This window comes from Cupressus sempervirens, chromosome 6, assembly GCF_028749045.1.
Source record: "Cupressus sempervirens isolate cs-2001-9-10 chromosome 6, ASM2874904v1, whole genome shotgun sequence".
Taxonomy (NCBI): domain Eukaryota; kingdom Viridiplantae; phylum Streptophyta; class Pinopsida; order Cupressales; family Cupressaceae; genus Cupressus; species Cupressus sempervirens.
In genome coordinates, this window is record NC_143123.1 from 480524799 (window position 1) to 480668977 (window position 144179).

Consider the following 144179-nt stretch of genomic DNA (forward strand, 5'->3'; position numbering starts at 1 on the left):
CCTGTGCATTTAGAGGTTCATTCTGTCGCAAAAGTGTTAAGTGATTTTTTGTGATTTTGGGTTTTTGGGTTTTAAATCTTTTCAGATTTAATTTCGAGCAGCTTTGCCTTAGGTGAATTCTCATTACAAAGAATAACATGTTTTCATATGAGTCGATTCGGATTCTAGTTGCTATAGTTGGCTATTTTTCCTAATCGACTATTTACTCAAAAAGTGAATAAGTGTTGAAAGAGGAATTTAATTCCTCACTTTTTCTATTTTGGATTTGAGAATTTGGAGAGCATTTTCCAAAATCCTCTTCTGAAGGATTGGACTTTTGTTTGTTCTAGGAGCTGTGAGCGTGAGATCTTCATGAGGTTGGTCTTGTTGGATTCAAATCAAGTAGACGATGCTTTGTCATGATTTTCGGCAGATTCGGCAGGCGATTTATTTTATTGTGCGAGTTTCAATTTTTGCCCCTTTTGCTATTAGGTAGAGCTTTCTCATTTTATTGTTTTAACTCTATTTCAACTTATATTTCTTGTAGCAGTATGTTAAGAGGTTTAGAACTAGTGTTCCCCTCTGTTTCTATTTTTTCAATTTTGCTCGATTGGTCGGGTATGAACATTTTTCCCTATTTTTAGGATGAAGGTTTGAGATTTTGAGCCGTTATGCTGGTTGTTTTTGCATACGGTGTCTGATTTTATTTATTTTTGGATTTTTGGGGTTTTGCACCCAAAGGCCAAATGGGTTTTAATTTCAATTTTTTTCTAAAATTTGGGGTTTTTGCCTCATTTTGCGTGTCACCTATTTTCTCAATTTTTCTTGGCACAATGTGGGTTGTGGACCTAGATGATCTATTTGGATATCCGTCAAACCACTTTTGCACTTTATGTTGCCTTAGGATGCATGTTGTGTCGATCCTCCCAAGTCTATTTTGGTTGAGTGACTTTATGCTTGCGTTCTCATCCAGTCCTTATGTTGATCTTCGTGATGGGTGTGCCACACATGAGTAATTACATGTACATTTTTCGGGTGACCTGCGGGGCTTGATCTTCCATGGTACTTCTTGAAGTTATGATCATTGGGTTTGGGTTTGGAGTTTGAATGCCTATAGGCACTCATCATTAGATGAGCATGGATAGGGTAGGGTAGCACATGGAGGGGACTTCTATCTTGTAGCCTAGTGATCATGGCACCATGGGTTTGTAGAGGGAGCTATATATAAGTGATAACTAAAGAAAATATTGGGTGGTAATAAAACTTAAGATAATAAAATGTGTGAGCACCTGATTAAGTTTGAGGAAACACAATTTGAGCTTGGGCTTTTCAATGCCAAGCGACTCTCCATGATGTCAGTGCCTACATAGTAGCCCATTGAGATGTTTGACTAGGACCTGTAGTTTATGCATTGTTTATGTCTTGGATTCAACCATCATACTACTTGGCGTGTGTGTTAGCTATGAATGTTTTTGTGTGTTTATGGTTGGATCATTATCTCCATCAACATGGCAGGTGTGGACCTATAGGTGCCACATGGTTGGGAGGCATAGCTACCTACACCACTACTAGGGATCAATGTACAAAGACGGTCCATTGTTCTAGTGTGACCGTGGCTAGATGTTTCACTTGGTACTTCAGTTTCCGGAGTATGCTTTCTAATGACTTATGCTTTCATTGGGATGCTTGTATATCATGTTTTGATAATGTTTGTTATTGACACATTTCCTTATTATGATGATTAGCATGTGATAGGTGATGTTATTTACTTGTAAGATTATCTTATGCTTTGTTGCTAGCATGTTAAATTTCCTTATGCTTATGTTGTAGCATGTTTAGTAGTGACGTCCCTATTACGATAGTATCGACGATCTAGTCGATAGCTTGGGATGTTATGTGTAGGGGATGGTTAGGGCCCACGATGGTCTTATGATGCCATTGATAGTTGGGAGGAACCACATACTCAGTTAGTTGTTTTGCTCATTGCAATGTTAATTGTGTTATTGCGATGTTGTTTTCAGTTCACTGCAATGTTTCCTTCGATACTTTTATTGCTTACTATTTGCTAGATGGTTAGTTGTTGTTCTTTCTGTCTTTCATATTCAGTTTTAGTGTTCTTGCCTCAAAATGTGGATCTGGTACTCCCTGGTGTGGAGGTTTTGTTCTCTATTTTATCCCTTTGTGTTATCCTTAAGAGTTTCTTGTGTTTCCTGGGCAACTGTTTGTCAGCATGGTGCGATACAATAATGTATCGTATGCCCATTAGAATTGTATTGTGAGTTTCCTGATTGTATTGCACTCTTCTTAGAGTGTTGTCATGCGATACTTTATATTATCACACCCCCTTTGAAGAAATATTGTACGATACTTGAAAAGTATCACACACCCTTGAGAGAAGTATTGCTCAGTCCCTGCTTCTTTAGAAGTATCGCACGATACTAGAAAGTATCAACCAGTGTTGTATTAAAGTATCACCTAGAAATTGTGAAAATTTGTGCGAGTGGGTAGCATGCACCTTTTTGTAAGACTTGAACTTTTCAGGAGTTGTTTCGAATACCCTCTTCGGTGTTCTTCAATCCTTTGGTGTTGCATTTTGATTTCAGTTGTGTGTGTTTCCATAGTCAGCCCTTTGGGGTTTAAAATATATTGTTTAAGTATAATTTGACGTATATTCATCAACTTATATTTAAGACATATTTTAATATATGCGACAATTCATTTGAGATAGGTTCCAGACCTCTACATGCTAAGATAAAGATTCTAGGAGATTTCAGGGCTTCAGAAATTTAGACTTAGCCAAATTTTAGGGCTTCAGGATTTTAGACTTAGCCAGTTTTTAGGAGTCAACTTTTGTCTTTTAGCTTGGTTGATCTCTTATGTTTTCTTGTTTGTGGTTTTGGTTAGTAGTGGCATTTGGAGATTCGTTAGTGTTTGGATGATTGTCAATCTTCTGTTGTGATCTTTATGATATGTGTATGTTATTGTTATGTGTACTTACACTTGTTTTAAAAAATCAATCTTGCTTGTATTTCATCCTTGTTTCCAAGGATCTCCGAGCGAGGCATTACATCTAGTGTTAGAGCCTGTGTTGAAACATTGGGATCTTTGTGCTATGCTTCCACTATGGTTTTGTTGTCTGTTGTATACTATTACATTATGTTGTTATTTTGATATTTCTTGGGTTCATGTTTTGACCCTTATGCTTGTGATCAAATTATTTTGACATTATCTTATTGCTTCCATAGGGATGCCTCTTGCACGTAGGTCTAGTTGGGGTGGTAACCGACGGGTTGTTCATGGGGAAGAACACCATGAAGAGGAATGTTGGGAAGGAGAGGGAGAACCAAGTAATAATGCTAATCAAGATGGCATGGGGGTATTGTTTCCAGTACTCCAGGAGATACTTGCTCGGTTGGGCCCTCGTGTTAAGGAGCACTGAGAGGATCATGATCGAGAAGAGGGATACCATCATGGAGATTCCCATCATTTAGAGCATAGAGAGGAGGAACGTGAATGTGAGTGTTCTCTTACCCTACTTGGGGGCAGAAGGCACCATCAAGGTGGTAGGGACTGCAATAGTGAGGATTCCATCAAGTTGGATATCATGAAGTCCCTTCAGCAATCTAGACCACTAGTGTATGATGGCAAGGGAAGTGGCCTCAAGGCTAAGACTTGGTTGTTGGACATGGAGCGTTGCTTCACCATGTATTCATATTCGACTGACATGAGGGCCCGTTGTGAAATTATGCAATTGAGGGATCATGCATCCATTTGGTGGAATATTGAGAGTTGAAAGATTTAGGTTAGTGTTGTTGATCTCATATGGGAGATCTTTGAGGAGAGGTTCCAAGAGAGATTCTTATCTCCTTAGTTTAGAGAGACTCGTGCTAATGAGTTCCATGCAATCTGACTAGGAAACATGACTGTGGATCAATATGAGATCTGATTCTTTGAACTTAGGCAGTACTCATGCTACAACAATGATGATTTACTCCTGGCTCACCATTTTATTCGAGGCCTTGAAGATTCCCTCATTAGAGAAGTCCACATGCATCAACCTAGGACTCTTGTTCTCCCTGTTGAGAAAACATGTATTGCAAAGGAAAATTTGGCTAGAGGTTTCAGTAGCATATATGGTTCTCAGAACCAAAGTGTAAGGAATTCAGGGTAGGATGCACAATTTTCTCAGTCCTCAGGGAAGGGCCAGTCCCAATCAGAACCCTCTCAGGGTGGTTATCATGGTAAGAGTAAGAAGAGATTTTGGGGAAAGAAGGGACAATCTTCTGGTACCTTAGGAAAGAAAAAGGACAACCAAAACTGAGGACATAAATCCCAGCCGGATCAGAATTCTAGCAGGGGTAGTGCACCTTATCCTAGTGCTACCCAGGGAGGTTGTGGTACAGGTTCTAGCTTTAGGGAAAACTATTTTTCTTGTGCTTAGCCTAGCCATAAATCATTTGAGTGTTCCATCAAACCATCTACAGGACTTCGTAAGGGCACATTGAGATCTGTGGGAATCACAAGGTCTTTGCGGTGGTTGACAACTATCAAGCCAACCATCAAGGTACGTTAGTCAAGGCAATAGGTACATTACATGGTATTTCAACTTTAGTTTTGTTTGACTCTAGTGCTTCTTATTCTTTTATATTACTATCTCTTGTTCAATGATGTGGGCTAGTGGCACTGCATCAAGTTGATAGGTGGCAGGTTGAGTTAGCCATGGGTTCTAAGGTGGCTGTTGACTCATTGGTTAGAGGTTGTAGTTTGAATTTGGGAACCTTCACCACTATAGTGGATCTACGCATTCTACCTTTGGGATCGTATGACATTGTGTTGGGCATAGATTGGTTAACCACCCATCAAGCAAATATCGATTGTCGTCATAAGACAATACAGTGTGTTAATGACATAGGTGGGCAAGATGAACTTTTGGGAGTCCCAAGAACATTCTCACTTTGTATGATCTCAGCAAATCAACTGAAGTGGAGTGTGTGGAAAGGTTTCCAATTATTTTTTGTGTCTCTCAATGATCTCGAGGAAGCTAAGAGCCATACAATGACTCTTGATGATCACCCACTCTTTCGTGAGTATGCCAATGTGTTTCCTGATGAGATTTCAAGTATGCCACCGCAACGTGACATTGATTTTCGAATTGACCTTATACCAAGAGTGGATCCAATTTCATGAGCTCCTTATCGCATGACTACTTAGGATTTGAGTGAACTTAGATTACAGTTGAAGGAGTTATTGGCCAAGGGCCATATTCATCCTAGTGTATCCCCATGGGGTGCACTAGTCATCTTCATGAAGAAGGATGGTTCTTTACGTTTCTGCATTGACTACCGGCAGAAAAATAATGTGATGGTGAAGAATTGTTATCCTTTGCCAAGGATAGATGACTTGTTTGATCAGATGAAGGGAGCTTAAGTGTTCTCAAATATTGATCTTAAGTCAGGATACCATCAGCTTCATATCCAACAGGCTAAATTTTATTAAACAACTTTTTGTACGCAATATGGGCATTATGAGTTTACAGTTGTACCCTTTGGGTTAACCAATGTGCCATCAATATTTATGAGTTTGATGAATGGTGTATTTCACACTTACCTCGATCAATGTGTCATTTTATTCCTGGATGACATATTGATCTATTCCAAGACTGTGGAGGAGCACGAAGTTCATTTATGTTAGGTATTATAGTGCTTGAGAGACCATTAATTATATGGCAACTTGAGTAAATGTGGGTTCTTCCAGTCCGAGGTGAAGTATTTGGGACACATCATTATAGGTGATGGAATTGCAGTGGATTTGGAGAAGATTTGTGCTATCATGGATTGGCCAGTACCCACTAATGTCTCAGAAGTTCATAGTTTTATGGGATTAACAGGTTACTATCATTGCTTCATGAAGGATTTCTCACAAGTAGCTCATCCCATCACTTCTCTTCAAAGAAAAGGGAAGAAATTTTTTTGGTCTAACTAGTGCAAGGTAGCATTTAATACTCTTAAGAAGTGTTTGACCAGTGCACCAGTCCTTGCAGTGCCTAATCCTATAGGTGATTTCATGGTTTGCACAAATGCTTCTCTAGAAGGTGTGGGTGCAATGTTAATGCAAGATGGTTGAGTGATTACATTTGAGTCTAGAAAACTCAAGGACCATGAGCTTAACTACCCCACTCATGATTTGGAACTCGCAGTCGTAGTGCATGCCCTTGTTTGTTGGAGGCATTTTCTTTTGGGACACAGGTTTGAGTTGCATAGCGAACATAGGAGCTTGTAGTATATCTTTACTCAGCCAAACCTGAATACACGACAACGTCGTTGGATGGAGTTCTTCTGCAAGTATGACTTTGATGTTCATTACATTAAAGGAAAGGAGAATGTCATCGCATTTTCTTTGAGCAGAAGGTGACATGAGGTATCAATGATGTCATTGGGAGTGGATTTGCGAGGCCATATCTTGAAGGCTTTACCTAGTGAGACTTGGTATTAAGAGGTGAGGATAGAGATCGAGTCTGGACGTGCCCTTGAGGCGAGATTTTTAGGTTATTTGCTTGAGTTTGATGGACTACTGCATCACATGCGGTGTATCTATGTACCTGTGTTGGGTGATCTTCGTACCTTGGTTTTGTTAGAAGCACATCGTGCACCGTGTTCCACACATCCTAGAGTCAAGAAGATGCACATTGATCTCAACCAATTGTACTTTTGGGCAGGGATGGGGCACGATGTTGCTAATTTTGTTGCTAGATGCCTTAAGTGCCAGAGAGTGAAGGCAGAGCATCAGCATCCAGCAAGTATTTTGTAGCCACATACCATTCTAGAGTGGAAGTAGGATACGATATCTATTGATTTTATCATAGGGTTGCCTATGTCATCGTGAAGACATGATTGTATCATGGTGACAGTGGACAAGTTGTCCAAGGTAGCACATTTTTCACCCATAAGAGCATCCTACCCAGCTTCTTTTGTGGCACATGTTTTCTTGGTAGATATTGTTCGTTTGCATGGCATTCCTCATCAGATTATTTTGGATAGAGATACAATGTTTACTTCTACACATTGGACATCTCTCCAGCATGCTTTGGGTGCGCAACTCAATTTTAGTTCAGCTTATCACCTAAAGACTGATGGTTAGACTGAGAGAGTAAATCAAGTTCTGGAGAATATGCTTCGCATGTATGTTATGGATAGGCAGGTGAAGTGGGAGGACTATTTGTACCTTGTTGAATTTGCATAAAATAGCCAAAATATTTAGAAATTATGATGTCATGAAGTCCAAAGTTGAGATGGAGTTGAAGACAGCCTCCACATTGAAGAAGAAAAACAAATTGGTGAAGAAATTAAAGGCCAAATTTGGTGAAGGCACAAGTGAAGAAGAAAAAGAAGATAACGAAGAGGATGAAGAGGAAGAACAAGAACAAGCTCAAGAACCTCTTGCATTAACCCAAGGATTGGGAGAAGCTAAGGATGAAGAAGAAGTATAAGGTGTCGAGGAAGAAGAAACCAAGGAAGCACCAGTACAAGCAAAACTAAAGAAGAGAAATGCCAAGGCATAGCCTGTGGCAAAGACAAAGGCAAAGAAAATTGCTAACCCAAGTTCAAAAAAGCCAACAACACCAACAACTAGGGCAAGCACACGAGCCACCTCACAAAAAGCCAAGGAGAAAGCCAAAGAAAAGGCCAAGGCTACAAAACAAGGAGGTCAAGAGTAGAAGAAACAAAGAAGGAAATACATTGCACAACCAAAAACTGATGATGAGAGAAAAAAATTAGAGGATACAAGCCAATTTAGAGTGGTAAGTCATCCACCAAAATTTGATCTTGAAAATATCCATGAAAATGTTAGAAATAATAAAGATTTGTTTGGTTTGAAATGTATTGATTTTGAAAAACTTGGTAGAGAAGAGAAAAATTTGATTGAAGAATTAATATATGAAATGATGTCTAAATTCAAGAACACTCCGCTTGAATTAGATAATACCATGCCAAAGGAATTATATATTATTGTTGAAAACAAATGGCATTACTGTTTAAACCTAGAGAAATAAATTAGAGAATCCATACTAGCCCAAGGAATGCCAGAATTGACAAAAGGGCAGATTACCAAGGCCAACAAGAAATATGGTGGAAGGTTTGCACCAAAATATAGGGCATTCATCATTCTTCAGAATAACATTGAAGATGTTGTGAAGAAATCCACTCAAATGTGGAAATTGATTTATGGATTGACAATTGTCAAAGAAGGAGAAGAAGATTCCTTCAAGGGAAGAAATAATGGTGATGATAATAATGATAAGGACGAGGATAATGAGGAAGATAAAGAAAAGGATAATACTGTGGAGGAGATACAAAAGAAAACTGATGACATTGCTACAAATGAAGAGCAATAGGAATAACAGAGTGTGCAAGACACACAAATTCCAAGTATGAGCCCTCCTCATGACACTAGTATACTTGTAGAAACCATAACTATTAAGGACGTTCCTAATAGTTTAGCTCATAACATCAATCCTTTGATTGTAGAAGATTTTTGACTAATCTACACTACAAGCAAGACTATGTGAAAACCCAGTATTGGTTAGTGTGGATGAAATTCAAAAGGTAGTAGTTGAAATCACAAGGCATAAGGTGAACACACAAGAACCACCTTCTTTCATCCCTTCAGCCACTAGCTCAACCTCTAATTCAAACATTAGTAGACACATCTACTAATGTTGACACAAATGTTACAGTTGATTTAGTTGAACAAAGACAAGCAGAAGAAAAGGAGACAACAGAAGAGCAAACATGATAGATAGATGTATCTATACCTAAAGAACAAAGACAAGAACAAGGTGCAACTCGATCATTGTGATTGACCAAAGCAGATCTAAAGAAAGCAATGATACACTAAAGGAAAAGGAGCAAGAAGCTATTCAAGCATTGGTAACATTACCAACATCAAGCACTCCTACAAAAATCCTTCAGAAGCTGAGCATAAAGGTTGCACCATTGCAAATTTCAGCACTAGGCTCAAGCTCTACAAAAGTTGACAAGGTAATTCACTATGGAGATGTAACTTTAGATGAAGAAATAGTGATACCCCAATTTGATTATTCAACAATGACACTAGAACAAATAAACATGTTGCAACAAGCTTTAGAAAAGAAGAAACACCAAGAAATACTTAGAAAGGAATTTAGGCAAAAGCAAGCATTACAAGACATCAAGGAAATCTTCTTAGACACATTCAACTTGCCTACACTTGAAGAAACAAAGCCTCTGTTGGAACAATTGTTAGAAATTGTTGAAAAGGTCAATAATGAAGATATAGACATAAGTACAAAACTTCTTGAGTGGTCAAAGAAGAAATTCTAGAGTAAAGTGAATAAGAAAATATCTGGTGAGATAACACTTACTCAAGTTATGCTAACTACCAAGATTGAGGATGTGAAGAAGGTACTTGAGAATATTTTCTCATTGTACACTAAACTGTGTGACCCCACACTCTTCACTCAAGACACAAGACATAGAATTCTGAGTTTGGAGAGAAATCTCAATATATCAGGTATGCAACTACCTCAAAACCTAGCTCATAGTGAGAAGCATTTTCAGGCATTGCTTCAATCACAGAGTCAACTAGCTGTGTTAATAGCAGAAGAGGCTAATATAAGAGCCAAATTGACACAAATTCAAGCCTCCCTCACCCCATATATGGAAATACTCCATAAAGAGCTAGGATATGCATAAACTTTGTTAAAGAAAGATCCTCGTCTTTCAACACTAGAAGGACTAGTTCACCTAGCAACCGAGTTGGCAATTCAACTCAAGTCACTAGATGTTGCATGTGACAACTGGGATGCAGCTCTAAAGATAATCACAAAAGTCCACAAATCCTTTTTGGACAAATACATTATGAGTGTATAGACCCTTTGACATAAATGTTGAAAAAGGGGGAGATAAAAGAATAAAAAGAGAGGGGAGATAAACAAGCAAGGGGGAGACAGATTCCAAGGAGGAAGTAAATATGCAAGGAGAAAGGGGGAGAATAATGAAAAGGAGAGAGGTGAATAAAGTAAAAGAGGAAGCATGAACAAAGGGGGAGCTAATCAGATTTTGACCCTAGTGATATATATTTTTGAGAAATCCAATGCAGGAAACAAAGTAGAGCATATATAAGCTAAAGATAGAGCATCAGTTGCAAATACATTGAAGGCAAAGAGTATCAGTAAGCAGAGACAAACCTACTCAGAATGGAGAACATATTTTTGATACAAAACAAGCACATTAACTCAGGGGGAGTTATAAATTTTGAGGTATATAGGTTATTACAAAATTTTGAAATTTTGAAGTTTTGAATATAAGTCAAGTTGTGAATATGTCATACTCAAGAAGATTAGATTGATTATGTGCAGTTAAGTGTTTTTGACACTCATGTCAAAGGGGGAGATTGTTGATCTCAGATTGCTTTTGACAATTGAGTGTCAACACACAAGTTAAGACATTTACTTAGTTTATATCAAACTAGTAATGCATGTCAAGTATAATATGTAAATACAAGACTGTGCCAAGTTGCAATGAGTGTCAACTCACTCATGTACCAAGTCACTCAAGTGGCAAGCAGATAGACCATGACAAGTGATTCAAGAGAGCATATATCAGCTAAAGACAGAGCATCAGTTACAAATACATTGAAGGCAAAGAGTATCAGTTAGCAGAGACAAACCTACTCAGAATGGAGAACAGATTTTTGATACAAAACATGCACATTAACTCAGGGGGAGTTATAAATTTTGAGGTATATAGGTTATTACAAAATTTTGAAATTTTGAAGTTTTGTATATAAGTCGAGTTGTGAATATGTTATACTCGAGAAGATTAGATTGATTATGTAAGGTTAAGTGTTTTTGACACTCATGTCAAAGAAGGAGATTGTTGATCTCATATTGGTTTTGGCAATTGAGTGTCAACATACTTAAGACATTTACTTAGTTTATATCAAACTAATAATACATGTCGAGTATAATATGTAAATACAAGATTGTGCCAAGTTGTAGTGAGTGCCAAGTCACTCATGTACTGAGTCACTCAAGTGCCAAGCAAATAGACCATGACGAGTGATTCAAGTGCCCAGTGAATAGTAGATGTCGAGCAGTTCAGATGCCGAGTCAGAAACAAAATTACAATACGTGTCAAGCATTAGTAACTTCAAGTGCTGAGTAACACATATTGGACATATTTGTTTATGAGTGCACAAATAACTATGTAAACCATTTTCAAGCCGACTTAAGGTTAGATTTTAATTCTTTAAAGATAAAGACAAATCTATTTGCAGAATTCCTATGTATTTGCATGTAGCCAATTAGAAAATAGGAAGGATTAAGCGACAAAAAGAATGAATCTCAATTGTAGATTCATACCTAACCCTAAGACACCAAAGTCTTTATAAGGAAGACAAAGCCCCAACAATTATGATGAATCAAGAGAGTAAAAGAGATCGTGTTACAGAGTTAACAAGGGGTGGATGATCAAATTTGTTCACAGAGCATTCAAGGTGACTTAGCAGTAAGAGTGAATTGCAAAGTCAGTTGGAGGAGAACAAAGAACAAAAGGATACAATAATTGTTATATCATATCAAAGAGGGTCAAGAAGGACACTGTACGAATTTGATCTTTAATCAGGCAACTAGAGCCAATCACAAGATCTATATTGAAACATCTTAACAAGTGATTTTAGTTAAATCTCCTAGGAAGAGTAGTCCTAATAGGCTATAGTAAATCGTTTAACAAGGTGACATTCCAAGTGGATGTTCTAAAGTCCTTTAACCAGGCACACTTCTAATAAGGTGTTGAAATCCTCTAACAAGGTGGGACGTAATAGTCTTTGTAAGCCTTTAACAGGGCAGATCATGTTTCATGGTCAAACCATTGTAACCTTAATTGGCTACACTTTATTGCTGCAATAGTGAAGATTTGTGGGTGTCATCCCCACCCTAGTTTTACCTTCTCATTTGGAGGGTTTCTCGGTAATCATATTTGGTGTTAAGTGTGTGTGTTTGATTATATGCTTACATGATTTAAATGTATGTGCTTTACATATTATTTTTAGTTTATATATTACATGCATCTAATGAATGGTAAAGGTTTTAATAGCTGAAGTTTGAACTTTTGATTCACCCCCCCTCCTCAGAAGTACATGTTTCCCATTTGTAATTCCAACAATGTAGAATAAAACATTACATAAATAATTACAAATTAAATTATTTGACAATTGAGTGTTAACACACTTAAGACATTTACTTAGTTTATATCGAACTAGTAATGCATGCCGAGTATAATATGTAAATACAAGACTGTGTCGAGTTGCAATGAGTGCCAAGTCATTTATGTGCCAAGTCACTCAAGTGTCAAGCAAATAGACCATGTTGAGTGATTCAAGTGCCAAGTGAATAGTAGATACCGAGCAATTTAGATGCTAAGTCAGAAACAAAATTATAGTATGTGCTGAGCATCAATAATGTCAAGTGCCAAGTAACATAGATTGGACATATTTGTTTGTGATTGCACAGACAACTATGTAAACTGTTTTCAAGTTGACTTAAGGTTAGATTTCAATTTTTTAAAGATAAGGATGAATCTATTTGCAGAATCACTATGCATTTGCTTGCAGCCAATATGAAAATAGGAAGGATTAAGCAGCAAAAAGAATGAATCTCAACTGTAGATTCATACCTAACCCTAAGCCACCAAAGTCTTTATAAGGAAGATGAAGCCCAACAATTATGATGAATCAAGAGAGTAAAAGAGATCATGTTTCAGGAGGTAACAAGGGGTGAATGATCGAATTTGTTCATAAAGCATTCAAGGTGACTTAGCAGTGAGAGTGAATTGTAGAATCAGTTGGAGAAGAACAAAGAATAGAAAGATACAATAATTGTTATATCAGATCAAAGAGGATCAAGAAGGAAATTGTACAGATTTGATCTTTAATTAGGTAACCAGAGCCAATCACAAGATCTGTGTTGAAACATCCTAACAGGTGATTTTAGTTAAATCTCCTAGGCAGAGTAGTCCTAACAAGCTGAAGTAAATCCTTTAACAGGGTGACATTCCAAGTGGATGTTCAAAGTCCTTTAACCAAGCACACTTCTAACAGGGTATTGAAATCCTCTAACAAGGTGGCACTTAACAGTCTTTGTAAGTCTTTAACAGAGCAGGCCTTTTACAGGGCAGATCATGTTTCATGGTCAAACCATTGTAACCTTAATTAGCTACATTTTATTGTTGCAGTAGTGAAGATTCGTGGGTGTCATCCCCACCCTAGTTTTACCTTCTCATCTGGAGGGTTTCTGGGTAATCATATTTGGTGTTAAGTGTGTGTGTTTGATTATATGCTTACATGATTTAGACGTATGTGCTTTACATATTATTTTCAATTCATATATTACATGCATCTAATGAATGGTGAAGGTTTTAATAGCTGAAGTTTGAACTTTTGATTCACCCCTCCCCACCACCCCCACCCCCCCCCACAAAAGTACATGTTTCCCATTTCTAATTCCAACAATGTAGAATAAAACATTACATAAATAATTACATATTAAATTATGACAAAAAATTTAGAGGAAAAATTATCATAAATCTAAATACATTTATTTATTTATATAATTCAATAATTTATTTTATAATATATTCATATAAAAAAAAAATATTTATATATATAATTAGATAAATTAAAGAAATGAGTCTAATGTATGTGGACATGCAAATAATAGAAAAAAAAAATTTTTTAACAAATTGCAAAAAATTCTATTTTTAAAAAAAATTAGTGTAATGTCTAGACTTGAAAATCTTCTCTTCATATAACAAAATAAAAGGCCTATCCATAAGGGATTCTGAGATGGGTGATGACTGGTCTATGATGGAGGATATTGGTGCACGTCTATTGTGCTAGGACACACAGGCCCGTCCTCCGTTCTTCCTTGCCCCCCTAAAGCATGGTTCCTCTGGTGTGGGGGTTGCTGCATGCTGCAACTTGGGCATTTTATTTTCTTTTTTGCACTGTGTTCTTCCCATGTTTGGCCATGAGTTAGTGCCTATTGCGGCTTTATCTTTTGCCGCACCTGTGGGGAGGGTCGGTGGTGGTGAGGGGTTGAGGGGCTTTTGCCCCATCTTTCCCTCTTCCTTTGCTAAATCGGGGTTTGGGGTGCATGGGGGATTTCAGTGCCACCTCTCCCTTGCCTTCTAGGGAGAGTTGGAGATGGGTGAGCCAGCTTCAGGGTTGCATGCTGGTAGTATGGCTCAAAAGGGTGAGCCCCAATCAGGGGAAGGTGAATCCTCCTCAAATGGGAAGCTCCGATTACAAAAAAACTAATGGATGCTTGCAAAAAGTCGAGGTCTGGCCAATCTTGGTTATTAAACCTGAACAAATTTCACAGGATGTCGAGTACTGGAGCAATCATGCTCTTATTTGCAAATTTTTGGACCTTCACCTGTCGCTGCCTGTGTTGGATTCCTGGGCTCGTCGTGTGTGGAACCCAGAGGGAGATATGGAGATTCTGTTAGCGGCCAACAATTACTTTATGGTTATCTTCTCATGCATGTCGGATAGGAATAAGGCCTTTGAAGGTGGCCGTTATTTCTTTAACTAGGTGGGGCTATTCATCAAGCCTTGGCACATGGGCTTTAACTCTGCTGAGGAAATCCCCTCTCGGGTCCCAGTGTGGGTTCGCTTGCTAAGACTTCCATTGGAATTATGGAGGGAAGATATTCTTCACTCAATCTCTATGCTTCTTGGAAAACCTATGGGAGCGGCTACACAGACTCAAGATCGAAAGGTAATTTCTTTTGCTCGTATTTGTGTAGAAGTTGATTTAAATAATCCATTGCCAGATTCTATGGAGATATGTTTGGGGTCCATTTCTTGGATTCAACAGCTGGATTACGAGACCCTACCATTTAGATGCAGAATTTGTCATGAATATGGGCATCTTCTTCGCAAATGCCCCAAGTATAAGAACCCTTCTTTGGATGCTCCTGGTCCCCTTAGAGAGAATAAGGGAAAGGCCAAGGTATCTAATGGCCCCGTTGACAGTGAGGGATTTACTCAAGCTAAATCTCGTAATAAGGGCAAAGGTAAGAAGAGAACTTGGATAGACAGGCAGACTGATGGCACATTTAACAGGTTTGAGGCTCTTGGAGATATGGTCCAAGAGGAAGGCATCCTGTTCGAGCTCTATTTTGAGGCCAAAGGTCAGCATGAGAATCAAGAAGCAGATATGCAGAGAGAGGATCAGATTCTAGTTACAGGGGACCTACAAGCTGAGCAGTTGGATATTGACTTGCCCCCTCTTGTTCAGGATAGCAGGGATCTTCGTGGTTCACAAGATTTGCTGGGACCAGTTTTGGTGGCCACTCACTCCCACAGGTCTAAGGGGACATTAGACTATGGAAAAAATAATAAGGCTCCTATTGTTTTAGGCATTTAGCAAAAACCCTTCAAGAAGGGGACTTTAGACAAACCAGTAAAAAGTGGTAGGAAGACTGATCAAGAGAAAGTGAAGATAATGGGGGAAAATTTGGTTGAGTCTGGGTTTGTGAAACCCATTGATTCTCATTTTTCTCAACCCCATAAATGATTGTAATATCATAGAATGTAAGGGGGTTGAACAACATCCCTAGACAAAAGGTTGTTCACAGATTAATTAAGTCTCAGTCTCCTGATATGGTCTTCATTCAGGAAACTAAACTTTCACTAGATGGATTGGCTAATTGTGCTGCATTTATCTGGCCCTAAGGCTCTTGGCAGGGGGTGGGTGCCGCGAATAGTTCAGGAGGGGTGGCATGCTTATGGGACCCAAGGAAAGTCTCCCCATTATGGTGGATCTCCAGTCGGTCTTCCATTTCTTTGGTTGCCACTAGCTTTGAGAATGGAGAAAGATGCTTCTTTTCCAATATTTATGCTCCTATAGACTTTCCAGGTAAATCCTAGTTATGGACCCATATTTGTTTCATCAAATCCCTAGAACCTTTTCTCCCATGGATCATGGCAGGAGATTTTAATGCAGTCATTAGCCTGGAGGAAAAAAGAGGAGGTTTAGCCAGGCTGGACCAATCCTCAAATTTGCTCAGAGATATGATTGGCTCATTGCTTCTCATTGATGTGAAGCCAGCTAATGGTGTATTTACTTGGAATAATCGCAGATGTGGGGGTGAGGCTATCTCGAAAAGGCTTGATAGATTTTTGGTTTCCTATTATTGGATGGACAATAGGTGGACCACCAGTTCTGAAATTCTTGACTGGAGGGGATCGGATCATTGGCCTGTTAAGCTTTTCCATCACTTCATACAGGGTCACCAAGAATCCCTCTTTCAAATTCCAGCTGATGTGGCTTAGAGACTTGTCTTTACCTGAACTTATGGTGGATTGGTGGGTTGAGGGGATGCCAGATCATGGTACAGCCATGTATACTTTTAGTAAGAGGCTTCAACATGTGAAATATAGGCTCAAGAGATGGAATAAACAGTGCTTCGGGTATCTACATGTCCAAAAGACTGCTGCTCAAACCAAGCTAGATATGATTATCGGTCAAATTCGGGACCAAGGGTTGAATTCTGAGATGAGTGAAGCTGAGTCCCTAGCTCTTAAGGAGTTGGAAGAATGGGAGCTTTGGGAGGAAATTTTCTGGAAGCAAAAATCCCGTATTGACTGGCTTTAGGAAGGGGATAGGAACACTGCCTTTTTCCACAACTCTGTCAAGGCCCGAAGGCATGGGAACTCTATCTCCTCTCTTGTCTAGAGGATGGAATTCAAATTTGTTCTTGTGCAGATATTTCTAGGGAAGCAGTCAATTACTTCTCTGTTCTCTTTTCTAGGGAGGATCTTTGTGCTAGGCCTGAAGAGCATGATATATTGGATTGTATCCCTCACCTAATCTCTACAGAGATGAATGATGTCCTCTTAAGACGTATCTCACTTCCAAAGGTGGAGAAAATTATGTTTAATATGAAGAAAGGTAAGGCCCCTGGTCTAGATGGGTTTCCGACTGAGTTTTTCCAAGAGTTCTGGGAGATAATAAAGTATGATCTCCTAGACGTGGTCCAAGAATCATACAGGAATAAACAAATGCTGAAGTCTTTAAATTCTACCTTCTTGGCTCTCATACCTAAGAAGGAAGGGGCTAATCAGCTGGATCAATTCAGGCCTATATCATTATGCAATGTTGTTTATAAGATCATCACCAAATTGATTGCTGAGAAGCTCAAGCCATTTCTTGGTTTTTTGATCTCTGCTGAACAAGGCGGCTTTGTGGACAGAAGACAAATTTTAGATGGAATTGTGATAGCAATGGAGGCGGTCTACTCTATGGCTACTTCTAAGGAGAAAGCTATGTTCATTAAATTGGACATGGCCAAGGCTTATGATCGAGTGAGTTGGGAGTTCTTACAGAAAGCTCTTTTGACTTTTGGGTTTGTTGTGGAATGGGTCTAATGGGTTCTTAGTTGTGTGACTTCACCCTCCTTCTTAGTTCTCATTAATGGAGAGCCTTCAAAGCTGTTTGGTGCCTCTCGGGGACTCTGGCAAGGTGACCCCCTTTCTCCCTACTTGTTCATTATCATGGCTGAAGGTCTTGGTAGATTTTTAAAAGCTCAGGTGCGGCAGGGTTTTATCCATGGTTGGAGTTGGAATAGGAACCTTCCTTCATATTCTCATCTTCAGTTTGTGGATGATACCGGATTGATGGGCATGGCTAGAATGAGTGAGGCAGTGAATATTAGGAAAGCTTTGGATATCTATCTGAAAGCCTCAGGGCAGAGAATTAATGAAGACAAGTCTTCTATTTATTTCTTTAATACTCCTCGGCTTATCCAGAATAGGATTGCCAGAATTCTTAGATTCTAAATTGGTTCCCTTCCTCTGATGTATCTGGGGGTTCCTTTGGTCTTAGGTGCTCAGCGAATGGCTTACTAGAAAGCAATTTTGGATAAATTCAGGAATAAGGTTAGTCACTGAACTTATAGATGGTTATCTTCGGCTGGGAGAGTGGTGCTGCTAAAAACTATGTTGCAATCTCTTCCCATTTACAGGTGTTGTGTTTAAATCCCCCCTTCTAATTTTGTGCGGGAATTTGATGCCTTATCTCGACAATTCCTATGGTCGGGTAGCCTCTTATCCTTGAAGTGGAGCCTGGTCAGGTGGGAGTATGTGTGTAGGCCGAAACATGCGGGTGGCCTTAGGCTTCGCTTGATGGCTCTTGTTGTCACGGCCTTGGCTGCCAAATTATACTGGTGTTGGTGTAACAATCAAGATCAAGACTGGGCTAAGATTCTTTCCCATAAGTACTTTCCTGGTGTGGATTGCTCTGAGGTGCCTCATTTTCCTTTGGTAGGAAAAGGCTCTTGTATTTGGGATACTCTTAAGAAGGGAGCCCAACTAGTTAAGGAGGGGCTCTTTTGGATTTGTAACAAGGGCTTGGATACTTTGTTTTGGCAGAACTCATGGGATGACCATCCTCCCATTCTCTCTAGTTATCCCCAGCTTCTCCCCCTTTCCCAAACTTTCACTGATGCAGGTTGGCTTAAAGTGGAGCATTTTAAGACTGTTAAGCACCTAGGGCAGGTTGAGATAACTTGCTAGAAGGATTCTCAAGAGTGGCCGATGGGTGGCTCTGATGAGGATCAGACCCTTCCATCTAGAGTTCTGGAGGATAGGTTGTGTAGCTCTCTCAATGGGAGGGACAACTTGGCATGGAGTCCTAGTCCAAAAGGTAAATTTACAGTGGCTCAAGGCTATGCTATTCTTTACAAGAACTTACATGGTTTGGTTGAAGTGAACTAGTGGAAGAAGGTTTGGAACAGCTTTTTGTGGCCCAAGTGTAACTTTTTCTTATGGTTGTTGGCTTAGAAGAAATGCCTCACTTGGGAGAATCTTTGCAAACGAGGATTTCAGGGACCTTCGGTTTGCGTTCTATGTATGCACAATGAAGAGTGTGTCTCCCACTTTTTTTTTCTCTGCCCTTTTTCGAGGGAGATATGGCATAGATGGTGGGAGGCTTGGTGTCATGATTGTATTCATGCTTCTTCCATTATTGAGTTCTGAGAAAGATTGGGCAGAACTCCTGCAAAGACCTCCTTCTTACAAATTGCCTGGTTGGTGGGTCCGATCTTCATTCTTTGGAACCTTTGGCTAGAAAGGAATCACAAAATCTTTTTGATTCCAAATTAGGAAGTTCCCAATTGTGGAAGTTGATTCTTAATAGGCTCCAAGAGACAATCTATGCAAAGTGTGATATGTCTGTTAATATAGATCCTGGGGATCAGGTTATTGTTAAGAATTTGAACCTGAGTGATAACTGGAAAAGATGTACTCCCAGTAAAAGACCAAGTCATGGTAAGCAGTGGGTGCATCAGGATGGGAGGTGGTCTCCTCCCCCAACTAGTTTCTTGAAGATCAATACAGATGGGTCATCTCGTGAGAACCCGGGTCATGCTGGTATTGGGGCTATTGGTAGAGATAATGATGGCGGTGCAATCTTTCTCCTCTCTGTTTATAAGGGTCAACAGTCTAATAATCTGATGGAGGCCCTAGCTATTAAAGTTGCTATCGAGCATGGATGTTCGTTAGGGTGGCGGAAGATCATCTGTGAGTCTGACTCTTAGATTGTTGTGGATATGCTGAATAACCAGAGGTTGGAAGATGTAAGTTGGCAACTTGCCTCCATGGCTAGACAAATTCTTGGTATATGTAGTTCCTTGGAATTGGTCTCCTTTCGTCATATCCCTCGCGAATGGAACAGAGTGGCGGAGTGTCTCGCAAAGTGGGCTTCAGAGAATGGGGAAAGATGGGTTATTACTGGTAGGAATTAGTTACCTTTTGAGTATTGTGAGATTATTGATCAGATGTTACTAGAGGATGGGAATATGTAATGCCTTTTTGGGCCTTTGGCCTTTGCCCTGTATCTTTGCTTTGAGTGAATAATTTTTTACCCTTCTTTTTTCAAAAAAAAAAAGGCCTATCCATAACTCTACAATGTCATTGCTAATAACATTCATCTCACAAAATCTAATTAAATATTACAATTTCTAACATCCTTATAAGAGTATCAAATAAAATATTTCATTAGAAAATAACATCTCTTTAGTCTAGTAGTATTTCATAAAATAAATTTATTAAATTGTAGTAAAATCCCCTTAAAAACATCAAATTACTATCAATGATGGAGCCCAAGCTCAAACATAAAACATCTCAAGTTAGCATTCAAAGCATTTTTTGCACATCAAATACTTCTCACACACAACAAATTGATAGTGTATGCACTAACCAATAATGCATGAGCATGCATCACCTCTTTCTTGTGGAATTGTTCCTTCTCTGAAACATCGCCTATGATGCAACATATTTCCCTTTTTAGGATTCCATACTCTTCTTCTTCTTGGAAAGTTATTTTGTGCCTGAGATTAAGATTTGCATGAAATTTTCTATCTTTGTGAAAGTGTAATTTAAGTATTGTTGGAACTCCAACATCTTGTTAATTGGACCCACCCATAAATACTATATCTCTACTGAGAAGCATATCTTTCCCTATGATCACAAAGAAAACCATTTTAAGAAAATGTTACAAAAAAAACCTATTTATATGTTCAAAATCTATAACCTAAAAGATGTCTTGAATTGGATAAATGAAGAAAGGTCAAAACACATACTGCATATAAGACCACCTAGGACATGATATTGAATATGTCACTTCCCTCTCCACTCCTGGAGCCGAACAAGGGTGATATTTGTATGGAAAGAAAGGGGAACAATGATAATCAAGATGACAACACCATTATAATTTGACTATCGAAAACAAACATATTGTGAAATCCAAACACTACTTGATACCAAAAAACATTTCAAAAAATCATTTTTTTGTAAATTAAAATTAAATTGAAATGCATTTGTGTAAGAAGTTAAGCATACAATAGATAAAAGCTATCAAGAATCAAACACCTTTAATCTAAGTTAAATTGAAATAGATCTGTAAAACATTCTACAAACTCAATTTTTACAAAGTATTGAACAATTTTAAATTCATTTGAAATGCATCGATACCATGCCCTCTAAAGCATTCAACATTCAGCTCCGTAGACACTTTTGACTCATCTAGCTCCTCTAAAACTCTATTAAATTAAGCTAAGACTTCCATTGCTACTCTTTTTTCCCCTTGAAACAAAAATATTAATTTGTCTTTCAAGGAAAAAACAAGACAAAAAGGAATGTTATTATAGAACAAAATAATGGAGAGGAAAAAATTAGATATCGCAGATAAAAATAAAAAGAAATAAAAAATAATTTGAAAAAGAAATTAAAGGAAATTAAAAAAATCACAAAGAGTTTAAAATGATCAATGGGCTGACAATTTCACAACTAAAAAATTTAAAATCTAGGAGAAAAGCTCCCACATATAAAGCCTATCGGCTTAATTGTCTGGTGACTATTTTTTAGGATTTATATAATTGTTGTGGTTTGTTCTGTTTATCATACGAATGGATGTTATTATGTGTTAAAAAAATTGCAATAAATATATAATATTTGATTTGAAATATTTTATCTTCACAATCCTCCTATCGGCTTATCATTGCATGTACAAAAACATGCAATTGAACTAGTATGTAGAAATAAAAAGTCTATTGTCAATATTTTTTTTACAATGAAAAATAATAATAAATAATGTTATAGGATCTTAAGTAAGTTTACTATATTCTATTAAGTCTATTCTTTATAGTTTCCATTTTAATACATAATTTAACAAAAGTGAGTTAAAAACTTTATTTATTTATATTATATATTTGTTTGTATGGACAATTAAAATAAACACTTCCAATATTTTTTTGTCATTTCCTTATATTGTTATTACTTTATCTACATTAAAAGTTCTAAACTCATATAATTTTGTTACTGTAGGTGGGAGCTTTGCTCTATTAAGGTTTATTTTTCTTTTCCAAATGTTGTCAAGATATAAACTTACCTTATTTTTTCTTTTTACAATTAATTAGAAACATTCTTATGATATGAAATTTAAAATCAACGTTTATAAGGTTAATTTGTTCTAAAATAGAAACAACCAACAAATACTCCAACAAATCTACAAAGACTTTAAAAAGTGGCAACAAATCTACAAAGAAAAAAATATAAAAACAATATTTTTTTAATTGACATTTTTGTGTATGTAGATCTCTATGTTGCTATTTATGCTCAATTGTTTGAAGTCTTTGTTCTTTGAATCAACAATTATATAGGGGAGAGGACCCAGTACTTGAATGGGTTCCAATGGTTGTGATAGAAATTGTTTACTTCATACCTACACTTATTGACTTAATGTCCAAATTTTTTGACAACATTACACCAATACTTGTAACTTTAAAGTTGTTAATACAATGATGATTACCAAAAAATGAATGAAAATGTACTCTTTGATCTAAAAAGTAACCAATGATGTGATGCCACATTAGTTGTGCAAGTATGGGTACCCTTTTTGCACGACCAATGGTCTCACTTTTATTTGGGTTGTTTTGGACAACTTCGCAAAAAACATGTTGAAGTGGCATCATAATCGATGATGTGCATTTGAAAGCTTAGTTATAAGTAGACGACTCACCAAATAAGCTACTGTAGAAAATTGGGAGTGATTTGAAATTTCCACGTAAGATTTTGATAAGCACAAAGTTAGGGTGTTCAAGGATTGGATCCTCTCCCCTAGTGTTTTTTTTTTTTTCGATCGGTAAATGGCCAAGGCCTTGATTAATTTTATTAATTTAACAAAGAGTTACAATAGCTTATCTCCATTCAAACGAGCACTGGTAGGAAAGAACAGACAAGAAAACCTCCAGTCTAGCCCGAGACAGATGTCCTATTTTATTTCATTTTAAAAGGGGCATACCCTAGTGTAGAAATTACAAATAACTTAAAATAATTTACATCTTGAGTAGGGTCGTACCCCTAAAGAAAAATGGAGACTGAGTCTCATTTATCAATACATTAATAGCTTATGCCATCGTGATACGAGAACCATCTATTTGTAGATATCCTGCCCATGCCATTCTCACATCTTCCTAATCATCTTTGAGCAACCGACAGAGTGGAGCAAAGAAAGCCAACATAAAATAACCCACCAGCTTTATATCTGGAGGGGATTAGTTTTCCTTTTTGAAATAAAGTATAATAACCTATTCATAAGTTAGTATCTTGAGAAAAGAACCAAAATAGGAGCAACATTATATATCCTACTAAAAAGCTGAAAGAGAACAAGGAACATACTAAAAAAGAGACAATGTCTAAGAGATATAACAACTAAGTATTGGAACTATCCCAACCAATTACTCCCTAGAGCTAAACATGCATATTTTAATTAGAAGGTTTGGAATCCTTAAAGATCCAAAAAATCGAAGCTAAAACTCACTAGTCAGAATAGAAAGATAGCATCACAGACAGATAAAGGAGAAGCTAATCACGAAGAGCCATACTTCACAGACAAATAAAGGAGAAGCTAATCATGAAGAGCCATACTATCCAGACCTTAAACTACATACCTAGCTAAATGCCATAGCATCATGACCATAAGAAGGACGTCATATAATTAACAATTCAACTATGCCTTGAATAGAATAACCATAGTTTGTATCAAAAGCTGCTAAAACAAGGGCGTATCTAAGCCATAATTAGAAACTGAGATAATGGCAAGGCCATCATAGCTTGTAACCCTCATGACCCTTGAGGTATAGAGGAGAGCTTAATCAAATAAATTTCTCTCATTGCATGTTGAAAAAGGAAAAAATTGATCCTGCATAGATATATCGATTCATGCCCTAAATTTGATTTAAGATTATGAATATAACCATACATTCCAGAATATAGTAACAGCTCTAATCCATCTTTAAATTCCAGAATCACTAATCTATATTGTATTATAAGAAATTTAATTTTTATTGCTTCTTTGTGAGAAGGAAACCAATACTCTATCTGCAGAACAAAGATGACAAGTTAAACCAAAACATGATTTAAAGACAATACTAGACTACATAAATCAAAGCAATCTGACAACAAGATAGGGGAAATCTTGAGAAGATACATTAATCAAAATTGAAAATGCAATAATCCCTTGGCAAATCTCAGCACCGAGGGCTTGACAATGAACACTCAAGCATATTTATGCCTCATTATAAAATGACTAAAAGTGAAAAGGAAGCAATTTTTGCAAAACAAGACCTCCTCGGATCGAAAATGAATCCTCATACTGAGTGAATCCTTGGCTAATTTGACTATGAATTAAAGCGAACTAAAACATCAAGAAATATGTAGATTACTGAACCATTCCCAAAACTCTACTTAAGAAAATTATCCAACCAAAATTACAACCAAACATAATTAAGTTGATAGAATTTTATCTTGAAGAATAGGAATGCATTCAATAGAAACAAGGCATAGTCCAACATACTAAATACTATAAAATATTAAACACAAAGATACATAAGATAGAGTTTTTAAGTTTTAAAATGAGAGAAACAAAATCTCATACTTAGAGTTTATACATAAGATCTGGTCATGTCGCATAGACTTTAGTATACTATCAAAATCACCATCTAGGTGGCTTAATTATACAACCCTATAATACTAACCCTAAACAGAGTAAGTAACTCTAAATCATGCTGGTCCCCTTCCTTTCTTCTAGTAGACCATAATCACTTCAGGGATGTCGTTGGGCTACTCCACATAGTAATTGGATGGAAACTCAAAATCAACTTTCACTCTGCTATTTTTTTCTGCATTAGGGGTACAGAAGTTTAGGTCATCGAGATTGTCAAATGTGACCCTTGGCTAAATATACGCTTTGAAGATGTGTAGGTAGTTGAGAAGCCAATCCTTTCTCTCATCTGCAATGATTCCGCACCACCTAAGAAGGAAGTGCAAATTGGCCTCCATTTTAGGCCACTCATGATGGAACGCAAAGCCCTTGTGTATAACCAAGGAAGAGCGGTGATAGATGGTTGCTAAATCTGGATGACCATTCATGTATTTCTCTGGTAAGGGGATCCTAAACTTGCTGTCAATGTTGTACACCGCTTGTTCCAAGCCCTTTCTCTAGGTTGGGACAAATAGACCATGACACAACCTAATAATATCACCAACCTCCACTTTGGCTCTTACCAAGCATCCTATGAAAGACCCAATGATATCACTATTGGTCTTCCATGTGTACTGATAATCGAGAACTCCTTCCACTAGCCCTCGACTAATTGTGATTCGAGACATATCATCCACAGGATACAGAAGCCTATTCCACCTCTCCAATTTCACAGCCCCATAAAACGCCATAGTTCGACTTTCGATTGCATGGAATAGATAAATGTTTGAATCCATGGTTATTAACAAGAATGGAAATGAAGGGAACTAGAGAAGACACCTAGAAATAGCAGAAAGAAATGTCTAGATCCAATCATGGATACCACAAGCATGATGTCACGAGGAATAGATCATATGTTAGCATTTAATAGCAGAGTACCATGACATGCGAAGATCCTTTAGAAAGGGCATGATTACTTAGTACTTAGAAGTGCCAATAGACTATGGCTATCATTTTAATGATGTAGTTGAGTATACACATATACTAAAGACGCACATGCTAACATGGGTAGCCAAATGAGAAAAAAGAGTAAACATGGGAAAAATTGTAAATTAGGTTACTGACCAAATGTAAAAAGAGTGGGATCGAGACCTAGGTAAGGACCTACCCATTTAAATCTTAACCATATAAATTATAAACTAAAAGGAATTAAAAGAAAGATAAAATGAAAATAGAAAGAAACCTCAAAATTAGAGGGATAGATAGAAGCCATTGTTGAATATCAATGAATTGACTCCATCCGCTCCCGAGTTTGCTAGTTGGTCCGCAAGTTGATCACCTTCCCTATAGATGTGAGAAATCCTATAATCTTCTAGCTTATCTATTGAAGCTAGGACCTCCTCTAGTTGGGAATTGAGAACCCAATTAGGGGTGGACCATTTTTTGATAGCATTTAGGATTATTTGGGAGTCTCCTTCAATGATAACTTTGGTAAATTTAAGCTCGATACATAGAAGAATGCCTTGACGAAGAGCTTCAAATTTTGCTAGGTTTTTGGAGGTAGGATTGATGGACATGGCTTTTTTAGCTATCCAACACCCAACATCATTATTTATGATACATCTGATACCAGCTATACCTGGGTTACCATGAGCAGCTCCATCAAAATTCAACTTAACCCAGCCAATGGGTGGCAGTTTCCATCTACAGTTTTTCCTTGCCTCTTTATTTTTCTTTGTATAGAATGGTGGGGTTGATCAAGTTAGGCCATAGTTTTTTCATAAGCCCATCCCAACTCAAGAAGGAACCTTCCTCTAGGCGCATATTCCTTAAATGAGAGTTGGTGGTTTCAACAATACTAGCTTCTATTTTGGCAATGAGATCTTCAGGGTTGAATTCCATATTTCAAAAAATGTGACGGTTCCTTTCCTTCCAGATTTCCCAAACTAAGATTGAAGGAGAGATGTTCCACAATTTCTTGTAAACATCCTTTACTAGAGTCATGGGCCAGCCTTTAAGCAAGTTAGATAGAGATTTTGGGAAGGGGGTAGACCAACCCGACATCCGCCTGAGCCATTCCCAACAACTTTGGGAATAAGGGCAATTGAACAGGAGATGGTTTGTGTCTTTGGTATTAAGTTTGCAGAGAACACACCTAGAAGGACCTTGAATACCGAGTGTGGATAATCTGTCCATGGTTAAAATCCTATTTTGAACTGCTAACCATAGGAAGAAACTAGCTTTTGGGAGACAAGAGGAATCCCAACACAACTTTAAAGGTATATCTACCATTTCCACTTTGTGAGATTCTACAATGGCCTTGTATCCATTTTTTACATTATATTTCCCATCATTGGAAGCTGCCCAAATTAGAGTTTCTTTCTTATCAGATTGCTTAAGTTTTCTACCTTCTAATATCTTCTCAAAAATTTTAACCAACTCAACATCAAATCCCAAACCATTTAGAGATTTCCATGTCCATATAGGGGAACTATCTATCTCTACCAAAGTCTTATAGTCCCTGACTTTGTTACCCCATAGATCAAACACCCTATTTTTGAGCTCTAAAGTGGTATTGTTGAGTGGGAGAGGAGGTTTTCCATCCCATGAATCTTCCCAAAAGAGGGCCTCATCACCTATACCCACATCCTAGGTTAAAAAACTACATATCAACTTATGGCATCTTAACATGAAATTCCAACCTTCTGACCCTTTAGGTGGATTGATTACTCTAAAAATTGAGAGCGGATCATCCGCATTAAGATATTTGTTATAAAGAATCTTAGCCCATTTAAAATTTCTTTCCTTATAAAGGTGCCAAACAAGTTTCACCCCTAGGGCTTCATTTTTCCACTAAAGGTTCTTGATCCCAAGGCCACCTAAATCTTTAGGTTTGCAAATGCTATCCCATTTGATGAGGGCCAATTTTTTTCCTCTTCTTGATCCCCCCAAAGAAAATTCCACATTTTGGACTCAATTTTTTGGAGATTCTGCTTAGAGAGCAGGAGGCATGATAGAGGGATAGTTGGAATAGCTGATAAGACTACTCAGATCTTAGTGCATTTTTCAGCCTTAGATAACCATCTGTCCTTCCAACTACAAAGCTTAGAATCCAATTTTTCTAGAGTATTTTCCCATACCTTACTAGATCTTGTCCCTTTTTCTAGGGCAATATTGAGATATTTACAAGGAAAGACTCCTTTCTTAAAACCCATTACTGTGCATATTTGCTGTTCCAAATCTAGCTTAGTACTAATGAGGAAAATTTTAGATTTGTTTACATTAACCCTCTATCCTGAAGCTTCCATATACATATTTATGATGCCTTTAAGAGAGCGCGCTTCTGAAACTGAACTTTTGCCAGGTAGAATAGTGTCATCAATAAATTGTTGGTGGGTTATGTTAAGCAGATTTTTGGTGACAGTAATGCCTGAGATCCTTTGTTTGTTATATGCGTCTGTCATTTCTCTCCCCAAGGCTTCTGCCATGATAATGAAAAGGGAGTGGGATAGCAGGTCTCCCTATCAGATACCTCTAGAAATATTGAAAAAGCCTTATGGCGTGCCACTGATTAGAATAGAAATTTTAGAGGTAGATATAAATTTAAAAATTAGATTAATCCATTGATGGGAAAACCCAAAAGCTTCTAATGTTTTACATAAGAACCTCTAATCAACCATATCATATGCTTTTTGGATGTCCAATTTCATGAACATACATGCTTCTCTGTTCGAGCATGTGAAATGGATTGTTTTTTGAATGGTTATGATTCCATCAAGAATAGATCTACTCGGCATGAAACCAGTTTGTTCTCTGAGAAATTTTAGGAAGGATCTCTTTGAGTCTGTTTTCTAATACCTTGGAGAAAACTTTGTATACTATGTTGCATAAGGCAATTGTTCTAAAATCACCTGGGGATTCACAGTCCGACTAATTTGGAATCAGTGTGATAAATGAATGACTGATTTACGAGAGAAGAGAACCTTCATTTTTGGATGCTTCAATTGCTTTCCATAGATCAATACCTATGATGTCCCAACATTTTTGGAAGAAGAATGCTTGGAAACTGTCTGGGCCTGGGGATTTATCCAGTTTCATATCGAATACCACCTTCTTGACTTCTTCTAAGGTGATTGGTTTGTTTAGGCTTTTATTATCTTCTTGAGTTACAACTTTAGGAATGACTTTCAGAAGATTTGTTTGTGCTGTTTTGTTAGAGCCCTCATAGTTATTTCATAAGTTTTGGAAGTGTTTAATAGAGGTATCTGCTATTTCTCTTGGTTTATCAGTTATAACACCTTGATGATTTTTAACACTCGTAATTCTACTCTTGGCTCTATTATATAATGTGGAGTTGTGAATTTTTTTTGTGTTGCAATCCCCTTTCACTAGCCATCTTTCTCAGGATTTTTGTTGCCAGAACATCTCTTCTTTGGAGAGGATGTCTTCTTGCCTGGCTAACAATTCTTTTTCTAAAAGATAACTTTTATTATCCATGCCCTTGCTAATTACTTCAGAATTCAGATCTTTTAATTGATTTTCTATATCCAGTTTTTCTTTGAAAATGTTATTGAAGTGGTCTTTGTTCCACCTAAGGTTACATTCTTTAAGTATTCTCAATTTGTTGACAAAGTCAAACATTTTTTAGCCTTCACAACTATCTTGAGCCCACCATAATTTAATGTTGTTGATGAAGTTAGGGTCTAGGAACCACAAATTTCTTGCACTTAAATGGGTTCCTAGCTGGTTTGAGGGGCTTGATGAATTTGAATCTGATCGGGAAGTGGTCAGACCCTGCTATAGGCTGAATAGAAGACTGAATGTTCATATTGTCTACATCCAAGTCTCCTTTTATCATAAACCTGTCGAGTTTTTCCGCAATATAAGCAAAGTCTTTTCTCTTATTATTCCATGTGTATGTACCATTATTAGTTGGGGTGTTAATCAAGTTATGCAATGAGCACCACTCTTTAAAGTCTTTAGATGCTTGAGATAATGTTTGAATGCCTCCTACCTTTTCATTGATATCTAAGATTGTGTTAAAGTCACTTCTTAGTAAAAATAGATTGTTATTATTTTCATTCATAAATTGACCAATGTCATTCCATACTAGTTTTTTATCAAGAGTGTTAATCGGGCCATAAACATTAACAATTGTGAATTTAAGGTTTGATTTTAAACTTTGAACATTACCACCAATCTAGTTGTTAGTACTATGGAGAATACTAATGCTGACCTTCCTGGGGTCCCAGAGGATACCTAAACCCCTAGATGCCCCTGAAGTCTCTTGAAACACAGAATACCACACAACTAGCATCCTATTTTGTTGGTGTAAATAAGTATTTACTTATTACACTTACTTAAGTTTTACTTAGGTTAATGCATTATTTTATTATTATTTTAAGTGAGACACTTAGGAGTTTGTGAACTCTCATTGAGTTACGCAACTCTAATTAGGCACATGGTGTCTACAACACAGGAGTATGCATCATTTACTTAGTTGTCATGGTGACAACACAGTTTTCCGCACTCCTCATTTAGCACATGTTGTCTACTCCACTGATTTCCGCGCTACACCATTGTAGTCTTATCCTCACATCATCGCACTTAATCCTGTGCTTAATGGAGGATAATCCATATCTGGTGGACATGTGCCTGGTTGTATGACATGTCATGGTGCTAACTTCTAGGCATTCTAGAAGCTCTCCTAAGGCCTTTATATTCAGGCACTCCTAGTGTACTCATAATATGTTGGTTTTATCCATTATTGAATGAATATCATCATTCTGATCATACTCTGCCTATTTTGGTCTACTGTGTGCTATTGTTGAGTTCTTTTGTTCTTGGGTGAATTATGGCCTAAGACAAATTCTTACATGGTATCAGAGCTGAGGAGAATTCTCATCACGTAGCCATTCGAGACCTTACATGCTTCAGCACATCAATTCCAGAAGATCTGCAGAAATTGGGAGTGTCTAGAGCCAGATCTGACCTCTCCATTGCATCCGGAGCGCTGAATCGGTGAAGATTGACTATGAACTCGCCTATATTGGGTGAAATTTGATCGTGAGGCAAAATTTTTTTTGCAAACCGGCACTCGAAGGCACTGATTTGCAAATTGGGGTTTAATAATCTGCGGGCTCACTACATTATTGAGCGACGAAATTCTGGCAGTCACAACCAATCCAACGGCAACAGTGGCGACCGGCGGGAGAATTCCACTAAGTATTGGCGGGCCCATAACATCCGACAGCCTTTTCTCTTAATTCTGTGGGTTGCACTTTATAAAGTGCGCAGAATTTTCAAAACCCACGAATGCGGGATCTTTATCAGCTGACTTCCGGGACCGCAGAAGGAAACCGACGACAGTAAAAGCATTCCGGCATCGACATACAAAATCTGAGCGGCGGTAACTGCAGATCAGTGGACACGTGGCAACTGCCCAACCCAGGACACTCCGCGCCGGACACGTGGAGTACCCTGCCATCCTGCCCCCGATACAGTCAACATTGACTGTAAGCGGCCACCTCAGCAGGACGTACAACACACTCAGCGTACGATTTTGCCCTGTCGCTTTGCCCAGTCAGCACGACATGCAAGCCTGCCAAGTCATCCTTTTCCCGTACATTTTCGTACGATCCGTACAGTACGAAACACCACGTCAGCGCCACGTCATCTGGGTGATCGAGTTTTCTTGCTGACGTCATCATTTCACGAGCCTAAAATTGACACCCGTCTGGACTTCAAACTTGGCCGTTTTATAACTGCTGCGACAGCCGTATGACCATCAAATTTAACCCCATCTATTGCTGGTGCAACCCCTCACCAATTTGATTTTGGTTTTGGCAGTCCGACTTCAAGAGGCCACAACTCGCACATCCGGACTCAAAATCAAGTGCAATTTTTTTTGAAATTGGGTAAAAATTTTTAAAGTTTTCAGTGGTGCAGCTATTTTTTGGTTTTGGTGCACGGATTTTTCAGAATTTGCATTTTTTGGCGACTGTACCTGGATAATCCTGCATTTTGCAACTTCAACTGCTCCGTACGGGCACATCTGGAGTCGAAAACAGGTTCCATTTTTTTGAAAGTGCGTATTTTTTCGTCTACTTTCTAGATTTGGCATCAAATTGTAGTGTTCTGTGGACAAAATTGTCACTTTCAGAATAGGGCCTTTCTTTGCTTTGTATTGCTTCAGTTCAGTATTACATTGTAAAGTTTCAGATTTATCCTCTATTGAGAAGTTGTAACAAGCAAAATCAAAAGTCCACAAAGGCCTAAATTGGCAAGTGGCCCATTGTAATCGCACTACTAATAAAGTGCCCAAAGCATCTATTTTTGGGGGGTTTCTTGATTTAGTGAAAAGGGGGGGTATTCTTGGTGTTGTGTTCTCTCTTTTCTGCAAATTTCTTTCATTTTTCTGCATCATGGGCAACTTTAAGTTTCCTAAGTTAACTCCTCATAACTATGCTATGTGGTCTATAAAAATGTTGTATCACTTAATGCATAATGGAGTTTCACAATATGTAGATGGTACTCTTCCTAAACCAACAGGTGATAATGTATCAACAAGTGAACTTTCTGAATGGGTAGCCATGGATAGGAAAGCCCTAGGTGATATATGTTTGGGGGTAGATGATAAGATCATGTATCAAATCATAAAATGTACTACATCCAAGGAAGCTTGGGATACCCTCGAAAACCTTTATGGTAAAGTGTCTGAAGAAGATGTGTTCAAAATAGAAGATGAGTTAGTTTCCTTAGATCCTAAGTTGTATGACTCAATACAGGACTTCATCATCAAGGTGAATGAATTAAGGACAAAGCTTACTGATTGTGGGAATTCTATCAAAGATGATAGACTGATCTATCTTATTCACAACAAGCTGCCATCCGAATATTCCACATTTGTATCTTCTTTTAACACCTCAAAGACTACCTTAGGGTCTGCCTACAAGAAAGTAACTTTTGATGAATATGCTAAACTGTTGGATGATGAAGAAAAGAAGTTGAAAACAATGGGGATTCTCAAATCACCTCAAACCAAAGCATTGGTGGCCAATGAGGGTTCTCAACATTCAGCTGGACAATCTTCAAACAAAGGAAAGGGTAAGCAGAAATGGAAGAGCAAATCTGAGGATGCAAAAAAGACAACACCTCAATCCAATCAACAAGGCAAGTCCTCGAATTCCAACAAGAAAGGGGACAACAACAATAAGGAGAAGAAGAAGTGTGCTTATTGCAAGAAAACGGGTCATGAAGAGCATGATTACTATCTTAAAAAGATTGATGAATTGACCAACATCATGAAGAAACGTAATGTTCCATTGCCTAATGCTTATAAGGAGAGGGATCTTCTTCCGATTCAAAGAACAAAGGGCAAGCACTCATGGCTAATGCAAACTCTTCAAGGGAATGGATATTTGACTCAGGTGCCTCATATCATATGGGTTCTTCCAAGGGGGATTTTTCTTCATTGAATCGCTCAAGGGTACCACACATCTTCATGGGGAATGATAGCAAAATGGAAGTTGAAGGAAAAGGAAATGTGGAAATGGAAAATGGAGAGTTTCAAGAGGTTCTCTATGTTCCAAACCTAAGTTCAAATCTCCTTTCAATCTACCAAATTACACACCTCGGAGATGGACATAGAGTTGAGTTCCTTCCTGACTCAGTTCAAGTGCACAGTCTTAAAGATAATTCCTTGGTTGCAGTTGGGAAAGTGAATGATCACAAGAGTTTGTACTCTTTCTCGCATTTTGTATCCAAGACTCCTTCAAAGGCCTTGTTATCACAATCACATTCAAACATGCAATTATGGCATGAGCGGTATGGTCATCTTGACTATCGCTATCTTCAGCAACTTTGCACATACCACATGGTCAAAGGTCTACCTCAAATCAACTTTTCTAAGGGTAAGTGTTCATCAGATTCAGTGGATATGCATCCAGAGGGGAAGTTACAAAGAGGGAAGTCTTCTAGAGCAACAAGTGTTCTTCAAATGGTTCACATGGTATTAGCAAGTCCTTTTGCATTCAGCCAGGGTCGCTATATACTTACCTTAGTTGATGACTTTTCAAGGTTCACTTGGGTCTACTTTCTGCATAGTAAGGGTGAAGTTTTGGACGCATTTCTAGACTTCAAGGCTCGTGTAGAACGACAATCCAGAAAGGACATCAAAGTACTCCGCATGGATAATGAAACATGGATGTGAACAGAAGACTTAAGGATTTTTGCAGACATGAGGGCATTGATCTTCAGATTCCTTCAACATTCAATTCGCATAAGACAGATGTTGCAGCTTTGAGGATTCAAACTCTTAAGTCTATGGCAAGTTGCATGATTCATGCCAAGTCTCTAGATCCATCATTAGAAGTCGAAGCAATCTCAAGTGCCACTCACATTCTTAATCGTTCTCCTCATCCCGCCTTAGATGGCAAAACTCCTTTTGAGGCATGGTGTGGTAGAAAACCTATTGTGACACACTTCAGAGTCTTCGGTTGTCCTGCTTGGGCAAACAGATCTTCCAGGGGTCGCAAGGCACAGACATCTCGGCCTTGTACTTTCATTGGTTATGAAGACAGTGTGAAGGCATATAGACTTCTTGATCCTGAGACACATCAAATTTTTGTGGAGAAGGATGTACATTTTGAGGAAAGTTCTCCGAGCTTGTTCTCTACTCCTCTTCGCACATCATACAGTGTGGATACTAATAGTGACACTAGCGATAGTGCTTCAACAGCTTCAGACACGTGGAGTTCTGTCGACAGATACAGTGAGAGGTCACTTCATCAGTTCAGTCCGCATGCATACATCGCCACAATGATAGGTCCAGAATAGCAGGGTACATTCAGTCTTCCAAATACAGGTTCAGTGACAGATTTGGGGGACAGTATTCATGATCTGCCTCTTCTTCTTGATGCAGAATTACCTTCTTCAGTTGTCATGGGAGTTTCAGACTCTCTTGTTCATTCTCTACATGATCGATCCTTACAGGTTGAAGTGAATGTGGATACTTATGATCAGCAGTTGCAGCAGGGTTCTTCATCAGTTGCAGGGACAAACAGTTCTTTGGGACAGGTTCTTCAGCCAGATGAGCAGGTTTCAGAGACATCACTTATCCATGGGATTCTTTCCACACACATCGGAAGCGTCTCATTTGTACCCTTGGCATTGTTTCTTCCTAAGGGGAGGCACACCATTCTGCAGTCTTGGATCAGCTTCTTCATTGGAGCATTCACTGTTTGGCATTCTTCTTTGGGGGGGGGGAGCCCATTCTGTCTCTCTACCTCTTCTCATCATTCTCTTATGTATATATTGGATGTATGTCATAATGGGGGGGTCTTGATTACTCCATCCATCCATGCATCCTATCTATCTCTCTTTTTGGGGGAGGGTTTTTCCCATGAGGTTTTCCCTCTTTACCCGCTTTATGGGAGATTGCATATCATTATGTACATGGGTACCTAACATGGCCTAGTAGTCGGGACCCATCTTGCATTTTCATCCTAGATTGCGTAAGCTTAAGGGCATTCCCCTAACTTGCACTTAAGGGGGAGTGTTGGTGTAAATAAGTATTTACTTATTACACTTACTTAAGTTTTACTTAGGTTAATGCATTATTTAATTATTTTGCATTATTTAATTATTATTTTAGGTGAGACACTCAGGAGTTTGTGAACTCTCATTGAGTTATGCAACTCTAATTAGGCACATGGTGTCTACAACACAGGAGTATGCATCATTTACTTAGTTGTCATGGTGACAACACAGTTTTTCGCACTCCTCATTTAGCACATGTTGTCTACTCCACTGATTTCTGCGCTACACCATTGTAGTCTTATCCTCACATCATCGCACTTAATCCTGTGCTTAATGGAGGATAATCCATATCTGGTGGACATGTGCCTGGTTGTATGACATGTCATGGTGCTAACTTCTAGGCATTCTAGAAGCTCTCCTGAGGCCTTTATATTCAGGCACTCCTAGTGTACTCATAATATGTTGGTTTTATCCATTATTGAATGAATATCATCATTCTGATCATACTCTGCCTATTTTGGTCTACTATGTGCTATTGTTGAGTTCTTTTGTTCTTGGGTGAATTCTGGCCTAAGCCAAATTCTTACATATTTATTTTAGCTACTTCTATTGCATTTAATTTATTTATTGAATTAAAACAATATCAGAGTTAAAAGATTTGAGGTTATGTTTTAATAACCTCTTTTTGCTAGGGGCATTGAGACCTCTAGCATTCCAAGTAGTGATCTTCATACCTGATTAGGAAGGCACTTCCCCTTCCCATTGTTGAAAATTCGATCTATCTTTTGCTATTCCCTACTGAGACCATCTGCTTCCCTGAGCTCCCTTAGCGATCTTCTTCCTCTTTTGCCCTTTGCTTTGTCGCAACTAGGGGATTTGAGCCCTTCTTGAGACATATAGATACCTAGCTGATCTAGGTTAGCTTCTGCCTCTTGAACTATATCAATCTTCTCTGCTAGAGTCTGTTCATGACTCAGCTTCTGAATTATTCTGATTAGAGAGACCAGATTGCTTATCAAATTTTGAGACATGGCCCAATCTATTGTCCTTAAAGTTACCACTACAACTTTGCCATGTGGATGGATCCGAAATTGCCAATTGGGATTGATTTGTATAAAGGTCCTCTAGTTCTATCTTTAACATGTCTCTTCTGAGATCTTCATAGGTGTAATTGTTTCCACCTAATTTGAGAACCCTTTGAATAAGTTCTTCCATCTGAGCTGCCGAGGTATTATCAATTCTGTCTTCACTAAAAACTTGAACTAGTTCATCAATGAGCTATTCAAGATTGACATCTTCTGCTTCTACCATGTCTGGTTCAGCATTTGTTGGATCCAAATGACTATCCTTGTTTAGAAATTCTTGAAGTTCTTTAATTGGAAGACTGTTTGCTTGCTCACTATCCCTTTCCTTACTCTGGTTCCTGCTGATAGGTGTGAATGGAGAGCTTCTTGTTGCAACTGGAGTTTGCTAGAATTTGTTATTTTTGACAGGGGTATCCAAATTACTGTTAGTCAACTTGGGATGACTAGGTTCCAACATGACTATTTCCTCTTGAGACTCTTACACTTTGTTTACTTTACAAGAAGTAAACAACATGAGATTCTCAAGCTCCACTAATCGTCCTTCTTGATTAACTTTTGGAACATTTGCTTGATGGAGACATGGGGTCACTTCCAGATCTATATCTTCGGGTGTCTTTTGAAACTTATCTTCTACACCTCTCTCAATGGATATCTCCTCTGATTTCTTTTGGCTGGTTGAGGTAGTCCTAAGGGATGCTTCCCTTATGTCCAAAGAGCCCTGTTCCATTGCAATCTGATTTCTTCTATCTCTACTCTTGCTTTTTTTTACTTTACTTTTTTTTCTTTCTTTGTTTCTTGTTATCCACAATGATGCTTTGCAACCTGGGTTTACTGGAAATTTTGGTGGTTTTGTCCTTCTCTCCAATAGAAATTTCTTGATAGGGTTTGCCATTGGTTTCAAGAAAGTTCTTATTAGATTGAGGATACCCATCATCATTGCTTGTTGATCTGTCTGAACTATCCTAGTGGCACCTAGCCTTCTGCCATGTCTTGTGATCTTCCATATTAGTCAATTATGAACCAACTCTTATGAAACAGTCCCCTAAAACCAAATTTTCATGAAGCATCTTGAGATGTCTTATTCTGATTAGAGGTAACGATCTGCTAAGATCTGATGTTTTTGAAATCATATTGAAAGACTGCCTTCTTTCATCATCAAGTCTGATAATATCCAAAATTCTGCCCTCATACTTGAGAAATTCTAAATCATATTTGGATCTATTTATGATGAGTTTTAAGTTCTTGTTTTTGGATTTGTTAATTTGACAACTGATTAAAAGTCTAACATTATTGCTCTTTTCAAATGCCATATCTAATCCAATTAGATCTCCTAAAGATCTACCAATCCTTTTTAAAATGCTAATATGCTTTGGTTCTAGAGGAAGAGAATTAACTACAAACCAGGACGAAATTGTAAAATCTAGTTCACCTTCATTGTAGTTAGGAATCCAATCAAAGAAGTAAATAGCATGACCTCTAAACATACAGTTGGAGGCCCTAAGAAAGTCCTTTTTAACTAATTCATAATAGCAATGAAAAAATAGAATTCTATGATGTGAATATTAGGAAATTATCTCCTACTTATCAAATAGAATTCTATTCGAAAATTTGGAATTACATACCTGGGCGCCATAGAACTCCTTAAACTAGTCGATCAATTTATGCATGTCAGCTATGGGGCCATTCCAATAGGTGAAAAGGCCTACTTCTTGACATTCTTCCCATTACTCTTCACTGTCTTGATCGCTGATGATGAGAACTGTGTCTTTGGAAGTTGCTAAAGGGTGATGGAGGGATTTAGGGTTTGGATGCAAATGTTTGATTACTCTGCGATAAGGGGGAATGTATGGAGACAAAAACGAAGAAGGGCAGATCAACGAATGCGATGAAATATTAGGTTGATTAGAGTGAGCGAAACCCTCTTGTCCAAAGCGAGGAGGATTCTGATTATGACTGGCGTACTTAGTGGAGTTGAACACTGCAAGCTGTTTGTCTCAGTTGGATACCGAAATTTTTTTTAGTTGGCATATCTCGGCTGAATCTTGTTATCGTGTTCTCTTCCCTTTCCATTTGTAGTTCCACCAACGGAGCATAGTAATTTGAGGTATTGATCCTCTCTGCCCCTAAGAGCCCATGATCTTTCTCCTTGCTCTAGATTCGAGGGTTATGTGAGCCTATGCCAGGTTGTTTGGGGTTCTGAGGGTGTCGATGAAGATGTCTTCCTGCATTGAACTTGGAATAGGGTTTAGGAAATTTCGTTTGTTTGCAAAAATTCACATTTTTCGCATTTTTCTTTCTGCTCACCATTTTTTTTTGGTCCTCTCCCCTAGTTAACTATATAAACATTATTTGTTTTTAAAAATAAAATAAAAAATAAAGTAAAATCATAAAAAATAAATTCTATTGACTCATTATTGCATGCACAAAAGCATGAAACTGCTAATAATATTTATTATAGATACAATATTCAAGAGAGATAAATAAAATTACTAAGAAAATACTCTTCATTTCGTCAATGTCTATATAGACATCAAAACTGTAATTTGCTATTTTTATTAATTAAATTAAAAATAATTTTAAACCTGTATCATAAATTTAAATTTCCTTAAATTCTTCGTTGAGTTTAGTAAACCTTGAGTACGTAATCCATGTGAAGTACTCATTCCCACACGAATAATTATTTAACCCTACACAAGGCGAAGTGATATTTTTATAACATTTTAAATACAGATCTTGAGAACTAATACAACAGCAGCTTAGGGTTTCCAAAGCCAGGAGCTAAAGTTTTTCATTGATGCAGTCTGAATTGTGAATTTTGAAACATAGGTGTTGTGTTGAAATTTTGGTGGGAAGATGGGCAAAAAACGGTCGTCTCTAGTCTTACGAATCTCACCTGAAAACTGCAATCAGGAGCAGATCGAAATCCCCAGCGACGAAGAAGATGAGGCTAACGAAGATTTAAGCCTGGGAATTTTGGCTAAAGCAAAGCGAAATAAAACGGCGGTTTTAGAAATTATTAGCTCAGACGAAGACGAAAGACGACCCGGACCGGCTGTTCGAACTCTTGACGAATCCCACCATCAGTCTAACGGTAATGATAATTTATATTTTGATAATCATAAGAACAATAATAATGATGGAGAATACATAGGTGTAGAATCGTCCGGTGATAAGAAATGCTTAGAGGAGGACAATAGTGAAGTATTAGAAACCGACTTTGTGTCTGCTGATATCACGCCTGGCTCTGTAAGCGAAATCAAGAGCAGGAAGAAGAAGAAAAAGAGGAGGAAAAGTGTAAGTAACATTGCTTTTTCTTCGTGTTTTATTTATTTACTTTTTAATTGATATATATGATGTGCTAATTAGCTTGGTGTTGGAGGCAGCCGTGTATTTATTTAACTATGTTAGCCATATACTGTATTTACGAAGCTCAATCAAGTAGCTAAAATAATAGTAAACGAGACTCAAAGCTGGCCCGATATAGCCGCTAGCAAAAAATAATTTAAAATGCCTCAGTAATGGATAAATGCACAACTCTGTTGTTGAATTTTGCCCATCGCTGTGTAGGATATAGAATAAAATGGACACAAATACACAACTGGAGTAATGCAAGATTTTTTTTTCCTTTGCTTCTTATTAAATCTTAAATGAGCTATCCCAAAATGTAAAATGGAGACACAAACACACAGCTGGAATATCAAAGATTTCTTTTCTTGCTTTTTTAAAACTGAAATAAGCTATGGTAAAATAAACAAATTACAAATTGGTGATCTCTTTGACTAAGTCAAAATTATAAATCTTCTAAAACCTAGAACCTGCATTATATCTACTAGAGATCTGAAACGCTCTTAAATTGAAGTTAAATATCCCGCCAATACATACATGTGACTTATACATGAATACTATATTTCTTGTATATATTCCTATGAACAAAATGAGACTAAACTATTTTTTGCTTGTAGACGAGTTTTTGAGTGGGGGCTATGGGAGACTTGTAGGTGTCCTTGGGATGGCCAAGGGGCTCTTGGGAGTCCCAAGGACATCTTGCCATCCCAGACATCCCCACTTTCTCAATGGTGGTTGTGGTTTGGTGGGAGACATCCTGACTTGTCCTTGCTTCCCAAAGACCTTGATCTGAAAATTTATGGATCTGGCTGGGGGACGTGTCCTTGTGATATAATGTTCAAATGAGGGTTTATATGGATTTTTTAGTAAATGGATGCATTGTTGGGATTGAATCTCTTGGATAAGATGATTATGATTTGATTAGCATGCAAGGGTTGAAAAGGACAAGAATTAGGTTCGCGAAGAGATTCTTAATTTGGTTAACCATGATTGATTAAAGCATTTCCACATATGGAAAATGCTTTTGAAACAAGGTTTTATATAATTTTTTGTTTATGGATGGAGTATTGGGATTGTATCTTGTGTTGGATGGTTAGTATTTGATTATCATGCAAGGCAAGCTATGCAACATGCTAGATATTTTAAACATGATGCAGGAGCATCCTAGGCTTTCTTGCAATCTTGCATGTTGGAGCCGAGTGCTAGTGGTTTCCAATTTTCTGTTGTTGATGAGCTGGTTAGTGTATGCCGAGTTACTGTAACTCTAGTGCATGCCAAGTTACTGTAGCTCTAGTGCATGTCGAGTTATTGTAGCTCTAGTGGACGCTGAGTTACTATAGCATCTAATGGATGCCGAGTTACTGTAGCTCCTAATGGATGTCGAGTTACTATAGCTCCTAGTGGATGCCAAGTTACTGTAGCTCTAGTAGATGTCGAGTTAGTGTAGCACCTAGTGGATGTCGAGTTACTATAGCTCCTAGTGGATGCCAAGTTACTATAGCTTTTCGTGGATGCCGAGTGTTTTTGTATATGTCGAGTGCTAGTATTGGTTTTGGTTTTGTTTGTGCTGAGTTGTTTGGGATCCGACTTTTGGCATTTAATTTATGTATGAGTATTTAATTTGTGTTGTGGCCAACTTCTGGCTCGACTTATATTTAATGTAAGGGATTTAATTTTGTTTGTAATGAGCTGGACCGACTTGTGGCTTAGTTGGGTATAAGTAAGGGGTTTTGTGGAGTCTTTAGGAGAAGTGATCATTCCAGCTTGGAGAAGGGGATGAAGTGTAGATGCGAATTTTGAAGAGCTAGGGCTGCGACTTAGAAACTTAAGGATTACTTGGTGGACCCGAGGGTACAAGTGTGGATTTTTCTTGGTGTACTTATCCAATTGTGTATCTGGACTAGCTAGGATTGGATTTGTAAGTTGGATCTTGTGGGATCTTGCAGAACTGATTTTGTAATTACTGTTTGTAGTTGGCCCTAACCTGGAAGGCCTTATAGCCGGGCATATTGCAAGTAATCAGTTATATCTATGAATAAAGAGTTGTGATCTGGTATCAGATCTTGCATTATTGTTGTTTTGTTTTTGAGTTTCCGCTGTGTAGTTATTTGCTGGGGGTTTGGACATCTCCTTCGGGGATTCTCTTGCCTTGCACTAATTGATTTACACGCACACATGCGAACACGCAGTTACAGAAATAGACACACACACAGACACACATGCACACACGTGTGAGTGCGTGTATGAGTGATTAAAGCATTTCCATGTGTTTAAAATGCTTTTGAAACAAAGTTTTATATAAATTTTTGTTTATGGATGGAGGATTGGGATTGTATCTTGTGTTGGATGGTTAGTATTTGATTATCATGCAAGGCAAGCTATGTAACATGCTAAAAATTTTAAACATGAAAGTAACGACTATTTGATTTGCACACCCCTATAGACACACACACGGAGACACAAACACACACAGACACAGACACACACGGAGACACAAACACACACACGCACACACACAGAGATACAAACGCGCACACACACACAAAACGAAAAAGAACTTGCAAAACAAATTGGAACTAACGTGCTAAAACTAATATGTTTTCAACAAAAAGATTGGAACTAACATGCTAAAGCTAATATTTTTACAACAAAACATAATTAATTTGCATTAAATTGAGAGGGCAACTTTTTGTGAAGATTCTAAATACGCATACCATTGTCATCAACTTAAGCAAAATGCAAGTAGAAGGAATAGATCTTATTGATCGTTAGTAGCAACTCGAAATGCAATTGATTTTCCCAAGTTACACACATACACACAAAACAAAAAGAATTTGTAAAACAAATTGGAATTGGACATGCTAAAGCTAATATTTAAAAAAAAAAACATAATTAATTTGCATTAAATTGAGAGGGTAACTTTTTATGAAGATTCTAAATAGGCATACCATTATCATCAACTTAAGAAAGATACAAGTAGAAGGAAGAGATATTATTGATCATTATTAACAATTCAAAATTCAATTAACTTTCTTAAGTTCCACTTTGCAACACGGGGAAGAAAGTATCACTGGGGCATTTTACTACTCAACCACAAATCTATTATCGAGTGATGCAGGGCTATGGGGAGGTTTGACAACGAGATTTAGAAGGATGTAGATAGGCGTGGAAGAGAATGAACTTATATTGATCTATCGACTAGAGATGGAGACATGTTCCCCTTGGAAGCGGGCTTGACCCTTCACAAGGGATGCAAACATGGTTATAACCATGGATCTATTATCGACCCCCCTTGCTCACTAACTACTGGAAGCAGGCTTGACCCTTCACAATGGATGCAAACATGGTTAGAATAAGCCATTCGGGGGCTGGTTTAAGATCCTACAAACCTTAGTTGGCTGCACCCTATAGCTGCTGCTAACTTAGCATGACACTTGACTAGGGTTGTATCTGGTGTCTTATGAATTGGCTACACTAGCACATGGATAGTGCACCTTGACCAAGGATTAACTCAATGTTTAATGATATAATTGGCTATGTTCTAATCATATTGGAGGGGTTCCTATTTGACCATCATCAACTCTAACAACTTGTCCTTAGATTCTAACACATGTAATCTTTAAATCTAATTACCTATTGTATCAGTTACTGTTCACATTGTGCGAGCTTTAGTTTACATGACACTGATTACATAGAACTGTACAACACAATGATTAACTAATGTACTCGTTAGGGGCCTACAACCATACCCATCCAAGCATATGCGTATAAGCTGCTGCTTTGTGGTAATAAAAACAATATGAATCTAATTTTAAATCAGTTCTCTATCCACCTAGGTTATTTGGTACATATTCTGGTTTGAGTTTGCTATTTTCTTTTGCTAGAATTTGGGCTTCACCCTTGGTCTTTCCTTGAATGGTAATCATACTCTGACGTGTATAGAAGTTATGGTACTTTGCAACATCTTAGGTTCTCATGAATTTGTTTTTATCTCTGCACTTTTCTTGCTTGCATGCAACTGTTGCTTTACCTTAAACTCTCTACACTTCCATTATTGTTACTAGTTTGTTTTTAGTTGAGGAGGGATTAAGATAAGTATTGTTTAACACAGTCCTAGCTGTCTGGTTCTGTAATGTCAAAGATGAGCATGGTTTTTGCATGAGGAGTCACAACTTGTTCTCATACAACCCAAAGAATATATGATAGTTTAAACCGGCATTTAGGTATAAAAGAACATAGTTGGGTGGATTGGTTTTAATGTTTAAACTGTCTGAAATAAATCTCAGCCAAACATTGGACTGTCTTCTTTCCTTAGAATGGGTTATATATTTCCACAAGATAAGAATTATTCTTGGTGTGCAAGCACTAGGAGTATTAAATAATTTGATGTTGTTTTCTTTCAAATCGGACAACGTATTAAATCTTAGATGGATTCATCACCTTTCAGCTGTTATATCTGTGCTGTTTCCTATCTATCGAGCTTGTATTTTCTTAAATAGTTTGTTAATAGCAGATAGACTATTTTGCTTGCATAAAAAAGATCTCTAAGTTTGCAATTCATGCATACATAGCATAAAGAAAACATTCTTAGATGGATTCATCACCTTTCAGCTGTTATATCTGTGATGTTTCCTATCTATCGAGCTTGTATGTTCTTAAATAGTTTGTTAATAGCAGTTAGACTATTTTGCTTGCATAAAAAAGATCTCTGAGATTGCAATTCATGCATACATAGCATAAAGAAAACATTCTTTTTAAACAGTACCACTGTACTTGGCATATTTCTTGAAATGAAGGAAAATGTAATTTAAATTTACATACAATTGAATTTTTTTTGTAAGGAAAACTACACATGCCTGGCAGTTCAAAGCATATTGGTAGCTTACAGCTAACTCTATTCTTCTTTTCTTTGTATGCCTTCCAAACTTGGATGTCTGTGTGTTCTTTTCTTTGAAGGCTTAAGCCTCTATCTAAAATTCGAACACTTTCTATCTGACTTGTCTCTTGCCTTTTGTTCAGAATATGTTGTATTCTTGTAAAGAACCACTGAGTAGATGCTGAGTAGAGGAGAATGTACCTATTTTTGTGAAGGCAATAATGAAAATGAAGAATGAATGCTGTTCCAACATGAAATTTGTATAATATAAATTAAATTTCATTTTGCTACATTTCTATCTGAATAGAAGAAAATATGTGTAGGGGGAAATATGATATGAGAGGGCATAGAGGATCTATCCTTAACCCAAATTTTCCAAAAGGAATGATCCAAATTGATTAACAATAAGGAAAATGCACAAATAAATCAAACAATGGAGAATATGAAGAAAGGAGGAAATCCTATAATCTACTATAGAAAGTAAGTACTTGAAACCTTGAATGAATAAAAGACAAATACTAACCTCAAAGTAGGGCAAATCTAGAAAATGTTGATTTCTGATGTCTGTGTACAGTTTTAGGAAATTATGCAATTTGCTCCGGATTGGAAATGTCGAGATAGAGAAAACCCAGAAAACTTTTGTCCTTTCGAGTTTAGGTCGACCTTGACTCAGATAGCGGGGCACAATCTTATCCTAGGGCACAATCTTACCCCAAAAAGTCGACCTTGATCTGCACTGCTTTGACAAAAATTCTGATCGCGAATCTTGGAAGTTTGGGAAAAAGGGTATTCAAATCTGTACTCCAATTTGCTGTCCTGTACCTATGCCTACAGGAAAAATGATTTTTTTGTTTGGATGGGGTGTTTGCCTTGGTCAAACCCCAGTTTGGAATCAACCTTGAAATGTAATTGAAATATGTATACAAAGTAAATGAAACTATTCACCTTGCTTATAGTGAAATCCTTGTGGAGGATTCGAATCTTTGAATCCACAAGTACAGATGCTCCAAATGAGTGTTAGAATGTATGTAGGATGTCTCAAATCAATTACATTAGATCTTCAACATAAATTTTGAATGGATCTTTGCATAGGAAGAGGTTTGGACGAATATGGATGGAGAACTCTTCAACAAGAGGGCTCCATAGAGATTGAATCCTTCAATAGCTAACAATGGACCTTCTTCAATTGGATCTTGAATGCTTGAATGCTTGACAATGGATCGTCTGATATATCTTCTCATGCGTTCTTAGAGAAAATGAGAGGAGGCTTCCTTATATAAGATCTAGGGCACAAACTTCTAGAGAAGGCCGACATGGGAGCGTTAGATCCCAGTTAACCTTAACCCCTAGAAATGGACCTAGATGAAATGCAATTTAAGAGTTTACCATTCTGAAACCCGAAACAGTAGACTTGGAAGTGAGAAAATGAAACTTTCCAAGGCCCAATGTCCCAAAACTCTTGGAACAATTATATCTGGGGTTAGGGACGAGGTCGGCCCTACCTTAGGTTAGGGTCGAGGTCATCCTTGACCTAGGTCAGGGTCGAGATCGACCTTGACCCAGAAAGTCAAAGTCTTCAGTGTTACAGATAATGTTGTCAGAAAGAGGCTGGAAACAGGGAGAGAAGCAGAATAGGGGAAACAACTAGAGCCATGCAAAGACCTATTCAAGGTGCTTGACATGACCTCAGACTACTTACTGGGAGGGCTGAACGCTCTTAACATGGAAGTGCTTCCATTTTAAGACGATACACCATCCATTTGGATTCAATTTTCTGTAAATGTCATCAAATTTCATCCCATTTAAGATTAAGATGACTTGTCATGATGATCATGATAGAAATCTTCTTTATCCTCTGTTTCTTATTATCTTTGCTAGTTTTATAATGTAGCCACTACTTTATCGTGGCTAGAGGAAATATGAGAATCATGACAACGTAAACATTCTTAATGGAATTTTGATTCCTTTAAAACAAAACAAATATTAAATGATGAATTTCTATTCATCACATTATTACCTTTCCCATGTCTATTATATTACGATAATAGTTTCTATTATCTTTGTTTACTGTTTAGTATCTAATGATTATCTATTGTTATCTTCTATAAATATTAGAATGTTTCTAATATTTAGTTTTCTGTTTCTAGAGTAGAATGTTACTATTCTTTATAATTGTTTCTTAAGGAAACATCATTCAGTCTCTTGTATAAATTGATCTTTTGATCACTGTTAATAATAAACAAAATTTTTCCAATTACTTTGTAATATGGTATCAAAGCCAATACCCTAATTTTTTCAAAAATAGTTATAATTTCTTGGTTGAAATTATTTGCCTTTTATTTTTGAAATTATTTACATGCATATTTGCTTCCAACTCTGTCTATGATCCAACTAGGATTTCCGTTCTAAGAGATATGAATCCGTTGACTTCTGGTTTGGTTCTGCAATCCATTTTTGTTCAGATCCGTCTGTGTTTTCTACACATTTCTGCCATTTTTTGTGTTTTTTTGCAGCAGGGCTGTTTTTGTTCAAAACCTTAATTTTTCTGTTCAGAAAAATTTATTGATTTAAGATTCTTGATGGGTTTTTCAAGAGCTCAATTGGGTTGTCAGATTTTTCTGGGTGCCTCGGTTTCTGTGCCTCAATTTTTGAGCTAATTGATCTAGAAACTAACAACACATTCTTTCTAGGTTTTTTGAGCTCTCTTCTGGGTCAACCTTCAAATTTTTTGGGTCTCTACTTTTTGAGGGTTGCTTCTACTTGCATGTTGTTTGCATGTGTTATTTTACCATGCAAAGTCTCGTGTTTTGCCTCTCTTAAAAATTTTGGTGTGTTTTCATACTTTTTTTCCGCAAAACAAAAATTTCCGATGGGTTTTCATATTTTTTCCCTAATTGTTTTTTATGGGTTTCTATAAATTTTCTATTAAAAATTTCTGATTTTGTAATTCGCAAAGTTGTATGGGATTCCTTTGTGGGTTTGTAATTTTTTTCTCAAAAATTATCTATTGGGTTTTTATTGTTTTTCCTAAAAAAAAAACCAAAGTATTGTAATGTTGGGTTTTGATTGATTTTTCACCACAAAAATCATATTGGGTTTTGATTGATTTTTCACCACAAAAATCATGTTTGGTTTTTGATGGTTTTGATTGATTTTTCACCTCAAAGATTATGGCTTTTTGCGGTTTGTTTGGAGCATTATGCTCATCTACAAAGTTTTGGAGCATTATCCAAAGTACCATCAGCAGTCTTTTCAATAGACATCTGATGCTCTAGATTTAGAAGTATTAGAGCCAATACTCTACATTTTTCCAAACAAATTATAATTTCTTGGTTGAAATTATCTACCTTTTATTTTCGATATTATTTACATGCAAATTTGCTTCGAACTCTCTCTATGATCCGACTAGGGTTTTCCGTTTTGAGAGATCTGAATCAGTTGATTTCTGTTTGGTTCTACAACCCATTTCTGTCTAGATTTGTCTGTATTTCTACACATTTCTGCCATTTTTTGTGGTTTTTTTTGCAGTAGGGCCCTTTTTGTTCAAAACCCTAATTTTTGGGTTTGGTAATTCTTTTGATTTAAGATTCTTGGTGTGCTTTTTGAGAGCTCAATTGGGTAGTCAGATATTTTTTGGGCACCTCTATTTTTGTGCCTCAATTGTTGAACCAACCGATTTTGAAGTCGACAACATATTATTTCTGAGTTTTTCGAGCTCTTTTTTGGGTCACCCTTCAAATTTTCTAGGCCACCCATTCAAATTCTCTGGGTCTCTACCTTTTGAGGATTGCATGTACTTGCATGTTGTTTGCATGTATTGCTTTACCATGCAAAGTCTAGTGTTTTGCCTCCCTTCCCTTAAAAATTTTGGTGGGTTTCCATAATTTTTTTCCTCAAAAAAAAATTTCTGATTGGTTTTCATTTTTTTCCCAAATGTTTTTTTTTCTGAGTTTCTATATTTTTTCCATTAAATTTTTTTAATTCTATAATTTACAACGTCGTGTGGGGTTCCTTTGTGCATTTGTAATTTTTTTCCTCAAAAATTATCCATTAGGTTTTACCATTTTTCCTTGAAAAAAACCGAAGCTTTGTAATATTGGGTTTTGATTGATTTTTCACCTCGAAATTCATGGCTTTTTGCGGTCTTTTGAAGCATTATGCTCATCTGCAAAGTTTTGGAGCATTATCCAAAGTACCATCAACAGCCTTCTCAGTAGACATCCTTTGCTCCAGATTCAGAAGGCTCTTTGAAAAAGAATATTCAATGCAACTATTGCCACAAGTATGGGCACATGAAGGCTGAATGTCGGAAGTGCTTAGCTGCCCTATCTAAGCAATATGGTTCGCAGCCCACAACGAACAATGCAGAGCACCTTGAGCAAACAAAATCTGCATTTTACACTTTTTCACAACTTCGTGCTCTGGATAGATCAACCATTAAGGGAGGGTATTACGATAATAGATAGTTTCTATTATCTTTGTATAGTATCTAATGGTTATCTATTGTAACCTTTTGTAAATATTAGAATGTTTCTAATATTTAGTTTTTTGTTTCTTGAATAAAATGCTTCTATTCTTTATGATTGTTTCTTAAGGAAACATCATTCAGTGTCTTGTATAAATTGGTCTCTTGATCACTCTTAATAAGAAGCAAATAATTTCCAATTACTTTGTAATATATTAGAACAATAACACTTAAGATATCACATAAGAGTGCCGAAAGAAGAGAAGGTCAAAGTAGGTACAACTTGGACACATAGTTCTACCCAACTCCAAGATTACTACATAACAAACAAATGACATCAATAGACACCCCTAGGATCCTAATCAAGACCTATGCCATCTAGGTTGTGAAGGTAGCATTTGCCGTTGCACCAAAAGCTCCAATTGTTAATGCTTGATACAAATGATGAGACGTACTTGGATCCACGATACAAATCTCAAGGAGGTGTTGACCACCAAGTTAGCACTCAACAATCTCCCCCTCAACATCGATCGAGCCTTTAGCTTATATGGAAGGGAGACTCGAACCCGTGACCCAAGGACTCTGATACCAAGGTTGAAGGTAGCATTTGTCGTTGCACCAAAAGTTCGAATTGTTAATGCCCGATACAAATGCTAAGACTTACCCAGATGCACGATACAAATCTCCAAGGAGGTGCTGACCACCAAGTCAACACTCAATAGGTTTCACTTGTCAAAATCTAATTAGTACTTACCTATTTCCTAGAAATTTAGGTAGTTAGACTATAAGCATGATTGCACCCCCTTTTCCTAGTGATACTCACCCCTTATCTTGGAGGACAGGCCATTATAGTGTACACTTGTCAAGAAAAAGAGCAGTTTGTCCGTAATCATAAATATTCCAACACACACACACACACACATGAAATAATCAAATTACATTACTCAAGATAAAAGTGAAACCATCATATTATTCCTCTCGCAATACTTGAACTATTGTTCCATAAAAGCAAAAAATAAAAACCAATTACCATCTAGGGGATCAATTTAATCAAAACCACTGCTTTTGACACCCAAAAACCATCCAGGGCATCAAGATTCAATATAATCAAAGCCATTGCTAATGAAAATCTTTAATGCATCAAATTAAACAAAACCATTGTTTACAAAAAACAAATATCATCTAGGGCATCAACATAAACATAATATGAAAACTTTAGTAGTGAGGAGGGATGTGACAAGCTAGGATTGAGACAAGTGGATAGATAGGATGAGGTCTAGTTGATGGAGGTCCTAGGATTATGTTAGCTTGTGTGTGGATATGAGATGTAAGCAAGTGGAGGCTTGAGGAGAATGAAAGTGGATGGGGGAGACTAAATCATGAGATAAGGGTTGAGATCAACCTATCTTAACTAAAGGGTAGAATGCACACATGTGGGTTCTTGTGGTGAGGGAAAGCAAAAGAGAGAAATTGAGTTGGGATGGCTGGTCAAGATTATCTTAAATTGGAATTGAGGGTGGGAATGAAAAAGTTCTGTTTTACATTTTAAGGGCGAGGTTGAAATGATTTTGTTTCTTTTTCAAAATGACTTATGAATTGAATAAGCATTTATCTAATTAATTATTGAAGGGCAATTAGTTTAATTATTTAGATGTTAATTATTTAAATAACTAGTAGAAGAAACACGACTCAATTATTTGAATATTCTATTTAACATATAATTAACTAATGAAAAGATGTTTCAGGATGAAATGGCATTGTGATGTTCAAATGCAAATGCAGAATTTTTATGTGTCTATAGGTATCCTCTCTAGATCGTTCAATGCCTTTGGGCCCTAGAACATTACTTGGGCAGGCTTTTCAAAATACATCATAAAAAGCCTGATGTGACAAAAATTCCAACAAAAAAATTTCATGGAAAAATTTCCATATATTGGGGAAGACTTTCATTTGAAGGAGTGGTAGAATTATAGCTCTTTGCAACTCATGTTATTGTCAAGTTAATACTTGAAGTCATCTTCCACCACTTTAGCAAATAATCTGTGCTCTACGGGGATGCATACCCTAGAATTTTGGACCCACTCCCGTCCTTGGTGCAATACAGGCAACAATTTCAATTTGGGCAAATCAGGTATTGTCCATGGAAACACACTTTGAGACCAGTAGGGTACAAGGTACTACTAGAAGTCCCCGAGATGGCTAGGGGACGACTAGAAGTCCCCTACCTGTCCTCAGGACTTCTAGCCACCCCCTATGGCCCAAGCCTTTTTGGACAGCGCAGGCTATTCTCCCAACAAAGTGCATCTGAAAGTCAAAACATACAGATTTTTTTCAGATTTAGTGTTGTTTTCTGCTTTTAACCATTGAAATCAACAGAAATATATCCTGAAATTTTCGTAAAAATTTGCTGTGTTTTCGTAATTTTAAGAAAAAGTCAAAGGTGCAATTTGTTGGGAGGATAGCCATGTCCTTTTTGGACTGCTTATGTTGCAAAATATGGCATTTTTAAATTTGAAAAAAGGCTGGCTGGCCCCCAAGAACACCCAAACCACATTTAACAATACCAAAAGCTAATCTAAGCATAAAATAACCAAAAAGAAGAAAAATAAATTCATTTTCACATTCTCAAAGGAGAAGAGCAACTAAACAAGCAATTGGTCAAGGAGGGGACAACAGTTTAAAGGGGAGGTTAGGGCATCAATTCTACTTGATTATGGACAATGTTATATTATTATGGACCTCTATGTTTACTGTTTAATAGTTTAGTCATAGCATTTACATTTCAATACTTTATACCATTTCATGGTTGATTTTTGGATACTCTGGGCATTTTATGCCATATAATATGCCATGTATTGACAGAAACCATTTGAACTTTGTTATTTTACCTATTGATTCAGATGTGAAATCCCAATTCAAGTCTAACACTATGAATTAAGCTTCTAAAATGTCTATGATGAATGCTTTATCAATGTTATGATATGCATATTTGAAATCTCTCTCTCTAAATAGCCGTCCATTACCATCTCCTAAAATTGGCCTTACACTGTACTTGTACAGGAAACACATCCCTGTACCTGAAACTCCATGAAACATAACAAATAATGCTTCTTGAGTCTATCTTGACAGGTCTTCAAGATAGACCATGTAACTTGAGAATAAAATTTAAAATAGAGGCCATTAAGAAAGATACTCAATGTACAGACTGTATTGATGGTGGAGAATATTGTGAAAACTTATAAATTGGCTCAACCTAAATTGCTTTAGCACTCTATAACATTAAATTTTAATAGATGGTTTTCCTCATTTATATTCAGTTTATGTCAATGCTATCCACATCTTGTACTTATTCATATGCTTACAGTATTTGTGGTGAATGCAACTGTATATTTGAAGAAATTTTTAAGGTTATTATAATCATTCTAAAACAAAGGCTTAAGCGTAGAATGTAAAGAAGTTCTTTATTCATAAGTGTGTTTTTTCTGATTGTTTTTTTTGTGTGATCAATATTCAGAATCAGATTTTGAATTGTAGCACACCCGAGGTAACAGGGACAGCGGCAGAAAATATGGTGATTCAAAAGCTTCTTGTATGTTTAAAAGCATTTTCAAGGAAGGATTTTCTGTTGGTTTATTATCGTCATGAATATTTACTGATTTACAGTTGTTAAATTTCCTCAGGTTGATGATCATAATCAAAATATGAACTTAAGTACATCTGAAGTTGCAGACACTGAAACAAAAGTAGTAGATAATGAAGTGATGCGAAAGCTTCTTGTATGTTCAAGAATTCTGAAGAATGCAATGTGGTTGCTTCTCATGCATATTCATTTTACAGAAAAAGTGCCTACTGAAAAAATGGATTGATAATAAGCAATAAAATTTTGGCAGCGTGGACCTCGCTACTTTGACCCCCCAGAAGAGCAGGAGCAGCTGTGCTATAATTGTGGAGAATCTGGCCATATTTCAGTAAATTGTACTGTGGAGCGGCGTAAGAAACCATGTTATGTTTGTGGGAATGTTGGACATGGGGCAAGAGGTTGTCTACAGGTATTATATTTTTTTTCATGCTTTTATAGGCTGCATATTGATTGCACATGTATGTGTGAAAATGTTGGGCACAATTTGTGCACGAGATAATGGTTCTCTTCGAATTTGCCTCTTCATATCATAAAATTTATGTATCTCTATAACATTGCCATACATGCTCGCTTTATGTTTTTACTGGCCCCTTGCAATGTGGTTACTTGATGGCATGTTTAAATACGGATACATCATATTTTTAAACTTTAGAACACCTTTTCTTGTTATATTTGTTTATGACACACTTAGTTGCAAGGCTATTTGTGATGAATTCTATTTCCAACAGCGGTTCTTGTTATGAGACTTAATGTGTCTGTTTTTTGTAATCAGTTCCAAGAATAAAGTGAAACAAAATAACACATTTAAAAGTGGGTCAGACTTGCTGAATTTGTACAGTTAAAAAGTTTTTTGGAAAGCAAACTATATGCCAACATTTCAAGAAATAAACATGAGTGCAACTACATAAATGGCATATTTTTCCATGATAGACTAATTCTTACCATTTGATACTGTTGTTTTAAAAACTTTGGGAGTACACTTCAGGCTACAGAGTGCTATATATGCAAGAAAGTTGGCCACATCGCAAAGAATTGCACTGAACAGAGATCAAAAGGTGATAAAAAAGGCCATAACTTCACAATATGTCTTCGATGTGGAGACACAGGGCATGATATGACATCCTGTCAAAAAGGGTACAACACTGAGGACATAAAGGTTCAAGTTTTTAACATTTCATTGTCTGTGACTTCATACATTTGTAATAATGCATCTCTGTGGAATGGTCTGCTTTGGAATAATAGACAGTAATGATGTAATTTGGGAACTTTGGTATTCTGATGCAGAACTATCCCACGAGATATATACTGTTTTACTTATGTGCCTTACTCATAATATTTCTTTTCCCTGACTTGCAGCAAATTCAGTGCTATGTTTGTAAGTCTTTTGGTCATCTATGCTGTGTTGATGTCATGGATAATTGTACAAGAGAGGATTCATGTTACAACTGTGGTGAGAAAGGCCACACGGGTATGGTAAGTGTTGATTAATATGTTTTGCAGAGAAAAGAAGTCAATATTTTTTAGTTTCTATTTATTCACAAAACTAGTTTTTTTTTGAAGAAATATCTTTTCTGAGGAGGTAAAATCTCAGTTTTGAAGAAGAATACGCTAATGCATAAAATGTTTCCTCATAACAAGTTTAATTATGTTGTTTAGGGATGTGCAAAAGAGCGAAGAAGAAAGGGTGGTGAAGGGCCTGCGAAAACGTGCTTCAAATGTGGAGAAGAAGGACACTTTGCTCGTGGTTGCAGAAGAGATTCCAATGTATGTGATTATACTATTGCTTCATGCTTGAGGTTGATATAGTTCTTACATTTGATTATTCAATAAATTGTTTTTCTTATATTTGAGCAGTTTATGACATTTCTTTCTAATGTGGTGTAGCTTGGGAGGTGGATGCCTGATGTAGCAAACCTTGGCAATGAGTGGCTTCAAGATGATGCTGACTTGTTCGGTTTTCGATCAGTGCCTCGTGATTTTGGTAAGGCACCTCGTTGGGCAGACATGGAATCTGATTTAAGGAATGCTTCCACTCCTGGGAATTTTGGGTCGAGGAATGGCTGGAAAAGGAACTTGAAAGGAACACCACAAAGAATGAATACCTGGGATTCTCCTGCAGGAAATTTAGACTTTGGAGGTTGCAAAATGGGCTCTGGTAGTAATGATCAGCATACTTCTTCAAAAAGATCTAGGGGCCATTCCTTCTTTTCACCAAATGGTTCTCATCATTCTTATGGTTTTCATAATAGGTATAATTCCTCAATGTCTAAGAAAGGGGATGGTTCGAAGAGATCACATTGAATGCAAGGTGTAGGGAATGTGATATCAACCTCTCGGACTACTGTAACAAATTGAAAAGAAAGCATTGATCTGTGTGTACCAGTATTTAAAGTTCCATATCTTGCCCAAAGCAAGGAATCTTTCATGAGATGTAAGTATTCTACAACTTTTCTTTGTTTCTAGCCAAATTTTGGAGTGTTTTTGGTGTGATGATTTATGGTGCATTATCTTTTTCTTTTCTATATCCTTGTTTATCATTTTCTATACTTTGTCAAGACAGCAACCGTTGGTCTAGATTGGGGTGGACCCTGGAATTTGGGAATGATTGACATACCTGTGTGTACACTAATTCAGTTGCAAAGATTCAAACTTGAATGGTTTAATCATAATTGAAAAGCAATCAGTAAAGAATTGGTTAAATGATATTATACTCAAGGAACAAAAATATATAGATTTCAAGTTTATGTAATAATATTACATTTATATAGGCATCTTACAACATTTCCTCTACCATCAACCAAATGCATGAGAATGCACCATCAAGCTCAAAATCCTTTATGCCTACATCAAATTGAGAAAATCAACACAGGGAATTCAGACAATTTGACTTGTACTTGAGTTATTGTGAGGGTGCTTATTGTGTTTTTAACTTTTTGTCATAAAAACCCTCAACATAAAAAATTGTGTGTAAGGTTGTAAATCAATATATTAATTTTTTTAATCATACTTCATTGCATCATATAATCATTACACCACACCCTTACAACAGTTATACGATCACTCCTAGGTCTTATACTTATTATATGTTCTAAACAATAGATCTGGCTGAGGAAACAAGCGCCCTACCAGGGTAAGCTAGAAATGATCAAGAAGGAAGCCCTTGCATGACACCAATGGCTGGTATCCAATTTCTTGGATTGTATCCACAACACCCTAATGGGAGAACTTCAAGCATTTATGCACTGCCAAGAGGACCACCCCCATAGGGACTAGCCTTGTGATGCCTAGCTTCACATGGAAGAGGTCTGGTTTGTGGATGACAACAAATGCTGTGGACATCATCTTGGATCCCACAAGGACCATCAAGGTTGTGGACTCTGCAGGGGGAATAGATAGGCCATTTTGTGTACAAAATGGTAGCTTTGCATTCATTGTACCTTTTCTGATGTAGCCCATTTATGGCTAAGGCACCCACTATGATGAGTATTGGTGACATTGACTTTGTAGGAAGGATCATCCATAATGCCGTTGATGGCATTTCTGTTGACCTCCATAGGATGTATAGAGGAGAAGTCTCTCCACAATAGGGGACATTAAGAGGTTTGAATGTTAAATCCATGTTTTTAATCCTCTAGTTCGGAGGTGAGAGTCGAGTGATAGTGAACATTTTCACAAATGGGGTTTCACTTGATGCAAGGGAAGATGATGTAGAAATGAAGTTCAGTTTTAGTTCATGTAGGGCTCACCAAAATGTGGAGAAGGGCCGATTTACGACCTTAAAAATTTATGAATTCCTAAGGGATAAATGGCCAAATGACACCTCATATATACTAGTGTGTTAGTGAGATAGGGATATTAATTAAAGCTATAGATGAATAAGCTAACTAAATGTGTAAAAGGAAATGTTACAACTTACAGTAACTTCACTGTACAAAGTGATAAAACTATTAAGTATCAAAAAACACAAGGTCATCAAGACCAACTGATAGGCTTTGTGAGCACTCTCTCTAGGATGTTAGTAGGAGTCAATGGCTATAGTGTGGATGAAGGATGATGATGTGGCGCTGTTATGACCTTTACACACCATCACCTCGTAGCAAATGGGGTCCCCCACTTTTTGCTCGTAGTTGTTAGGTTGGGCAAATTGTGGCAATAAGTTTTACATTTTGGAGCTTTAAAAGACTGAGTGGTGACAAAGAAATTAAGTGGCCAAGTTGTGTTTTTTAAAGTGGGAACATTAAAATTGAAGTTTGTTAGGGTCATGTTATAATGGGTTGAATGTAAAATCCTAAGTGTATTTAAATTTTGTAGTCCTTTTGTCTGAAATTCCATATAAAGGCACATTCCATGCATAAGGGCCTTAAAATCCTTATAAAAATTGTTTTTTCACATGTAAAATGGCCAAAGTCCTATGGAAATTATTATTATTATTTTTTATAATAAAAATACACAGAATCCAAAACTATACATGATTTTACATTCATATTTTGATCAAAATTCAGACTATACATGAATTATTTTAAAACTGGAACCAGAAAATAAAGAATAAAATACTGCAAGCAATATATCCTAGGAAAAACCCCCTGATCAGAGGGAAACAACCCAGCCCGTGCAAACTTGTGAATTTTATTGATAATAAAGGAGAGATTACAGAACTTATATGTTATTCAACATATATTGATGCTTCATAAGAGATTTACATAGAAATATCTCTCAGCATTCAATGATGGGAATTTTCCCTTTGTTACAATACTTAAAATGAAGTATATAACTTACAGAACAGGTAAAACAATCAAGACTCCAAAATATACACCCTTAGTTGAATCATAAAACAGAGAGAAATAAAAGACCACCGCAAGCTTCGTCTTCCAGAAGTCTAACAAGACTGAACTTAATTGAATTCCTCATGCAAGAGGCCCTTTGGAATTCAACGCAACCTTTACAAAGAAATTGTTTGCTAAACGCATATATTTTGCTTATACATAAATATGCTGAAAACTTCCAACACTTGAAGCTGCTGCAATCATATAATGACACCCGTGCATCAATTATCTTGGAAGAGATACTGAACCGATGACCATTGTGTGGAACATAATTCAAACGCCAAACTTGAGGCCCACGGTATTAGTAATATACGAACAGTAGATATCTTGCCATTTGATTGACTTGAAGGCCGATGGAGAACTTAATCATTATCACCTCCACGTGAGTGTTCGGAAGTTCTGAAGTATAAATGATAATCTGCAATATAAATACAACAACTATATACCTAACAGTACAGGAACTGAATCTATGCAGACGATTCAATCAAGAGATTCGATAGAATGAATATTTGAATTAATTAATTGAGATTTCTGAATATGAGATATTCTCAGAATTTCATATGCTGCTATAAAGTTTAACAAATCTCCCTTCATATTTTCATCAAAATCCGGACTCTATGAATCTCCCTCATTAATTGACTTTTTCTAGTGTTGAGGGCAAAAGTCCAACTATACTTTTTGAATTTCCACCACTTTGGATGATTTTTGCTCGAAAATTTTCAAGGTGATTGAAAAATCCAGACTAGGGTTGATTTTCCCCCAAGGGTGAGCTTGAAATTTTTCAAAGTTTTTCCCTTGGAGGAAGTCGGGAGCTTGGAAATTCTTCAAGTCTGGGAATTGTCCTGACAGTGGTTGTTTCTTTCCCCAAGACTGAGTGTGGAACATGAAAACTTTTCAAAGTCTGGAAATTATCTTGACTAGGGTCATTTTTCCCTGTTTCGCAAGTATGGATTCCAATTTTTTTTCCAAGCAAATGTTTTCTGTGTTTGAAATGTCTGTACTTAGGTGTGAAATTTTTCTAAGACTAGGGTCGTTTTTCCCTTGGAGGAAGTTGGGAACTTAGAAACTCTTCAAGTCTGGGAATTGTCTAGACAGGGGTTGTTTCTTTCCCCAAGACTCTGGAACATGAAAACTTTTCTAAGTGTGGAAGTTATCTTGACTAGGGTCATTTTTCCCTGGGTGGCAAGTATGGATTCCAATTTGTTTTTTCCAAATGTCAAATTTGTCCTGAGTCGCTTTTCCCTTGGTGCCAAGTATGGAATGCAAAATGTTTTTTAAGTGTTGTAAAGGTCCGGACTAAGGAGTTTTCCCCCCTCAAGAGGAGTTCATAGTGTGATTTGTTTTTCTAAGTATGAGAACTATCCAGTTGAATTTCCCTTTGTGAGCCAAATTGCAAAATTTTTCTTGCCAAAATTGTCTATACTAGGGTCGATTTCCCCCTTGTTATGGCAAAGTGAGATCAATTTTTTTTCTAAGTATGAGAACAGGCTTGTACCTTGCATGGATGATTTTCCCTCCTCACGTGGATGGATTTAAAATGTGATTGCTTGTTTGGATGAATGGAAATTATGGACTTAGCCAAACTTGGAGAGTCCCAGCATGGATCGATTTTCCTCCATTGGACATTACTTTAATTAATTAATTAAAATGTGAGGAAAATGAATAAAATAAAGTTAGAAGGTTCTAGAAGCGGTACTTTTTTATCCCACATCGCGTGTGGGTGGTGAACAAGCAGCTTATACTCCTTTATAAAGATGACAGCTGCATGATAGAACCAGCCATTTTATAAAGAGCATAACATAGGTGATGAAGATCTGAAGTCAAAAGTGAGAGTGATCCAACATTGGGTAATAATAGTCTTAGCAAAGAGGTGATAGCTGTGTTTGGAGGGAGGCTGAAAGCAACTTGGGAAGCCATTAGAAGACCAAGGTGAAGGTAAGTTGCAGACCAATCTGCAGAACACATGGAGTCGGACCATTTTGTGAACAATCATGGAAATTTTTTGATGCCAAATACTGCCATAATGTTGTCTCAGAATTGATCCTCATGGCTTTGGCAATGTTTTGCAGCCAACAGAGGGCAGATATTGCAGTAATATGCAGGCCAAATTCTGAAAATTATCAGACTGGAATGATTTTTTTTTGAAAATTTGTTGGAAATCATATTGTCACTGAAGCTGTCCGGAATTAATTGCTGAGTCTTTTCCTGGCATTTGCTCACCATTTGCAATTGTTTTCAGGTGCCAAGGAGTTGTGGTAAGGCTGCTGTGAGCAAAAATCTGAAGATCTTGCCTAAAAATCAATTTCTTTTCATTTAAGGGTTCTTTTTAGGATTGCACTCTGATTGGGGGATGATTGCAGGTCTTTTAGAGGGTGATTTTAGGGCCATTCTAAGGTCATTCGATGTCTGAAACATAGGTTGCAGACCTTAAGTCTGAAGCATCCAAAGAACAGGGGCAACTTTTAGAAAATTCATATAAAATCTGTGAAGCTCAAAGCCGCCCCCATCACTTATATGCAGATTGAATCCAACACAAAAATGTATCAATTTCAGTCACAGGGGCATTGAGGTGAGATTGCTATGAATGAAAGTCTGAAGACTCTCTGAAAATCACATTTTTCTAGCGTGTAAGCTGGGTTATCTTTGTCTGCAATCTGATTTTAGATCTTGTTGCAGACCTTGGCCATCATTCCTTGCTTCATTTAGGTCCATTCCCAGGTCTGAAGATGCTAGTTACAGGCCTTGGTTGCAGGCTAAAGTCTGAAGACTACAACATACAGGGACAAATTTTTGTAAAAATTCTTACAACTTGCCGATTCACCCAATCACCATTGGGGCTGTTTCTGGGTATTCAAAGGATCATTTGACATTAAAACACTAAAATTGAATCTTCAAATCCATACACAAACTTGCAGTCCAGGTATGTCTTCACACATTTTAAGGTTGGCTTTAATGGCTAACATGGATTCAATCTAAGTTGCTGAAGCTGATGCTGATGCACGATTGTTTTTACAGATTTTGGATGCATCTATATATATTATATGCAAAGAAATGCAAGAAAATATACAAAAACAAATCATTCCATAGTATGACACTTCACCATTGATAGTTCAACTTTTAAACCTCAAACACAAATATACAAATTGAAATAACTAATGAGTAAATTACTCGAGTTCAAGATTTCAGTACAATTTGAATTACAAAATCAAAACTTAGTTCATGATTCAATGTTGATCAATCAAGACTCAAGACTCAAGACTCAAGATCCTCCAATCAGATTCAAAATCATATGGATTCTCAAAAAATTCACTCTCATCATCTCCAACTGCTGCAAGTTTAAGATCATTTGAACCAAAAATGGTTCCACTTGTGCTAGATGCACCATGTGCCATGATGCTATCAACATCATCATCTATGATTGTAATAAGATCTTGAAACATTGCATCCAAGTTTGCACATTTAGGGGTTACATCCCAAAGCTTGGTTGACCCCTCCTTGTATTCATCCTCCTTTCATGAAAAAAGACACAAGTTGGTATAAATGTAAACTAAGCCCTCAGCTTTCTTTGAGTCCAACTGGTTCGGCTTCATTGAATGGATATAGGAGTATGTTCTCCAAGTTTGTTCAGCAACATAAGAGCTTGCAACTTGGATGAGGCTCATAAAATTAAATATACAAATGGAAAGTAAATTAAATAATGTTAAACACTAACTTGTAGAATACAAGTGGTAAACAAAAAAACTCTTACTTGTGAGAGGATCTTGATTGCAAGAGGTTGGACATGCTTGTATGGTTGACCATACTTGTACCATCATATGATAGCTCCCATGTCATCTTTGTCTTTTATTGCATATGGAGTAAGCTTTCATCTTGAAGCAAACAAGCTAAATTATAGCCTCACCTTTTTGTGCATTTCATCATCTTGGAAAAGTCTTCCAAATGCTTTGTATCACCCATTAGCAACTTCTTCATCCACATATGGTGCAACTCTATTTGGCACAGCAATTTTTTTGGCTATAATATCTTGGAGATAAGGCATATGCAAGGAAGTGCAATGAGTTAGTCATCTTCTCCCACGATGATGAATGATTGCTTCCACCTTATTGCATAAGGCTTCATATTTTGTTGGGTTATTCTCATGTGTTTGTATGGAAAGTTTTGCCTTCTCTACCATGGTGTCCGTGCCATTGTACACATATTTACTCGATGGGATCCAATACAAATTGCATATGATCCACCAATTGTCATCCAAGACCAAAGTCTTAACTTTTGGGCTTCCTCTGAACTCGAAGCCTTCCATATACCCCATTGGCTAGAAATAACCATTTGGCTCAATGCCCCCTGCACCTTGACAAGTTGTCCCATAACAATAGTATGAGATGCAAATTAGGTCTCAACAATCTAAGCAAGTTAACAATATGTCAATAAATATTAAGCAAAGTTATTCACAATTTGATAATTGAACATGAACATAAAGCTTTTTCAAATCAAATAAATAAGTGAAATTAACTAATTAAAATTTACATTCAATAACTCCAACTTGGAGAATGATTTGAATATGGATTGTGACATGTGGTGTTTCATCTCAAACATTTGTATGTCCTCTCCCTCTTGGTATATTTGCTTCTACTAATCTATTTGGGTACCAATTTGTTGCATGACGAAGTTGAGGGAGTGTATGATGTAGGATGTCTACAAAATATGGTTGTACTGACTCTCAACTAAACCAACTAAAGCACCTATACCCCTACAATTTTTGGCATTATTTATAACCGCCTAGACCACATTCTTGCTACTCACCATCTCTATGGCTTCAATGAGAATTCTAGAAATGAACTGTGAATCCTTAGCTTTTCCTTCACAATCTATTGGCCTCAAAAACATTGCCCATGTGGAATACATTGCATTCACATTAATCAATGGACAATTTCTTGTATCTTTCCATCCATTAGACACAATAGATATACTAGAAGTTTTCCAAGAAGTTCTCATTGGTTGAAGAGCTTTCTCTATAGAAGTCTTCTCTTTTTCCAAAATGTAGTACACACCTTTTCATACCTAGGACTAGTGCAATCAGCGGGTGCTTTATTGATGGCTGCCACCATATCCTTTCAATATGGTGATCTCACTAAGTTGAAAGGAAGACCATTGGTATAAAAGTAACATGCAATGGCTTGATCAACAAGTTCTCTTACCTCCATTTTGAATGCAAGATCTAGTGGACTTCTTTTGCAGTTAATAACTTCTTCCTCTTCTTCTCTCGGTATAGGTAGTTGCAAGAATGGATGTTTGGAGGATGCAAATGGATCAATGCACAATTTTATTTTTCTCTTTCCAAATGGAGGTTGATAATTTTTTTTTTGATTTGTTAACCAAATGCTCAACAACTTCTTGTTCTCTTATAAATCCTACTAATTGTGCATCAGTCATCCCCTTTCCACTTTGCTTCCTTTGCACATTCCTATTCCTTTACCAGCAGGGCCCATAAAATTAGCTTTGACTTGAGAATATGAGCTATTGAATGGTTTACTATGACATACATTACATTTGAAAACGTATGACCCACCTCTTGAAGCGTGTGATTATCTTGTGGTGTGACTCCACAGTGGACATCCTACATCAATTTTGAAGTTATCACTTCGTTCACCTTGCCCTGCCACTAAACTTTGACTTCTAGTAGTGGCAATTCTGGCACAATACAACTTATGAATCTAATAATTTAAAAAAAAAAAATTAAATTAGAAATGAACCGTGAACATCAAGCATACAAGTGCACAAATATGATACAAAAAATTAAAAACGATGATTAAACTTGTTTCTTTATTTCTTCAGAAAAAGATGAGAAAAAACTTGTAAAAATTCTTCCAAAACTTGAAAATTTCATCATATAAAAAAAATCCATAAAAGAACTAAAAAATGAATCAAATGCTTATCTTTGATGCTTAGAAGTCCTTTGTTGAGGCTATTTGACACCATACAAATGATCCTCTTCAAAAGTAATGACCTTGCTTTCAAAATGCCAAAATGGAGATCAAATGAGAAGAGAGCCCAACTCCAAACAAATGAGAAGAATGAACAATGAACGACTTCTTGTAGAGCCGGTTTAGGGTTTAAGAGCAAAAAGGAGCAAAGAAAGAATAAAATATATCAATTTAGCACATGAAAAAATCATATTCTAAGGGATTTTGGGCATTGAAAATTTGTTGGGCCCAAAGATGCTTCTGAATACCCATGGAGGCAACATGGAAGCGCTTTGTAAGCATTGCCCGAGCTTGTGGATGCTCTTAAAAGTGTCTCCACAAGCATCAGCATGCCTAGTCAACACTTCTTGAGTGGCTCCATAAGGTATCCGTGGAGCACCATGCATCAAAACGTATCAGCACCAACATCCTTGCATTTTTAGAGAGAATCAGTACCCTAGGTTTTAATGCATGATTAATTCGCACATCATTCACAATGAATCTGTGGACATGAAGTAGGATTAGTTTGTAGTGTTGGGAACATCTTAAGAAGGATTAAAGATCTTTGATGTTTTAATTTTCTTGCTTGCGCTTTGATTATTCCTTTCCTTGGATTAGTTCTTTAAAGAAAAGTATGAAATTAATCATCTAATCCATGGATATATTCAAGCACTTTGATGACCTAAACTCAATATTTTCTTAAGTCCTTAATCTTTATTGACTTCGAGTTTTGAATAGGATGGCAGAGCTTAAAGGGTTCGCAACAAGGATAGTGCTAGTCAAAAAGCTATCCAAGAGCTTCTATCTAGAGTCCTTAGTGACATCTAAGTGGGGAAAGTCATACATACAAACATGGAACACCTTGATTTGAAGGAGCTAAAGAGGAGGATGAAAGAACATAGGGATCATTTGCCTTTACAACTAGCAATGAACATAGTGAAAAATGAGCTTTACCTAGGCAACCGGTTTTCCTCTAGCCATCTAGTGCAGGGAGCTCTTGGTTGAATGTGTAAAGAACTATGATCCAAGCACTAGGATGATCTAAGCTTGAGGAGGGGTGCTTGCATTCTTGAATGGAGAGGCAATTAGAGAGACATTTAGCATCCCCTATCGCTCTGGAAATGCAGATTAGGACCAAGGAAGAGACTAAGAAATTATATAAGGTTGGATGTTGCAAGGATATCATAAATAAGAAGTGGGTCAATGAACCAAAGAAGCATTATTTTAAACTACCAAAAAAGTTGGTGAGTGAAGACTTCAAAGATGAATACAATGACACATTGTTCATACTAAATAAAATAATGGGATCACCTAATAGAGCTTTCTTTGATACCTGAATGTTCTATTGCATAGAGGAGATATCTACAGGTGATGAAGTATTGATAAATTGGACAAGGATAAAAACTAATAAGTGACAACATAAATGCATAGTTGAAGGACTTAAAGAAAACAAAATAGGTCTACATTAGCTCGTACATAGTTTACCTATTGGCTCTAAGGAGGCAATTGAATCTATTCATCAATATGGAAATTGGTATATCCAATTTCCTACCTTCACCTCTATTGGGATCCAAGAATTTTCCTTCAAGCCACATAGGCTTCCTAAGTACCCTACAAACAAAAGAGTTTTGTTATAGGTTGTTGGGCAACTTTTAGAATTCAATCTTATGCAGAAGGAGAGGTATAAACAAGGGGTGCTTTCTCCCATCACTTTGGGAATAATGCTCGAGTCTTGCCTTTCATTAAAGACAATAGAAACAATGAGTGCAAAGCTACAATTTTATTAGTTGGGAACATATCATGTGAGGAAGGATTTTAATCTGTTCCAAAAGATCCAAACCCACAAAGGCCTGATATCCAAGCACAAGGTAAACATAGAGGATTATTAGATGAGTCTTATGGATGAAGAGGTTGTGATGAGGAGCTGGTATAGAATGTCAGTGGATTTCATGAGGAAATGTGGAGTCTTCCCTATTCTGGACCAAGTTAAAGATGAAGGGAACATAAGTCATCCTGGCATGAACCTAATTGGTCACAAAGGGACGAACCTTCAAATGTGAGGATTTTGATGAAGTAGTAAATAAATCAAGGCATGGGTAGAAAAGCAAGTAAACAAACCGATGTAAAGGTGTAGAATGAAGACTCTTCTTCCAAAGGTGACGAGGGAACTATTAACACTGGAAGATTATGCATTCAGGATGCAAGACAAGTCTTAAAGAAAAAGAGTAAGGTGGTAGAGGCAACACAAGAATCAAGTGGTAGAGGCAACACAAGAATAAAGTGGGAATCTGGGAGCCAAAGGCACAAGCCTGCCATGCCTACTCCTATTCCTAGTTTTTCATCAAGTAGGGAGATAGAGACACATAGTTTGGATAATAATTTAGAGATATAAAGAAATTGTCTCAAGAATGTTAGGAGGTAGCTAGCTTTATCCTCACATTCAGTTTAGTAGTATACCAACTTATTGCCATCCTCCCCTACAATACAGTTGGTAGTGGATTTGGGTGATGACATAGGCTGCCTTATCCCAACACTCAGGAGGTGGATGATAGGTCATTTCAGCATTGAAAGGATTTGATGAAATTGAGGAGATGAATGATGATATGGACTTAGCCTAGGTTCTTGTGTGGCTAAGGAAGAGCGTGAAGAAAAAGATAAGAGAAGAAGAGGTTCTCGCTATAGAAAACATTGACACATTTTTTACTAGAATTGGGAAAACACGGGAACCTAAACTAATAAAGAAGATTCATAGGATTACAAGGGATAAGACAAGACCTTGCATTGTGTATTTGACTGTTCATATAGGAGACAAGAACGGGTATGAGATCACTCCTAATGATTATCATCCCTACTCATTTGATGTTGGGCCAACAACTACATAGAAAAGTCTGAAGAATTGAGAGGCAATGCATAAGGACAAAAGAGATGATGAGATGGAGACATAGAACTTGATGTTGAAGGAGATCATAAACAAATATGTGAATCCAAGAACACAACACTTATCCCATACGATCCCACTTCCCAGGATTCTCGTTGTGCTTGCAACATAGTGAAGAAATAGGGAGGGGATATTAGAGGGCAAACAAAGACTCTTCTTACCAAAATGGTTCGAACATATGAAAAACCACCATAATTGTAGGAAAAGTACAAGGATTGGAGGAAATCTGGAATGAATTTCAGCCCATCAAATAGAAGGTTATTGCTCGTCTCAAGGCATTGATAGATATCCTTACATCAATCACAATACAAGAGGGAGTTATTGATAAGGGGATCACTTATGACTTTGGCTATTGGTATCTATCATTGATTGCCAGGAAGACTACATATGAGCATGCATACACACAGTGCAGTGATATTGAGGATCCTAACTTTGGGATACGTTTGAAGGTCCTTGTTACAATCAAGAAGTTGCTCGATCTTGATTTTGAGGATATGTTTGAAGGTCCTTATTTCATAGGTATGGATTCTCTTGAAGAGAGTCACTTGAATGGTTTCCTTTCACTCATGTTCTCTATAATGATCTACAATGACACTCTTCGGTTGGGATAACACATTAGACACATGCATGGAATAGTTGGAGGTTATGGAGATACAACACGACAACCTTAAGAGTATTGATATGGATGAACTTAGTGAAATCTTGCTTAAGTCTTGATTTTGCTAGAAGGGAAAAAGAGAAGGAAATATACATCTTGGATGATGACTTGTATGATAACTAGGCAAATTCCTTGCTTCTTATTGGTCCTCAAACCTTTGAATTTTGTCATTGGCTTATTTTGTGGTGCTTCATTTCTATTGGTCACTTTTGGTTGTCTTCATAAGGGTTTGTAATGGATTAATTGAGACCCTTGATTCTCAATCAATCTTGGTCGTTCATTGTAATTGGGGCTCCTATATAAACCCCACCCCTTCTCATTTGTAGAGGAGGTTGTTTGAGAATTGTTGCTAATATAATGCCAAATTTACTCTACTTTTTATTGTTGTGTCTTGCATGGTGAATTGTTGTGATCAAGTTTGCATTATTGCATGGTTATCTACATCCATCATTTAGAATAGATTTTCATTTCGAGTTAGTAAAGTAGATTTTGCTTTAGGTAATTTAGTTATGTGGATGAAAGGAATTGTAGATGTTCACCTGTTAGACTCAAACAAATCCGGGCCACTAACTTGTTACTTATTTGTTAGAATTACCTTGTGTTGTAAGCTGATGATCAAAACACATAACTTCAATTAATATTGAATCTTTAGTTTGCATTCATTTAATGGGATTAAAGGTGAGATATTGATTTGAAAATCTTTAGTATCTACCATAGTTTCTTGCACTAGGTGGGTGGAGCTGCTTGCAAGATTAGACCTAGTTGAGTCCAAGTTCATCAAATAGTTCTTTCTATTCATAGGTAGGTAGAAATAGGAGTAGCAAGAGCTAGACGTCTAAGTTAGAGTCTGAAGTTGAAAACCAAAAATACATTTTCACCCTAAAAAGTCAAATAATTAAAATCAATTTGACAAATCTAGAATGACTATAGCATAAGTCCCCTTGATGATCCAACAAATTGAAGAGCACATGATTATACTGAGAGGTGGGAGGAGGGGGGTGGGGGGTGAATAAGTATAATAAAAACTCAGCCAATTAAAACTTTAATCCAAACAATTGCTTTAATAACTTCAAATAATGAAATTGACATTTTTGCACTTGAACAGAATGACACAAGGATTTACGTGGAAACCCAATGCGGGAGAAAACCACGGAAATTAAATGCTTTTATATAACTTTGATCTTTTACAATATTTTGTAGGCTTTGACCTACCAAAGGCTCCAACCTCTATGTTTATGAGCACTGACTCACTAGAAGCTCCAACTCCCAAATTTTGCAGGCTCTAAGTTACTGGAAGCTCCAACTCCCACACTTTGCAGGGTCTGAGCTACTTGAAGCTCCTACTCCCACACTTTACAGGCTGCGACCTACTAAAAGCACCAACTCCCACTCATCGCAGGTTCCAACCTACTGGAAGCACCAACCCACACTGTACAACAAACTGATTCTCCACCCTATTAATGTTGCTGTCTTCAACTGATGATGGACTATTTAAAACGTCTTTCTATTCTATTTTTTTATAATCTTTATCTGCATATATTTCTCTGCTTACATAAATGTCTTTCATATAATATCCCTTTTTAATCTCTTTCAGATCTGCAATAAACTCATCATTTTCTACTCAATAACCTTTTATATTTTCTTCATATTTTTGTTGCATACTTCACCACTTCGCTTTTTACTCTCTTCTTATGTTTTATTCTTTTTGAAACATTTATAAATTATATTCTGTACAATATGAGAGTTGACTTTTCATAATTAAAGGTCACGTCTATTCTTACATAAAATGTTTGCAAACTAAACTCACCTTTTTAATTATATTTTATCAATGATTTAGAACATGCTGCCTATCTTCAGTAATACTTTAGCCAACGCTTTACCCATGATATTTGACTTATGTGCTGACTCAGATTATTGTTCTTGCTGACCTGTTCATTGAACATAATCGCCATTTCATTATACATAACGCTGATTTATCCATAACTCATCTTCCGTTGAATAATTATTTTGACTGCTGCCTTAAGATTTCCTTCCCTGTCAATTCACAGATACAAATGTCTTTGTTTTGAATGCTACAGAAATTGATATGATTCCGAATCATATGGACTTGCACTGTTTAACCATTTCCATTGATAGTAATATTTCTGAATTACGTTCACTCTTACTTCCAGCGACTTTAACCTTCCAGTTGCTAATCTTTGTGGATTGTCCATGCTGTTTGGGTGATATAGCAAATACTTATCGTTGTTTCTTATGCCTGTCTTTGTACTATCTCATTATCATTCCATCAACTGGTGAGGTTTCTGTAAGTTTTGGTTTAATGGCTTTGTTTACCATAAGTCACTATCATTCCCAGAACCTTCGTGTTTCACATGGAAGCACCAATATTAACTTGTTGACAGTTCCTATGTATGGTCAACCTTCTTCTTCACTTGAGTATTCGCTGTTTAATTATTACTGGGCACATTCATTTCATAATAAAATTTTAAATCCACTGTTGTCTTTTGCATATTTAAGGCGAATCATATCTACAGGTTTTATTTCTTTAATTTGAATTCTATACCCACTGTCTCTTTAAACACTTGTATCTTTGAATTGAGTATTCTTGGATGCAATATCATTTCAAGTCACTATTTATAATTAATCTGTGCTTAACCCCCAATGGATCGTTTTTTTTAAAATTGATATATGGCATGTAACGTTATCATTGTCGTGTTGTCTTCATTCCTAACACTGACATGTTCTAGTTGTCCTTCATGCTGAATACGTTGCTATGATTGGTCTATGACGTGGGTTTGTTGACAATCGCTGCCTTCCCATCTTCAAGTTTCTCAGTCCTGGGTGGATCCTTGTATATTTATTTTTCATAGATATGTTTTCTATCTGAAGTTTCTACAGCTTGCTGTCACCCTTTTGCCTTCTGATTCATTCACTTTTGAGTCTTCCTATTCACTTTCTTTTCATACTGATAACCTTGGATTTACCATGCTGTCTCAGATTTATGATTGGGACATAATCTTGGATTGCTAATGTGCTGGAGATGTGTATGATATTTCTGAGTTACGTGGCATTATGCTAAGTGTATGATCAATATATAATCATTGTTCTACTAAGATTGTTCATTAAGATTGTCACTTATGGTTACCAATATAACACGTTCTCTTTGTCTATATAAGTTGTTGTCGTCTACTTAATATGGCTTATGAAGTTCGTTCAACATGTAACTCAACAAATACTCTTATTCCAGACTTCTATGCTGTAAGGTAAATTCTTTTGGTCTTTCTCTCAAGTTTCTAACTTCTTATTTTGTGCGCATATTAATTGTCTTGTCTTTTGAGATATCTTATTATATTATAATAATAATATAACTTTTATTCATTTGATTGTGTCTCAAGTTTTGTGTTGAATACAAATGGATACACCCACATTATCTTCACATTTTGATAACACGTCCTTCTGTTATATGTTTACAATCAGTCTTACATATATTCTTGATGATATTGTGTATCACGTACTTGATTTCTCTTTGACTTCAATGACAGCTTCCTTATTGTACCTTTGGCATCAATGACAATAATTTCATCACAAATCACATCATTTCCACTGAGTGAAGTGTCCACCATAGAGAGAACCTTGAAGTCACCTTCTGTTCTTAATTTGTAGGCTTAGCATAAGAGGTGACCTTATATCAAGAGAGGATTGAGTGTTTGGTGTTTCTCCTCAAAACATTAAGTATTTGATTCTGCATGATGTAGTGGAACAAAACTCACATCAACAAGCATGAGTACGTCTTTTATGAACATGGTGCCAAGACTATACTAGAAAGGTATAGGGTGACATGACTACTCAATAGAAAATAAATTACACCAAAAACAATAATCAGAAAAGTACTAGAAAACTAGGAATGGGATGGAAAGAGGGAGAAGACTTTACAGAAAGATGGTAAAATGATCAAAGGAAAGAGGGAAGACTTGACAACCTCTCGACAACAAAGATTCTCGATGTGCTACTCCAATCTTCTTTATGAATTTGTGCACACAACGATAAGAAAAATGTTGTGGCTGTTGGTTTAGAGGCTTATCTGATAAAATGGTAATGGATAAAGGATTGAAATACTATTTATATGCTTGTTTAAAATGGAAATAAATGAGTGCAAATGAGATATTCTTATTCTCTTACCAATGAATGAATGCAATAAATTTGCAATAAGTCAGAAGAAAAGAACATATATTTGACTCAACAAATAAAATAGAACAAATTTGAAAACTCAATGAACAACAAATTAGACAACTATTTGACGAAGTGTTGAAAAGAAGTGCAACTTAATTCATAAAATGCACATGGCTGAAGAGCGAGTGTTTGATAGAAAATTCAGAAGCAAATTGGAAAACTGAGCAATGGATGTATTGGCAGATAAAATAGAAATGGACATTATAAAGTGATGGAACTTCAATGGTGCCATGACTAGATATATGCAAGAGCTGGCTTTTAAGCTCGTGTTACAAGTTAATGTGAATTATATTGTAATTTAAATCATTTCTTATTTTAATTTTAATTTGATTGTTTATGTCTTTGTAAGTTATAATATAAACTCTTTTACATGTTTCAAGTTCTTTTGCTTATGAGTGAAACCGGAGTACTTATGGCTTCATCCATTATGTAATATGAAATAGTTTGGCAACCGACAAAACAATTAGCTTGTATATATGCATTCCAATCTTCATTTCTTCTTTCATTTTCTACAGACTAAATGAAAGGACCTAGTAGACTTTGGGTTATACAACTTGAGATGAGTAAGCGACATTGGTATATCTGAAATACATTGACACATCTCAATTCCATTGTTGAAAATTTCGACACTGTAGAAGGATCCTTTGGTATATCTTCAATGGGTATTCAAAGTCTAGTTGGTGTTCGCATATGATTTAACCATCCTAACCCTTCAAAAAATCTTGATGATCAAGATCTCCAATTTCGGGAGAACAGTAATAGCATGTGATTGTACCAAACCATTAATAATAAAATTGTATTTCAATATAGTATTTGGAATATGTCACAGTTGATGTGTCCATTATTGCCTTCATATGAATGAAAATCTTCTTTAATAATTTAGCATATTGTGTTAATATGTGTATGTGCTCTTTATGAATGTTGTATTCAAATGAGAGGTCTCAAGAATTACTGTATTCATTTCTAATATCATTAACTATATTTGTATCTAATACCATACTTGTATTTGTAGATGTGTTCGTGGAACTTTGTTAATACTGTCCAGTCATCTTAAGTATACCTCAAGGAAGTCATGGATAAGATCTTCAGAAGTATTAATGTTCATCTGACTAAAAACATTAGGGACATTTTAAAGCCCAAATGGCATGATTGTGTACATAGAGAATCCTCATTCTATAACAAATGTAGTTTTTGGTTGGACCTCTTCTTTGATTCGTATCTAATGGATTTCGGAAAACCCATTAATAAAAGAATAGATCTCCCTCCCCAAAATTGATTCCTAGAGTTCTTTTGTAAATAAGGTATGAAATGGATTGTGTATACATGCTTTATTGAGTTCCTAGAAATCTAGACACCCAAATTCTGTCGTCTTCTTGTTTTATAGGACAATATGGATAATCCATATTGAATCTTGAATGGATTAAATTATTCCTGCTGTCAACATTTTGTCTAGTTCTATCTTCACCCCTTTCTTCATGTTGGAATTCATGCAGTAAGGTCTTTTCAGATGTGGTTTAGTGTCATCTTTTAATTTTATTTATGTTGTACCTACTAATTGCTTGACACATTCCATTTTAGTGAAAGTTGTGGTAAAGGGTTCCTCATATCTAATTCATAATTCAATCACCAATGCAACAACCACTTCTTCCCATGTCTCTTGTTGCTGCCATTTTTGGGCTATTTTCATTAACTATATTTTCTTTCTTGAGTTTAAGTGGTTGATTATGGTAATGTTTTTGGGAGACCTACTGCAATTCTGATTCCGTGTCTCCTTCCACCTTGGTGGTCCATCTTTGGGTTAGATTCCTCCTTGTTTATGTGCATGTATAGCATCTTCTTTCTACTAGTTTTTCTTAGTTGTCCAACCATTCCACTTGCTTCCATACTTCCTAGCTCCAGTACAAAGCATTTGATTCTACATATAGATTCTCCAACCCTGATTTGAATATAATCTCTTTGATTTTACCTACTGCAAGTTGGCGTTCCATGGTCCCAAAATGAAAATGTATGAACAAAATCCTCTTCTAAATCCCCCCATTCCTTAATTTTAGCCCTCCTTTCCTACTTTATGTACTAGGTTTAAATTGCGATATGTAGAGACAATGTTTGTACTTTTGTCCTTTGTCCATTTAGCTACATATTTGTGAATATGATCCTCCAATCTAATTTTTCATGCATATTTTTCCTCCTACATGTGTGGGGCTTTGATTATAATTCTTAAGGCACAACAAATTGGAATAGTATTTTAATGAGTGTTCTATCAGAAAGTGGCATTGTAGACTAAAGTATCTTGAAGTGTGGCTATTCATATGTGTTCCATATTAGAAACATATTCGATAATGCATATTTTTCCTCCCTTCTATATGTGTGGGGCTTTGGTTATAATTCTTAAGGCACAGAAAATTGGAACAGTATTTTAACGAGTGTTCTATCAGCAAGTGGCATTGTAGACTAAAGTATCTTGAAGTGTGGCTGTTCGTATGTGTTCCATATTAGAAACATATTCGATAATGTCTTCAACTCCATAGAATTGTGTTAGTTTTCTGTGCAAAATTCCTTGCTTTATGTGTTTGTGTTTAAAGTACAATTTTTAATTTTTGGGTGATTTCATAGCATGGCCTTGAATCATGAATACTCTGCAAAAATTGAATAATGTATGTTGTTGATACGAGTTTTATGCCATTACAATATGCAGGACGAAACACTCAATGTTTTAAGATGAAACAACAAAAATGAGTCCTCTCTTGAATAAGGATGCTCGTATGCTAAACAATGTATTTGGATTGTGTGATCAAATGATACAATCCCCAGGCTCCCTATGGTGGATTTCACTCAATTATAATGATGTATTATGTTGGTTATCAAAAGGGACTTATGCCATTCAATTAATCGATATCAGCTACTGCAAACACTTTCAACCAAACAAATTGCTAAGGGAAAGGGTTTAGATAATCTAATCTAATCCTAGAATGCAATAGATAATGAATGTCTTTGTGACTGTAGTAGACTTAGTTTAGCCATTGACATTAATCAACCTAGTGTGATCTCCTAAGGTAGATGTAAGATGTTCAAACTATCACCATTCCATTCACACCACCCATTGATGCATATCAATATGCAAACAATAATTAAGGTAAAGCTCATAAATATGCAATTCGACCATGCAAGACAAACTTACAATCAACAAATCGCTAGTGGTGTGGTCGATGTGAGTTCACTAAAGATGTATCCAAAATATCGTCCATTGAACTAAACACTACTTGTAGTTGACATGAAATGAATCTAATCGAGGAAATGTAGAAACCATGCAATACTCCAAAGCAACACAAGTAATCCACCATGAAGATCAACAATGAATTAACCATTATTCTGATAGCATTATGACAATAATTTCTCCAAGTCTTAACTACTCTACTCTATCTCTAGTGAGCTACATAGGAGAAAGCCTTGGCCTTATAGTAGTCCCCTGTACAATGAGTGGCCAAGATTGATTTGAAAAAGGGCTAGGATTAATCCAACACAACCCTAATTAGAGTTTCATACCGTCCTGTTGTGAAGTTTTCACATCATCACCCCATTGCAAATGGAGACCCTTCTTTTTGGCTTACCCTTCCTTTTGGCTTAGTGTAGGTTCTAGCTGTCTTTAGGGTTTTTAGTAGCAACTTTTTCTTTTCAAGTCTTAATGCCTTATCGATTTGGTGAGGAGGTTTGAGGGTTTTGTGCTTGTTGAAATACTTGGTGGAATTCCTCTAATGATGGAATTTCTGCAATGGAAATTCCTCTATCAGAGAAATCTCCGCCAGCTTTTAACCTACTTTTCTGTGATGCGTCCTGAAATTTGAAAGGAAAAAACTTGTGTTCCATGGGGATGCGTCCCCTGCCTTGGAACCGCACCTCCCGTTTCAAGTACGAAAATGGGGAAGCAGGGGTGAAATTTCAACGCCCCCTATTGGTCCATTTTCCATCAAAATTTGGGGACATTTCAGAAACTTTGTGAACTTGGGGACAGATTTGGGTACTGAAACAGCCAGGCCATTCTCCAACCGTCCTTGATACCCAGGTCCGTCCCCTATTTCCCAATAAATAAAAACACCTGCTGTTTTTGAAAAGGTGAATTTTTATTTTATTTTTTCTACGATTGGCAGGCTTCATGTAGGCATTAGTCTCATCTAAAAAATCACCAAACCCTGTTTGGAGGCTAAAAAGGTGAACTCTCATTCATGTCTTCATTTTAACCATTCTTGGCAAGAAGAAAAAGAAAGAGGAGCAGCAAGAAAAGCTTTCATTTAGGCTGACTCTGACTCATGATTTTGATCATGATCGTAGAGGACATCCATATATTTGACATATATTATTTGCAGATACATTATTGATTTTGATTATTATGGACATCTGATTATGGAGTTGAACTTCTATTTTATTGTTTAGTATTTGGTATTTTAGTTGGACTTCTGTTTTTGTCATTTTATGCATGAAACTTGGAGCCTTTGGGCATTTGCTATACGTAAGCAAATTATGACCAAATTCGAGACGATATATTGAAAGGTGTGAAATTAGGAGGAAATCTACAAAGTTGTGTTGAGAAAACAAGTTTTTCTGTTGTAATGTGTCAAAGGAAAGAGCCAAAGCTGGCAAAAATCCTCTGAATAGAGGATTTCCGCCCACAAATCGCTCATTCCGCACCTTAATTGAATGACTAGAATGTAGTGAAGTTGGATTAACAAAGTTTGTAAGATGGGAAAAGTTTTTAAGTGTGTGTCCATAGAGAGAATCTGAGGGGTGGCTGATGTTCTCTGGTCAGAGGATTCCTGCCCCAAAAATCCTCCAGCATAAAAAATTCTGCCAACTATTACCATGCCCCAAATTTTGACGATTCTTTGCTCCTAACAAAAGGATTTGATGAAAACTTGATTGCATGTTCTCAAGAAATCTTCAAATGCTTTTTGACAAAGTGGACTGCTGCCATGGTGGTGGAAGTCCTCCATTGGAGGATTTCTGTCCATGAAATTCTAATCTCTTAAAATTTTCGCCCCTTCAATAGCCAAGATTGAATCGAAGTTAATGATTGAATGCCAAAAGATGCAAATTAAGGAATAGTTCGATGTCAAAAGAAGTGTTTTTTTTTGAGTTGTAATAAAGAGGGAGGAGACTTATGGTGGCGAAAATCCTTAAACTTGAGGAATTCTGCCACATTAATCCTCACTCAAAGAAATCTCTGCCTCTATTAAAGACTATCAGAATCAGATTTAATTGCTAATTGCAGTTTGAGTAGCACAAATGGAGAAGAAATTGTTCCAATATGGTGTTAAGAAGGCAAGTTTTTGAGTTGTAGAATGAAAGGATGAGACTCAAGATGGTAGGATTCCTCTAATCGGAGGAATTCCACCCTCAAAATCCCACAGATGCGAAAATTCTGCCATCAAAATCCTTAAGATCTGAGAATTCCGCCCAAGTTTTCTTCCAAGATGTGGCAATTTAATTCAAAATAGTTAAAATAGTTAAAATAGTTAAATCTTATTGGCTCATGTTCAGGTTGGCCCTTCTTGGGAGGCATACCCCTTGGTCATGTCTAGTGCCTATATAAGAGAGCAGAGGGCAGCCTATTTCAACGTAAAACTAGCAGTGATTCACCTCTGCATTAAGAAGCAGTGATATCTAGCCGATAGGCATCCACTTTGTGTCCTGATGCACATTATTTTTTTTCGAATGATGGCAGATTTGAATGAGGGGGCATTAGGAGTGATAGATCTGGGCTTCTTGTAGTAGCCTAGAATGAATCCAAAGTCTGAATTTTGATAAGGACATTTCAGTTTGCAATAAAATATTCATTTCACCAATTAAATTGAAACCTAATCAAATTTGCAATTAAAGGAAAGTGTGATCTCAGAATTTCATAATGACAGAGGATTCCGAGTTTTCTTCTTCATTTTGTTGCTTATCATCACTTCATGATCTTAAAACTTCTTTTATCTTGTTTTTGCAAGTTAAGTTGAAGGGGAAAGAGTGAGGAAGCTGGCTTTTACAGATGTAATTTCAAGGCCCATGAACTTCAAATGAGAAGATGAATTTATCAGATAGTAAATGAAACTCTAAAGATTGTGATTGTTCAGTTGGATGAAGGAGTTCAAGTTTAAGACCAAGACAAAGCCAATGACATAAGGATATCATCAAGCTCACAAAGGCAATTAACATCAAGTTCACAAGCTCAAGATGTCAATTCAAGTGAAGGGCATGACAAGGATTTCCAAATGATGGGGAACATTCAAGGGAACAAGCACGTGGGATGCATGGGCCATCTCATCATCATCAAGGAGCTGACATGGGTTAAAGATACTTTCTAACAATCAAGAAAGAAATATTTGCAATTTTAACAGATACAATTTACAAGCCAGGATTCAAAGCACATGATTAATTAGATCTACATGATAAGGATGATGATATGGCACCTAGCTGTCTACTCCAATCAGAAAATTCCAGATTCAAGTACAAGACATCAGAACATGTCAAGTGTCCTATTTTCTCATTGGCTATCAAAATCATTGTAATTTTCTTAATGATCATGAATTGGTGCCCTCGTCTAATTGGTTGTAAATTTGGCAACCCTATTTAGGGTTTGTAGGATTAAATCCTAGCCCTTGATGTTGGATCAATCTTGGCCCTTCCTTGCAAGGAAACTACTATATAAGGCTAAGGCCTTCTCATTTGTTACGAGTTAGAAGGCGGGTTGGGGGGGGGGGGGGGGTGTGTGTTTGATCATTAGATTAGATTGGAATAGGAGAGAGCTAGAAGTAGAGTAGATTAGCTAAGGGTGAGACTTGAGCAAATTGTTTCTATGATGCAATCAAAGTAATAGATAATTCATTGTTGATTTTTTCCCTGTCAATTACTTAATTATGCTTTGGAGTGTTGCACAGTTTCCTCAATCTTTCACTTGGATGAGATTTCATTTCATGTTGAAAGTAGTTTAGTTGGATGAAAGTATTTGTGGATGTTTACTTGACTGACTCAACAAATCCTGGCCACTAGTCTCTTGCTGGTTGTAAGTGTGCCTTGTTTGGTGAGCCGATGAAAGCACTTGACTTCAATTGATATTCAATCTTTAGTTTGCATCCATTTGATGGGATTACAGAGAAGATATTGATGTGAAAATCATTTGACTATTCCTTAGAAGCTTGCTCTAGGTGGGTGTAGTGGCAAGTATCATATTTTCTTAGGCAAGTATCATTAAGGTTTTCATAAGGAAGGTAGATATATCATGGTTTTGGATTTCATATCTTGGTAACAAATTTCGAATCTCTAGAAGAAATTTCAAATTCAATATTTAATGGAGGATGATGCATGTAGGTCGAAGATGCTCGAAGGCAAGAACAATTATGGCAAGATCAAGGATGACTTAATGATACTTGCCTAAGAAAATATGATACTTGTCTAAGAAATATGAACTTTCTCCTTTCATCTTAAAATCTGATTTCAATCTTTATCTCCTAATGCATATGAGAAACCAAATGACAATGCGTGAATGTAAATTTCACCATTAACAGCCCATCAAGTTTGAATCACTCAAGAGATGACAACCCCCTTAATTGTTAATCATTTACCTTACAGGTTGATGTCTAGATCTGGGTGCTAATGTCTAAATCCTTGTATGATCTGGGCTTGCTTTCAGTTATTTTATGAGTTTGAAGTGACTGAGATCAGCAGGACAGTCACTTGTAATCACTTCATTTAGTCTCTTTTGCATGTAATTTGCATGAAATTTGGAGAAAACTGTTTTCTGTCAGCCTTTGTGCTTATTTCTTCCACCAAAATGATGGAAAAACTCTTCAATTTTCTGCCTTGGTGGGTCGAATTTTCTTTGTAATGACCTGCAAACAAATTTTTGAAATGATTTTAGCCTGCTCCTCAAATTGATTTTTCTCCTTTTGGCTACAAAAATTGAATTCAAACTATCAAGTATTAATGTCCAGTTCTCATTAAATTCATTACTCGTATGATTTCAAATTTTAAATCTGTCCTTGTATTTAGATCCAACAACCTTTTTGTACATAGGTTGATGCAATTTCTTATTCAATTTGAGCCGTCATGGTTAACTTTGAGGTCTTGCATTGAAGTTTGAGGCCATGTTTATTTAATCTAGGCCCATACATTTGAATTTAGACTTCAGTCCAGATTTGAGGCTCAAGTCATTGAATTTTAGGTCACATATTGAAATTAGGGACCACACATTTGATGTTAAGGCTGTGCATTTGAGATTTGGGGCTGTATCCTAGCAATTTATGCACATACGTTTGGGATTTGGTGCCAGGCCTCTAAGTTTCAGTCCCACATTAGAGACTTAGGACCGTATGTTGGGATAAGGAGGCCATATGCTGGGTTTTAGGGTCTGATTTAGATCTGATCTCATTTGGAATTAGGTACCACATGCTTGAATTTAGAGGACTTGTGATTAATTTAGACCCACTAGTTATCAATTAGGGCCTGTCCTATTGTGTCTTCACCCAGATTTAGGTGTTTGAGTTATAGGCCTATACATTTGAAATTATGGCCCATTTTATTGAGCTTTAAGGCTATACACCTGGTTAGGAGTAGAGCCAAATTTGGGGCCAGACGTTGGAACAAGGGCCCAAAACATTGACTATGAGGTCACATGTTAGAAACTAAAGCATGATTTAATGAATTTGTACCCATATTTTAGCCTGGGTGTATTTTATTTGAGGTCATATGTTTGAATTAAAGCCCAAATGTTGAGCATTATAGGCCCACATGTTTGATCTTGTAGGCTTGCTTATCTTATCTAGTTTAACGGCAGATTTAGGCTTGTTCTCTAGAAATTTGAGTCTACATGCTAGCAATTAGGGCCACATTAAGACCTATATTCTTGGTTTAGCAGGGCTGCATGTTCGAACTTAAGCCCATACTTGCAAAATGGGGACAAATGTATGCTTTGAGGCCCACACGTTTGAAATCAAGGCCTATGATGATTGGATTCAAGCCTTGTTTGATCAGCCTTAAGGCCCCGTTATTGGTTTTGGATCTCCTTATGATTGAATCAATTTCTCCATTTCAATTCATTTCCTTATTTCATTAACTCATAGCCTTAATGTTCAAATGGTTCCCCTCACTTAGTTACATTTTCTCTCTCATATAATTCTCACCATTGGCATTTGACACTAGCCCTATTTACGAAGTTGATTCTCCAATAAACTTCACAATTTCAAAGCATTTTTGTTAAACTTGATGAGAGATGGGCTGGACTTATGGTATATCAAATGGAAACCACTAGTAGGCTAGGCAAAGATTAAAATCCCAAAAGTGGAAGTGACTATACACTTTGGTCAAACTATCAAAAATCAGGTGGAAATCACTAGAGAGGCAAAACTATCTTACACCAATTGGAAACCACAAAAAAATTAGGCAAAACCTCTATGCATTAAGTGGAAACCACTAATGATTTAGGCAAAATGTGAGATCTTTGAGTTGAAATGCAAGGCCACATAGGCGAAATATGCAATTGCTTGGTGAAAGCTCACATCGACTTAGGCAAAGGACAACCGATGTGCAGTGGAAATTAAGGGTGACTTAGGCAAGTGCATACATCTTGAAGTGGAAATCACCATGGACTTGAGCTAACTTGAAGCATATGGCAGAAATTTACTCCATCTTGGGTGAAATCCATTTCAACCTGACATGGCTTTCTCATAAAAAGCATTTTATAGCTATTTATAAATTAACATTTCTATGAAGGAAACCCTAATGGTGTAACATGGACAATTCACCACTAAAGGAATCACGTTACTCTGTTAAGAAGAGATAAAAAGGAACTCTAGGAAAGTGAGTGTAACATTTATAACTAATCTGTTGGGATTATTGAACTTCGAAAGATTGAAAGAATTGTTATTTGTCTAATTAAAACTGATAAATTGTTAACGTATTTCATTTAGAACATCAATATTTTCTTTTTCTTTTTAATAAAGGTGTTATTATCGTGATTCTTGCAAGGAAAAACAATTTCATCAAAATAATAACATTGAATGCTTTGTCTTAGTTGAATGTCACTTCTTTGAAATAAACTGCACTTTTGGTTGAAAACTAATCATATTGTTGCAATGCTGTTCTTGGTTGATGATATCTGTGATTGTTTTCTTGTTTGACTGCTCTCAATTGTTGACATGTTTCTGTGGTTTTGCTGCATTTTGTTGTTTTTTGTCAAATTCTTAACATGGAAGTTCAATGCTTTTCAGTTCACTTTTCAGTCTCGATTATGATTGTTAAAATGCTAATTACAAGGTAGGAACTGCCCACCTTGTGCAATTGCACAATGTTAAATAGCATCTTATAAAATTAAAGGACAGTTGAAAGCTCCATTTATTTGATACTTCTGTAAGTGACATTTGGATTTGTATGGTATGCAGACCTCACAAATTTGACGTATAAACTGTGTAGAATTTCTTTGCAACAACATTTCAAATCACACTCGATGATTCATCATCAGAAAAAGAACATCACACTAATTGTTATAAACTGTAAATTTAATGTCAGAATCCCAATTATTCACACAGTTATATGCATTTCTGCTGCTTTTAGCTCTCTATTTGTTGGTTCATGAACTGTTGTCTGTTCTTGCATTCCTGCTGGAATTTGTATCTTTGACAAAATAGGTGCTCATCTTGTTTCTGGTGAGGTGAAGTTTACTGGTGTACTCCAATGTAAATTTTCTAGCGATGCTGCATTATAGAAGCTTTAACTGAACGGCATTAGTTATCTTTTTCTCCCTTCTTTGTCAGGTCCTTTTTAAAGAGGTTGTGAACAGGTAGTGTGTTGTCAAACTTGTGTTCTTTGACAAGCTTTGATGGGTTAGGGTTTTCTAACCTTTTGTTTATTTTCTTCAGGAAGTTGACATTATATGAACATCATCTGCCTGCAATTTGATATTTCTTTAAGCCAAACAACTATTGGGCATAACCCTGGTTGCATCTGTGTGTTCACTGATCTTAGTGACTTGGCTTCATATCTGCCTTCCTGAAAAGGGGAGGAAGCTAGATTAAGGGCTCTTCTCAAGAGCTTACATTTTCAAGCTTTTTATAATGTGAAAGCTTATGTTGTTTTCACTTTTCAGCAGCTTTTAAGGCACATACAAGGACTGTATAGGCCTCTTATTTCATTCACTTCGTTAAAAAGTTGTGACAAAGTTTCTAATTGGTCATACTGACTGCTTTCTTGTATTATTAAATGTAATTTTTAATTCACTTCAATACGCCATGCATGGCAATGAGTTCTCTGGAGTTTATGGTACTCACTGTTGCTCAATTGACCGCATAGCTAGTTTTTGATGATTTTAGGCATTCATGTATTTCTTGTATATAACATTAGCTGTTTCTGTAATTGGCATTACTTGTTTCCCAGTTGTTCAGTAAGCCTTTATTAGTTAATTGTAACTATGTTTGTAGTTTTGCTTATAAGCTAAGTTACCATATTCTCTCCAGCAACCCTCAAAGTCTGATTCAATTCTGTACAAAGTCTGGTCCTTGTTAAATTCTCCCCAAATTCAGCTATAGAGCCGCAAATTCGCTGCAAATCCTGTCGGAGGAACCTGGGCAGAATTTGGAGCGAATTTTGAAGAATTTGCTGCCCAGCCATTCAATTCAGGCAAATTTGGTCTCGAAACAACATTTTTAGAAAGTTTTTTGAAGTGTTTATTTTTGCATAATTTGGTCTATTCAATCCTTCGAACCCTAAAAGTGACCACTAAAAAGGCCAAAAAAGGTGGGTTATATATCATTTATGCATTTGTGAATGAAAATATAAACTTGCTTATAGAAGAAATCCAAATTGGCAATTGGTTTAGTCCAAATTAACGATTATGGAGGAATTTCTTTAAAAAGGCAATGATTTATTCTTTGAACCAGTGCTTAAAATCTGAATCTCAACTTTTGGTCTAGCTTGGTTAGAAATCCTCTAACCAACAACAAAAAATTCAGATAACTACACTTATCTTTTGATGATTCCTTTTATTCTCAGACTGTCCTTCGATATGGAAATATGACCCATGCATGTGACCACGCAAGTGTTATGTATGGCTAAATGGTGCAACTAATATCCTATTGAAATGAAATATAGATATGGTGGTGTATTTTGCTATGTTGATTCATTATTAGCTGTGTGGTGTATGAGCTTATTTGTTGTTGCATACACATATTTTATTATTATTTAAGAATATGTTTTTGTATGGAGGAACCAAAAACAAAAATTCAAACACAACCCGAAATATTTTTGGACAAATGTCAAACCCGAATCTTGAACTCGTATCCGTGCTGGAATGCAAACCAGCAACTCAACTTATAAGAAAGGATGATTATTGCAAACAAATGCAAATGTAAAGGAGCAACACAAGTCTCTAAATTGAGTATTTTTTTTCTCATTTTCATACCAATTCTTGTCTGGTTGCTTTTTTGATTGCTAAATTCAATGACACTACTTGAAAACTCGGTCTTGAATATTTTACGCAGCACATTAAGTGCTACTTTCAATGAATATGAATGCTCGTTAGGAATGATAGATTATGCCTCCTCCAACTTGAATTCTGTTTATAATTCAAGGAACATTACAATAATGTGAACTAGCTGACAAACTTAATGTTAACATAAGCACCAATTGAACAAAAGCAAAACAAGACTCACAATTATTCAATAGTTGAACTGCAATTTCTGTATTTCAAATGTTACATCACATAAATAGGAAAAAGAGTAGTCGAGGTGTATGGCTTCTATTTGTTTGGATGATTTGAATCTAACTATTTTTTTATTGTACAATACAAAAAGAAAACCAACAAATTATAGTCCTTGATGAGCCTCAATTGATTTTTTTTTGAAATATGATAGATATCACGAAAGTCCATTCTGGGTGCTATATACTTGACTTTAGGCAATGAGTTCTTGGGAAAAATTACAGCGATATTTGAATGAATAAATTGCCAAAAAGTGCCATATCTCAGTCGAAAACTCAGTCAAACAGAAATGTAGAGCTCTCAAGTTTCACAGGTGTATGAACTAGGGTAAGCAAAAATAGGAGCATTATTTCTGATTTCTTTGTGAATCCACAGTACATGCAGTGACAATTTGCAAGTAATCATAATTACAGTTTGCAAGGAATCTCTTTGATGCCTCCAACTGTCCATATGTCTGGTTATGCTTTCAGGTTTTCTTTAACTCTGAAAATATTAGAACTACTTGAAAATACTCTTAAACACTAGTGTATTTTATTAGTCCCTGCCATGCCATGGTAGAGAACTATTGCCTTGATTCAAATTGGCTCATTCAACCAATAATATGCTTTGCTTTTTTTCTTACATATTTTCATTTTAAAGGACTACTCAAACATGCTTGAATGTTAACGCAAGAGAAACTTGGCAACCTTTTATTGGTATTGTTGACAACATTCAAAATGGAGATAAAGATTGTGACGTTCTAGAGAAAAGAATGCACGATTGTTGAAACACATGATGGCTCCAAACATGTCAGGTGCAAGGTGTTAATTTGCTTTGTTCATTCGTGAATGTGTTATGATTCCGAGGATGGTTGCAAATGTAGTAGCACTTCCAAATGGTAGCCATCTCTCTTATATTAGATGAAATATGGATAGATGTACCTTCACATGACATGTCTATTCATTAGTATTTTTTATTTAACACAGTAAGTTTTATCCTATTGGAACTACACTAATATTTACACTCTCTCTTAGTTAGGGAGGATAAACACAAGACCACATATTATCTCAATGCAATATAACATTGACCCGAAGATATTCAACATTTTGATATAATGAGTATTGGCCTCCAAAATATTAACAAATGAAATTCACCAAATACTCCGGGTAATGATATTGGGAGTGATAGGCTTTTGAATGTCATCTCATATGACATTCACCATTTACTCTTTGAGCAATGGCCTCTTGAATGTTGAGTTGCAAGATATTCACCATGTATTGTGAGTAATTACCTTTTGAATGTCATCTCATATGGTATTCAAGTACTTTTGAGTAATGGCCACTTGAACATCAATTTCAATAACATTCACCATGCACTCAAAATGTTCATAAGGTACGTACACACACAATGAACATCCACCAGGCAAAGTATAATCTATCATGATCTGCATAAATATCGTAAAATATCCATCATAATAGAAAATTAAGTGATTGTAAGATTGTCACATTTCAATAACTTCTGCAAATACAAATGAATTAATTGGGAGTCGTCACTTCCTTATGATATTTACAGGAGGCTTGCCTATTAAAACCATATAGTGATGTAGGAGCATTTTGGGTGTAAGAAAAATCTTGCATCAACAAAAAATATTTCATTTTAGTTGTTTGAATAAGGGTTCTCTTAATGTAGAGTTGCTCTCTGTGGAGGCTTGCTTCTTAGTAAGTCAGTCATACGAGCTCGAAATGTCCTAATTTTAAAGGTGGATACTCATCTTGGATATATAAGCCTACTAATTGACGTTCAGTGCCATATTTTGCGTATTCTTGAATTTAATGTAGATTTTTGGTGTGCGATTTTGGTATACAAACTTTAGGCTTACCTTTGAAGGCTTAAATGTGTCTGAATGAGGCTTGAAAACTCAGCGAGTGGGTGCTTGAACTGATATCAGCTTGTAGATCAAAAGCTAAGGTTTCGAAAAAGTGGCTATAATAGCCAATCAGAGCAACAGTTCGAGAGTTATGGCCTTTTGAAGCTGGGCTAACCAAAACTTTCAAATTAAATGTCAAAAATGTATTTGGCTGATTGTACATGTATTGTTAGGGTTTGTCGGTCCTAGATATTAAGTTTGAATTTTTAGAACCTTCTCGAGTAACATAAAATTGCCTATTTGAGAAATGCCTAGACATTGTCTAGAACAACTTTGGGTGATAGTTCGCAGCGTTGTCTTGCAGATTATTATAATCAAGGCGGCCATGTGGGTTAGTATATTGTAATTTTGAATTCTGTAATTTCACATTTGTGGCGATAATAATAAGCCCATATTTTGTTCTTACAAGTTGTTGTTTCTTTGTTTTTGTTATGTGTTTATGGTATTAAGGGGAGCACCCTTCATCATGTAGTCACACACATGGACTTTCAGACTCCCTTTGGATGTCAATCTTCGTAACTTCTCATCCAATGTTACCTTGAAGAGGTGTCAAACTCCCTCTGAGTAAGAAATCAATCTCCCTTTTCCTATAATAATATTGTTGGAGGAAATGATCAAGGCATGCAGTCTTATAGAGATACAAATAAGAATGCTAGTAATTGAACTCATGCCTATTACTAACAACATAAATGATTATAACATAACATAATACTTTTTGATATATAGAAGTTAGATTTAACTATACTTCATCTTTAATTTTTATATTGTCATACATTATCTTGAATTATCAAATATCATTTTATATTGAATATATATATATATATATATATATATATATATATAATGACATAATGTAGAGGAGCCTTGCATAATATTTATGTATATTATTATCAAAGAGATCATACCACCAACTTACCTTGGCGAGATTGGGGACCCACTTCTTTAATTGACTTCACACACTATGACTTTGGTGCGTAACCTTTAAATGTTATGTGTTGACACTTTACTTTACATATACCTTTATAAGGTTGGTATTTGACGCTTTACCTTCATATATTAGTATGCTAATTTGATGAAGGGTGCTTCCCTTAATACCATAAACACATAATATAAGCAAAGAAATAACAACAATTTGGGAGAACAAAAATAGACTTCTTATTATTGTTGCAAAATGCAAAATTACAAAATTTTGAAATATAATAAGTAAACCCACATGAGTGCCTTCCTTACAATAATTTGCAAGACAACACTACAAACTATCACTTAGAGTTGTCCTAGACAATTTACTAGTTTTATTTATATGGGCAATTTTCCATCGCCTAAGAAGTTTCTAGACATCAAACCCTGACCCTTGAGGCCGACCAACCTTAAAATTATATATAGAGTCAGCTCAAATCAATTATGACATTTATTTTGGAACTTTCGGTTGACCCAACATTGGAAGACCATAACTTATGAACCGTTGATTCGATTGGCTATTTTAACCCCATTTCGGAATCCTCATCTTCTAATCTATAGGGCATGACTCACAAAAGCTCCGGTTGACGTCATTTCAAAGCCTATCGGGAGCCTCTAAGGTCTTCAAAATTGAGCTTGAAGTTTTTTTTACCAAAATTACACCCAAAAATTCACAATAACTTCACGAATACTCATGATATGACACTGCGCCTACACTGACAGAGTGATATATCCAAGATGAAAATCCACCTCTAAAATCAAAACATTTCGAGCTTGTATCATCGACTACTAAGTAGCAAGCCTCTACAAACAACAAATCTGCACTGAGACAATCTTTATTCAAGAACATAAAGGAAATATTTTTGGGTGATGCAAGATTGCTCTTACTCCAAGGATGCCCTTGCATCATACACTCAAGGTAATTTGAGAAGTGACACCATCATGTCTCAAGTAGTCAGAGGAAAATTAGGATGGTCAACCTCCTCTCTTGCTAGACATGATGAATCTTCTACTGGCATTCGTTTCCACTTGATGAGATACTCTTGATATGTTATGTTCCTTGTGCTCCTTTTTACATGAGTGTTTAGTATATCCTCACTCTCCTTCGTAGCTAAAGTAACTACTGAGATACTCTAGTGTGCTTTTGTGCCTTAATCTTCATCACTTCCTTCATGATAGTTTGCCATATATAAAATATTAAATACTGGTGAAATATTCAGTTCAGTAAGCAACTCTATTTCATAGACATTTTCAGAATCATGCTTTTACAGTATCTTGCATGGTCTAAACTTCTTCATTTTTAGCTTATTATACGTACTCACTAGAAAACACTTCTTAAAATGAACTCTGACTTCATCTCCAATCTGAAATCCCTTATACCTCCTTTTCTTATCCACCTTAGACTTGTACTGTGTATTCATCCTCATAATGTGCTTTCTCACCTCCTCATGGATGTTCTTCAAATGTTTTGAAAAATCCTCCATTTCAACACTACTTCTCTATCCTTTATCCAACTTCCTTAATTCAAAAGCATTTTTGGGACTACTCCCATATACAATCTGGAATGGTGATTTACCAATACTTCTATTGACATAATTATTATATGCAAATTCTGCCTGAGGTAAAAACAAATCTTAGCCTTTTGACTTATCTCCAACCAAACATCTCAACAAGTTCCCCAAATCCCTATTCACAACTTATGTCTGTCTATCAGTCTGTGGATGATGTTATGCGCTGAGCTTCAAATCTATCTTCATCTTCTTCCACAATTTAGACTAGGAATACCCAATTAACTTGGTATATCAAAATTGAAGCTACGCTCTTTGGTAGACCATGTAGTCTCACCACTTCTTTGAAAAACAACTCTACCACATGAACAACATCACCGGTCTTCTTGCATAGAATGAAATTTGTCATCTTTGGAAATTTGTCAACCATTACAAAAATCGAATCATGCCCTTGCTAAGTACTTGGTAAACCAAGAATGAAATCCATGCTGACACCCTCCCACGATGTTTATGGTACAGGTAATGGCTGATAGAAATCTGTGTTCTACTTTGCTTCTTTTTCCATTTGATATACTCTGCAACTCTATACAAACTTCTTGACATCTTGTTGCAACTATGACCAATAATAATTCTTAGCAACCAAAGCAATGGTTTTATCTTTACCAAAATATCTAGGCAATCCTCCACTATGTTTCTCCTTGATGATATTCTCTCTCATAGAACTTCCTAGAATGCACAATTAGCTTCCTTTAAACAACATACCATCCTGGATTATGATATCCAACCATTTCATCCTATCAAGTGTAATACGTTCTATATAAGCATTCCAAGCTTCACCAAAATTAGGATACTTAAGATACAAACTCGAGTCTCAAAAACCCAACCACCTCAATTTGCATCTCTGTCAACAAAAAATGTCTTCTACTAAGAGCATATGCAATTATAGTAGACTTCTCACTTTAGTGTTTTAAAAAGATGTATAATTGTGATATTGCTATCAGGATTTAACTGTGTGATTTTGAGTCAAACTCATTGACCCATGTTTCATGAGTAGTGATTCAACATGAATCCATCTCTCATGAGAATAAATGGAACACTTAACACTCATTGGATCTAGGTGATGTTCACAGGGTTGAAGCACCAAGACTTCCCGGGAGGTCACCCATCCCAGTATTACTCCAACCTGAGCGTGCTTAACTACGAAGTTTCCTCCATGGTTAAACCCAAAGCTTGCAACCCCATTTGCAAAACCTTCACCAAGTGTTGTGCCTTATGAACCATTCATTAGAAAGCCCCTTAAGCTCATCAATTGATAAGTAGGAGATAATTTCCACAGCAACTCAAATTGTGATATTGCTATCAGGATTTAACTGTGTGATTTTGAGTCAAACTCATTGACCCATGTTTCATGAGTAGTGATTCAACATGAATCCATCTCTCATGAGAATAAATGGAACACTTAGCACTCATTGGATCTAGGTGATGCTCACAGGGGTGAAGCATCGGGACTTCCCGGAAGGTCACCCATCCTAGTACTACTCCAGCCTGAGCGCGCTTAACTAAGGAGTTTTCTCCATGGTTAAACCCCAAGCTTGCAACCCCATTTGCAAAACCTTCACCAAGTGTTGTGCCTTATGGACCATTCATTAGAAAGCCCCTTAAGCTCATCAATTGATAAGTAGGAGATAATTTCCACAGCAAGTCAAATTGTGATATTGCTATTAGGATTTAACTATGTGATTTTGAGTCAAACTCATTGACCCATGTTTCATGAGTAGTGATTCAACATGAATCCATCTCTCATGAGAATAAATGGAACACTTAGCACTCATTGGATCTAGGTGATGCTCACAGGGGTGAAGCACCGAGACTTCTCGGGAGGTCACCCATCCCAGTACTACTCCAGCCTGAGCGCACTTAACTACAGAGTTTCCTCCATGGTTAAACCCAAAGCTTGCAACCCCATTTGCAAAACCTTCACCAAGTGTTGTGCCTCATGAACCATTCATTAGAAAGCCCCTTAAGCTCATCAATTGATAAGTAGGAGATAATTTCCATAGCAAGTCAAATTGTGATATTGCTATCAGGATTTAACTGTGTGATTTTGAGTCAAACTCATTGACCCATGTTTTATGAGTAGTGATTCAACATGAATCCATCTCTCATGAGAATTAATGGAACACTTAGCACTCATTGGATCTAGGTGATGCTCACAAGGGTGAAGCATCGAGACTTCCCGGGAGGTCACCCATCCCAGTACTACTCCAACTTGAGCGCGCTTAACTACGGAGTTTCCTCCATGGTTAAACCCAAAGCTTGCAACCGCATTTGCAAAACCTTCACCAAGTGTTGTGCCTTATGAACCATTCATTAGAAAGCCCCTTAAGCTCATCAATTGACAAGTAGGAGATAATTTCCACAGCAACTCAAATTGTGATATTGCTATCAGGATTTAACTGTGTGATTTTGAGTCAAACTCATTGACCCATGTTTCATGAGTAGTGATTCAACATGAATCCATCTCTCATGAGAATAAATGGAACACTTAGCACTCATTGGATTTAGGTGATGCTCACAGGGATGAAGCACCAGGACTTCCCGGGAGGTCACCCATCCCAGTACTACTCCAGCCTGAGCGCGCTTAACTACGGAGTTTCCTCCATGGTTAAACCCAAAGCTTGCAACCTCATTTGAAAAACCTTCACCAAGTGTTGTGCCTTATGAACCATTCATTAGAAAGCCCCTTAGAAGGTTTTGCAAATGGGGTTGCAAGCTTTGGGTTTAACCATGGAGGAAACTCCGTAGTTAAGCGTGGTTAGGCTGGAGTAGTACTGGAATGGGTGACCTCCTGGGAAGTCCCGGTGCTTCATCCTTGTGAGCATCACCTAGATCCAATGAGTGCTAAGTGTTCCATTTATTCTCATGAGAGATGGATTCATGTTGAATCACTACTCATGAAACATGGGTCAATGAGTTTGACTCAAAATCACACAGTTAAATCCTGATAGCAATATCACAATTTGAGTTGCTGTGGAAATTATCTCCTACTCATCAATTGATGAGCTTAAGGGGTTTTCTAATGAATGGTTCATAAGACACAACACTTGGTCAAGGTTTTGCAAATGCGGTTGCAAGCTTTGGGTTTAACCATGGAGGAAACTTCGTAGTTAAGCGTGCTCAAGTTGGAGTAGTACTGGGATGGGTGACCTCCCGGAAAGTCTCGATGCTTCACCCCTGTGAGCATCACCTAGATCAAATGAGTGCTAAGTGTTCCATTTATTCTCATGAGAGATGGATTCATGTTGAATCACTACTCATGAACACGGGTCAATGAGTTTGACTCAAAATCACATAGTTAAATCCTGATAGCAATATCACAATTTGAGTTGCTGTGGAAATTATCTCCTACTTATCAATTGATGAGCTTAAGGGGCTTTCTAATGAATGGTTCATAAGGCACAACACTTGGTTAAGGTTTTGCAAATGCGGTTGCAAGCTTTGGGTTTAACCATGGAGGAAACTCCGTAGTTAAGCGCGCTCAAGTTGGAGTGGGATGGGTGACCTCTCGGGAAGTCTCAATGCTTCACCCCTGTGAGCATCACCTAGATCCAATGAGTGCTAAGTGTTCCATTTATTCTCATGAGAGATGGATTCATGTTGAATCACTACTCATGAAACATGGGTCAATGAGTTTGACTCAAAATCACACAGTTAAATCCTGATAGCAATATCACAATTTGAGTTGCTGTGGAAATTATCTCCTACTTATCAATTGATGAGCTTAAGGGGCTTTCTAATGAATGGTTCATAAGGCACAACACTTGGTGAAGGTTTTGCAAATGGGGTTGCAAGCTTTGGGTCTAACCATGGAGGAAACTCCGTAGTTAAGCACACTCAGGCTGGAGTAGTACTAGGATGGGTGACCTCCCAGGAAGTCCTGGTGCTTCATCCTTGTGAGCATCACCTAGATCCAATGAGTGCTAAGTGTTCCATTTATCCTCATGAGAGATGGATTCATGTTGAATCACTACTCATGAAACATGGGTCAATGAGTTTGACTCAAAATCACACAGTTAAATCCTGATAGCAATATTACAATTTGACTTGCTGTGGAAATTATCTCCTACTTATCAAAAGATGTATAACTCTACAAAAACTCAACTTATTTCAAATGCCTTTGGTTCAACTTTCCTTGATCATTCAAATCTTGCAAGACTTGATGATCAATATACAAAACAAACTTAGTAGGAAGAAGATAGTGTCTCAACTTCTTTAACGTCTGAAATATAACATAAAATTTCTAATCATAAACAAAATACTTCCTTTTGGCATTATTCAACTTCTCATTGATATAAGTAACATGTCTAACTTCTTGGCACAAAACAACTCTTATTACAATACCATTAACATCACAGTCTACTTGAAACACCTTAAAATTTGCAAGTGCTAAAACATGTTATTCTTTAACTTTCCATTTGAACAAATTGAAACTCTTATATGATCTTACAGTCTACTAAAACTATTTCTCTCCCCTCTCATTGTTTTAGTCAACGGTTGATGGATACTATTAAAACCTCTGATAAAATTTCTATAAGAACTAGTCAATCCATGAAAAGATCTTACCTCCCTACCACTCCATGGAGTACGCAATTCAAGGATAACATTCACTTTCTTAGGATCCGTCTTTAGACCTACTGAAACTACAAATCCTAGGTACACCAACTCCTTCACAAAACTACACTTTTTCAGGTTTATCATAAACTTTCCCCCTCAATCTCTTAAACACCTTATGAATATGCATTATATGCTCCTCTAATATATTACTAAAGATCAAAATATCATCTAGGTAAACAATCACAAACTTACCCAAAAATTCTTTTAGTACATCATTCATGAGCCACATGAAAGTGCTCGGGGCATTAGTTAGCCCAAAATGCGTGACTAATCACTCATTCAATCATTTTCTTGTTTGAAAAATATTCTTCCATTCATCTCCTTCTCTGATATGAATCTGATGATACCCACTCTTCAGATCTATCTTTGTGAAATACATTGCTTTTCTCAAATTATCCATTGTATCATCCATCTTGGCAATAAAATGTGTACTTGATTGTGATCTTGTTGATAGCTTGAGAATCTATACACATCCTCAATTCTCCATTCTTATTTGGTGCTAATACTGTTGGTACAACACATGGACTCAGACTCTCCCAAATTAATCCCTTTTGCAACAATTCATGCATTTGTTTGTTCAACTCTTCACTTTCTGTTGGTGTCATTATGAGCCCTGCTTTATTTGGTAAACAAAATCCTGGAATCAAGTCCATCAGATGACTAAGTTTCTTTAGGGGTGGTAATCCACTAAGCACATTATTAGATACATTAGCTAGAAACACTTCTACCAAATCTGCAACTTCTGTAGGTACCTCTTTTACTTTTTTTTACCGTCTTTTAGAATTAGAGCAAAACAAGTATGCTCACATCTTATACTCTTTAGGAATTTCTTTCCATCAACAAAACATACTCTAGCAGCACTACATACCTTTTCATTTGTATCCTTCAATGGCTTTAGCTTATGTTTCACTCCATCCTTTGTCAAAGTGTAGGTATTTACACGACTATCATGCACATCCCTGTCAAACTTCCATGGCCTACCCAATAACATATGACATATGCCCATGGGTATGATACTCATATCACCTCATCTCGATAGCTTCTAATCTTGAATTTTATTAGGCATTGCTCATTGACTATGACCTTGTGGTTATCCTACTCCCAAGCAATATGACATGGACATGGATGTTTTTGCCTCTTGAGATTTAACTTCATTACCATATCTCTTTCACCAAATTGGTAGTACTTCCACCATCAATGATCACATCACAACACTTACCTCACATTTACACCTTGTATGAAACAAGCTCCTCCTTTGATGAGGTTCATTCTCACCAATCAGCAAGACTCCTTAGTTAACTAGGACTTATCCTCTTTCAACATCTTTAGAGTGCGATGATTTGATATCTTCATCAACATGTGCAACTCTGACTTGACCTTTAGTTCTTCTATCTGCCCTTCCTTGGTGCTGGGGACACTCAAATGCCCTATGTCCTTCTCCATGGTGAAAATAGGTTCCATGAAAACCTCCTCTACTAGATCCTTGCCCTTTTCTTCTTCCTCTTTGATATCTGTTATTTTGATCATATAAACGATTGGAAATGTTTCCCCTTTAGTTCTAATTGTTATTGCTGGCCTCATCCTTCTTCTTCTGGTCTTCATTTCAGCCTCCATAAGACTGTCCGCCATATCTTCCACCCCAACCTCTACCACTATTCTTGTTATTAAACTTCTTGACCAAACTCAATTCCTTCTGATTGCTAGGCCTCAACCCATTAAGATAACATACAATTTTTTCCTTGTCAGCTTGTGCATGGCCCACTCTAATGATAAATCAGTAGAACTCTTTAGTATACTCTTGAACAAATCTTCCTACTTACTTCAACCCTTGTATTATCTTCAAAAAATCAAGCTCATAATCTACGAGAATGAATTGTTGCTTCAATTTAGCTATCATTCAATCGTATCTTGCAATTTTATCCTTTCCTCTTCTATTTTGCTTGAATTGAATCTCTTGCCACGAGATCTTCACATGATCCTTCATTTTGGCCATCATAAATTTGACCCTATCACGATCCTCAATATCTTCATTGATGCAGTGCAAGGCAGAAGAATCCCCAAAGGAGATGTCCTAGCCCCCAACAATAACCACACAATAGAAACACACCACTAGATAACAACAATGCAAGATCTGATACCAAATCACAACTCTTTATTTATAAAATAAATGTTTACATGCAATATGCCTATTTGTAAGGCCTTCCAAGTTATAGCCAAATACAACAACAAATACAATAATAATTCTGCAAGATCCCACAAGATCCAACTCACAACACTAATTCCAGCTAGTCCAGATCTGCACTCTGGTAGAAACCCTCAAGGAAGATCTCAACTTGTGCTCGCAAGCCCACCAAGAAATCTCCTTGTTTTCCAAGTCACAACGACTAGCTCTTCAAAGTTCGCTCCTCCACTTCATCCCCTTCTCCAAGCTGGATGATCCTCTCTAAAGACTCCACAAGACTCCTTACTTATACCCAACTAAACCACAAGTCGACATAGCAATTACAATTTAAATAAAATCCCTTGCATTAACTGCATATTTAAGCCACAAGTCGGCTAAAAAAAAAAATTAAATACAAAATGTTAACCCTCACATTAACCCGAAGTTAACATGCGATAACCGCACAAAAATACTCAGGACAAGCCCCAGGTTTACAAAAAAAATTAAATGCACATAGAAGAGATAACCAAGACCACTCATAGTTCCACACAAACTCTCAGATCAATCATGATCACATGCCAAATGCACCAAGACCTCTAGTTGGCACCAACACACTACCAAGTGTCAGCAAACTCCCAAGTATTGCCGAGTAACCAACACATGCCGAGCAACCAACAGATACCGAGTAACCAATACATGTTGAGCACAACAATGAGTGTTGAGCAATAGTATCTGCCAAACTCTTTAGCAATTGAGCCCCTTTAATGACCGAGTACCATGGCTAACACTACTTTTAACAACAACCGAGCACCACTCCTTTAGTGACCAAGTCCACAACTCTAAAGCCAAATACTCCCATCATGCAAGATCACAAGATAGCCTAGGATGCTCCTGCATCATTCATACTTGAAGTATTTTTCTGATTTATTGATTCAATTGATCAATTCCTTTGGGTTAAGATTTCTCAAAAATGTGGAAAACTCAAACTTAGTTTCTTTTCCCAATCTTGGAGATGACCGTAAAAAGCATCTCTTCTTTTGGGTTTAGAACTGCCTCTTCTTCAACATTTTCTTCTTCTTCTCTTTCATCCTCACTTTCATCTCATATAGCAAGATTTATTCCTTAGCACATTTGTTTTTCGAATGTTTGCATTTATCATTTGAGGGCTCTAAAACCCTCAGGTGTAACACTTGCAACTCTTCCATCATGCTCTCTTTGTGGAGACAATTTTTGTACTTTCGTTCAAACCCTAGTGCAAATTGCTTCACAATCGGTGATTTGTCTACACATACAACCCAAACCACAGTCTCGGTGCAAATTGTCTCACAATTAGGAATTTGTCCACACACTTAGGAACTCCTTTAATACCACTTGATGAATGGTGCTCCCCTTAATACCATAATCACATAGCATAAACAATGAAATAACAACAATTTGTGAAAACAAAATATGGGTTTCATATTATCACTGTAAATGCAGAATTACAAAATATTGAAATACAATATGCAAACCCACATGGGCGCCTTCCTTACAATAATCTGTAAGACAACGCTGTGAACTAACATCCAGAGTTGTCCTAGACAATCTATGGGCTTTTCTTATATAGGCAATTTTCGATTGCTTGGGAAGTTTCTAGACATCAAATCCTAACTCTTGTGGGCGACCTATTGGGACTCAAAATTGAAGCGCTGATTTTGAGTACCATTGAAAAAATCAAGCCATATAAATGCTTTTTGATGCATATCTACCCGCGTGTCCATTTGAGGCCTAAGAGGTGTTCAATGTTTCTAACACCTTGCATTCAGTATATCCACTCACCCCATGAAGATAAATTACCATTCCGAGTCATTCCATGAAGTCTTGTCTTGAGCAATGTCCAATTCTGCATTTTTGCCCTAGTGTCAAACAATGACAGGAGGCCATTTTTGCAATTGAATATCTCGCACCCAGTAACGTTTCATGACTTGCCGCTTTGGGAGTGTTTAGTGTCCATATCAAAAAACTTATGTTTCAGATTTTGAGACGTTTTGAATCCATTTGACTAGGTTTTAAATCCCTCAAAGTTGGTCATTTATTATTGTCATGCTGATGTGAATTGTTTAGAATTTTGAAAGGCCATATTTGATTTGTTATAACTTTGACCTAGTTGACCGAAATGAATTTTTTTTTTTTGTATTACATTCTAGTGGTAAGAGACTTGCTACGTTTCAATTTTGAGCCTATGACGAATCCATTAGGTTAGTTTTCAAATGTGATTCCAAAAGCAATTATAACTTTTTACTGGTGTCAAGAAATGCACAATTGTCAGAACCCCTGTTCGTGATGTCATATCTTGATATCTGTTATAGGTGAGATCGAGTGGATTGTACCACTATTTTTTACTTTGAAACTACTTGAAGTGTGCTAACTTTCTCGTCTTGACAAATCTGTCTGCACACTTTTCTAGGTCCATTCTATTTGCAAAAACCACTTTTTTGCCAATGTTTCCAATCTGCAAATTTTGAGTAGCCTACTTTGATCGTTCGCCAAGTGCGCCCAGTTATTCATCATGAGCCCTAATCGTAAATTCATATTGTCCTCATGAAAATGAACCAATGCCCTGATTTTTGTGTCCCTGATTGTTAGTTTGCCCTATTTTCAAAGCCAAATCAGAATGCATTTTATGGTTTTCTGACATCTTTTTTTGCAGGCAGTCTTGAGAGGGTAACTTTGATAGTCAATATCTTTTGACTGAGAATTTTTCATGAGACAAGATTTGACAGGGTAAGAGATTATGGAACAAAGAATTAGTTTGTATGGTTTCAAAGCCCGGTCAGATGTTTTGGTCAGTTTTTAAAGCCGGTCAAAGGACCTCCTAGCACAAAGTTGACAATTCACGAATAAGATGTGAAATGAGTTGTAAATGGATTGTTTAGTGGTTGAATTTGATTCTGATCAGTATGATAGGTTCAATGGATCAGTTTGGAATACCAATTGTTCAAAAATAATTTTTTTATAGCCGAACCCACTTTGAGGCCCGACTAATTGCACCCGACCGATAGAATGTGGGGTCAGAAGGTGGGAGAGGGGCTTAGATAATAGTATTGTATGATAAAATTAGAGATATTGAATGTTTACACTTTGATTAATCTATTTAATGAAGTAATGGAAAGGAAACCTACTTATTCCTTTTTAAGAAAAAAGATAACTTTTGCCTAAAAAAATTATTGATAGCAAAATTGCTAATATATATACATCTAAGCAAAATGCAAGTCTCATACTTATCTACTTGCTGACAATCCATGCACCCCAATAGTTTGGCCCCGTGGATAATAAAAAATAAATTCATTTATTCATACATATAAACGGTTGAGATTTGGGCAAGTATACTCATTCTTGGTAGCATGTGTGAACAGAGAACTTACCTTAAATTAGAGATGGGATTTTTGCGTCTCAAAATTCATGTGAGGAAATAGGGGGATGCCAGGCTTTTTGACCAGTCATCTATTTGTCTGGATCCGCAACTTGCAATGGTTGGAACTCAATTGGCACAACTTTGGAAATGGCTCGACAACACTTGTCGCTTGAATATGTCATTGAGGTGCCTTGGAAAGTGATCTCGCAAGGGCTAGCTTGTGTCTGGAATCTGGTTTTTGCATCACAAGTGAATGGGGAGGTTTTTCTTATAAAACTTCCCAGTAGTCCTTGAATAGATTCAATCCCTATAAACTAAGATGAATGTGAGTTTGGGATTATAATTTTGGTCAACTTTAGTTTCCATGAGACAGGCAAGGAGCACGACCCAAGATTAAAGGCATCCACGTTTGATACTGAGTAGAGTGACGGAGGCCCAACCGCTAAATTTAGAAGCTGCACCAGGAGACGACATCAAGTTGTGAATAAGATTGGATAGTGTGTGACTCACCCATCTGCTACGCAAGGTATAGGAGGCAAGATCCCCACGCAAAGAAAAGAACTTGCAGGGTAGTCTATGTCAAGGGAAGAAGCCATTGGGAAGGGGCAAGGAAGCCCATTACAGGGGAATCAGGTGGGGCAAGTGTGTTGATCAACAGAAGAATCAAGGGTGGCCCCAGAACATGAAATAGCAGTGTTCGAGCAAGCAAATATTAGCGGCAAGGTACCTAGCGACAGGAAGAATTGCACGATGAAGGAAGTCCCACTGCTCACGCAAGGAAGAGGAGGATGATTTGGAAAATTGTAGAGTTTAAAGTTTTTAGCCATTAAAGTTCTAAAGGCAATTTTTTTGAATCTTCTCACCCCACTACTGATCCGGTCCATTCATAGGTTCCGCCCAAAATATCATTCACCAGAGGCATGTTAGGAGCAGATGAAAAGGGCCGCAAGTTTCAAAAAACGTAGGCATGAACAGAGGAAACCATGAAAAAGTTTTAGTCCCACATGATTGCCACAGGGGGAATATGAATGTTTATATACTAAAACACACACATTGCCGGCCAACTGGATGCATAAGTTTTGATCCTGAAGGAGTTGCCAGAAAAATTTGATGATTCCAGTGGTCGCCATGTCGCCAACGAAAAACGGGATGCTTTCACCGGTGAAGACATGGTGACCTCTTAGAAAAGTAGAAATCCGATAGGATGTCGTGGGACCTAAAAGTAGTGGTGAGGACGAATCAGGATCTGACAAGTGGTGAATCAAGCAGTGACATGGAGGTGAATCAAGTAGTGACATGGACTGGTGACTAGATGATGAGATGGCAAACATGACATGTGTCACATGGTTGTTATGTCATGATGACATGGCACAATGCTAACTCACCAAGCAATATAGCGACCAGTGACATGGTACAATGATGAGGTGTGATGACGAAGCAATAGTTAGCAAATCATAATAGGACACATGTCAAAATCGATCAACAAGGTTTGACTCGGATGGACTTCTGGAGGGAAATTCAAAATTGCATAAAAAAATTAATTTTTTAATATTCCTTCTCAAATTCATGTGCCTGTTCATTTTAAATAAAGTTTGAATTAACCCTATAGTTTAAACTTTACAAAAAATCAAATATTTGCAATAATTCAGTTCTAGAGCCTAACAAGAGCTGATTTTTCAAACTGAGATTCTGGGAGTTTGTAATAAGAGAATATAGGCATATTATATATCATAGGAACTAGGAGAAGACACACTTTTTGATTTTGGAGTTTGTTTTCGCACAGGTAGTCACTGGTTCAAGTTATAGGCAGAAATGTGAAATTTGGGCCTTCTTAGTGAAATTGGTGAAAATTGAAAATATAGTTATAGGCTTGGTAAAAACACATGGTAAAAGGTTTGCTGGGTTAGTTTTGAGAATATTATGCCATTCTGGTATAATTTGGCTTCAAATTTTAGTTGTGAGGAATATTTATTTTCGTGCCGTGATGAATTTTGGGATTGAAGTTGGAATCATGATTGAAGAATCAGATCTTTTTGGAATGAAAGGAAAAATGGAAAATATCTCTTGGAGAGGATTGAGTTCTTTCATCCTATATATGTATTTTCTCTTTTTCATTTTTGAAGGTTGGAGAAAGGGAAAAGTGTTGAGTTGGAAATTGAAGCAGAAATGGTTTATCGAATGGATGAAGTCTGAATGGAAAGTATTTGGGATGTGCTGGTTCTAGACCATGAAGCTATGCTTTGGCTGTGTTACCCCCTTTCCATCCCATCAGTTTCTCATTCCCATCATTTTCTCTCTTGTATGACAACATATGTATAATGTACAGTCTGGTTTATTTGGTATTTTCCGAGTCAATTTCATGCATTTTCATGTATTATTTCAAGGAAATCAATACAAAGAACAACAAGTGTTGAGTTTCATTTTAAATCTTGTCTCCTTTCTCAATGACTCATAATGTTTAATGACCTTTGAACAAAAGGCCTAGATCATAGTTGCAGTCCCTTAAGGCTGTATGTTGATTCATTGTTGCTTATAATTCAAGGAGTTATGTAAATGTTTTAGGGAAATCAATAGGGTTGTAGGTTTATTAAGGAGGATATTAGGTAAGAATGAGATTTAGATTGAATATTGATATCCAATTTACAAGGTAAATGGATAGATATGGAGTCTTAGCATGGGATATGTGTCTTAGATATCCAAAATGCATGAGAGAGATTTGTGAATCGCCCAATGGATGAGGCACTAATCAACTACATGATCATTAGTTTATTGTTCATACTTGGTTTTCATCCACTTTCCCTACTCACATAAAATCAAATCAAATTCAAATCATCTTTATGTTTTATGTTTGAAGAGTTAGAATAGAATGCCCTCACTCAGCTTATGAATTGCATTGTCTTGCATTTAGCTATTGCAGATCTATGTTATTACATGAGTCAAAAGGATAAATAAGGGTTTTCATCTACTGCTGATAGGTTCAGATTATATGTTTAATTGTACTGGTACCATATAAGTGAATCTAAGGTACACCCACCTAGGTTTTGCAGAGCCTGAAGTATAAGGGTCTAGCCTTATAGTTGGCTAGGTGTCTAAAAGGATATGTTAAGGATATGAAGTAGCTGCCCCTAGATGTATCTTGTTCTCATCGGGGTAATTTGGAACCACGTTGTTTCAAAACACCAACACAACCAACGCTAAAATTACATATAGAGTCAACTCAAATCAATTATGACATCTATTTTGGAACTTTTAGTAGGCCCAATTTTGGAAGACCATAACTTGCAAACCTTTGATCCAAATGGCTATTATTAATCCGAATGACTATTATAACCCCATTCTAGAATCCTCATCTTTTGATCTATAGGGTTGCACTTGTGCAAGCTCTAGTTGGCCTTATTTTAGAATCCATCTAGAGCCTCTAAGGCCTTCAAAACTAAGCTTGAATATTTTCTACCAAAATTACACACCAAAAATGCGCAATAACTTCATGAAATCTCATGGTATGACATTGAGCCTCCATTGGCAGGCTGATATATCTAAGGTGAACCTCCATCTCTGAAATTAGGACATTCTGAGCTCGTATGATCAACTTACTAAGTAGCAATCCTCCACAAATAACAACTTTGTATCGAGGCAACCCTTATTCAAGAACATAAATGAAATATTTTTGGGTGATGCAAGATTTCTCTTACACCCAGAATGCTCTTGCATTAGAATCTACCATGCTTCTGCCTTGGGACCTCATGGTCTGTTTGTTATGCATAATTAGGCTCATTGTTATTTGATGGTGTAATGCTTTATAAATTCCTACACGGTGGTCGTAGTCTTTACATTATCAAGCTCGACTCAGTTGATCTTTGTATATGCATGCCACATAGTGGATGAATTGATCGTATTGTTGAGATTATGGGTGTTGCACACATTGCATAATATTGTTATAATGTATTATTTTATTGTGTTATGTAATGTTGCACCTGGGGGCACCTAGATAGATGTGCAATATGTAGAGATTCCCATAGAATATCCTTGATGAGTTGTATTATAACATTGTGATAATATTTGATGTAAATATTTAATCTTGGGAAAAAAGTATTAAATGTCTAATAAAAAAAGTGGGCTAGTAGGGGTTTGGTAGCATATGATTTTAGCACATGATTTATGTAATACCACTTGGTGGTTTTGTGGGAGCTTGCTACTATACAAAAAATCAGAAGGGTAATTGTAAATGCAAGAAATGCAAGAAAGGAAAGTTGAGCAAGACAAGGCGAGATAGATTAGCCAAGGGAACATTTGCGAAGGTTGGAAGCATGGCATGGGATGTGCGGATTCATGCTTATTCACATAGATTGCATGGTTGTGGCTATGACTTTGAAGGCTTCCATGGTTGAATTGTAATGGTATTTTGTTGAATTATTTATGGTGATGGATGCTTTTGGAGGCTAGGTTTTTTCCCTCACTTAAGGTTTCCCAGGATATATATTGTGTCACATTGTTGTGGGTATGTTGTCTATTCTCTTGCACATGGATTTTAAGCACTTATTTATTTCATATCTATTATGGGTTGTGGAACCAATAATATTTTTGGCTGCAAGTTCTCTTATACATTATGTTGTTTTATCCACCAACCTATCATGATTCATATCAAAATTATGTATTGGAAAGTGACTTGGGTGGTAAATTAAAACATATTCACCAATCCTATGATATGTCATGTGGAGGTGGTGAAACAAATCATGAGCATGGAATTTGTTAGCATGTTTTAATAAAATCTTTGTTGATTGATTCGGTTGTTTGCCTAATTGATGGGATACATGAAGTGTCGTGCACGGGTGAAGGGATGAGTATAGACTATTATGCTTTTGTTGGTAATGTAAGATCACCTTTCTACATTAACTGTTCAGACAACAAATAGGTTGAACCAATCCAGGGTCGCCCATTTTAATTCACTTTTTTTGAATATATATTTTTCTTTATCCTGATCCGACCAATGAAGATTTCAGATGGAAAATCCCTAGAATAGACGAGCATATTAGTTACCCAATTTCATTATAGACTTGTGGCTCATGAGAAGATTAGTCACACTAATGACCGATCACGGACACATTTTGAATAAAACCATCCTCTGCATTTACACATGACATATTCTACTAATCAATCTTTAATTACATATGCAATCTTGTTCTGATACCGTGTTGTGATTTTGAGGAGTGCTGCAAATGTAGTAGCACTGTCTTTGTAGTATGGACTTTTCAAATGACAACTATTTCTCTTATATTTGATGAAAAATGGATAGACATGTCCCTTTACGAGACATGTTTATTCATCAATATTAAATATAATTTTTATTTATTTAATGCATATATATATATATATATATATATATATATATATATATATATATATATATATATATATATATATATATATATCTCACATACACACACATATGTATAGATATATAGATATATACATATACATACACACATATACATACATGTGTATATATATACATGTGTGTATATATATATTGTGAGTTTTATCTGACTAAACTACACTATTATTAACAGATTGGTAGGACATTCGGTGATGCGTACTTTTGGAAGCACAATTTCAACTAACCTCGTTGAAATGATTTCCATTTAAATATTCTTGAGAAGAACTATCTTTAACGTAATAACAACTAATAGTTGAAAGATTCAGATTTTGTGCGTTAGACAACTATATAGATTGACTAGTCCTACACGTAAAGGTGTCCAAGGAAAACGTGAACATATGGAGGGTCGAAACAAGCAACAGATGAACAAATGGGGTCAAAGATTAAAGAACTCGTACGACTTTTCTCCCTAGGATTCTATCGATGATTGAAGGAATAATAGTGACAAGCAAAAATAAAATGGTAGGAGACGATTATGAATCTTCTTGAGAATCTCATATTCAATTAAAATCCATATGTATTTCTAAAATTTCTTACAACTTATTTCAACGGATTTTACTAAACTTTATTTTGTGTTGGATCTCTATTTTTTTTTTTTCTAGATGGTGGAGTTTGTTTTGTGTTTTTAAGGTCTTCTTATAGAATGTCATTGAGACGCAGTCACTTCCACTGAATGCACTTGGCATAAGATTGTGAGAGCCATGGATGTGGTCTATGCTCTCAAATGACATGGCATGACTCTCTACGGTTTCATAGGTTAAACGATATTGAAATCAAAATTGCAATGGTGTTTTTGTAATATCATCATTAGCAATAGAATTCTCCTGTGATGCCTTCTGATATGTCAAAATGCTTAAGCATGTATACTTTTCCATTGCCTTGTGAAGAATGAGTGACTTTTTTCCAAATTAGTTATAAAATGTGAACGCCATTGATTCTATTTTGTTTGGCGTCTCTAGTAGTGTAGAGGATGAATATTACCATTAGAAATCTTAAAAATAAATTTGAACTTAGTTGCAAACTAAAGTTTGAGAAACAAATCACTTTCTTTTCACAATTGGCTGCTATGCTTCTTTGTTTACGTGAATTGTTAGTGCGTTTTCTGGTTTCATTGAATGGTCGAATATTTAAATCATTTGTTAGATTTACGAATAATAAAATGAAGTGTGAATGTTCATTGATCCTTAGTAGAGAAGATTGTTACAATTCCAATAGGCATTTGTGTTTCTAAAATAGCTCATTATGTTAGCAAATGTACATTGACTAGCATCCCTTTATTTAAAAAATTGAGCCATATTCTTTACTATACACATGCACTGAGGACCTGTTTGGCAACGGGAATAAAAGCCTAATAGGCATATGTAAATTCTTAAAATTTTGAATTTTTCGTTTGGATGCACCAAATTGAAATTGAAATTCGAAATAAAATAGGAATATGTATTCCAATTTTGGCCCAAAAATGAGGTTTTGCAATTCCAACTAAATAGGTGGAATTGGAATACGTATTCCTATTCTAGTTTTATTTATTTTAGAAAACATAAATTTTTGGTTTTGTGAATTCCATATCAAATTGAGCTGAACCAAACAGACAATAGGAATATGTACCCCCATTTTCTATTATAAAATAAGTATTCCAGAATAGTTATTCCTATTCCCCTATTCCTATTCCCACAACCAAATGAGCCTTGAGTGTTTCAACACACTGTAAATTGTACTAAGTTCATAATAATGCTTCTACTTGAAATAAACATTCCCTGATTTTTTTTGTAGCATACATCCACACAAATTGATGAGAAATGTTAAAAAGGAAGGATTGGGCTTCCTCATCTCTAAAATGTTTGTCGCAATAACAATCTCTTTATTTGTGGAAACATTTGGTTGATTATGGGGTTCTCTTGGATGGATTGTTCCAAGTGAATGTTTTCTTTAGAGATTAAGTCTATTGGACATACGATAACTGTTACTCTAAGTCTATTCATAAAGCATTCTTTATTATATTCTTTGAGGCAATACTATTAGATAATGACTATGATGGAACTCTAAATTTAGAGTTTCCATTTGTGGAAAAATGTTGTAAATTAATGCCAAGTATTTGATATATGTCCCTACATTTTTTACAATAAATGGATTTAATGTGTTCTTGCTAGAGAAATATTTCCAATCACCTAGAATTATGTGATTAGCAACAAAGTACTCAATCTAAATGTCCTTGGAGATATATACATATATAAGTGATTATTTCCATTGTTGTTAAGTTTAGGGAAAGACACATAAAAATTTGGTGTATGTGAGGATCTTGTTTGATGATAGTCGTATATTTATAGAAGATTCAACCTGTATTTAATATGGACAATGGCATATCAAAGGTTTTCAGAACAAATAAAGTATTTTGATATAGAATGTCATTATTGTAGTTTGGTTGGTTGGATCAGAAAAATCTGAGATTGGCTTGCATAATTTGTAGGAGTTGATGAAATCCAACTCCACAACTTACCAAGATCACCATGCAAATAACTTGTCAAAGGGAAACCAAGAAGGAAGAGGTGGAGCTTGGAAAAAACCTAAATAGACATGAGAGAGAACATATTGAAAAACAATGAAAATGTATTTACAATGAAAAATGAGATGAGAAAATACAATGAGAGAGTCCGAATATAAAGGCCTCATGGAAGCTTGTAGAACAAGCTGGAAAGTGGTAGAAGATAAGGTTGACAACTAAGCACACTTCCACAAAAAGGTGGATCATGCTAGAAGGGAACAAACTCCCGTGTTGTCAACAACTCATCACTACAACTATTAAATGCATTAACCTAAGTAAGCTTAAGTAAATAGAATAAATAATAAATAATAAATTGTTTATTCTAACACCCCCCCTTAAGTGCAACTTAGGAGAATGCCTTAAGCTCACAAAACTAAGATGAAAATGTAGAATGGGTTCTGGCAACAAGACCATGTTAGGTACCCATGTACAATGCAAGGAGATGCAACCTCTGAAAATGAGGAAAGAGAGAAAACCACGTGGGAAAAACCCTCCCCCAAAAAGAGGTAACCTAGTGAAGAACTGAAGAAGCCTCCAACTAGGGGAATGTCCCCTAAAACAGGAACACAAAGTGATCATGAAGAGCATCATTGAAGCATGAAGAAGCTGTAAAATTTTCCATCAAAAAGAAATTGCTGATCTGAAGAACCTCCATGGAAGAAGAATGTACGAATTGAGCGTGTCTATATGGTAGATGATCCATCTCATTGAAATGCATAGGTAGCGAGCCATTGCAATCGCCTCATATATAAGATCAACCACTGAATACATAGCTCACACTATCGAACCATTGAACCAAGGATGCATTAGAACAACAACATAAGCCCCCCTTAATGTAGACGGGGTGAGATGAAAAGCAACTGAGAAGGTGGGCCAAAATCCCCTGCAAACAGAACCAAGAACGATGAGAGAGGAAGAGGTACAAATACCTATAAAGATATAGTCACATCGATGCTACATGGGGCTAATGTCATGGAAGGGACACTCACTTGACAAAGGAAGAGGGCACAAAAATGGGAACAACTATCCCCCCATGGTGCTTTATAAAAAGAGTGCAAGTACAACTGTCTCAAAATAACATTCATGAACTCGAAATGAAAAAGTGACACTATATCTCAGTGTGTTTACATAAAAGTTCTTACAAGTGATGTCTGCAATTATCAGAAAAGGAAAAGAGCTAACACAAAAGATAAGACAACACAAAACAAAAGAAACCATGCCAGGAAAATGATCCTTAGATCTGAAACACCCAAGATATCCACCATAGAGAAAAAATGCCAAAAATATGATAGATAGAGCATGGGCTAAAATCTAAGGAAAAAGACCACATTTTTGAAAAGATGACAAAACCAACTTTCCAAAAATATAACATTTTTAAAAAATTGACATGGGACGCAAAAGATATGCATGCCGAAGTCCAAAATAGAACTTTAGACTTCAACTAAAAAATGGGCAATAAAACTGCATCAAAATCTACAAATACCTACACTAATGTCTCCGTCTCAGAACCAACTTTTTGACACTTCTTTCGGATTGAAAAAATACCTCCGTAAGCTCAAGTTATGGTCAAAAAATTGCAAGTAGGTCCAAAATGTCCCTAGAGAGGTGCAATAGGCATGCTGATGTCATGCTAACATCAACAATTCATGACAAAAATATTTTGACAGCAAAAAAAGAGCCACGTGGCATGCCATGTGGCAAGTATGAATGACATGACAAGGTCCATGTGGCACCCGTGCCATGTATCAACACCAAAATGTGCCAACTGCCACTGCAAATGTTGACTATTCAAAAAACTCCAAGCGAGCGCAGATGATTGTACAGGAGGCGGCAAAGTGGGCATAGTAGCAAAATCCTGGCTGAGCATCATTAGGAGCAACGGAGTCTGGAGGTGCCGCAAAAAATGGTGGCGTAGGAGCAGAGAGTGGGCTAGGTCCGAGGCCAAGTGGAGCAATGGAGGTGCCACCAGTGTTGGTGAGGCACCAATGGCTGGTAGGTAGAGTGTGGGCAGCCTCATGGTGGCTGCTGGGTGGTACCGTGGTGGTGTGCTCTGCAAATATTTTTTAAAAGCCAAATCGTCTTTACAGTTTGTATAGTAGGGCCTGAAACAATTTTTTTTGCCTCTCGGAGCTTTGTTTCCAAAAATGACAAATTTTATATGAGTTTTGACTAAAAAGCTCCTTTTGAATCCAATGGCAATGTCAGTTTGGGCTCAAAGTGCTCCGAAAAAATGCTTTTTCTCCAGATTGAAAAAAAATACACAAACAAACTAGGGTTTGTATCTCTGAATCGTGGATTCAAAAAATCTTCAACAAAGAAGCAACAAGGTGGCTCTGATACCATGTAGGAGTTGATGAAATCCAATTCCACAGCTCACCAAGATCACCTACATGCAAATAACTTGTCAAAGGGAGACCCAGAAGGAAGAGGTGGAGCTTGGAAAAGCCCTAAATGGATATGAGAGAGAATATATTGCAAAACAATGAAAATGTATTTACAATGAAAAATGAGATGAAAAAATATAATGAGAGAGCCCAAATATAAAGGCCTCATGAAAGCTTGTAGAACAAGTTGGAAAGTGGTAGAAGATAAGGTTGACAACTAAGCACACTTCCACAAAAAGGTGGATCATGCTAGAAGGGAACAAACTCCCATGTTGTCAACAACTCATCACTACAACTATTAAATGCATTAACCTAAGTAAGCTTAAGTAAATAGAATAATTAATTAATAATTAATTATTTACTCTAACATAATTTAGATGGTAGAACATAGATTTTTGAAATTCATACACATCAACAAAATCTTTACAAGTCTTGATGAATTCACAAAAGTGGAGGGTACTCTAAATTATTCTTCTATGCACTAGATTCCTGGAACCAATGGCCAGTCGTTTAGATACAAACATATAATGAAAATAGGATGCAATTGAAAGCATGAAAACTCCAAGCTCAAATGGACAAGCTACAAGCATCTACCAGAGTCAACATCACCCTTTATACATGTGTTTGTATCTTCATATGTACACAAGAATGAATCAGTTTGAAGTAAGGGAGACACCTTTTTATAATATCACGAACCTTCGTGAATCACTAGAATGATGATTTTTGAAGGACTCTTCCACGTTAAACAATCTTTATCGAACAAGTTCTATATTGCCGCCACCAGGAGGAAAGACTCTAAGTCTCCATCGGTATATGCATGCCATGGAACATTGAGTCAATTCTTCAGCAGAGTTATTCATTAACACACTTCACAGATTTTCTTCAAGGCGAAAGTGTAGACGAAAGATGAACTTGATATTACATTGCAAAACTCCTATACTGGACAACGCGATTTGGTTTTTATGTTGTGGACAATTCTAGTGATAAGGTCGGGTTGGGTTTGATATATGTAGTGCTTGCCCCTGGTTCACATTTTGTTATTGTTGCTGAACTCTTTTAGAACTAGTTTTATGTTGTTGGTTAGCAACATTCTTTTGAGATTATCAGATATTGTGCTATGGATTCAGTTTATTATGTGATGAGATTACTTAGACTCTACATTTCATATATGTATGATGATTATTTTTAGTATTCGGAATTATTGATGATGATTATTACATTGCTTTCAATTATTAATGATGATTAGTAAGATGATTTATTATCATATGTGCTTTCTTATAGATACTTACCCCATACTTGCATGTGTATGGTGTGCGTGTTTGCCTTGTGTGTTTGCTTTTGTATGGCGTGTCTGATGTGGTTAAGGAAGGGAGTCGTAGTCACTTGCTAGTCAGGATCTACATGATGCATCACTTCCTACCATTGTCTGTTTAGTTTAGTATATATTGTGTTTGTACATGCATGGTTTTTATGCAGGTTGCAGGTACCGGGTATCGACTTTCTTGAATTTCTAGGATGAGCGTACCCTATCACATTATCTCAATGATAAGAGAGGGGAGATAAATTCTCAAGTCCAAATCCCAACCCTTTGAGCCATTTGTCCTAATTGAAAAATTAGGACAAGTATTTGAGTTGAATACCCACCGAATGTGTCGAATAACATATTTCGTGATTTTTAACTCTTTAGATTTATTTTGTATGATTTGTTCTATGATGGGTTTTCATATTTTATCTTGGAGGTCTATGGTGAATTTTCCATTAATTAAGTCTTAATAAATAGATTTAATTAATAAATTATTTATTTGAAAAAATTAATAAAATATCATGATCTTTGATATTTTGATTGTAATTAATTAAATGTGAATTATTGGAGAAAAAAAATTAAATAAAAGAAAACTAGAAATTAAAATTAATAATAATTATAAAATAATAATAAAGTAATAAATAAAATAATAATAATAAAAGTTATAAAAATTAAAATGAAAGTTATAAAATTTAAATAGAGATTATTTAAAAAGTAAATTGGAGTTATAAGCTTGCATGGGAATTAACATGTGTCAACAACACGGGGGTTAGTGCATCAATTAAGCACAAGGTGTCTACAACTCTATGACTCATCAAAAAGGTTGGAAAAGACCCATGCTTAGTTGGTGACACCTTTGAGCAGTTTCAAGAAGCAATCCAAAGGTTTCTTGAGAGCTCTTTATATTCAGGCATTCATAGAAGCTTAGAGAGGGGGTGGAGAGCAATTGGAGCATTGGAGGACTCAAGAACTCTGAAGAAGGGAGCTTGCTCTGCGGGTTTTCTGAGGAAGAGCGAATTAGCATCAGAATTCGGGTAAATTTTTGTGATTTTTCTTATGCTATTTTTGCATCATGCATTCCTGTCTTCTTCGTGTCTTCCATATGTCTTCTGAGAAATTTCATATTTTTATTGTATGCATTTTCAATTTGGACAATTAAATTTATTTGAGAATTTTATATGCATTGATTTAAAAAAAAAAAAAAAAACGGGTTTGGGTTCGAATTAGAATCAAATTGAAATAGATTTGAAAATGGTTTCAAGATTTATGGTCAAATCCATTAGTGAAATTATTGGATAAATTTAGAGAACAATTACCTTTTAAGAAGAAATTTTTAATTGTCCTGTCGCTGCCCCTTGGATAGACCCGAACTCAGTCATTCATAACTTTTTATCGTAATCAAATTTATTCGATCGCTTCAGTCAGAAGTGGCGCAACTTGGCCCTCTCCAACATATTTAAATTTCAGCCCGATCCAACGGTTCATTAGGGAGATATGGCCATCGTACTGGGACTGTTTTATTTAAGGACAGATATTTCTCCATTTCTCATAACCAAGAGTTCTTTATCCTTAAACTTCATAAAAATAATATATCAAAGCATGGAATGAATTAAAGATATTATTGAAATCTTCCCTTATTAGAATCTTATTAATATGCATTAATTTTATATGATTTATTATCTAATCTAATTAAATCAATTTTAATTAAGATTAGTTAATAGTAGAAGAAGTGTAATTAATTATTAGTCAATATAAGTAAATGGATTTTTAGATGAGAGAAAATTAAAAGAAAAGAAATTTTTAATATAGTTTATATAGTGGACTTTCTGTAATGTATATTAAATACTATTTAATATATATTAAATAATTTAGAGATGGTAATTTTATATTACGTTTTTAAATGAAGAGACTTTAATGATAATGGATTAAGATTTAATTGACATGAAGTCATTATTATAACATTGTTATAATTTGAATTACTATGATATTATTAATACGTTATATATTATTAATTAAATTATTGATATACCTTAATGGTATTAAGAGTTAACTAATGAAGCATATGTAAAGTTCTCTAGATCGATTAATAATAGTTTTGATGAGTTTATTATTTATTATTGTTTGTTGGGACTAACAAACTATTAATAAATAATAGTGTAAATAGTTTAAATAGTTATCAATTAATACGATCAGAGTTAATCTAGAGGAGATTAGTTAATGATTGAAGTACTGTAAAAAATATTAATCAAATTGAATTGGTTAATAATTTGAAGTATTAATTAATTGAATTATCGTACATAGGGGAAACTTATTTGAGATAATAATACTTGGTATTGGAGATTTATTATAACTTGTTATTATTAAAATAAAATGAGAACATTGTTGAAAGAATGACGAATGTGGTCATTATAGATTTATTAATAAGATTTCCAATATAGCTTGTTATTAAATATTAACAAGTTATTATTATTGAACTATGAATATGAATATTTGTGTACTAAATTATAGATGACTTTTAACTTACAAAATTATAGTTAGTTATTAGTCAACTGATATTAATTGGAATGTTGCCTTGGATATGTAATTATTAATTAAATTAATTATAGTTAATTAGATTTAATTAATAATCAAGTTATGTAATAGTGTTTTAATTGATATGCTAATATCGATTCCTCTAGCAAAGTTGTGAAGTATTTACATCGAAGTTGATAAGTCGTACTCTCATGACTTGAATAACGACCTTAGATGTTTTAATGGTGAGACTTAGTATTATTGAATTGAAAACTATTAGATGTTAATAGGTCATGGATGGTGTACCTATGTTAATTGTTTGATTTAATTGATCATTTTAATAAAGCTATAATTCTTCTTAGTTTGATAATTGATTCTTTTATAAATGAATAATGATCTTTGATTTATGAAGAAGAGTTAATCAATTAGAATATGGATCTTAGTTAAATAAAGAAAGCAATTTAATTAAAGGTTAGTGATGATCAGTTTAATGAGTAAATAATTATCCTTAAGTTATTCATAGAATAATGCTATCGGAGAACAAATGGGTTGACTTGTAGGTCAAATGATAACTTTATACACTTGAAGTATACCTGCAAACAGAAAACTGAAAACCCCTATACATTATTCAACTATGTGAATTTAGTAAACCAAAACATGTGTTTGCATCATGTATTCTATATGCTTCTTGTTTTGGGTTTTGGGTTGATTAGTGTTGACCAGTCCTAAGTTGTTACCAGAGGCTCGGGGGTTATGAGATATGATGGCATGTTGATCTTATTTGGTCTTGATCTTTATAAGCCCAACTATGGTTATGTGATCGTATGCTCTATGAAATGTTTGTATTTGTTCTTTAGCCTTCATGTGTGAAGCTGAGATGTATATATATCTGAGACACTTGAGCTAATCTTTTTTGAGTCATCGATCAGTTATCCTTGGATTATTTTCTAGTCGCCATGATGGGACTGAAATATGGATTTATTTCTTGATGATGTCATGTTGTGACATGTTTGACTCAACCATTTTGAAGTCTTCGATCAGTATGATTTTGAGATATTCTTGGTTGCTTGTTGAGAACCATTTATCTTGAGATATATTTTGGTTATTGAGAACCAATTGATACTTATGATTATTAGTGATGCCTTCAGTTGCTAATAGAGAACTGTTGTGGTCATGATTTTCTATGGATGCTTTTTCAGATGCTCATGGAGATTTGATGATTCTTATCTTGGAGATTTGATGATTCTTATTATGGATATTTGATGCTTTTATGCATATTTGATGATTTTATTATGAATTATCTTTTATGATTCCATGAGCTTAGGGTAGGTAATCTACTTGTAGTGTCGGGAAGTGGCTTGCAATGGGGGCCGGGGCCCTAAGTGGCTACCAGGGTAACTCATTGTAAGTTTGATTAATAAGTGATAACATTTACACACTAAATGGAGATTAAATGAACTTAAAAAGATAATTGTTGATGTTCTTGCCTATGCCTTGAGTGCTTGTACAGGCTAGGATGGGAGTAGTGAGAATGCATGGTTGCGACCGTGCATTCCATAGTATGTCTCGTCAGTATGAGAGGATACTAGTGGCCACATGAGATCAGTATGGACTCGTGGAGTTTAGCTAACTGCCAGGATAACTTGTATGTGATAAATGCGATGACACTTTCCCGCTTGCAGAGTAGGTTTCCTACATGTCTTTGTGTGCCTCTGAGAATTAGATGTCAATTTTGTGTGATGAAACTTTTGAGTTAGTATACTTTTAGGATTCTTGGACTTATAGAGATTTGTGCTTCGTGAATTGATATCCTGTTTGAGACTTGAGATTATCTCCTCAGCACGGTAGGAGTGGGCCACTTAGGTTCCACGCGGCCGGGTGGTAGTGTATTTTCACTCTTATCATTTGAGATCCGTTCGAGACACCGTGGCTGGAGTATCTTTGGTTGTTATTTATTCTTCATTATGTTCTTCGAGCATTATGATAGATAATATACCTTATGATGGATGTATTTACTGGTATGTTTCTTATATTGATGATTTGCTTTACTTTGCATATGTTAGTTGATGATTTATTATGCTTTACTTTGCATGTTAGTAGGATGTTTTAAGAGTGACATTCCTACTATGTTAATACCGATGATCTCTTCGGTGCTTTGGAATGTTACGCATAGAGGGATGGCTAGGATCTACGATGGTCTAATGATGCTATTTACGGTTGGGAGGAACCGTGCACTTAGTTATTTATGTTTGTGATATATGGTTATCTTTTGTGATGATGTATCATGTATGATATGCGGTTTCATTTATGTTATTACACCATGGATTAATATTAGATGATGATGATGTACTTTATTTACTTGGATGTTTATTCTTTTAAGCTTTTCATACCCTATGATATGTACAGTGGATGATTGAGCTAAATTAAAATATAATTACAAAAGGACACTTGTATATTGTTTAAGTACATTGGATGTATCATTGTTATTTCATAAGGATGGGATGTTAGATGAATAGTTAATTTAGATGTGATACAACGTTAAGGGATCTTTAAAGAATGTAGCCTGTTATGTATATATGTTATGTTTATTTTCATTTGAATTGTTGCTATTGCTTCCGCAAATGTTATGAATGGTTTTATCTTTCACGTTTAAAAAAAAAATTGTTTGGAAAACTTAGTAAAATTCTTTGGATCCCTTGGAGGGGCATTACAATATAACCATGGACATTATTTCCTTACCAAGTGATTTTACTGGCATCATTTTGAATCAATCGAGTGATACTAATTGTTCATTTGTGTTTGTTGCAGGCTCTCAAGCGGCAGAGAAAAGAACATATTGAATGCGATTCGCAAACCGAGTAGAGGAGAAATAGAAGTCCAACATGATAAAGAGGCCCGATGAATATGTAAGGATGGTGGAGAGAAGATCCAGAGGGAATATCGAGAATGATGCCTGGGTTATATATTTGTTAATATAAAGGATCGAATATATTTTTGTCCATAGTCTTCCATGGCTACATTTGGTAGTAGCAAGCAATATGCAGTTACCTAAAACAATGATTGTTGATTATCGATGCCTTAAGTTTATTTTTGAAGTTTGAGTAGTAAATGATTAGTTTTTTGTTATCAAGGGGCATGATGTTATGAAGAGATACCCCCCTATCTTTTGCAAAACTATAAATAGGAGATGAAAATCAAAATGGGAGACAATTCATATTCATATTAAATTTTTACATATCTTATGCACTTTGATATATTATATTTCTCGTGAATTTTTGAACTAAGCTTGTGAATTTGAATTATTGAATAAATTCTTATACAATTTTGGAGTCAAACTGTATTGGATGGATCATTCGTAAGGAGTGTCTCTAGTGCAATTTTATTTCTGGCATGATTAGTAAGAAATATTTATTTTATTTGCATGAAGCTTTAGAATTAAAAAATATTATATAGTTTCATCCTTTATAATTACTATTTTAATTTTATAAATAATTTATATGATAGATAAGTGGACAAGATCAATTATAGCATTTTTAAATCGAACATCATAGATATTGAGAAATATTTAATTATTTATGAATCTATGTTTGGCTTGTCTCCGAACCACAGGAGTTAAAATACATTCCAGACCTTTTTAAAATTGCATCCATATATTTGATCTACCGCATCTAGATTACTAAATTGTTTATAATTAATGTGCGTATAATTTTATAAAGTTGTATGTTTTAAACTTATAATATTGACTCTATCACCCTTTAGCACTGGTTTTTATATTTTCCATAATTCATAATCCATATGCTAGCAATTGTTTCATCTCTTTCGTTTGAAGAATTAATATATTCATTTGTTGGAATCATTTACAATAATTAATTCTTATTTTGAAAATATTTATATATTCATTTATTATTATTAATTCATTATTTGCAAGTTTGGAGTTCTCTTTAATCCTTTCTGTTTGGGAAACTTTAAATACATTCATATTCTAATCGTTTTATATAAGTGTCTTGGACTCAAGTATTTGGTTCAGGATTAGGTACACCCGCCTTGGTTTTGCAGAGCTAAAAGTGCAGGGAACTCAGACCATAGTGTTCAGTTCCATCAAATCGGCCATAACTGGTTAGATATCTCACCATCGAGTTAGTAAGACTCATAGGATTCCAATCTACAATTTTGGGAACCAATAGACTGATCAAAGGAAAGGTTGGAGTTCAATAACCATTTTATACATAGATTTACATGAATTGCTTACATAATGTGATGTAGGCATTTCACTTACTAACAAATATAACAGGTGGTTTCATAAATTGTATCTTGTAAATAAGAGCTCTAGGGTTTTTCACTGTAGCCCACAACAACTTCGTAACTCTTCCCTCCAATCCCACTAGATAGGAACTAAGTTGCCCTGCAACCCTTGTTATTTAATACACAATAATATTACAAAATATTATTTATAGTTAGATTTTATTATTTAACACAAATGACTATTACAATAAAAATAATAAACAAATGTAAAAGGTACACACCATAAAATAAAATATTATAATAAATAATACTATTATTTAATATTACAATAAACAATACTATGTAATAAAACATAAGAATAGTGTAGTATGAAGGTAATGTGTGTTTTATAAGAATAAGTTAAAAAAATTATATATTTTTAAATGTTTGATAAATTTTTTATCTATTGGTAATTGTTTTGTTGAGTTCAAAGTTATAATTTTTTTTTGGGCCAACCAAATTTATTGCGTGAGTCTTATTTTTTCAACTATGGTGAGAACCAAAGCATTCCTGCATATAGTAGGAACTTGCATTGTAGAGGTTTGAATTGATAGCTGGATAAGTATGAACTTATTAGAAAATTGAAAATATCTATTGTAATTTGTTTATATTTTTTTTACTTGAAAGGTTCAAGTTTGTAATTGAGACCAACAATTACACAAATATATAGGAGCACCACTAGTTTCTAAATAGTTTAATTTAGGAATAATAATTTAAAAAAAACTATTTAAATTTACAAGGTAATCTTTGAGAAACTTCCCTCCAGAAAAAGATATAAAATATTGGCAAATCTTTCAATTTTTTGAAAAACAAATTTATTTGTATTGGCAAATCTCTCAATTTTTTAAATTTTAAATATTGTTTATATAGGCGATCATTTTGGAATCATAATTTTTGTGTAGAAAATACTGACGAATCTCAATAATAATAGGGAGTTCATTAATCACCATGGAAAATTACAAATCAAAATGGAATATTTTTTACCTCGTGGAATATTATCAAGATCACAACATTATATTTCAAATCAATAGTGAAAACTAAATATTGGTGATATATCCCTAAAGTAACTAATAATTATGATAATTATTGGTAAATTAATTTTAATTTCTCCAATAATATATAATATTTAGGTGAATAAAATGTAATCATATATCGCACATTGTGCAAATATTTGTGTTTAAATTTAAAAAATAAATAAATTATTAAGCAATTTTAAATATTTTAGAACTAGATTTTATAAAATTCGGAGATTTAGGTTACATTAAATCTTAAATTATTAGCCAAATTAGAAGTAATATATTTTTAAAAATTAGCCAATTGGCAAATATTAGCCACTAAAAAATACATTGATCTAAAAGTGTCACTTGGATGACTTAGATGTCTCACTCATTTATCCTTAGAACAAGTTTGACATATTAATTACTATTTTCTTTTGGTGAGCTTGCTTCCTCATGAGTTATTGCATTGCTCAACATTTCATAAAGCCAAATTGGGTAATATAATGATCTTGACCTTATACAGTTGCTATGGGTTTTATAAGTTAGAGTTATTGTTTTTAGATTTTTATTAAATAATGATTATAAAATTTCATCATATGTTTAAAAAACAAAGTACAATTAATGGGATATAATTTAAAAAATTAATTTTTTATTAGAAGAACTTCTAGGTGGTTCTTATATTGCTAGATACACATGGTCGGTGTTTGGTTAGCTTGGCTTGATAATAGATTATTATTTTTTCTTTTCTTGATAAGTGATAATTTTATTAATTTGAAAATAAAATCTTACATATACCAAAAAGGGCCTTAAGCTTGGGTATTCCATCGGATTCCCATACACTGCTTATTGGAGTACTAGGATCACTTCAAGTGTAATTGCATTGACATGTTTGTGGTATTTGTTTTTCAAATGTAGCTATCAATATTTATATGGAGAATGAGTTATTAATAGACTTGTCCCATAGGGACATGTCTATTCATTATATTAATAATTATAATTATATATACAAATTATATATTTTCTATTTCTCTAGTATAAAAATTTAAAAAATAAAAATAAAAAAATAAAATAAAATAAATAAATAAATATATTTATGTACATCTCATATATATTAACAATATATATACATATCTTCACTGTATTTATCAAACTGAAGCTACAAAATATTAACACTCCCTCTTAGCTAGGGAGGATAAACACATAACCATATAATACCTCAATGTAATATAAGAAAATTGAATGTCAACTCATTTGACATTCTAGTTTCTTGAATGTCAACTCATTTGACATTATGGTTTCTTGAATGTCAACTCATTCGACATTTGTACGCATGTCAACTCATTTGACATTTGAATGTCAACTTATTTGACATTCACGAGGTTTCTTTGATTAATGACCTCTTGAATGTCAAGTTGCAAGATATTCACCAAGTATTGTGAGTAATGGCCTCCTAGAGTCAACTTTTTTGACATTCACCAAGTACTTTCTGTAATGAACTCTTGAACATCAATTTGTATACCATTCACCATGTACTCAAAGTGTTTATAAGGTATGTGCACTCAGATTCTCATAATGCATACCATATAAACATCCACCATGCACAGTATAATCTATCATGATCTATATAGACTTTACAAGATATCCATCATAATAAATTAAGTTATTGAAAGATCACCACCTTTCAATAACTTCTACAAACATAAGTGATAATAATTTGGAAGTGGTCACTTCCTCATGATATACATAGGTAGGCCCATATAGTTCTAAAGAATATTTAGGAATCATAATTCTCTTGACTATTACAATTTATTGATTACTGGAGAATCCATCTTCAAAATGGTGTACTCTCTCTTAATCAATACATTTGAGACCACTGAAGGTTGAAAAAACCATCTACTCTATCCGCTTACTTTCTTTCAAGGTTGCATCTATTGAAACATCAGGGTCCTTTTGAATCTCAATCTCCCTTTGAATTTGAAATCAATCTTCCTTTTCCTCCAATAAAATTCTCAAAAGATAAGATCAAGGCACATAATTCTTATAATAATTCTAAGAATTTACCTTAGGTCAAACTAACACCAAGACCAAGAAGCTCAAACACGCACAATATGGAACAATAAAGCATGATTAGAATAACAATAATGAGAATATCATATGTACATAAACACTAGAAGTGCTTGCATATAAAAGCCTCTATACTGACTAGGAGTTAGCAAAGTGATAAGCCTCACAACTAAGCACATGTCTACCAAGAGTGGATTATCCTCCATTGAGCATAGAAGTTAGTGCAATGATGAGAGGATAAACTTAACATAGGTGTAACTCGTAAAGAGATGTTGTAGACACCATGTACTTAATTAGAGTGCAAATAACTATATTTTCTACATGACAACTACAATGATGATAAAAACTCTTGTGTTATCAACAAGACTCATCTAACTATGCATACTTCTAGGTGTCTAAATAATAAAATAAATGCATTTAACCTAAGTAAACTTAAGTAAAGTGTAATAATATTTAATTATTTACACTAACACCCCCCCTTAAGTGCAACTTAGGGGAATGCACTTAAGCTCACAAAAGCTAGGACAAAAATGCATAATGGGTCCCAACTACTAGGCCATGTCAGGTACCCATGTACTAATGCAATGCTCTACAATGCAATGCGATGGAATGCAATGCAATCTCTTTGAAAACAAAGAAAGAGGATTAACATCATGGGAAAAAATCTCCCCCAAAAAGAGAGATAAGTACAATAGATAAGAAGAGAGAAGTCAAGCGACTCCCCTTTCTAAAAAATCCCGCACCCCCAAGAGATCGCACAAATGGATATACTTGACCTCAGTGAAGGGTTTGGTGAAGATATCTATGACTTGCTTTGCTGTAGGACAATACTAAAATGTAATGACCTACTCATGTATCAGCTCTCTAATGTAGTGCATATGAACCTCAATATGTTTTGTCCACTGATGCTAAACTAGATGTTTTGAGATCTCAATAGCACTCTGATTATCACAATGCATGACTGTAGCTTTAGGCATGTCAAATCCAATCTCCTTCAAAATATGCTATAATAAAATAGCCTCTAGAGCTATAGTGACAACTCCTCGATACTTAGCCTCAACCAAAGAAAGAGCAATAGAATTTTATTTCTTACTCTGCCAACAAATGGGGCCAGAACCAAGGTGCAACATGTAACTTGAAGTAGACTTGTGAGAATCAAGATCCCTTACATAGTTTGAGTTTGTATATCCAACCAACTAAAGTCCAGTACCTACTGCATAGTCTCTATATGTAGTATAAGATACATTTGGTGACCTTCCAATGAAGCTCATGTGGCTCTTGCATGAAGCAACAAACCATTCCAATTGCAAAAGATATGTTAGGGTGTGTATGTGTCAAGTAGATAAGACTCCCAACCAGTTGTCTATACAATGTAGCATCAACAAGTGGAGTGGAACACTTTTCTTCTAACTTGACATCAGAAAGAAAGGGAGTGGGTGCAGGCTTGCAGTCACTCATGCAAAATTGAGAGAGTACATCAAGAGCATACTTGGGTTGTGAAAGTGTGATCCTAGCTGAAGACTGTGTGATCTCAATATCAAGGAAATAATGAAGTAAACCCAAGTCTGTCATAGAAAATCTATCCTACAAAGAAGTCTTGACACTGGCAATGATGGATGAAGTACTTCTTGTAATGATCAAGTCATCTACATAAAGCATGAGTATCAAGTGCGAGCCATCCCTTTAAAGAATGTAGACATTTGAATCTGAATGACACTTGGTGAATCTTACTAAGAGTAGGAAGGAATCCATCTTGGCATACCAAGCCTGAGGAGCTTGCTTAAGACCATAGATAGACTTCTTCAACTTGAAAACCAAAGTAGAATTTGTATGAAACCCTGTGGTTGCTCCATATAAATCTCTTCAAGAAGATCACCATTCAAGAACACACTCTTCACATCCATCTGATGAATAACCCAACCATGAGTTACAACAATAACTAGTTTCAAATGAATGGAGTTCATCTTAGCTACTAGAGCAAAGGTCTCAGTATATTCAATACTAGGAACCTATGAGAAACCTTTGGCAACAAGTCTAGCCTTATGTTATCCACACTTTCATCCGTTGCAAACTTGGTCCGATAGATCCACTTACACCAAACCAACTTTCTTCCCTTAGGAAGAGGAACTAAGTCCCAAGTGTTGCTTTTCATTAAAGAGTTATATTCTTCCTCCATGGCTTTGTCCCATTCAGGAATCCCTGATGCTTCCTTAAATGATTGTGGATCAGAAGAAATAACAATATATGCATGTGGAAATGATTTGTGTTGTGACCTTGTCCTCCTAGTATCTAAAGGATTTTCCACCAATGAACCTATTGAATCAAGTGTTTGTTGTACCCAATGAGGTCTAGTGGAAGAAGAAGAAGGAATATCCTCAACTATTTGTGGACCCTGTGAAGGTGGTGTCTTGCGAGTCAAAGTTGAAGGAATATCATCTTCCAAGTCACTATCATCACTATAATCACTTTCCATGACAAAGGAAGGAGGAGTAGAAGGAGCCAAACTTGGATAAGTATCTTCAAAGTGAATACTCCTCTCAAAGAATATTTCATGTGTCTCTAGATCCATGAGTTTGTATGACTTAATGTGGTTAGGATATCCAACAAATATACAAGGTTTTCTTTTAGATTCCAATGCCTTCCTTCTTTGTGGATGAATCCTTGTCCATGTTGGACAACCAAAAACTTTAAAGTGTTTGACACTTGGTTGTCTACCACACCAAGCCTCAAAAGGTGTAATTCCATCTAAGGCCTTATGGGAACTTCTATTTTGGATGTAATTGGCACAACACAAGACTTCTGCCTAAAAAACTTGATCTAGAGACTTATGTTGAAACATACAAGTGGTCATCTCCTTAAGGGTTCTATTCTTACATTCAAAAACACCATTCTATTGTGGAGTGTATGCAACTGAATGTTGAAAATCAATACCCTCATGAGTACAAAAGTCTATAAGCCTTGAGTTTACATATTCCCTTCCATTATCTATTTGTAGAATCTTGATGGCTTTTCTTGATTGCTTCTCAACTTGAGCTTTGAAGGTAATAAACTTATCAAACACTTCACTCTTATGAGCTAGAAAGAAGACCCAAGTGTAGCATGAAAAGTCATTAATGAAGGTGAGAGAATAGCGAGCGTTTCCAAATGATGGTACTGAAAATGGGCCAAGTACATCACTATGAACCAATTCAAGAACAACAATAGCTCTCCAAGACTTCCCCTTGTCAAATTTCTCTTCAGGATGCTTGCCTACTTCACAACCTAAACATACACCTTCTAAATACTTGACTTGAGGTAGACCAATGACCATATCCTTGTTGCTAAGTTGTTGAAGGTAGCAGTAATTGAGATGTCCAAACCTCTCATGCCATAGTTTACTTTGTGTATTTGAGTGGGTCAATAAGGCAAGGAAAGTGGACTTAGGCACAAAATGAGAAAAAGAATAAAGTCTTGTCTCATGATTAGCCTTTCCAATTGCCACCATAGAATCATCCCTTAGATTTTTCACCACAACTGAATCAGGAAGGAACTCCACTTTGTTTCCACATCCATAGTGAGTTATTTGGTAGATTGAAAGAAGGTTGGTGCTAAGGTTGGGAACATGAAGAACATCCTTGAAGATTCCATTGTCCAACTCAACATTCCCTTTTCCTTCAATTTCCACTTGAGTGTCATTTTCCACATAGATGTAAGGTACATTTGATGGTTTCAAAGAGGAAAAACGCTCCCTTGAAGCAACCATATGATGTGTAGCTCCTGATTCAAGAACCCATTTCTTAGAATTAGTTGTACTTGCTACCAAAGTTTGTTCCTTACCTTTTTAAGTGGTTGAAGATCCCTTATCCTTGAAGGCATTTGGTACATCAATTTTGTGTTTTCTCATTAAGTTTAGCAATTCATCAATTTTCTTATCCTTACACTCATGTTCATCATGACCATTCTTCTTACAATAGGCACAATTTTTCTTCTCCCTTTTGTTGAAGTTGTTCCCCTTATTATTTTTGGAAAAAGACTTGCCTTGTTGTGAAGAAGATTATTGTGTGTCATCTTGTCGCTTAGCCTTCCACTGCTTTTGCTTCTTGTTGGAATTTTTACCACTTTGATTCCCTTGATTAGCTACCAAGGCTTTGGTCTTTGAAGACTACAGAATTCCCATACTCACTAACTTTTTATGTTCTAAGACCAAGATTCCTAAAAATGACTCGAATGAAGGCTTAGTGAAGGCACTACCCATTCTTAACCTGTGAGTATTGTAACTAGAAAAAAAACTGCATATTTAGGAGGAAGATGAGTCATCACATGTTTGATCAAATTTTCATCCTTGATGGGTTCACCACAATCCTTAAGTTGTGCCCTATACATGTCTATTTGGGTAAGATAGTCTTTGATGGTGTTGAAATTCTTAGGATCCAATTTGAGAAGATTATCCTAAATTGTGTAGGCCATATCTTCATCTACTACCCCATACAATGCTTCAAGTTTATTCTAAACTCCTATTAGATTGTTAAGGTTCCTAATGTGATATTTGACAGGATCTAAGATATTATTTAACAAGGTTCCTAGGGCCATTTCTTGTTTTGATGCCCAGTCTTCTTTACGAGACTCATCAATATCATCACTAGGTTTCTTTGCTGCTCCAATTACATAACATTGTAAACCTTTTTCAACCAATGGTTCCTTTATCTTCTCTTTCCAAGTAGCATAATTATGTGGAGCTAACTTTGAAAAAGAATTCATAATGCAAAAGAAAGAGCACAATATCAAAGAAACACAAGAACACAAGACACACCCCCCTTTTCACTCAAACAAAGACCCCCCCACCCAAATGAATTCTTTTGGCACTTTATATGTAGTGTGTTTACAATAGGCCACTTGTCAAAATGGATAAAAGCAAACTTCTGATTTTGTTGCTTACAACCTCTTCTTGGAGTTCAAATCTTTTACTTAGCAATGTAGCTTAGATATACAACAATTTTGAAGTTTAATCAAAGAAATACAAAAAAAGACCTATTTCTGAAAGTGGTATATCTATCCACACAAGCCTATAATCTAATTGTAGATCTGAAAAGTAGATGAAAAATTAAGCACTTTCAAAAAAATGGAACCTGAAAATGTGTCCAGATGAGCCCATACGAAGTATTTAAAATTGCAAAATGCAGGATTGGATAGGTACAATCACCAAAAATTGAATTTTATAACAAATCTATGCACCAAAACTAGAAAATAATAGCAAAACTAAAAAATTTAGGGAATTTTAGCCTAAATCAAAAAACATTGTACCTAATATGGAGTTCGGATGATTGAGATATGGCCTCCCAAAGTTGGATTGTCAAATCAAAACTATATATGGTGAGGGGTGTGTAGAGGAAATAGTGAGGTTAAAATTGACATCCAAACAAGTATCATGGCAGTGCAAAATGACCTGATGGTGATGGTCAAATGACCATCAAATTTAAGACCGTGAAAATGTGACATAAAGGGAAAAAAAGGTCTACTAGGTTGACTGTGTAGTTCATACTATTTGAACTACTGACGTGGCTTGTATGGTTGCTAATGTGGCACTGACATGTTTGGTTAGAGGCTCTGACGTGGCAATGCCATGTGTTTGTAGGTGTGGCTAGGTTGCATGGCTTACGTGGCCGCTGACTTGGGATACACATGGGCCAGTGAAAAGTTGACATGTCATATACATAGCACCAAAGTTTACTATCTTGTCAGCTACATTAGATGTTGACATGGTCCTTATTGGTACTGATGGGGCTATTAAGCTGGCATTGACTATGCTTGCTATCATGGTGGGGTGCAACATCTGGATCTTTGTAGATGTGGCACCGCATGTAGGCTATTGAGTGGCCAGCAAGGTAGGGCAATGTCAACACGTGGTGGGAGTAGTTGACTAATAGAGGAAGAAATTTGGTTTCGATCAGAGCAGAGGAGGCAGTGGTTGGGTGGCAGCGAGTGTGGGATTTTAATCCCACATTCACTTAGTTTGAAAACACAATGGCTTTGAAAAGCTAGAGCTTGCAAGAGATAGGGTGGCTTGGAAGTCATCAGACATTGGATCCGTAGTGTGAGTTAAACACTGGTTGTGAACGACCATCGATTATATTGTGATGCCAGTTTGTTGGATGTGTAAGCTGTTGGTTATGGAATATGTAGGCAAAATATTCTGCGAGCACTCGAATTTGACCACCCAGTTCCTGCAAAAAAATTCTCCTCTACAGGCCTAATAGGCCAAATTTTTTTTCAAAACAAAAAATGCAGATCTGAAAAATAAAATAACTGCAGAGATGTAAATATGCAGATCTAAAAATTAAATTCATAGATCTAAAAGATCATACCAAATTTCATAAATTGACCCTTCGGGTTTCGGTTTACAATTTTTTTTTGCCTCAATTTTGACTATGGCCTAGGGTAGAAAAATTTATAGTCAAAATTCACTGAATTGATGCTCCAGACATAATGATGAGGTCTACTTTGGCTCTAGATGCACCCAATGATTGTAGATACTCTAGATCTGAATCAGGGTCCTCTAAGAGGTGAAGCAAAAATGGTCTCCAATGGCTATGTGAAGAGAAGCTCCCTCAGCTTTGATACCACGTAAGAATTTTCCTTAGGGAAAAATAACACCAAGACCAAGAAGCTCAAATACTAACACAATATGGACCAATATAGTATGATCAAAATAAAAATAATGAGAATATCATATGTACATACACACTAGAAGTTCTTGTGTATAAAGGCCTCTAGACTGATTAGGAGTTAGCAAAGTGATAAGCCTCACAACTAAGCACATGTCCACCAATAGTGGATTATCTTCCATTGAGCACAGAAGTTAATGCGATGATGAGAGGATAAGCTTAACATAGGTGTATCTTGTAAAGAGATGTTGTAGACACCATGTGCTTAATTAGAGTGCGAACAATTGTGTTGTCTACATGACAAATTAGATGATTATGCAAACTCCTATGTTGTCAACAAGACAACTCATCTAACTATGCATACTTTTAGGTGTCTAAATAACAAAATAATGCATTTAACCTAAGTAAACTTAAGTAAAGTGTAATAATAATTAATTATTTACACTAAAAATAATAATAAAAATACCTTTAATAATTATTCTCAGTAATTATAAGAGCATTAATTTTTTTAATTGATTTAACAAAATATCAATTATTGTTGACTTAACCTGCGTATTTGAAACTTACATAAATACTTTCTTAGAAAATATTATATTCATCTAATAAATATATTAATCATTTGTGTAATAGGTATTAATAGATACACAATGTTATATACAAATGTATAATATTAAACATAGAAATGAATATTCATGAAACAAGCATTACCTATAATACCTACATTTATACTTGTGTGGGTTGGCTCTCAAAACCTTGTTTGGTCGTCCCTCCAATTTCACTTTCTTTGATGCTTTTTACTTTTTCACCCGGTGACTCACTTATTTCCTTATTTCCTTATTATTAATACAAATCTTATTAATGCTGGGCATGTCTTTCTTTATCAAATTTCTCTACACACATTCCATTTTTTTCACCCCTAACTTTAAGATTTGCATGTGTCCACCATACTAGTTTTTCATCGTCAGTCTGATCTTGTCCATTGTGAATATATTTATGAAAGTAATATTATATGTTCTATGATATTGTATGTGGAAAACAATGACTCATTCTGATAAATTATTCCTGATTCAATAATACTTAAAAATCAAATATCAATGATGTCAATAGTCTCCTTAAAAATAAAATATCAATGATGTCAACAGTCTAAGGTAAATATATCTCTAAGAGTTTCTCAAAAGTGTAACAACAACAAGTCCTCAAAGGAAGAAATCAAATCTGTCCATGATTTTTCTACTTGGTGTCATTTTTCTTTCAAATTATATCAAATCTTTCCTTGTCAAAATGAAACTTAATATTTTTCTTGTATATTTGCAGCCAATTCTGACACCATGTTGGAGTACCAGGATTGCTGCAAGTGTAATTTCATTGACATGTTTTTGGTATATGTTTTTCAAATGTAGCTATTAAAATTTATACAGAGAATGAGTTATGAATAGACATGTCTCATAGGGACATGTCTATTCATAATATTAATCATTATAATTATATATAAATTATATATTATCTCTTCCTCTAATATACAAATAATATTAAAAATAAGTCATGTACATCTCATATATATCTACATATCTTCATTAGAGTTGATCAGACCAAAGCCAAAAAACATTAAAACTGGTGCCACCTAATGACGTATCCTCCAACACATATGTTAATAAAAATTATTCAATTATATATTGTCATTGATGTTACACAAGTTTTATACTCTAACCAAGCATTACCATCTGAAACCAAGTTCATAAGACTCCAGTATCTGCAAAGAAAAAGTTTAGAAGAAGAGAAGTTCAAGAATTCATGTGTAAATCGAGTTAGGTCAGTTACCAAAGGAGTTAAGTGTAAATTGAGTCAAGTCAGTTACCAAAGGAGTTAAGTGTAAATTGAGTCAGGTTGGTTACCAAGAAACTCAGTGGTAACCGAGTGACCTAGTTTAAGCCAACTTTCAATAGATTAATTTTATTCATTTGTTGGTTTATGCTAGTTGACTCAATGGATGTTTATATTTTATTTGAAAGAGTATTCAATCCGGATTGACTTTGGGTTTCATATATATGAAAGGTCAAGTTGTGGATTGAAAAAAGAAGGAACGAGAAAGTGAAATAGAAGATAAGATGCGAATAGAGAAGGATATCTCATTTTGAGTAGAGTATCCAAGGAGCTACAAAGAATATTCTAGTTAAGGAGGATCTAGAGGATAAGCCAAAATAATGATCCGAATTTGCAATCTAGTTGTGTCATCAATCAAGTCAATCATTACTAATTTCTAACAATTGTAGTAGTGAAGAAATATCTTAATAGAGTTGACTTAGCAATCATTTTGTAAATCCTCTAATAGGGTGGCATTTCTAGATTAAAGTGTTTTGAATACCTCTAACAAGGCCACTCCTAATAGTGCAATTTAAATCCTTTAGTAGGGTCACAACTAACAATGTGTTTTTGTAACCTTTAACAAGGTTGGCTCCCAATAGAGCTCACTTCAAAAGACCAAAAAGTTGTAACTAGTTGCATTGGTGGTTTTCCCAAATTTGGTTTCCACATTAAATCTTGGTGTCTCATGTGTTCATGCTATTTTCTTAATGCTTTATCTTTTTACAACTAAGTTACTAAAGGTTAATACACATTAATATATTAGATTTCTTTGTTAAACGAGTTACAATCAATATCTAGTTCTAACCAAGTTATGAGTTAAAAGGGAATTTTTGTATTGACATCTAAGGGATCTGGAATTTTTTTAGTGGTAACTTATTCACCCCTCCCCTCTCATTTACTCTTATATTTCCAACAACATCGTCCACCCCACACTACACAAAGACAAGGGAACAAACATAGCCCTACTGTACAAAATGGGCACGCAAGCTAGGAACATAACCATCATTACCATTATTACTTGAGAGCCCACTTAGCCAACATCTTCTCATGAGATTCATTGAGCATGATCCCATTGATGATCTCCACCTTAGATTTCTTTTGACCTAGCACATGTATTGAAACTTCTCAAGGAATCTTCCCCGTAGCTTATTCATGGACCTTGTTGGGTGTGTGTTTGCTCTTACATTTTCTTTTCTCTACCATTCACCATTAGTTTTCCCCTCATTGGTTCATTTATGCTAGCAACTAAATTCAATCCATTCAAGCTTCACCCATATGCTACATGATCAATGTCAAAGTTCCATACTTCAGGAAGGGATGAAATCCTTCCCTTGCACTTTCCACATGATGCCACCATCCCTCTATTGTGTGAAAACTTGCTCCAATTTTCACCATATCCAACCACCACATGACAACCATATACCACTTGGGCTTTACACATAATTCCACCATATGTAGGGCTTCTTCCTTACTCTGTGAAAGTGGTAATGCTCACACACATAATAAGGAGGAGTTGTCCATATTTGTGCATGGACAAAAAGTTTCTTGTGATCAACTCCTTTCCAAACAATTTATTCAACAAGCAAATAAACTCATCCTCCTCAATCCCAAACATCTCCCCCTACCTACATGATGTACAAATTGAAAGCCAAGCATCTAATTCTTCTTAGGGGTCTCTGTGTAAAATTTTTCTTCTATGACTCACTCTCCAGCTAAGTCAACACATAGGTTGTACCAAACTTTGCCAAACTTTTTTTCTTTAGCGTATGTCATGCATCTAGAAATTTTTTTTGGCACAACACCCAAAATCATGAATGTATATTACTTCAAGCCTATGTCATTTAATGCATACCAAGTAACTCACATGCTTTCACCCTAACCATTTACCATATAATGATTTACAAAAGTTTCTCACCATAATTACTAATTCATCCCAAATAAATATGGGATTACAAAGGAAATTGGGAGAAATCATCCACCATCTCTAATTTTTCTCTTATCCTAACTCCTACATTTTCTAATTTGTCCTATAATTGGTTCCCTTTACATAGTGTATGAGAAACTACATAATCATCAAACTTTTCCAATAGCTTCTTGATGCGTCTATTGCATTTTTCCAAAAAACATGTGTCCATTTTGCCCTTCACAATCCTATTTACGGAAATTTGTGAATCTCCTTAGAGGTGAATTTTATTATACCCTTTTTTCTTTGTCACTTGGAGTCCAAAGGTGGCTGCAAAATACTTTGCTACATTATTGGCCCCTTCTGGAAGAGATTTGGCTCCAATTGATAAGATGTTATTCTCTGAATCTAGTATAACACATCCAATGCCACTCCTACTTGGTTTACATTTTGACACACTGTTGAACTACACTTTGACCCATCCATCTTCAATTTTTCTATTAGATTCATGTCTTTATTCATCCCCATCTAAAGAATCAACCCTTGGGAGCCCTTGAATGAGCCATAATAGATTATTACACATGAACAAGAGCTCAATTGGTGAAAGATACTATATTTTTTGAACATTATGTAGTATTAACTTTAAATGAAATGTTTTTTTATAAAAATAAATTTTTAAAATTAAGTAATTTTAAAGAAATTTAATATTTGAACTATTGTTTATGGCTTGTGCTCTATTCTTGAATCTTATGAACATCTATTTTTTGAATGTACTTATGCCTGTGGTGTTTGGTCCATTTTCTTTGGGTAACCTATTGTCTATAATAGTAGACATGGTCTTTTGTGGGGTGAAGCTTTAGCTAGCTTAGTGGAGTCTCTTAATTTTAAAGCTAACACTTTTTGGCCTATTTTAACTTGTGAATTTATGGTTTCTTTGGAAGGAGAAGAGTGGAGAGATTTTTTAAAAGAGGAGGCAACTTACTAAGTTTGGATGTAAAGTCATTCATTTTCATATTATGTCACAAGTTGCCATGACTTTAGAAATATCTAGAGACAAATTCATGGTGCTGATGTGGGATGGACAAATCATGATTCAAAAAGAAGATGTAGTCTCATGCCAGTACTTTTCTATTCATAAAGATATGGTCGACCAAAGAGAAATTGACAATTTGAACTAGTTCATCAAGAAGCTCAGTATTGAAGATAGATCTATTGACACAAACATAGTGCACCTTGACCTAGCATTACCAGGACATAGAGATTAGTAAGATGGATATGCCATTGCTAGATGTGTGGAAGTACAACTCTTTCATGTAGTTTTATTTCCATGATTTTTTTTTGTATTAACATATATTATAGACTGTAGGCTACTCCAAAATGTAAATGTGCTTAATAGGTAGCTATTCAAGTGCCACCTAAACATCTTCTAAGTTATTTTTGATACTATTTATTGGTCTTGTAGCTTATAACTCTTATATTTCTTTGATGTAACCTAGTTTTATTCACTATGTTAGTACAAATTTCATAGGCAACAATAATTAACTAATCCAACATAACAATGCTCAGAAATATAATTTGAAATAGTTAATGTGTTAATTGATATAATTTTAACAAATTAATGATGAAATATTGAAGAAAATTAATTAATAAATATATAAATATTGTCATTATGATTAACCTTCCCCTCCATATTTTCCTAGCATTTTTCCTTTAAAAAATATATATTTTACACATAATTAAATTTTTAAATCATTTTAAATTATTTCTTTTACTTAAAATATTATTATACTACTAAATTGATTTAGATTTTTGAATAAATACATCTTTTTGCAAGTTTATTTGTCTATCCGTTAACAAATATTGCTAAAGATGAAGTTTTTCTCTTTTAGAATTAACTTATGCTTTGAGCAATTAAATTTTAACTATTCTATTTGAATGTTACTGGTAAATTAGAGTAATTTCATGTCAACAATGATTAATATCTTGCTTTTACTCTAATATTACTAGTTATAGTCTATATATTTCTTCATATATCATAGAAAGGTTAAACTTTCTATAAAAAATATTTAGAAATTTTATGATTATTATCACAATGATCATTTAAATTCTATTGTATCATACAATTCTTGTGTTTTTAAAATCTACTTATCCTTAGCAGAAGATATTGTAGCTCAAATATAGCTCTTGTTAAAATTGAATTGTTAATACTTTTTAGTTCTAAGTTATTCCAAAAAACATTTAGAAATTGTGACTTCAATGAAAACTTTTTATATTTTTTGTCAATTTGTATGTCAGTGAATGGAGGAATTATAGTTTGAAGGTTGCAAATTTCTAATTAAATCTTTGGCAAACATTTATTTTAGATGACAAATAATATATTTCTAAACACAAATCTCATTGTGTCTTAATATTTTAGAGGATATACACAATGTAATTTGTTGGAGCACCCTCCAAGTGAACACAAAAATATGTGCTATGAAATAGGGTATGAATTTGTGTTTATTCACATATATGAAAAATATGTTTCCTTAAGAAATTTAAGCTTTAATGGCCTCTCTAGTTTATTTCAATTCCAAAATTGTTGAGTTTAATTCCTATAGTTGAAATAATGTACAACAAAAACATGTTCCAACATATAAACTCATTGGCATAGATAAAGGTAAAACTCAAGTTGTTAGTTTATGTGAGAGTATAATGTAGAAATGGTCTTGAAAATCTTAAAAAAGAATATTGAATTTCAATTTTTTTTTTCACATAATATAGTTTTCCATTGTTGATAAGGAAGTTATAATCATTAACATTGTTAGAGATACAATAGAAAATATCTCTTGCATTTCCCTAATTTATTGATGGCTAGAGTTCTTAACTGCCATTAGTGATTGGTGTTTTTTTGGCAAAATTTAAAACAAAGACATTTGTGTACAACAAGAAGAAATGATTTGATTCTTTTGAGTTAGAGAATCATTAAGAAATTTTCTACTTGGAATGCTTATATTTTTATTGCCTAGAATCATGAGTAGTCTCAGCCAAAAAAAACACCTATAGATGCTAAGTGATGACATAGAGCAATTTATGCCACTTCCAACATCTGTTTCACTACAATTTAAAGCCAAAATAAAAAAAATTCAAAACCGAAAACCCTCATTGGAAATTAAATTAAAAAATTGAATGCTAGACGGAAAATATTAGAAGTTTAAGGAAGATAATAGAGTTTTATTATTGTTTTTTTTTTTTTTTGGGATAATTCTTTTTTACTCCTAGCTGAATTGATACAAACCAAGTAATAACTAGAAATTTTTATAAATTTGTTTTTTTTAAGACTTTAGAATGCCATTTTTTGTTGTTGGAAAAATTAATAGGTAGGGTCTAAAGAAAACATTAGTTCCCTACCTATATATAGGTGTTCGATTAGCTTCCCTTGATAAAAGGTTATCCATGATCTTATTGGACACCACAAATCAAATGTTAATTTTATTCAATAAACAAAGCTTTTGAATAGAGATACAACTCATTTATCTTTGAAGGTTTAGCTAGGAGAGTAATATATCTATATGGGAGCATATGTTTATTCTACATGGTGGCATATCTTTAAAATTCCCATACAATCTTGTCAACTTGATTGCAAGAAAGAATTCAATCTTTATGATCATTAACTAGGCTTAACCAACACACTCAAAGTGTTGATAGCTTTGGTGGATGATGTGGGCCCAGTTGTGACTTTTGTGACTTTATTTTTCTATTAACAGAGATATTTGATGGATGCATGCAAATTTAATTTTTTAAACTTGTCTCTCCTTCCCTCCTACACAAACATGGGTTAAAGTTACCATTTTACTAGTTATATGAATATTGTTAGATAGTTCTCTCATTTCTATTTCCTTCTTGTGTGAAAACACACTTTGTAGTGGAAAAATAATAATTACTTATCTTGAAGGAGAAGCATGCTCTAGTAGTTGTAGACATGGATGTAAAATGTAGAGGTTCACCATATATAGTGTCATGTTCTCCTATAACATTCTTCTTCCTAGATATCTATGAAGAGAATTTGTTGAGAAGGCTTTAATTGAAAAAAAGAAAGAATTTGTAAACAAAGATTTAGACTAGAAATATTTCTAGTATTATCAAATTTTAGACTATGTGTGCACTCATCACATGATAAAGGCAAGGGGAATTTTGTTAAATAATGTAGTTACAAATTCTACATATGCAAAAATATTGAAACACAATAGGACATGTTAATCATTTGATAAATACCTAAAAGTAATGTGTTTCGATGAAGCAAATTGATTGTAGGATATTTACAACATCAATTCATTGAAAATTCTTCAATTTTGCATTTGGTTGGTGTAAAAAAAAACTTTCCTTTTCTAGTATCCTTATAGCCATTTTTGAATGGGAGGATTGAACATGGTATATTGAATGAACTAAAACTCCATAAAAACATAGAAGCGTGAGGGATTTTGTGAATGCTAAAGTCGCAACTGCTCTAGTAGACATGTATGCAAATTGTACAAACGTAGACTAGGAAAAGGGAAATGTTGGACAATACCCCTCAAAGAAATTTGGTCTCATGGCATGTGCCAGTTGAAGATTGTGAATAAAAGGACATCATTGGCATATATTTAGGAACTTTCAAGAAAGAAGAAAAATCATAAAATGATGAAAACATTCTAATCACAACTAAAAAAATTAAATTCATATGTTTTGAGGAAATGATAAACATTGAATAAATAATTTCCTAAGAAAACAATGTAAAATTTTAATAGGACCCCACAAGAGCAACCATAGTGACAATATATGGTTTATAGGTGCTCAACAACTTAAATGATAGATAGTCCACAATTGTTTTAACTATAGTTCTTAATTTGACATAAATCTAAACTATAGAAGGTATATTTTTATTTAAATAGAGGATCAAAATAAAAATAGAAGGTTTGTATTTTAATCACCCAAAAATGGTCATCTAGACTATGAGCCCCCTTTATAGCATTTTTGCTTCATTTATACATTGCTTATTCTTGATCAAATCATCACTTTGCTATTTATTCAACTATAACCTAAGATTTGACCTCCTTATCCTATGTCTTTTATTTAATATAAAGAACTTTCTCCCTTTTAATTAAATAAAGTCCCAGAAACCCCACTTATCCTATGTGTGTACATAGAAAAATATTTTTCCTATTTTAAAGTAAAAGAAAAGGCTTTTTTGTCTCACATGAGGGGCACACTTTTCTATTTGAGAGGAATCTTTATTTTCAAAATATTTTTAATTCTCCTCTACACATCTTTTTCCTCTTAACGTCAACTATTGATCTTGCTTAGGTGAGATGCTTGTACACATGGATCACTCAAGATGCACTCTCCACCCTTGATTATGCATCTCTTGCCTTTTAATCTCAACCATTCATTTAGCTTTAAAATGGAGACTCTCTCATTCGCTCATCATATGATTTTGTTCTAACATTATGCTATAGGATTTCTTGGTGACTTTGGAGTTTTGAAGTACTTAGAGCATTTCTGCACTTGCACTCTCATACTTGCATAGTTCCTTTTATTCTCTAGATTAGCTCACATAGCTTAATTAGGAGGAATTGTAGTACTCCCATTCTTATTATTTGGCTTGAATATTGTATTTCATTTAGCTTAGATCTTGCATTTTTATTGCATCCATTATGGATTCTTGGATACTACCATCCTTGCTTTTATCTTTGAATCTTCCATTGCAAGGGTTTCCTTAATCTAGGTTCATTTGAGAGCCATCATCTCATAGACCTTGCATGTCATAGATAGGAAGCTATAAGTCATCTCTCAAGTCTCTCTCTTCATGGAATATTTGGGAATAAGGGTTTATAGAAGTTTATAGAAGTGTGCCTCATTTTTGGTATACAATTTTTGGCGTCCACCATGGTGCTGAACAACCTTGTCTAGCTCAATTTCTACATTTTTGTCACTTTTTTTTCCCTTGTAGGTTTAGTTTTTGTTTTGCAGAAAAAAATAGCATACGATAATTTTTAGTGATCTTACAATACTTTATATAAGGTAATATGATACAATTCCAGTTTTAGTATCATACTGATCATTGTACTCAATCCTACTACAATTCTATAAGGTTTCGTACCAATTTATACAAAGCATCATAATGGACATAACTATCACCTAAGCATGCTAGGAGTTATTGTATGATATTATTGCAACCAAAACTATCATCTAGTCTATTTCATTTGGTCATTTTGGCTTTCAGTTTACTTCTATCACTTCCAAGCTCTTAGATTTTGGTTTTGTAATATTTTAACAACTCCTAACAATGGTTTTGTAGGATATTTTTTGATTTGACTAACCATGTAATTCCCTAACCCTTGATTGTTTTGTAAGGGATATTTGTTTTCTTTCTCTCTAAAGCAATTGCTAAATAAAAAAGGGCTACTAAAATTGTTGTAGGGCTTCCCAAGCAAAAACAAACAATAAAAGATTTTTTGTGTGTGTCTATTTCATTTCATGTGCAACATAAACTAGTCATTCATTTACTTAGGAAAATAAAACCCAAAGTAAGGGTTCATTGTTGTTAGAGAGTATCCTCTTCACCTTTTAGATGATTTAGAAATATTGACCCTTCATTGTGTGTGCTAAAATGTTGTCACACTTCTATGAATCATTACATGTAAGAAAACTCAAGAATGAGCCCTCACAAATCGATCCATAGCTCTCTACTCATAGAGTGCAAAGGTTTGCAATGGAGGCCCTCAGTTTGACCTATTTTTGTGCCCATGCAAGTACACCATGAGATGAGAGATTCAAAGAGGAAAAGCAAGAATGCTAGTCTCCATGATATTCAAATATGCATGAAAATAAGATCTAATCTATGAAAGAAAAATTTAATCTATAAATGCAAGATTTAAGCTAAAAGCCCATGATGGGTGCAAGAGAGAAAAAGACAAGAAAATAGAAGTTCTCCACAAAAAGCTTTTGTATTCAAACTCCTTCAAAAATTGGTCTTCAAACCTGCAGCATAACAATAGCATAATCATGGGTGTCTAACATGAAGAGAGGGCTCTCCCTTATAAAGGAAATTATGGAGGTGAGAGGCTTCTCACAACCAATATGGGATAATAGAGCTTGATCTATGTGAGACAAAATTCCACCAATAAGAAAAGAGGAGTGGTTGAGAAGAAAGTGGTGATCCATGTGAGACAAGATTCCACCAATTTGAAAAGAGGAGTGGTTGAGGAGAAAGTGGAAAGATAAATCCCACTTAGATCACATTTTTAAGTGTAGAGAAATTAAATAAAAAGAATTTATTTTATTTCCTTTTTTCATCAAAAGAGATATTTAAGTGGGATTTTTATTTAATTAAAAGGGAGCAAGTTCTTTTTAATTAAATAGAAGATATTTAATTAAATTAAAAGAGAGGTTTTTCTCTTAATTAATTAAATGTGGATGAACTGTTTAATTAAAAGAGAGGTTTTCTTTTAATTAAATGGGGATTTTATTTTATTTAATTAAAAGAGAAGATTTTCTTTTAATTAAATAAGACTTGGAATAAAATGATCAATCTTAGAAATGAAATAAATCGAATTTGATCAAGGAAATTGATTTGAATTGATTTAATAAAATATTACAAACCATTGATTCAAAAAATTTGATAAATTGATAAATTGAATAATGGGGGCCCATAGTCTAGGCGACCATTTTTGGGTGCATACATTTGCCCCTCTTTGACTAATGTGTGATCGATTCGGGAACACATGTAGTCAAAGAAAGAAATTGAAGTGTGAGGTCAATTTGGGATCACAAAACAACCCAGATGTGTGGTCGACTCGGGAACACATTAGGACAAAGAATACAAATAAATTTTAACTTGAAAAAGTCGAGGATAAAATTGATAAAACTGAATCAAGGATTGAAATTGATAATTACTGCCCCCTCGTGATTGAAATCGAAATGAGATAGAGGAGAAACAACAAATTGATAAGTTTGATCAAATCGAACAAAAGATAAGGTTCTTGATGTAAGATGAAAGATATAAAAATCATAGAACCAAGGTAGATCATCAAGCATGAAATATTATGCCCCAAAGGTGATTTAGAAGAAAAGAAGTGGGGAAAAAGAAAATGGAAGATAGAAGTTTGAAAGATATGGAAAGAAATAGAAATAAGAAAAGAAAATGCTCCAAAAATCAATCAACTATTTAAGATAGAAATTTCGATTGAGATCACGAAAGAAAATAAGGAAATGAAGATCAGAATGTGACCACAATTGATTAAATGTCCACAATAAAGATGAAAGGAGAACCCTCTCAAACTCATAATGCAGCCTAAAAATGCAAACTAACATGAAGTCTAATAATGCAAGCTACATGAAATGCAATGGTGTACTTGCAAAAGAGCAACTGTAACATAGGATTTTGTGTTCATCATTCATTAGAGAATGTAAAAGAACTTATTTTCATCATTGGGCCATTATTAATAGACATCAAAAAATCACACAATCATCACTAGTTACAAATGTAACTATGAAGATATGAATGTGATTTATATTGGATTGAAATGTGGAAAGATTCTAACATAAGCATCAAAGACATAAAGGTCAAGATGACTTCGATGTTAGCTTACCCAATTTAATATAGAAAAAACTATGCTCACATCAAGGCATAGATGCCAAGATGACTATAAGAATGGTTGTGCAAAAACAATCAAGGATGATGTCTCAAATCTCCTAAGTGTTTCAAGGGGACAACAAAAGACACTCTAGAGTTCAAGACCACACCCACAAGCAAAAAAAACAAATAAAAACATGCCCCATGCCCCAAGTCCTCTAGCGATGCATCCCAGAGAGACTTATCAGACAAGGACACTCAACAAAAATCAATAACAGTCATCACACAAAGAAAAGATCATGACATAAGTCAAGCATTAAGTTTTGCGTTTAAAAATTTAAGTGTGTTAACTGATACTGAGTTCTGAGGAAAAGGATCAAATGCTTGTAGGAAGGTAAGATCACATGATGATATTGGGTAAGACCAAACCAATAAGTGTTGAAAAACACTCGATGTCAATGGGTGTTGAAAAACACCATTTGTGAGGTGTCCTAAAGACTCACACATCTAAGAAACCAAAGCTAACATAGTTATGCCCCCTAGACAAAGACCAATTCCAAACCAAGGTAACAAGGACAAGGCATGGTGGAGAAAGGCTAAGTGTCGAGGACATGTGCTAAGAAACAGGGGTGCAAAGGCCTCAAGTAGTGCCCGTTTCCAAGTTTTCACCACTTGAATTTTTTTTTTTTTGCTACCAAGGCGCCTGTTTCCAGGTTTTCACCAAGGCACTATTTCCATTTTTTTGAATTTTTGAATTTTTTATTTTTTTTTGTATTTTTGGAATATATAATTTATTTGAAGATACATCAAAGTGCCTATTGCTAGGTTGTCACTAAGAAGATCATTTTTTCAGGACATTTTTCAATTTTTAGAATTTTTGCAATATATCATTTTTTGGATTTTTGAAATATATCAATTTTTTGGATTTTTTATATTTTAAATATATCATTTTTTTGTATTTTTTCAGGATCAATAAATATATACAAAGATGCCCCCAGACAAAATGGACATCAAACTCTCAAGCAAGATCACATCGTGCAGTCCCAATGTCTAACAAGGTGAAGGACATGATGGAGCAATAAGTTAATGGATATGATGGATAAGAAAGGAGTGTATGAAGCAAGTGAAAGTGATCTTCAAGGACTGACTCCTCAAGAGTACCCAAGCTAGGGAAAAATTGTCATGTAAAGAACATTTGGACAAGAAATGAAAAGCCAGCATAGGATAATTCATGAAAGCATAATGTGAAAGTGGGAAAGATGCAATCCAAAAGAGTAGACATGTCAAGAGGCTTCATAGCATCATATTTTACTCTTTTTTATTAGATCAAGACCAAAAGGGTAAATGGGAAAAGGATAGCGAAAGACTAGAATGAATGGAGGAAAATAGATACGAAGGCTAAACATGAAAGGAATGAAAACAAGATCATCATAAGATAGCTCACAAGATAGCCAAATGTTTGTGTATAGGTCAACATTGTCAAGATCAAAGAGAGAAGACGAAATGGATGAAAGATGTAGAAGAACTACGCATGATGCCTGATTGTCAGGTTTTCATCATGGTACTTATCCAAGGTGCCACAAGGGAGTGGTTTTCACCATAGGATGAATTTATTTCTCTTTACTTTTGCTACCAAGGTGCCTGATTACCAGGTTTTCACCAAGGCACATTTTCAAAATTTTCATTTTTTTTTTTTTTTCAATCTTTTTCAATTTTTTTTGGAAGAAGTCAAGCTTTTGAGATAATGCTCTTTGAATGTTTAAACCATGATATACAAAGGAATTCAAATGATATGCTCAAAGATGCTGATAGAGAAAAGAGGATGGAAGACAAAAATGGAGGATATGGCTTTATGCAAAGTGAGTGAGATTGGAAGATGGAAATGAAGGCAAGATCAACGTCAACACACACCTTGAAGGATGGCAAGAGGATGGAGAAAAGGTGAATGAAGGAATACGTGAAGGAATATATTGAGTGAATAGAAGAGGTTTTGGTTTAGGCACATGGAATGGAAGAATTTTTTTTCTAGAAGAAGATGAAGTGGAATTCTTTGGAAGCTTGAATGTCAACTTCAATTGTTGTTCAATATTAGACTCTCTCAAGAGAGACTTTGGAATCCATATAGCCATAGGCATTTTTTTATTTCTTTTTGATGATGTAGAGATAATATCTTCAATGATGGATTTTGGAACCCATACTTGTCTTGTAATTTTTTTCTTAGATATCTCTTTTGACTTAATGCCCCCATGTCGATTAGAAGAGACATGGTGGTCTTCTTTTTTATATGGATTCTTGAATTGCTTCTTTTTCTTGTATTGAACACTCAAGTTACTTCCAAAAGACTTGGGACTTGTGTAAGAAGAAGGATGATATGACTGGTTTAGGTGAGTGGGTGGATGAAAAGGATTCAAGGATATGCATCTATGTTGATCTTGAGGAAAGATAGGAGAGGGAGGGACATAAGGACCCAAAATGGATGAAGAACTAGGAGAATTGGGAGGGGAAAGTGAAGGGACATAAGGACCCAAGATGGAAGGAAAATGTGAAGGATTTAGTATTGGTGGGGGAGGTCCAAGGATGGATGTGGAAGATGCAAAAGGGTAATCAATAAGTTCATCAACATCTATATCACAATCAAGGACATCAACATCTTTAGAGTGAGCATTAGGATTTTCAAAAAGATCATGAATATCTTGGATAGGAGAAACTTCTTTGATAGGATTAATTAAAGCTTGACAAGACTTAGGAAGAGTAGAAAGTGGAAGGGAACATGGAGTGGTAGAACAAGAAGATGGAATACTTTGATCTTGACAAGAATCTTTGGATAGCATAATTGTAGAGTTTCTCTCTTGATTTTCAATAGGCTCAACAATGGAAGTAACAACACTATTTTTAATAACCTTAATGGAAGTATCATCTTTGGAAGGTGCAACTATATTAAGGTCATTTTGATTGTCAATAAGCTCAGTAGTGTAAGTAGTATCTTGATCTTGCTTAGGAGAAGACTTCAGACATGGTGGAATGAATGAGGAAGGGTGTAAGGGATCAAAAGAACCATGAAATGGACCAGAGACATTGTGAAAATAATTGAATGACATGGAAGGTTCTTGATCTTGATCTTTCTTTATATTCTTTTCTTTATCATTTTTAGAGTCCTCTTGACATGAAGCCACTCCTAAGGAGAAGGAAGCATGTTGGAATTGTATGGAAGACTTTGGAGGAGATTGTGAAGGACTAGCTAAAGTGGGCATTATAGTGCATGAAGCCTTAGGTTCTTTAGGTTTAGCATTATCAAAAATATTTGCAGCCAAGTAAAGGTTAGCTTGAGTTTCTTTAAGAGGTAGCCCTTGAGGATAACTATAAGGAACTGAATGAAAATCATAAGGATCTTTGTTAGATGAAGGATTGATAGAAGATTTGAGAGACTCAAAATCTTTAAGGGATGTATGGATAGTGGAGGAAGTAGAAGATGGAAGGGGAGCATCAGAAGACAAAGGTTCAACATTAACATGATCTTGCTCAAGAGTGTAATCTTTATTTTCAGCATGAGGGTTCTTAGAAGAGGAACTCTTATCCCATTGATGTTGTATTTCAGCACAAAAAAATTCTTTCTCTTCATCAAAAAATGCAGATTTATCATTTAGGTATTGTTCACAAAATTTATCAATGTTATTTTCAAGATTTGATTCATGTGAATTACCATCAATATCTTTTCGTGACTCATCCCCTTTAAGCACAAGCATAGGACTAGGAGGACTTTTAGGAACTGTTGGAATGTAATAATCATCACCATCATAATCATTGTCACTAGAAGAATTATAGATAGGCATATCACAAGACTTTTCATGTTATTCATCATCATATGTCTTAATAAGAGGAATAAGACTCTTGGTAGAAGTAGAAGAAGAATGATATCGTGAAAAAGAGGTAAGTGAAGACCTAGATGGATGATATCTAGAAGAGTCATGGTAAGATTTAGAATATGAAGAACGTGAATGATATTTAGAAGAATTATCGTAAGACTTAGAAAATGAAGAATATGAAGGATATTTAGAAGAATCATGATAAGACTTGGAAGATAAGGAATTTGAACGATATTTAGAAGAATCATGATAAGACTTGGAGGATGAAGAATCTGTATGATATTTAGAAGAATCATTATAAGACTTGGAAGATGGGAAATATTTGGAAGAAGGATATTGTGATTTGATCTTGCACATGATCCTAGAAAAGGTGTCTGATTTATCCATTTTTTTAATCATTTTTGTTGCAACGTTAGCATCCATGCATCTATTGGAGTGACAACACTTTTCAAATTCAAGAAGGAGGTGGATTTCATCTGAGCTCAAATGAGGATCCCTAAAAAGATATCCAAGATCCATGGTTCTAGAAAAAGAAGAATCAAGTATGGAAGAAGAGAAAGAATGAATAGAAGAAGGTAGACTATATGATAATAGGAGGAAAAGAATCAAGAAGACATGAAGAAGAGGAATAATGGAAATGAGAAACTAGAAAGACATGGAAGATGAAGAAGAAAGAAGACCAAGAGTCATTTTAAAAAAATTGATACCATTTGAGATCATTTGAATGTTGAGCAACATGTAATAGCACTTGTAATCAACATGAAAGAAAAGGTACTAGTTGATAGGATAACCCTAAGAAACGTTGGTACCAAACTAGGATAGTAAAAGCTCTCACTTGTCCAAAATAGATGTGATAAGATAGAATTTTGCAATAGGTGTAAACCAACACTGCCACAGAGGTGCCCACAACTTTGGGTGAATACCCTAGCACATATGGACCAGGAGGATGATTGACACAAATTTTAATTAATTAAAATTGAATTTTGATGAAAGTGAATGGACAAGAGATTACTAAGACTCTCCAAGTGTATATCTTTCTCAATAAGGACGGTTTCTAACTTACCAACTCCAAACAAGATCTTTTGTGAAATCAATGATTACTAATTCAAGAGGTCAAAGCACAATAACCCATGGTGCAAAAAGGCTTCTAACAATGGGTTAAGTAGCCTAATCCAAGTAGGACCAACCTAGGGAGACTAAAAATAATGGGATAACAAAGTTATTCGATCGTAAAGTCTCAACTCAAGATCTCATATTTGTTTTAAAAGATCAAGTAAGCACATCAATAGGTTTTCATCATTGAATATGCACATAAGATAGCAATCAAGGAGTTCAAGAAAGCAGTCTTCAAACAATG

The 144179-nt window shown here is 35.5% G+C and overlaps 1 protein-coding gene across 4 annotated transcripts; it reads left to right on the forward strand.

Moving 5' to 3' along the window:
* Nucleotides 1–38855: 38855 nt before the first annotated feature.
* LOC149553125 (uncharacterized) lies at nt 38856–82403 on the forward strand. 4 transcript variants are annotated; one of them, XM_089788641.1, is made up of 10 exons: nt 38856–39480; nt 52387–52461; nt 52553–52648; nt 52763–52921; nt 53498–53668; nt 53869–53985; nt 54169–54276; nt 54397–54667; nt 54762–54943; nt 82011–82403. In XM_089788641.1, exons 1-9 carry the CDS (start codon nt 39040–39042, stop codon nt 54824–54826), a joined length of 1503 nt encoding a protein of 500 aa, XP_089644767.1. In that variant the 5' UTR covers nt 38856–39039; the 3' UTR covers nt 54827–54943; nt 82011–82403. The 4 variants fall into 4 exon arrangements, with proteins under 4 accessions (XP_089644767.1, XP_089644763.1, XP_089644766.1 ...); XM_089788637.1 differs by having other exon boundaries at nt 38898–39480; nt 54397–54943; XM_089788640.1 differs by having other exon boundaries at nt 38898–39480; nt 52387–52443; nt 54397–54943.
* The last annotated feature ends 61776 nt before the right edge of the window (nt 82404–144179 follow it).

What these genes read in the sequence shown, in the direction of transcription:
- LOC149553125 (XM_089788637.1), top strand. Translation starts at nt 39,040, where the DNA reads ATGGGCAAAAAACGGTCGTCTCTAGTCTTACGAATCTCACCTGAAAAC. An exon ending in TGGTGATTCAAAAGCTTCTT is followed by an intron (nt 52,462 to 52,552) that starts GTATGTTTAAAA and finishes AAATTTCCTCAG; the next exon opens with GTTGATGATCATAATCAAAA. An exon ending in AGAAAGGCCACACGGGTATG is followed by an intron (nt 53,986 to 54,168) that starts GTAAGTGTTGAT and finishes TATGTTGTTTAG; the next exon opens with GGATGTGCAAAAGAGCGAAG.